Source organism: Lissotriton vulgaris, chromosome 4_1, assembly GCF_964263255.1.
Source record: "Lissotriton vulgaris chromosome 4_1, aLisVul1.2, whole genome shotgun sequence".
Lineage (NCBI taxonomy): Eukaryota > Metazoa > Chordata > Amphibia > Caudata > Salamandridae > Lissotriton > Lissotriton vulgaris.
The window spans coordinates 1,935,778,170-1,935,922,348 of NC_141691.1; positions in this window are offsets into that span (position 1 = coordinate 1,935,778,170).

The following is a 144,179-nucleotide window of genomic DNA, read 5'->3' on the forward strand; positions in this document are numbered from 1 at the left end:
CCGCATGCAGTCGATACTCTTTTGAATCGAACGAAAACTCAGCACTTGACGAGTGCGAGGTTGTCTGGGTACGAATTGACGCTCTTGGCAAGCCATATTCAGATAAAACGTTGTAATGTCCTAAATCCGGCAACTTTGTTACCAATTAGTGCAGAGTCAGATGAAGTAGCAGAACATGACTGTTACTTGCGGACAGAAGAGGAAACAAAAGGTCCAGTGGACCTTAAAAACACCCCATTGGAAGACCCGGATGGCACTCTGTATGTGGATGGGTCATGTTTTAAGTTGCCGAATGGCGATGTGACTACTGCTTATGCTGTTGTAACATTAAATACTGTTGTTGAGACTGCAAGATTGAATCAGAATTCTGCCCAAGCTGCAGAGCTGATTGCTCTCACTAGAGCATGTGTGTTAGCAAAAGGGAAACGTGTGAATGTGTACACCGATAGCCAGTACGCTTTCGGTGTAGCGCATAGTTTTGGACGATTGTGGCGAGAGCGTGGTTTCTTGACGTCGCATGGCACGAAAATACAGCATGGCCAGCTTGTGAACGATCTTTTGGATGCATTGACTTTGCCCGCACAAGTTGCGATTGTTAAGTGTAGTGCGCATCGTAAAGTGACGGATGATGTTGGTCGTGGTAACGCGTTTGCAGATGAGATTGCTAAGGAGACTGCCCGGAACCTTAGCACTCGAATGTATGTGACGAGTTCGGTTAGGTGGCCTGCAGAATCAAGTATGTGTGAAGATACTGTTGAGAGTGTGAAAGCAATTCAGAATGAGGCCACTGAGACTGAAAAGACGAAGTGGAAAGAAAGTACGGGAAAGTTGGATGCGAATGGTTGTTGGATTGATTTGTCGGATCAGAAGAGATGGATGTTGCCCGATGCGTATGTGCTGGCCGTTGTGACAATGGCACATGGGTTGGCACATATTAGCGCGAAAGGCATTTGCAAGTTGTTGGCTGCTGTGTGGAAGAATGATGGAATTACGAAATGTGCTGAACGTCTGGTGAAGAATTGTATGGTGTGTATAATGTACAATCCTGGCAAAGGAACCCCAACTCCCCCTGGCAGTTTTGCTCCTCCTTCATATCCCTTTGAGGTGATTCAATTGGACTTCATCCATATGGAGCGATGCAATAACCTGAAATACGTTTTGGTTGTGGTTTGCGCATTCTCCCGATGGATCGAGGCCTATCCCCTCAAAGACAATACTGCTTTGTCTACTGCGAAAATCCTACTGAAGGAATATTTTCCTCGGTATGGAATGCCTAGAGTCGTGTGGTCAGATAACGGAAGCGAGTTTGTTGGAAGTGTGATGAAGAGTGTGTGTAAGGGCCTTGGAATTAATCAAAAATTCCATAGCGCCAATCATCCCCAGTCAGCTGGATTAGTTGAAGGATACAATGGTACCCTTAAACTAAAGCTAGCGAAGATTCAGGCTACGACTGGTCTTTCGTGGCCTGACGCTTTGCCTCTAGCACTACTGTCAACTAGGACGACTGTACACTCCCGAATAGGGCTTAGCCCCTATGAAATAGTGTTCGGCCGTCCTGCGAATGTGTGGGGGGTTCCTAGGCCAGGAATATTCTCTGATCTTGAGTATCCGATGTTGATTGACTACTTACATGACTTGACTGCTAAACTGAGGTTAATTCACCAACAGGTTTACGACGCCTTGCCGACGCAGACGGAGGGTCCAGGCCACCAGCTCCAGCCCGGGGACTGGGTGGTTACTCGCAACTTTTCACGCAAGAACAATCTGGACCCCCGATTTACCGGACCTTACCAGGTACTCCTGGCCACGAGGACTGCCGTTCGTCTTGAGGGGCGGAAAAATTGGGTACATGCTACCCATTGTAAGCGAGTCCCTATTCCTTTGCCGGCAGACCCGTGGGTAAGGAAAGGCATTGCGTCAACAGAAACAGAAACATTGTCGGCGTTTGTACCTTTTAGCGACGCACAGCTTGTTGGAGAACACTCAGCGCAGCAGAAAGCCACTGTTGAACACTTGTCAGAAAAAGACTCAAGACCAGATCAACCAACTGATCAGCAGGACGCTGTCTCTTCAACGGATCCTTTGTTCGACGAGCAGACACGTCCCGGGAAGCATCGATATTCTTTGCGATCTCGCACTAAGGACAAATAAAATTTTCTTGTTTTGTTGATATTGACAACTGCATTATCCCCGATTTCCCGTGATCAGTTTGAACATTTATATCATTGAACATCTTTTGTACATATATCAAGCTTCTTCCTTGTATCTTTTACTTCCACAGCTGAGAGACACTGTGCCTATATATATACATATTGTGTATTGAAGGCCGTAGGGCCGCGCGCTAACTTCCTTCTGGACAGTAGGTCTTGACGCTAGGTTAAAGGCCGTCGGTTCCTAGGAACTCCTGGGGATTGACTATTGCTGCACAGAACGAAGTGCGTCAAGAAACGTTGCGGACGGTCGTAGGGAATGGCATTTTCAAAGCTGAATGATTTGGAAGGAGCTCAGGCATACAGATTCAAGCTGCAGCAACTCAGTCGTACCAAATGTTTCATATTTCAATTGTTTGTGTTGTTTCTGACTGCTTCTGCATTATTGGCGGGTGGGGTGTATTATACTATGTCTTACTTCTTACCTGCTACCCCTACTCCTACTCCTTACCCTAACCTTACCACTACTGCTTCTCCCCATTCCTTTCACATGTTACCGGAACACGAGTAGGCTAGACGTGTAGAATTCCGCAACAATTCCTTTATTCAGCTCCTTCATCAGCATCAATTAGTGGTTAACACTACTAATTGTTGGGTGTGTGGGTTGATGCCACATACTACGGGTAAGGGAATTCCATATCTGGTGTTACCGTATAGTTCCCAAGGGTCAGCTCGAGCATTCCAAACAATGTTTCGAAGCGCACTGGGTTTCCACCCCATTCGAGAACCACGTTCCCCCAACTCTGGTCCTACCTCGTATCAGAAGCTGCTATCAATGGCAATAGAGGATATGGAAGATGAGATCCATGATCCTTTTCTTATCCCTGAAGAAGAGGTACAAGCCTATAAGGTCCTAAGTAGAGGGGAATACAGTATGTTCACTAGTGAAAAGCGGCTTAAAAGCTCGCCTCCAATATGGGTCGTACCCCACACTGGTAATTTGTGTCTTATGGGTCGTGGTCAAAGTCCGCAAGCCCGACTTGGAGAAAGTGCTTGCGCTGAAACCTACATTGTGCCAATGTCCCCGTCCCCTGTGTTTCTGGCTGCCAAGGGTACATTCTTTATCTGTTATGATCGTGCATACACATGGTTGCCCGCAGACTTCATGGGCACATGTTTCATTGCAAATCTGTTGCCTCCGACGTTCACTGTAGATGCCGATTATCATAAGACTAGAGTTGTACGAGGCGTAATTAGCGAAGAAGATACTGCCGGTCAAGAGGCAGGAGACTTTTTCAAGGGTTTCCTCCCGTTTTGGGGACCTATGGTAAATAGTAGGAACCTGAGACATTTGACTCGAGTGGTAGAATCGACAGCTAATATTACTGCCAGTGCTCTTGGTAATATCACCACAGAACTTCAGGCGGAGAGACTTATGACGTTACAAAACCGTATGGTTTTAGATGTCGTCTTAGCAGATCGCGGTGGGGTATGTAAGGTGATCCATTCGAGCTGCTGCATTTTCATTCCAGATAATGCTCCTACTGTCTATCAAGCCATCTCGAAGTTGCATAAGATCTCCGAATCCATACACGTGGATGTAGGGGATTGGACGCTACTTGGATGGTTTTTGGGCCTGATGTCGACTTGGGGTTGGAAGATTCTGATGATCATCGGAGTTGTGGTAGTGTTCCTGTTCACGTGTTGCCTTTGTGTGCAGTGTGGTCCTGCCTTATGTGGCCTCTGTGCTACAACGTGTATGAGACAACCATCTGTTACCAAGGGGACTCGGTTGGACAGAGCTATGCTACAACGACATCTCGATGGTCTGATGAATATCGAATATGATTCCGACTAGTGCTTGCCTACATGAGGGCAAAAGGAGCGTCTGAGGTTCCGTGACAATTATAAGTGGTGCTTTCGACTCGCACGGATATGGTCGAGTCTGGTATCTATGAACCGCAAATGACGAGTTTAGTAAGTGTGCGCAGTTTCGCTGTGCTAACTTAAACCGTTCGTTTGTTATGTGGGTTTTTCATCTGTACCCATGGGTTCCATCTTAGATACGGCATCCATTTTGTCTCCTGCCCTCAAGTAGCCAGCGAACGGACGCTGTCCGCTTCGCGACCCTGGGATTCCTAAGATATTTGCGGAAGAGACATGTTCTTTGTAAGTGTCTTTATGACGAGGGGGTTGCTGCTGTAAGGCAGGTGGCGCCGCTCGAGGCTCATCTTGCCGCACGGACTTATTGTCTCAGCCGTGCATCTCATTAGGCACGTCCTTTTGATGCTTGTATCTCGTGTTTCCCGATACCTCCCCTTTTACACCCTTTCCGATCTCCCCACTGTCTCCGTCTTCCTCTGCACCTGTCTTTGATCCTATTTCGATCTACTTTACTGCTGATTGGAATTTGCTAATGGTGGGAAGATGGGTTTTTACAGTTGGGAACCGCCAAATGTTTCCGCACTTATGTTCCGGACCGTGTGTTTCAAAGTGACCAAAGCGACCCCTCTGGGAGCTAAATGTGGGAACCGGGTTGTAAACCTTTTGTGTTCAATGTTATCCTATGGGTAAAAACTGTATAAAAGGAGCGATCCACAGAACCAATTTGAAGCAGTCTCCCCGAACTACACTCGATGTACTTCCTGTGACTTCTGTGTTCCCTGCAGCAAATAAACCTTGAATCTTTGACGTCCAAGGAAGTGTCCCGTGTCTCTGTGACTTGTACGCCGGAGCAGGTTACCCACGAAGGTTTCAGGTGTTGTGCCCTGGCACCGCTGGGTCCAAAAGAACCCAGTCCTTCAGCTCTAAATGGTTTGGGGTGACAAAAGGCAGGATAGGCCAGGTGTAAGGTTCCTTTGTGTGTGGAGGAGGCAAAGGCTTTTTGTTATATCTTGTACATTTAAGTGCCTAGGTTATTCGTGCTTCTACTCCTTTAATTGCATGTGCCATGTTATGTTTCCTTTTGATTCTACATTCCTAACAGAGCTTTGCTCATACAGCATTCTCTACTGTTAGTCAGTTGTTACCTGTATCCTGCTGTGTCAGGACTGGATGCTGTGCTGTTAAATAAACCTTCTAAATACTACAAGCCTCCCTGGATTATTACAAATTTTGGCGACGAGGACAACCTTACTCCAGCCATCTACAGCACAGGAGCGGAGTTTGAACCCATTTTGGATAATTTTACGTTTTTCTTCTAATTTCTACTGGACTGCCTGCCTTTGAAGAAAACTGCCTGCCTCTGAGGAATTTGTTTGCCATCTTCTGCAAGTTTTTCCCAAAAACTACCTACAATTTCCTCTTTATTCAACTCAAAATACAATTTTTTTCCGTTTTCTGACCTTTTAAGCCTGCTGGCATCTTTTAACTTTATGGCTACCTACAGCGCGACGTTTCCACGAGCTTCCATCTCCGTGGCAACGCCTTCGTCTATTCAGAATCTGCACTCATCATCCACTTTGAAGCGGAGCAGCAACGCCATTGCCTAGCAACCACTGACATCATTGTCTGCAAAGCGGAGAAGCAACGCCACTGCAACGCCACTGCCTAGCAACCAGGTCTTCGATGTTTCCGTGTTGTGTCATGTAGCGCGTCATCACGCTACGCTACAACGTCATCACGCACGCTCTCGAAACATCATCACGCACGTTACGTGCCTCCATTTTGTTTGCTTCGTTGCTTAGCAATGCATTCACGGCGATTTCATTTCATTTTAGATCGTTGTTTCTTTCCGTTTTTGCTCATTATATTAGCGCTTGCACTAATAAGTGTACTACTATGTTAGCGCTTAGCTTAACTTTCATTTTTTTATATATTCTATTTCTTCAAGGATTTCTGGCAAGAGTTCTACAAGCTATTTACAGCTTCAACTTCTACAGTTCTGCAAGTCTACAATTCTCTTCATTTACTACAAACTATGTGATTCCACATTGGCATAAGTACATTTTCTTCAACAATTGTCTTCATTTTACTGTGTATTTTACAATTATTTATTTGTTTTACTTAATTTTATTATCACCATGCAATTTGATCCTCCTGCAAAATTTTTACAGGTTAAGGGTGATCCTCCTATGCCCTGGTCAAGGTGGAAGGAGGAGTTTTTCAACTATATGAAAGCTATTGATGGGGAGCGTATGGGGGCAGAGAGAAAAAAAAGCATTTTGTTACATTGTTTGGGCTCTGAGGGTCAAGAGATCTTTAGAACGTTACCTCAATTTATTGTGCCTAGTGGAAGTGGTGATTCTGTGAACGTTTACACTGAAGCTCTTGGTAGATTAGAGAAACGTTTCAAGCCTACCGCCAATATTGCTTTAAATCGCTTTAAATTTTATACTAGAGCACAGAAACAGGAGGAATCGTTTGATGATTTTCTCACTGCTTTAAGAGCTTTGACTTTACTTTGTAATTTTGGTGCCATGGCAGATGAAATGATCCGTGATCAGATTATTGTTCATGTTAAAAACAAAAAGGTGCAAGATAAACTATGGTGTATAGGTGACCCTAACTTAGAAGAAACCATAGCCATTGCTAAGTCCACAGAAATGTCAGAAAAGTGGATGGATATAGTAGTTAAACAAACTACAAATTTCAATCCTAGTAAAACGAATGTAGAAGAAGAAGTATGTATTGTTAAACCCAAAGTTGATGACAAAAATGTTATGCCTTTTCAGTCTAAATATAAAAATTCTGTTGGTGTCAATAACAGAAGGTCAGATTTTGGTAATTCATCGTTTTCATGCTACAGATGTGGTAGTAGATCACATATAGCCTTCTTTCAGGGCTGTCCTGCTATAAACAGAACTTGTAATATTTGCAACAAGTTAGGACATTTTAGCAATGTATGTAGAGAGAGAAGGTACAATTCTCAAGGTCGTACTGGACGATCTATTGTTCCTACTCCTACTAAAGTATCTTCCGTTGGTATTGTTGATGAAGTCAAACATGAGGTTGAGCGTGGATATGTTGTTTCTATTCTTGGATCAACCAGTAGGAAATCTCCTAAATGTACTTTTCATATTTCATCTATTGCTATCGAACTCATGGTAGATTCTGGATCTCCATGGACGAATATTACCAGGGAGTACTTTAATGAAAAATTAACAACTGTATGTAGCAGATCTGATTTACAACCTTCAGATATATTAGCTGAAAGTTTCAATGGAAATATGATTGATATTGAAGGTTTCTTTAATGTTCTTTTATGTTTCAGAGGAAGGTCAGCTCAAATTAAGCTTTACATTGCTATCAAAGGAGTCAATGTACTGGGTTGGCATGACCAATGGGAGCTTGGCATCACGTTAAATCCACGTGCCAAAGATCCCATCTCTTTATGTAGTGAACAAGATATGATTAATTCTATTTCTGATGTTAATGGAAAGGATAATGTAATTATATCATGGAGTGAAAAGTTCAATAAAGTTTTCTGTGACCGTTTAGGAAGATTGGAAAATTTTGCACACAAAATTGTTCTCAAAGAGGGTGCAGTTCCAGTCAAACAAAAGCTAAGAGGAGTTCCTTTAAATGTTAGGGATGAGCTAAAAGAAATGTTAGATGACCTACTTAAAGACAATATTATAGAGCCCATTGAATCGTCTGAATGGGTTTCGCCCATCGTTTTGGTGCGCAAACCCGACCAAAAATTAAGGGTCTGCATTGATTTGAGGGCCCTAAATTCTAATATTGTTATAGATTGTCATCCCCTTCCAAATATCAATGAGCTTGTTTCTTTGTTTGATGGTGCGCAGATTTTTTCCACTTTAGACCTTAGATCTGCGTATCATCAAATTGAACTTACTGAAGATTCCAAGAAATATACAGCTTTCATTACTCCCATGGGACTGTTTCAATACAGAAGGATGCCGTTTGGGTTGGCATCCGCTGCCTCTGTTTTCCAACGCGTCATGTTTCAAATCTTCAGAGATCTTGATAAGTTTGTAAAATGCTTTCAAGATGACATTTTGATTTTCTCAAAATATGAAGCTGAACATAGTTCACATTTAAGTGTTGTGTGCAAAAGATTAGAAAATTCTGGTCTTACCCTCAAGGCACACAAATGCAAACTTTTTAGGAAGTCAGTTGAATATTTAGGCCACACTTTGTCGGGGGAAGGTCTTGTTCCTAAAAAATCTAATGTTGATGCTATTCTCAGTGCTCCAGCCCCAAAGAATAAGGAACAACTTCTTTCTTTCTCCGGAATGTGTGAATATTACAGTAAATTTGTTGTGAATTTTGCCACCAAAATGGAACCTTTAAGAAAACTTTTAAGACAGTGCAACGATTTTGTATGGGAGACTGAACAAGAAAAGGCTTTCACTGAGATCAAACATGATATTGTTAATTCCCCGACTTTGAAACCATTTAGGATTGGAAAGAAGTGCATCATCACCACTGATGCAAGTTTGTACGGTCTTGGGTGTGTGCTATCTCAGACAGATGGTATGTTAGAATGGAATGTAGCCTTTTCCTCCAGAACTTTGAATGAAACTGAGCGCAGATATGCGGTTATTGAACGTGAGTTGCTTTCTTGTGTGTGGGCCATTGAACACTATAGAATTTATATTTGGGGCAGTGAGTTTATTCTAAGAACGGATCACAAACCTTTGGTGCATATCCTATCGGCTGGTGGTGGTTGGAACTCGACGGCTAGGATTGCACGTCTTTCATCTAAGTTATAGGAGTACAATTTTAAAGTTGAATATATTCCAGGGAAGAAAAATGTTACTGCCGACTGCTTATCACGCCTTCCGTGTGAAAGTAAGGTTGACAGTGTGAATAGTCTTAGTGAAGTTGATTTTGTATTAGGATTGACAGATCTAGTTTCCTCCCAGTATCAGCTTACCAAGGACAGTCAGACCTGACTTTTATAATGGGGGTGACTTCTTTTGCGTATCTCTTTTTTCTACCATTTAACCATACCAGTTTAGATACAGCAGAAACAAGAGAAACAGGTATTAATAGTTAAATGAACCCTACTAGGTATTGTATTAAATTTTGCATCTTCATATCATGAATATGTAAAGCGTAGGTAGTAAAATGAAACATTATTGTGGCGGCATATTACATTTGTTCTTTTAAGTCATGAAACTGTGAAGCACAGGCAGTTATGTTCGCCCTATTTATACATCGTTGATGTGCTTTAGATTAACAACCCTGCCCCAAGTTCTTACAATACTGAATATCAACCTGTCTCTTTACATATTATTTAACACATTTTGACCCACATCGTGAGAATATTTATTTCTGACATCTCCTTATTGTTTTTAATAGAAACTAATACTGTTTCTTCAAGACTTTTGATTGACAAGGGCAGCATCCACCTCATTTCCTACTTTCTACTTTGTTGGTAAGTGAGCTATAGAATTGATATGAGTAACTACTACCTATGGAGTGTTTAGGATAGTCTAAACATCTTAATACATCCCTATCCATTATGGGTTACCTGATACATACATTAGCAATGCCCATACACCTGTACTCTGAAGACACTTTTTAGAGAAACTGTATTCTCACATATTCTTTTCCTCCCCTTAATTCTTTTCCTTCCCTTTGGAATTTTTTGCTGCTCAAAAAACACATTTGTAGTTTGTTCCTTGTACAGCAATATTCTGCTGTATGAGTAGGGAGTTATAGTGAACTAGACACCGTAATTAATTTAGATAACTGTGTTTGTATATAGACTACACATGTACATTTTTATGTAAATTAAAAAATAATCTGATCCCTGTTTTTTCCTTGCATTAATATGTTTTTCAGATAATATTGTGGGTCCTGAAGAAGGCGTTCTAAACAACGCCGAAACGCGCGTCGAACTATACCATCTGTTTGCCACAAAATATATGTTATGTTATAGGATTCTTTTATGGGATATATTGAACACTGCATTATTTAGTTGTTCTTGTAACAAATTCATTGTGTATAATTTATGTATTTTATTAATTGTTTTTAAACATGAATGTTTGTGGATTAATTAAATGAAACTTTACACTTTTTTAATTATTTAGTTTGGTGTCTTCCTTACTTTTCTCCCTTGAATTATGTCTTTTAATTTGCCAATTTGTTTGCACTGTTTATTTCCCTGTACCGCGAATTAAGTTTCTGAACAGGGGGTCCTTGTTATTTACATTGCTCAGCAGTTCTTAGCCATGTTATCCAATGGGAGGTGGATAACATGGCTAAGAGCATTAGCTCTGTAATGCATGAAAATCGACGCAGCTCTCCGGTAAATTTTTGTCTCTAACCAAGCAATAGCGATAATTATCGCTATTGCTTGGTAATATACCCCTGAGTTCCTTGAAGTAAGGCTACATATGGGTGTTGAGGGAGAGAATCTTGGGGCATATTACCAAGCAATAGCGATAAGTATCGCTATTGCTTGGTTAGAGACAAAAATTTACTGCAGAACTGCAGCGATTTTTACCGCAAATAAACCTTGGTATTACCAAGGTTTATCGCAAATGCAATAAAAATCGCTGCAATGCATGAATATCGCTGAAAAGTCATTACAGAGCTAATGCTCTTAGCCATGTTATCCACCTCCCATTGCATAACATGGCTAAGAACTGCTGAGGGCAGGTGTTAGCTTTTGGAGATATTCGTGCTTAAAGTTGGTAATAGGAGATAGCGATGTTAGTGACTGTTTTCAGTCGCTAACATCTTGGCACGCCAACTTTGCATGTCATTAGTGATAAATATCACTGACATGCAAAGTGGGGCCCAAGATGGTCGCTATCTCCTACTAGCTGTTGCTAACTGGTGTTAGCGACAGCTAGGTAATAGGGAGATCATTTTATCTCCGCTTTCTTGGCTTTTAAAGCCAAAAAAGCGGAGATAAACCCCCTTGATAATATGCCCCCTTCTTTTTAAATTTGTATTGTGTTAAGTTTTTTACATTCAGTGGCAGCATCAGTAGAGTTGTAAGCAAGGGTGATTGATTTTCAGAATGAACACTTGTGTAATACTGTACCACAACTGTGTCACTGATAAGACCCATACTGTGTACTTGTAAAGTATTAAAAATAGTTATGTGTGAGCGACATCGAATATCCTAGGGTCAAGGTATAAGGCCACCGACCTCATGGTAGATTTGTTTGTGTCTAAGGCTAAGACTACAACTGTTCACTGAAAGTAGATCAGAGACAAGATGCAAGAGCAATCGATAGGCGATTGGCCCAGGCAGGGATAGAACTCCAAGGGGTTGGGTAGTTAGGGTAATTCTGACTGCAACCAAACATGAAAATCCAGGATATTATGCGTGCAACTCAAACCTACCCGAAGTCAAATATGATTGTTAGATTCAGAGTAAAAAACAAAAGAAGAATAGAAAACAATCCATTATCCAGGTGAGTTAACTGAGCACCAAGTAATGGTCTCGTCGGCTGGCCTCTGCAACTGGAAAGACAATTGTAATCAAATGGTTTGAGGTTCGCTAACAATAGTGTCTTGCACCTAGGTTTTACAAGTTTACTACGCATAAATTAGATGGCACCGATAAGTTCTCTAATTTGCAGCTGGTAAACCTCCCATGACTATCACAGAAATCAACATTAGAGATCACCAAAGCAGTAGAATGTGCACTGACTATTATTAAGTAACAAACATCACAGCTATGCAACAGTTATAACTTCATCTTGACAGTATTCTTATATGAAATTATGTCTGGAGTATAGACTCATTTATGGGATTTTTGCTTAGTTTTTTTTAACACTATTTATCTGAACAAATATCAGTCTTACAGTAGGCTCGTTATATAGACAATATGCATTACATTCAGTGTCGTAATTAATCCCTGATTATCTTTTATCTTATGCACTTATAACATTTCACAATTATAGTAGGTCGATCCCCTTTCTCTCGCCTTGTTGTATATATATGAGAGAAATACACAATCCTCCACCGGCTGCATTCCAATTATCACACTTTAGGTCCCATTTCTTCGGGCAGCCTCTGTTTTTGAACACCTCTTTTTCTGCAATAATGGACCTATCCATGTCTGATTCCCACCCCCTCAGTGATCCCATGTTCAGTGGGCACTGGAGACTGATATCCTGGAAGAGGAGAGAGTCAGGTGTTATAGAGTTTCCAAGGTATTTGAATCCTGTTGCCGCCTCAGTCATTTTGAAGTTTAAAGGTGTTCGCGGTGCGGGCCCTTGGATCATATATAGTGAGGATTTTGTCCAGTTTATATTGTAGCCTGAATGTTTACAGAAGTTCGCGAATTTATGTAGGATCCTGTGGATCGATGCTGCCAGGGCTGCTACATATAGCAGTAAGTCATCAGCATATAAGGAGATTTTGTCTTCATGCTGTTCTGTCCATTTCATCCTCCAATAATGGGGTCTCCCCTCACCCATGTCGCTAATGGCTCAAGCATCACAGCAAATATGAGAGGTGACATGGGGGAGCCCTGTCGGGTTCCCCTCCCCAGCCGGAATTGCTGAGATGTGTGGCGATTGATGACTATTTTTGCTGCTGGGTCAGTATATAAAAGTTTGATCCATTTGATTTATGTAGGTCCGAAGCCCATGCGTTCCAGTACTGCAAATAGGTAAGGCCATTCGATTGTGTTGAATGCCATTCTGCCAAGGTAGGGCCACGTCTTCCTGAATTGTGTCTTTCCTTCCCAGTACTCCATTAGTCGGCGGAGGTTAAGGGCAGGGCCACATCCAGGCATAAAGCCTGACTGATCCGGGTGTACAAGTTTGTTGATGATATGAATTAGTTTATTGGTCAATGCTTTGGCTAAAATCTTTGTTTCCGCATTGAACAGTGAGATGGGTCGGTAGGAGCCACACTCCTCCGCCGGTTTACCTTGCTTGTGTATCACAACTACTGATGCTAATCTTAGATTATCTGGGAGATAACCTTTCTGGAGGCTTTCTTGATACATAGTGCAGAGGGGGGGGGGGTGTTATCTTAGAGGCAGACAACTTTAGCAATTCAGTGGGGAGCCCATTGGGTCCAATGGCTTGCCCTGATTTTATACCCCATATGGCCATCAATATCTCCTCCTCTGTGAGGTCTCCCTCCAGGGATTCCCGGTCCTCTGGGGTCAAAGGGGTGGCTGGGATGGTGGCCAGTATGTCCCTAGAATCGGTGGGTATGGTTGTGGTTCTAGATGTATATATGTGGCCAAAATGAGAGGCAAATGCATCTGCGATCTCATGCGGATCTCTCTACTCTTCCCCCTTATCACCCCATAGTAGGGGGGCCCATCTCTGCGCCCAGTCCGGCTTTTCCAGCCAGGCCAACTATGTACCCGTTGTGAGAGGGACGGGCGGAAAAAGAATCAAGAAGGTCTTATGCGTCGATCAATGATGGCGTGGTTTATTGAGGATCAACACAAGTTAAATAAAGTAATAAGTAGTTGTGGTTGGTAGTCTTCTTTCTTCCGTTCTTCAGGATTATCTCTCTCAGGTGAATGGTGTAACATCCCCGGGGCACCGAAGGAAAGAAGAGATGGCTGGCGGTAAGTATTTATGGTTCAAAGTAAGATGCTGATGAAATAATAGGACCATCACCAGGAAAGAAAAGGGGTAAGAAAACACCCAAGAGAACGTACTGAGGGTAGTGAATTAGAGTAAAGTCAGAGATTCCTCTAATGAAATCCCCCAAAAAACATGAGTTGTTTGTCTCTTTTCTTTAACGTCAGGGGCTACTTTAAGAAAATGAGGGTTTAAATCCTAAATGCACGTTGGCTCTGGACCGGCATTGCACTACAGTTATTTGTTCGTGGGTCCCTTGAATATTACCAAACACCAAAGGAAAAATGGTCACTTTTCCATGTGGTTCCCTCTCGGGTGTCCGCAAGCCACAAAGCCCACCCCACCCTTAAATACAACACAAATATAATCCCCCGTTCCTTGTGGGATATCCTAACTCAAAGAAAACAGCCCCTTCTTACCCCCTCCCTTCCTACCCCTCTCCCGGTACACGTATCATGAGTGCCGTAACTCTCCAGAGTTAAGGCGTTGTGTAGGGGTCCTTCGGGGGCGTCCACCAGTCCTCAGTTCAGGGATCGGGTCCCGCGTCTTCTTCCTCCATGCTGTTGAAGTCTGTGCTGTTGGACGTCCGGTCCTCTTGTCAGTGCTTTTCTTCCGAATCCTCGGTCTGCTTCCTGCTTTCTCCCTCCTGTTCCTCGTCTTTCCCGTCTTGTTCCTGCTTCCTCCTCTGAAGGGCCGGCCCACCTCTTGTGCCAGTTCTGATTGGTCCTTCCCAGTCCTCGGTGTTCCTCATCCTGTGTAGGAGAGGAGTACGGGTTAGTTAACCCATGGGTGACTGAGGGAGTATCGTACTTTTCGCCCTCGGTATTGTCAAGGTAAATGATCCTACTGGGGTTAGTAGTGTGCTCCTCCTCACGCCCGTTTTGGCACCCAGTTCATATATTTCATGCTGTATGGCCTTCTGTTTGGTGCTGGCTGCCTCCGTAATAATTGCAAGTAATAAAGTCTTTTGATATTAATTGTGTGTCTATGTAAATCATCATCTGTGTTTGCTACCTTTGCTTCTTCTTCCAGGATTTCCTTTTTGAGTGCCTCCATCGGTGCCCTTAACTCTCTTTTTTGTGGCCAACTGTTAGAGCAAGACCTCAGCCCTTGATCACTGCCCCAAATGCACCCCACAGGGATTTTGCCGATTCTACTGTACCTGTGTTTTAATTAAAATAGCAGTCTGTGTCTTTTATTATTTCTGTTTTTACATGCAGGATTGCATCCAGTGTTGTGGTGCGTTGTTTTATTGAGTGCAGACTGGGTAGTGGTAAAGGATACCCCTCACTAAACACCTTGCCTCTATGAAATTAGAGTTTTCCTACATGTATGTCAGCAGGTAGTCAATGCAGGACTGGCTACCGTGGAAACCAGAATGGAATGTGTACTTATGTGTTCGGGTTGAGGTGTCTCCAGATATCGGCGCGACCAAAGGCTGTTAGAAAGTCTGCCAGTTGCGACGTGTCATGCTTCCCTCCCCGAGGTGGAGGTCGGTCTAATAACCTGTCTACTGTTAAATTAAAGTCCCCTCCCCTCCCATCAGCAGGATACCCTCTGGGAGGTCCAGCTAGAGTCTGCCGAGATCTGCCAATGTCATCTTCTTCAAAGAAGGGGGTATCTACACCGAGAGTATGTTGATCGATTTCCCCCCCCCCCTCACGTTCCGGCTATTGCAACAAATCTACCTGAGTATTTGTCAATGTTTTGTGTATTATATAGGGGTGATTTTTCCAGATAAGTATACCCGTCCCCCTAGATCCAGAGGTGAATTCCGAGTGGGCTACTAGGTTGTATCTGCATCTATCTAGTGCTTTGCAGGTATTATTGCGGGTATTACCTACTAGGTAGGTCTCCTGTAGTAGGACAATCACAGGAGCCTGTTGATTTATGTATTGAAGTACGATCCCTCTTTTTAATTTGTCCCCAAGCCCGTTGACATTCCACGTAAGGAGCTGGAGAGACCTTTCCCTATGTTTAAGTGTCATCTTTCCGTGTATGACGGGATCGTCTTCATAATGTGTTATGTTTGTGATGTCTATTCTGCATCTAGTCAGAGATGAGAACCGAACCTTTGTTTTCCATTTGCATACTGATGGCACGCAGAGTTACCTGCCTAATTATCATACTCTCCTGGTCTCATAAACATACACACTTTGAACACGTAAATCCGGTTTTCTACTAATTTGCCAATCAGGAATTTTAATTTACTTTCCTTGTCACCTATATTTAAGTCCTAAGGGATCAAGGGTGTTAGAATAATAGGTAGAAAATAACATTTACCTTCATGAAATAACCACAGACTCAGGAAAAGTTTAAACACTTTGTATATGAAGATTCTTAAATGTCAGAATTCGTACAGAAGCAGTTAAAGGAAGAAAATAATTAATGCAGTTATATGCAGAAATTTTACGAGGGTTCTTTAGGCATTGAAACAGAGAAGAAAGGTGGAAAAGGGAAACAATACAATGACATACCCACATGGATTTATATTTACCTAGAATGGAGTGAAGACCAATCCTGGCTATGGGTTGGGACAAGAAACAGGGCTTCCAATAGTTCAGGTGCCAACAGGATAAAACAGGTGCAGACCAGAACTAAGACAGGTGTGGACCAATATGGATTCAGTACAGGACAGATGCAGGTCAGGACAGGTACCCTCAACTAAAGTGCAATGCCAGCATCACACCCCTCTCTGAGGCTAACAGTCAGACCCCGATTGGGTTATCGATTCTTCTCCCACAGAACCCCGATTGGATTATCGATTCTTCTCCCTCAAAACCCTGATTGGGTTATCGATACTACTGACAGAGTGCTACGCCAACACCTCTGCTCTGGATCTCCTATTCAGTGCGTTGGGTCAGTGACAAGTCAGCTATTCGGACAAGTCAGAAAATCTAATTAGCTAAGCCTACCTTAGTTATACCAATGTTCAGGGCAATGTACCACCCTCCAGAGTTGCAAATTCATGTATTCCCTTGATGTGATTGGCGAGGAGAGGTCATCACACCATACCAGTTATGATATCATTTGATTTACTAATAATGATCTCGTTCCCGCCCATAATTTACTTTCTCATGATTTTTTTTCCACCTAGCGTTATTGTACTAAAAGATATACAATTTATAACATTTTACATCCTTCTCTTCCTCTGGAGAGTTCATGTGGTGAGGTTCCCAGGCGCATCGCAGGCATGACTGTCACTGGCAGGGTTTCTATGCCACTGCTTGAGAAATCGTGCACATGCGCGATGAGGGTTTCAATATGGAGTTACATTCACTCTCCAGGCGCAAATGCGAGCTAGTAGCAAAGTCAAAGAGAAAAAATGTTAGAACAAGGAATAAATGAATGCACTGTATACCACTTATCTCTATTCTATTCCCATTACTTTATTTTAACTATAGCATTAATAGTTAAGCAGAACGAACACAGCTTAGTCAAAGCAACAGCAAGTGCATTAGTTTGTGAAACACGAAGCAGCCATCTTTATTAGTTGTGTGCAGCTGCAAAGATTTTCCTCCAAAGCAGAAAGGACTTCACACCATGTGAGTGTTGTAGAAGCATGCGTAGTGAAATTCTCGCGTTTTGGCGGCCATTTTAATGCTTTCGGGTTACAGTTAGTAAAAGCACATATGCAAGCTTTCCCAGCTTACTGAATATGTCGTGTGCTGCAATAATTAGTAAGACAAACATGTTGATTAATACATTGGTTCTTATTTTGAGAAGGTTGAGTCTGAGAAAGTCTCTTTACATATGAAACCTTGCTCCATCAATCCCCTTTTTGATGATATATTATATTATCACTAATTACAGAACCAGATAACAACTTTTAACATTTTCCCAATTCTATTTCTTTAAACATTCTATTAGGTCTTTTCTCATTATTCATTCGGAAGTTTTTAATTTTCTTATATAAATTCCCATTCAACTCTTCAAGTTCAATTTCTTCAAAATTCCTTTTCTTTCCTTTCTTGTTTACTGTATACGTCTTTTTGTTTTGGCAAAACAAACGTGTTTTTAGTATACTAAACGGACGGCTGAATAGAAGGAAGGATCTGAGAAAGAAGTATGTCAAAGCTTAGGATTTGCTCTATGAATACAGGGGGCCTAAATGATTGGGAAAAAAAAGGGGAAGACTAGAGGAATTTGTTAAATTTACACGAACGGATATTATGTGTATACAGGAGACCCATTTACCATGGGTAAAAGGCACTGGTTAAACCTAAAGGGATTCAAGACTCTTTCTTGTTCCTCCCAAATGTCTAGTGTTAGGGGGGTGGCTATCATTGGCGAGGTGGGTCTGGGGGGAGCTATACGATTTAAGGCTGACACCAAAGGGCGGTGGGAATTATGCAAAATGAATCTGGGCATCACTATTTGCTGCATTTATGGGGCTAATAGCGACAACCCTGATACCTTCGACCGTATGGAGAAGGAGCTTGCAAGTGGCCAGCACCCATAGTGGTCTGTGGGGATTTTAATATCTCTGCAGATTTTGAAGGGGGAACCGGATATACCGGGCGTAAACCCCGGGTGTATCGGGCAGTACGTTCAATGATGGATTCACACGGTTTGAGGGATGTCTGTGGTAGTATTGAATCAGGGAATTCAGGCTTTACATATTTTTCACACCCATTTAAGAAATATTCCAAGCTAGACTATTTTATGATTTCCTCCACAGAGATTAGCTCAGTAGAAATCAGTAAATTGCCCATGATAATATCAGACCTTAATCCATTGTTATTAACAATAGTACTCAACAGACCAGCTAAACCAATGAGACCATGGACTTTCGATAGGAAGCTTTTAATAGATAGTACCTATATAGCGCATATGAAGAATTTGTCACAGGCCTTTTTCGATGCAAATAGATATAGCGCATCGCGAAACTCTGTTTGGGACAGTTATAAAGCCGCCTTAAGGAGAGAAACCAGCAGGTACACGTCTCGCAATTGGAAAAGACTTAACTTAGAGAGAGAGCAATTAATGAATAAATTAACAGTGGCTGAGGAACAGCACCGGAAAGATATATCCCAGGGAAGGCAGGGAACTGAAAGCTTAAAACGAGTGAGTCCTATTAAAGCCAAGATACAAAAGCAACTAGCTAAAAAAGTAGCCGCTGAATATCAAGCACAAAGAAGGAATATGTATGAGATGGGGGAACAAGCCAGGAAAGCATTGGCACTACGTATTAGACAACCGGCTTCGAAAAATAATATTACACATATAGAAGAGCACGGTAGGAGCTACGAGGAGCCAAAGGACATCATAAATGTCTTCAAAAGATACTATCAAACACTCTATCAGGAAGATCCGGTTACTGAGGAACCAATGATCGAGTGGACAGGATTAGGGACCAAAGTGGCTCAGGGTAATAGAGAAATTTTAGAACAATCCATCACCATGGATGAACTCTTTGAGGCCCTACAAGATTTAGCAGCAGGGAAGGCTGCGGGCCCCGATGGTCTACCAATTGAATTCTATAAATGCTTATTTGAAGAAACATCTACACTTCTGTTAGACCTTTTCAACAGGATTATAAATACAGGCTTACTCCCTGAGTCATGGATGAACACCAATATAGTGGTGTTTCATAAAAAGGGCAAGCCCACGGAAAATCCAGATTCATATCTCTAATAAACGCGGACAGTAAATTAAAGATCTTGGCAACACGCTTAGGACGGATCATGGGCCCCTGGTCTCTCCCTGGCAGCATGGTTTTATTCCCGGCAGGGGAACCACCGATCATATCAGATGAGCCATTACGTTGTTTGATATCCATGCTCCCGGGGAGAGGGGGGTCGCAATGATCCTCCTAGATGCGGAGAAAGCTTTTGATCGCGTCAGATGGGATTTTCTGTGGAGGGTGCTTGCTGAATGGGGTTTGCACTGATGTTTATGAAGGCTATTCAGGCTATGTATATCACCCCAGTCGCGAAAATTCAAATGATGGGTGAGAGCTCGGATAAGATCTTTATTACGAGGGGGACAAAGGAGGGATGCCCATGCTCACCCATTTTATTCGCACTTTATATTGATCCTCTAAGAAGCCAAATAATTAATAACACAGCAATCAAACCGGTAGTTACGAAGGGATTTCAAACAAAAATCTTGGCATATGCCGATGATTTGGCTGTCATTACCACCGATCCCGACGCGGCTATGCATGAAGTGGTGGGCACTACGAGCAAATTTGGTGGACAATCAGGGTATCGCTTAAATGTGGGTAAGACGCAGGTATTCTGCTCCAAGAATATAAATAAATCAGACTCCAGATTCGTTGATTCCATGGTTTATTTGGGGATAACGATCAACGCACAGCGGGAGTTGATAATCAGAGACAATTTCATCCCTCTCATGAAATCCATGAGGGAGAATCTGAAAAGAATGGATACATTACAACTTTCAATAATAGGTTGTGCCAATGTCATCAAAATGACTATGTTCCCCAAGGTGTTATATAAATTCCGGTCGATCCCCTTTAAAATAGAGGGGAAAATCATCAAAGAAATAGAATCCATCTTTATGAATTTCTTGTGGCAATATGGAAAGGTTAGAAGATCCATGAAATATATGTCTTTGCCTCAGGAAAGGGGGGGCTTGGGACTCCCAAACCTTAGATACTATCATTGGTCTTGTCTTCTTACGCAGATGGCTATATTATTTGATCCCGTGGGAAATAGCACAAACTCCCCGAGTAGACAAGATGTTATTCCATCTATCTTTGAATTGCTACTTGGCAGTGAGGCTACCAGGGTATTATTAAGGAGAACAGAAAGAAGATATTACAATAAATCGAGACTCAAGACACTTGAATCGATATGGGGGGTCTGGGTAGCAGCTCAGAAAGCACTGGCAATCTCTAAATATAATCACCACACCCCACTTTGGAACTCGGGCCTCTTTCCTAACCTAAGTAATGATGGGTTTTGGAGACACTGGGAGCGACAGGGTATCCTGACATTGGGGCAAGTTATGGTTAGGATTGAGTGTAGAACTCTGGAAGAACTGAGACAAAGGCACTCCCTCCAGGGCAGCCAAGATCAGAAATATGCTCAGGTGGTCAGTACAATCAGATCAACAAGGCCTCGTATCATCTTAAGGGAGAGGTGTAACATACTGGATTATCTGAAGGGGGGTGAACCTAGAATCAATGGAGTGTATAGGCTGTTTGTGGAGGAATCCCAGGATGATATGGGCAAAACTGAGGCAGCCTGGGCTTCAAAAGTGGAGGATCCGGACATTGACCTGGACAGAGCCCTTATAATGGATAGAAGATTCCTACGCTCCTCCAATTTAAGAGCTCAGCACTTTAAAACATTATTTAACTTGTATTATACCCCCTCTAAGCTTTATGATTGGGGTAAGAGGGAGAACAGCAACTGGCCCAGATTCTGTAAAGGTCCGGCTGATATTATCCATATGTTTTATCAGTGCGAGAAACTTGGATCAATTAAAACAGAGATTGAAGCATTCTGGGCGGGGTTGCTGGATGCTCAGATAACTTTGTCTCCAACACTCATGATCATCGGATGCGAAAGCAAATTGAAATTAAATCTTGAGACTGAAGCTTTAAGTTTTATCTCTACAGCTGTACTTAGAATTTAAATTTCAGCAGGTTGGAAAGACATAGGCTCCAACCTTCCAAATGTGGTTGTCCGGGCTATTAGGAATACATAATGTCGAGGCGGCTCTTTATGAACTCAAGGGTAAAAAATTAAGAGAAGTGGGGATGAAGATCTGGGTACCAGTGGCTGCTTGGAGTGGTAGCAGATTGTAGTAAGCTCATTGGATCCTTAGGACCATGGCTATGGTAATGCTCTTAATTGTTATACTCTCTTCTCATCTCCTTTTTGTTTGCGGTAGCCGGCTTAATATTTATAATATTCATATTAACAACATTAATTATTTGATGATTTAAAAGAATTAATTCAATTAGATACTAAGCTATGTAATCCGACAATCGATCTGTATATTATCTTTCTATTGCCAATTTAGGTGGATTGTTTATATTGTATTTTGTTCTCTTTCATTAAAATCATGTATATTGTTTTCTTATTATGCCTCATGGATTCTCAATAATAAAAAAAGATATTTTATATTGTCACTAATTACAGAACCAGATGCCAACTTTTAACATTTTCCCAATTCTATTTCTTTAAACATTCTATTAGGTCTTTTCTCATTATTCATTCGGACGTTTTTCATTTTCTTATATAAATTCCCATTCAAATCTTCAAGTTCAATTTCTTCAAAATTCCTTTTCTTTCCTTTCTTGTTTACTGTATATGTCTTTTTGTTTTGGCAAAACTTACACCAAATCATTATCCCTAAAAACAGTAGGGCTACTCCTGTTATTGGCATCAGTAATCTACCTACAATACGTTTTCCTACATTAGAAAACCAACTACCTACAGAGGAGAGACCATTTACTTGTCTCTTCCATGCACTATCAATTTCCAGCGGTTTTAATTCTTCTTTCAAATGTATAACATTGTTAGCATACTTCCCGATTTCAATACTTTCGTCAGTAATATATGTGCAACAATGTTGAGATTTCAGCATTCTACAGACTCCGCCCTCTTTTGCCAATAATATATCAAGAGTAAGTCGATTTTGTGAAAAACATTGATCTTACTAATTCGGTATTGATCATCAGAAAACCTCCAGCAGTGTCAGTCGATAAGCGATCCACCACTGTTGAAGATTTACAAATTCTTTGAGTATTCAGAACCACTCCCACTGAAGGTATCAATGCACTAAATATATCACCTACTATTTCAGCAAAACTAGCTCTTTTATTACGTGTTAGTCCATTGTTTTCTTCATTGCGTCCAGTGATTCTTTTTACATTATATACCTTTGGGAATACTATTCCGAAATAGCAACTCCATTACCAATGACCAAGCAGCTTGAAATATTCCCACAAATATTATAAATTCCAGGAAATACTGGTTCAGTTCCATCTTTGACACCCCAACCCTCAATTACTTGAAAATTGTATTCACATTCACTGGAACCAATGAATATATTATTATAATAATTTGATTTCTCTCTATGGAGACAGAGTTTCCCTTTCTTTTCAAAATCCAGCAACATAGCAGCTTGAGTCTTGCCATTTGAGGTAAACTCTTTATTTTCAGCCCATTTGGGAAATTTACATTTCTGTCCAGTGGCTTTTCTATGGAAATACTGTCTCCTTTTCTCTACTAAATTTAAAAATACATTTTCTTTCTCATGTAGTGTGCATGTTAGATTATCTTGTGTGCTTCAGCTATATCGATTGCGTTCATTGTTAGAAAATATTCAGCCATAAAATGTGTTGAGTCTCTAGTACAAAGGACAGGGTTTAGATTTCTACATAAAGGAATTTCAGAGAAAACTACATCAAAATTAGAATAGTAATACTGCAATTTTCCAGTTCTGTGAAAAAAACTAGCTAAAATACTACATGATATACCATATGTCAGGGGTAAGTGATGATAGATAATCCCTTCTGCTACTGATGTGGGCAATTTCATGCACACATAGCAATCACATAGTGTACTAGCAAATTAGCAAAGACATTCAAATCAGTTCTGTTTTTAGCTTTACTATAGTGTAGTTCTACCTCTTTGGGTGCTTCTAAATCTACTTTTTTAAAGCTATCTACCTGTTCATGTGAACTAGTGCATTTTGTCTACTCTCACTCATTATATACGGTATAGCTACTGTCAGTCCTAACCATGCGATGAGTCTGCCCTGTTCCCATGATCCACTGGGCCAGGGACAGAATGATTTGCATATAGTCAGGTTCTGAGCTGGGATGGTGCAGTGAGATTAATAACGGTGATGGATCAAGCCCTGATCTTTGGACTGGGTAAGAGTGGTCTGCTTAATTCAGACACTCTGTTCATCACCACCCCCTTTTCTGAATCGTTTTTGGCCACTATAGGTGTGGCAGGGTATACTCAGACATGAGTCCCTTTCTCACTGCACCATCAGGATTCAAGCAAGCCGGGCCGAAGACGGCTGAAATGCCAGAAACCTGTCCCCGGTACCTTGTCTCCTTTCTGGTGAAGAATTGGCTTGGTAGTTTAGTCTGCCCTGTTCCCATGATGCACTGGGCGAGGGACAGAATGATTTGCATATAGCCAGGTTCTGAGCTGGGATGGTGCAGTGAGATAAATAACGGTGATGGATCAAGCCCTGATCTTTGGACTGGGTAAGAGTGGTCTGCTTAATTCAGACACTCTGTTCATCACCACCCCCTTTTCTGAATCGTTTTTGGCCACTATAGGTGTGGCAGGGTATACTCAGACATGAGTCCCTTTCTCACTGCACCATCAGGATTCAAGCAAGCCGGGCCGAAGACGGCTGAAATGCCAGAAACCGGTCCCCGGTAGCTTGTCTCCTTTCTGGTGAAGAATTGGCTTGGTAGTTTAGTCTACCCTGTTCCCATGATGCACTGGGCCAGGGACAGAATGATTTGCATATAGCCAGGTTCTGAGCTAGGATGGTGCAGGGAGATAAATAACGGTGATGGATCAAGCCCTGATCTTTGGACTGGGTAAGAGTGGTCTGCTTAATTCAGACACTCTGTTCATCACCACCCCCTTTTCAGAGTTGATTGTCTGGCAACAGCGTCTTCCCCAACCTGGTGAGAGATAGAACACACTTAATCAGCCAGTTCTTTGTAGTACTCTATCACTAAATCATCAGTTATATTTATCAGCTTGTGTCTTGGTACCTATGCTTGCCTCATGGTATTTCATGGGGACTCAAGCCTGTGTTCTTGTCTGGAATATGTCAGAGTCCCATCAGAACAAGAGGTAAACAGGCCACTCCAATCGGGTAGATTCATACATCTTTCCCAATCTTGACTTGATTGTGCCATTCATTTATTCTACCACTCCAGAAGCCTCTGGGAGATATGTACAGTGCAGCTTTAGCTTAATTTTGAATGCTTCACAGATTAGGCTAATTATTTCATTATTAAAACGAGACCCTCAGTCTGATTCAATCGTTACTGGAAAACCAAACCTAGGAATGAGCTCTCTCAATTTAAAAAAACTCTAAAAAGTTTGGCTACTGTTATGCTATCATTCCTCAGGGTACGGTAGCCTTCCACCCGCTTTGAAATAGGCAGACAATGACAAGGACATACTTCAATCCTCGTCAAGGGGGCAATTAAATGAAAGCAAGTTGCAGTCTTATAAATGGGCCTTCTGCTTTTCCAATTTTGGCAAAGACTCTCTGCTATGTTCCTGAACCTTGCATTGAACTAAGTCTGCCTGAACACTCAAATCATTGCATCTCTACCTATGTGGGTGTCTCCGTGGTATATCCTATCCATAGGAGCAAGCATACAGTCTGGTAACACAGGTCTCCCATCCAGGTAAACAATAACACCATATCAAACCCTCTTTTGACAGCCTATTCTTTCCCACTCTTCCTTTTCTTTTGGTTCAGCTTCATTTTGTAAGTCTCTCACTTCCTCCCACGTTCTCACACCTTCAAGCAACATACGTTGGCAGCTCTTTCCACATGCATCGATTTTCTAGTTTATAGCCATTTTGTGTTTGGCACAATGTTGGGCTACCTGGTCCACATACCGATTACCTGCTATCACTTTGTCATTTACAGATTAGTGAGCAGCACTCTTGACAAGAGCCACTGCTTTTGGCAATTGCATTGCTTCAAGTAATTCTTTCACATAATGTCCATTTTTAATAGGAGTACCTGAAGACGTCACAAACTCCCTTTACATCCAAAGTTGGCCAAGGTCATGCATAACCCCATAACCATACTGACTATCATTGTATATGATCACTTTCCAGTTCTTCCCAATTTTGCAAGCTTTTATTAAAGAAATCAATTTAGCTACATGTGCAGACTTGACTCCAGGTAAATAGGATGCTTCGACTATGCCACCCAATGTGCACACAGCATAAGCAGCACTCAATCCTCCTTCCTCATGTCTCATGCATGAACCATCTACAAGTAACTCGTACTGTGAATCGTTTAATGGTTCTTCCTGTATGTCTGGGTGTGGTTTAGTACTGTATTCCGTGAGGTTAACACAATCATGTTTGACATCTTCTTTTACCTCTTCAAAATGTGAATCAGGTAACAGTGTTGCTGGGTTCAGGTACTGAGTGTGTGTTCTTGTCAATAGGATCACAACTGCATGTGGAACATACACAGTTACAGGATGTCCCATTATGATTGACTCATTCTGTTCTAAACTCATGCAAGTTGTGATTTCTGCTTTCAGGCATCCCGGCAACGCAGATTCCACAGGATCCAGTGTAGCAGAAAAATATGCCACAGGGCGTCGCATCAGGCCATGTATTTGGGTCAACACAGATAATGCACTATTGCCTCGTTCATCACAAAACAGTGCAAATTCTTTCGTCTAATCAGGCATTCCTAACACTGGAGTTGAACACAGACAGTTTCACAATTTTAAGAAAGCAGTCATGCTCTCTTCATCCCATTCTACTGGTTCCTTTGCTTGTTTCTTTGTCATTTGTATCAATGGTTTAGCTAGGACTGCAATTTCCACAATCCACTGTCTGCAGTAACCTACCACTCCAAGACACATCCTGATCTCTTTTTGTGTTTGAGGTAGATTCATGTTTCTAAATATTTTGATTCCTTCTGATGTTACTCTTCTTACCCCTTTTTCTGTCTGGTGCCCTAGATATTTTACTGAAGTGGTGCAAAATTGTCGTTTCTCAGGTGACACTTTATGTCCACCTTTGGCAAATGATTCAGCAATGCAATTGTGTCAACAACGCAGTAATTTTGAGGCTTAGACGCCACCAACAAATCGTCTATATACTATACCAGGGCAGATTGTCCAGGCAGTACCAAAGAATCAAGAATTTTTTTCAAAATCTGATAAAAAATCAAAGGGCTTTCAGGGTACCCCTGAGGAACACGATTCCAGACATAAACATGCTTGTCAAACTTGAACGAGAATAAAAATTTGCTTTCTGGATGCAATTGAATGGAGAAAAAGGCATGGCATAAATCAATTACAGTGAACCATCTGGCTCCCCAAGGTATCTGATACAGAATTACTGCAGGATTGGACAACATTGGACAACAATTTTATTTATTTTAGGTGAATTGCATGGACTGCTTATTATTTCCTTTTAAATGCCTTGCTCAACCAAACGCTCTATTTCTGCTGCAACACCAGCTTTTATTTCTGGGCTCATTTTGTACTGTTGAATATTTGGGTAAACTGCACCTTCCTTCAGTGTCACTTTTATGGGATCAACATTTGCCAATAATCCTACTTCATTTCCAGTAAAATCCCACACATCAGGATTTACAGTACTTTGCAATTCTTCTGGTAAATCTTTTAAAGTCAACTTTTTAATTTCAGTTTCCTGCTTCGCTAACATTAGTTTATAAATTATGTCTTCATCTGGGGTCTGAATTTCAACACCACATGAGGTGCAAAAGATTGTGCAATTTATTTTGCATAGTAAGTCCCTACCTAACAGATTCACTGGACTAGAATTGCATACGACAAACTTATTCATTTCCTTAAAGTTGCCTATTCTTACTTCCATGGGTTCTGTAACAGGGGTCCTAATTTGTTTATTAGAACGCCCCATACTTGGATCGCTTCTCCCGAGAGGGGTAAAATTGGAACATCTGCTGTTCTCACAGTAGAACGGGTAGCACCAGTGTCCAACAAAAAGGTAACATCATTTCCCTCAACTTTCCCCCAATGTATGGACCTGTCTGATCTACCGACAAGGATGTGCCAAGTACCCATTCCTCTTCCTCCCCTCTCAGGCACGTCAGAAACTATCTTTTTTGAAACATGTGTCTTCCAAAAGAATCTGTGATGTCCCTACGATTTTCCTACCAGTTCACTCCCAATTTGTGGTATCCACACTGTATTTTGCTTGACTCCCAAAATCTGGCATAGGGGCAAAGGGTAACTGGTTTGTATTACCTCTTGCTGCTGTTTCCTTGACACCTCATTCTGTGTCTGTTCATTCTTCCCCTTGGTTTACCCCCACTTCCTTCTCCATGACTTTGATTATTTTTCAATTGATTCAATTGGAGTTCTTGTTGTTCTGCTAATTTTACCTGTGCCCACATTACTTTTTCTTCTAAATTCTTTCGTCTATTGTCAATTTTATCCCCACAATATTTTGCTTATTTTAGAATTTCACCGACACGCTTCGCCTGACAGCATATTTTATGATCTTTAATCATTTGTGAAATTTCTGGCCTTAACCCTGACACAAAATGATAAATGAAATGGGTTATGTCTTTTGTATCAATATTTTCCCAAAATCACTGTACTGCTTGAATAACTGTAAAAGGCGTTTATAATATGCATGCACTGATTCTTCTTTTTTTGGGTAGTCTGTCTATTCGTGCCCAATCTGTCTCTTTTGGGGGTACCGTTCCTTTCGAATATGTTATTACTTGATGGTACTTCTTCATGACACCATCTGACGGGGCTCCTGTCTTTGAGTCTCTGGGGTACTCATCATTGGGCCAAACTACAGCAATTTTACATTCTGTCCATAAATCTGCAGGAACAACAATGTCGAATAAACCATCTAAATCTTTTAGCAATACCTTCGAGACCTTTACAAACCTTTCGACTTTCCTGTACCATTCAACAAGTTTCTCTCCAAGTTTTGGGAAATCATTTGTAAATGACAAAATATCCTGTCGGGACCATGGAATATGTACATAACCTCCTCCTGGCACTTCTCTTATGGGATACAACCTTTCCACTTTCTCGGATTCTTTTAGTACATATTCGGATGCAGTGCGATTTGCCTGAGCTTCCTCCTTTTTGTTTGTATATCTAGCTTTCCATCTGTCTAAATTACCCCTTTTTTGTAACAAAGACAACAATTCTTTTATTTTTCATCCTGACACATTCATATTTTTTAAGTCTTTGTCAGAAAATTCAGCTTGGTAAGGTTTCTGTAGCAGTTTAGATTTACCATGTCAATCCCCATTTCTGATGCAAAACTCATTAACTTTTCATGAAACGTTTTTGTGTTTAGAGTAATGCTTCTAAATATAAATAACAATTTTTCTTAACTCAAAGTGTTTAACCTTTCCAATCCCACATTTCCAGCAATCATCTTTTCTAGCTCAACTCTTAATTTAAAAATGTCTAATACCTTTGGCTGTGATTTCATTTTTTCTACTTCTCGAGTCCACCTCTCTATTTCTTCTGTGGTTACTACTGTGGCCCTTCTTGTTCCTGTAGATGTTTCCATCTGTACTTCTCTAGAGTTTCAAAAAGTACTTTTCCTGATTGAACAACCCACAGGTTCCCTTATAGGTAGATCCATCAGGGAAATCACTGACTCGCACTCACTTGCCTGGTCATCAATTATCAAGGTTTCCTTTCTGGGTTGTACTACAAGTGTAGTCAGAACAGGAGTTTTAGGACAGGGCTGTTTATCTCCATACAAGGGAACAACAGGACCTATAGTTACCAGTATTGTTTGAGCTTCAGGACTAGTATTCAATTGGATAATTTTCTGATTTAATTCACTTTTCTGTTCATTTATTGCTTCTCTTTCCCTTTCCTGTAATTCCTTTTCCAATGAGGTTTCATATACAACTTGTGGAATCAAAGGTGGTTTCAAAAACGGGGCAACAGGGTTAACTCTAGCTGTCTCTTCGTGGTAAGGTGGTGGATTTTTCATTAACAAATCCTCCAGATAATCATCTTCTGAATCACCAATAGTCATTAAATTTCTCACATTCTCTGTACACTTGTTTCCTGATGGTTCTTCTAAGGTTAGTACAGGATACAATCCTTCCACTAACATAGACTGTCTCCATTTTTTAATTTGCTCATCTCTTGTCTCTTTGGGCAATCAGGGATAGAATTTACTCCAATTCCTGTAGCTTCTGGGTCTATCTCGCTCAAAAGCGCTTGTCTCGGTCAAAAGCTTCTGTTTTTCCCATTCCTCTAATGCTTCATACTGCGTTAATCTAGGTCTGGGATCTAACTCATTCATGCGTGTTCTCAAATTGCACAAAATTCTAACAATAAAGGTGCCATTTTCTGGAAATGCCAAAATAACGTCTTCCTTGGTGTACTCCATCCAGTTTTCTGACCACAAACAGGCGTGAAAGCCCCTTTCTACCATTATGTATGATGTGGGCCTATTCGGTGGTCGAATAATAATCCCTTCTCTTGTCTTAATGTTTTTATCTTTTTTGAAATAATTCTTTATTTTCTTATAAGCTACATTTTTCTTTTTTCTCCGTACATGATATACGGTCTTCTGTTGTTCTTTAGCAAATCCTAAATATTTTCTATCAGGACGATTCCCTATAAATGATGGATCTAAATGCCAGATACGATGTTAAGTGATAAATTGACTTTGCAGTTATACTCACTGTTTTCTTAAAAGTTTTTCCAATACCAACGCGTTTCTTATTTTCAACAACCAATCAACAATTAGAATTCAAATAATTTCAACCAATAAATGCACAGCTTTTCCCAGGAGGCTAGTTCTCATGCTCCTGCACTCACCCCTGCTTTACAATTATTACCTCAGCTACACACCCGCTGTTTCAACCAATACCAGCGCGGCTCTTTGTGATGTCAGTGCAGTACCGCGACTGACTCCCTCTTTTGCAAGGTAATATGAAAACTTAATTTATTTTACTTTTAAATGCAATTTTCATTAATTAACAATGCAAAAACATTCATCACTGTGTTAAATTGACTACATTCAAAGAAAAGGTAGTTTATTTTACTGCGGGTAAATCTTTTCCATTTACCCTTCACTCACTACAAGTAAATCCCTTCCGCTTACTCTTCACACAGGCATCAGAGAACCTGTTATTCCTTCAGGCTTACCCTTTCTAGGTGATATAAGACCAAAATTTTGCCAGCAAACTCCTTTGCTATCACTTATTCACACATTTATACAGAATTCCCTAATTAGTGCCTCAAGTTCTACCTAACTTTACGCACTTACTTCATCGGCAAGTGACCTCACTTCAGTGTGGCTTCCATTTACCACCTGCTATTCTGCCCCCGGCCTTCCAAACAGACTTAAAACAATGCAAACGGGTTTTTGGTTAATACATAAAATCAATACAAATCAATAATCAATGCACAATTAACTGCCTATCTTAACTAAACCATAACCACTACTCTGCTACCTAAGAAATACTGATGGTGCGCAGAGTTACCTGCTCAATTACCATACTCACCTGGGCCCATAAACATACAGACTTTGAACAAGTAAATCTGGGTTTCTACTAATTTGCCAATCAGGAAATTTAATTTACTTTAGGACTTGTACCTATACACTTTGACTTACCATTCCATGTCACCTGTATTTAAGTCCTAAGGGATCAAGGGTGTTAGAATAACAGGTAGAAAATAACATTTACCTTCATGAAATAACCACAGACTCCGGAAAAGTTTAAACACTTTATATATGAAGATTCTTAAATGTCAGAATTCGTACAGAAGCAGTTAAAGGAAGAAAATAATTAATGCAATGATATGCAGAAATTTTACGAGGCTTCTTTAGGCATTGAAACAGAGAGGAAAGGTGGAAAAGGTAAACAATACAATGACATAACCTCACAGATTTATATTTACCTAGAATGGTGTGAAGACCAATCCTGGCTATGGGCTGGGACAAGAAACAGGACTCCCGATAGTTCAGGTGCCAACAGGATAAAACAGGTGCAGACCAGAACCAAGACAGGTGCGGACCAATATGGATTCAGGACAGGACAGATGCAGGTCAGGACAGGTACCCTCAGCTAAAGTGCAATGCCAGCAGCACACCCCTCTCTGCGGCTAACAGTCTGACTGCGTTTGGGTTATCGATTCTTCTCCCTCAGAACCCCGATTGGGTTATCAATTCTTCTTCCTGAAAACCCTGATTGGGTTATCAATTCTTCTGACACAGTGTTCCGCGAGCACCTCTGCTCTCGATCTCCTATTGAGTGCGTTAGGTCAGTGACAGGTCAGCTATTCAGACAAGTCGGAAAATCTAACTAGCTAAGCCTACATTAGTTATTCCATTTTTCAGGTCAATGTACCACATCCCATTGTTGCGAATTCATGTATTCCCTTTATTTGATTGGTCAAAAGGCGAGCAGAGTTCATCACACCATACCAGTTATGAGATCATTTCATTCACTAATCATGATCTTGTTCCCGCCCATAATTTACTTTCCCATGATTTTATTCCACTGGGCATTATTGTAGCAAAAGACATACAATTTATAACATTTTATATTCTTCTCTTCCTCTGGAGAGTTCATGTGGTGAGGTTCCCAGGCGCATTGCAGGCATGACTGTCACTGGCATGGTTTCAATGCCACTGCTTGAGGACTCTTGGAAATCCTGCAAATGCGCGATGAGGGTTTCAATACGGAGTTACATTCACTCTCCAGGCCCAAATACAAACTAGTAGCAAAGTCAAAGATAAGCAGTTTTAGAACAAGGATTACATTTGTGCACTGAATACCACATATCTCTACTCTAATCCTGTTACTTTATTTTAACTATAGCATTAATAGTTAAGTAGAACGAACACAGCTTAGTCAAAGCAACAGCAGGTGCATAAGTATGTGAAACATGAAGCAGCCATCTTTAATACTAGTGCGCAGTTGCAAAGATTTCCCACCAAAGCAGAAAGGACATAGACCACTTGAGTGTGGTAGACGCATGCATAGTGAATTTCCCGCGTTTTGGTGGCCATTTTCATGCATTTGGGTTACTGTTAGTAAAAACACATATGCAAGCTTCCCCAGCTTACTTAAATATGCTGTGTGGTGCAATAATTAGTAAGACAAACATGCTGATTAATACATTACTTGTTATTTCGAGAAGGTTGATTCTGAGCAAGTATCTTTAAGTATGAAACCTTGCTCCATCAATTTTTGTTGCTCTGAGTTCCCTTCTCCCCACCATGAAGACTGCAATGTAGTTTAACAGAATTCCCCCCCCCCCAACTTGCCCTTTCCCCCTCCATCCCCACCTCCCTGCTTGATGGGAACTGAACCTCCCACCCCCCCTAACTTTGCAGAGTGCCTATCGCCCACCCTTGAAATAATATGCTGCGTGGTCCAATCCCACCCTGGTGCCTATCTGTTTGAGAGCCTGTTTTAGCTACTTAATCTAACAGGGATGAGTCCCTCTTATACTTGCACCTCAGTCCTCGCATTCTTCTAAGCGTCCTTTTATGTCTTTCGTCCTTGATCTATCTTCTTACTGCCTTAGTATCCTAATTTGCTTCGGTTTGGGGACAGGCATCCTGGGTCTTTCACAGCTGCACTGTAAGCTGGTAGATATTGTTGCACTTTATTATCCACGGTTGCCCCATTTTCCGGGCATGACCTGGTTTACTCTTGCAAGATGGTCCAGGTGTGTTCATTTCCCAGCTGTGCCCATCCATCAAGCCAGCCCCATGTTTTTTCTGGGTTTGTTCACTGCTGCACTGTAAGCTGGTAGATATTGTTGCACTTTATTATCCACTGTTGCCTTTGTTTTCCAGCCTGACCCGGTTTACTCTTGCACGCTGGTCCTGATGTGTTCATTTCCCAGCTGTGCGCCATCTATCAAGCCGGTCCCATGTTTTACTGGGTTGATAAAGAACCACACCTTCCCTTCTGACTCGACCCTTAGTTTGGTGGGAGAAATCATGGAATACTTTACCTCTTTATCTCAAAGGGCTTTTTTGACTTCTTGGAACCTACGGCACTGCCTTTGCACTTTCAGAGTGACTTCTGGAAAGAATGTTATCTTGCTGTTTGCAAGGCTGACCCGGGGTGCAGTGCTCACTGTTTATTTTTATCTATAAAGTTTTATATAGCACAAACAAGATCTAGAAGGATATCAGAGTGCTTTACAAAGAATGGAAGGAAGGACATAAATCCAATATTGAGGCTCAAGTAGGAATACAAAGCAGGAATAATCGCATAACTCCCAGACAGATGAATCAGGGAGAGTGATGCAAAAAACAGGTATATAGCACTATCCAAAGGGGGCAAATCATGTGGAAAAGAAGAGCATAGATCCAATATCAACAACCAGTAGGAATACATAACATGAATAATCCTATGATTCCCAGACAAATGAATCAAGGAGAGAGATACAATAAGCAGGAAAATAACAGGCTACAAGGGGGGCTCACAATGCAGTAGAGAAGAGCAGCATCTCATCAAGGTACTATGGATGTAGGATCAATGATTTCGAGCAGTTGATTCTAGCACAAATTACTGTAAAAATGTGTTCATTAGGAATCTTTTAGCAACCAGTTTGACAACAGTTGTTGAAGAGATTCTGCATACTTCCAGTGAGAGAGAGTTCCATATCCTTGGGGCAGCCCCAAAGAAGGCTCAGAGACAGGCTCTCTTTTCCTAAGGATGGCTCGTTCCAGGAGGAGAGTGATGGTGCTTCTTGAGGCTCCCCCCCCGAGGATAAATCAAGGTTTTGCGCTAAACATCTGGGAGTTTTGTAATGTAGGGCTTTGTGCATCAGAACGGCAATCTTTAGCTGAATTTGAGCTTCATATGGCAACCATTTAAGAGATTTAAGGATTGAGGATATGTGCTCATTTCGTTTGGTACCTGTGACCAGTCTGGCTGCAGCGTTCAGTGATGCCCTTAATAGAGCCAGAGTGTATTTGGGTTGGCCACAGAGCGTAGTGCTGCCGTAGTATAACCTCAGTAGGACCAATGCTTGTACCACCTGCATCAAGTCCTTTTGTGAAAGGAATGGCTTGATATTTCTAAGTGTCCTCATCTAGTGGTTAGCTCCCATACGCATGTTGCTGGTATGATTTTTCATATTCAGGTGCTTTTCCAGGGTGATTCTGAGAGCTTTGGCTAAGTCTATGATGAGAGGGATGCAGTTGAAGACAGTGAGGTGATTCAGCCAAAGGTCTAGCTTGGGGATGTGGTTTGGGGGGAGGGGGAGTGAAAAGGAATTCCGTTTTAGAGGTGTTGAGCAGTAGATGATTCTCCGTTAACCAATTTTGCATAGCATTTAGGGTAGTGTTGGATGAGTTGATGTTGTCCGGGGAGGAGATTTTCAAATAAAGTTGTGTGTTATCTTCGTAGATATCGAAGAGAATATTCATGGAATTAAGAGAGTTTGCTAGTGGTTCCAAGACAAGGTTGAAGAGGATAGGAGATAGGGCGGACCCTTGGAGGACACCCATGGGTACTCTAGAGGGCTGGGAGAGGGAGTGGTTTGCCTTTATTCTTTGTGATCTGTGGTGACGAAAGGACGAGAACAACATGAGAAAAACAAGGACCCCCTGGGTAGTGATCATTGAAACTCCTAGGGCAGGGAAAATAAAATGTATGTAAAAAATTCCTAGGTATTCTCAATAGTAGACAACAAATTGAGTGGACCCAGTGGTAATAGGAAAGGGCATACAATTTAAAAATAATCAAACAATCATTAATTAAAAATAAACATGTTTTTAATATAGTTAATAAAAATCATATAAAGAACAGGAAAATGAATTTATATGACAGTGCAATAAAATGATATGCAGTTAATAGATAGACTAACACAATATTCAATCTTTATACATAAAAAGGACACCATCTAAAATTCAGTGGTGCCCACAACCAGGGTGAAGATACAGTACTCGACGCGCGTTTCAGCGAAAACGCCTTCTTCAGGAGCCACAAGATTAAAATCTGTAATTACATATAAGAAAAATTAGAAAAACACAATACTAAAGTGGCCTATATTGTCAAATTAAATACTTTGTATATGTAATTTATACAAAACAGTGCAGTGTTAGGACATATATGGTTACATCACATAATGCCTATAACCTAGAACAAAAAGGTCCAACATTTATGTTTTGTGTCTAGCAGTTGAGAGATCAACATATTTCAACAACAACAGATTGCCAAGTACTCAGAAGTTCAAGTGATGTTTAGGGACATATCTCTATACATACAGATAAAGAAGAAAGGACGAGAACCATTGTCATTGTAGCACCCGACCAGAGACACCTATTCTGTTCTTCAAAATAGATAGGAGATTGTCGTGATTCACCGTGTCTAATGCAGATGATAGGTCAAGGAGTATTAGGAGGCAGGATTCATTTTGGTCCAGCATTTTGAGGATGTCATCCATACCATGCATGAGAGCCAATTCAGCAATGTGCCTGTTCCTAAAACCGGATTGATGTTGATCTAGGAGTTGGAAATTCTCTATGTGGGCACAGAGTTGGGATTGTACAAATTTTTCAAGTAGTTTGGCTAGAGAGGGGATGTTGGAGATGGGGTGGAAATTGTTGCCGACAGTTTTATCTCTGTTAGTTTTTTTTAGTATAGGTGAAACTTGAGCTGCTTTTAGGCACTCCGGGGTCGTGTTGTGTCATAGAGAAGCGTTTACAATCCTTGTCCAGGTGGGGATGAGTACATTTTTGATTTCTTTGAAGATGGCCGGTGGCAGTGGGTTACTGAAGTGGTTTGATGGATTGATGTTCCGAAGAATCTTGTTGATGTCTTTTTTACTGAATGGGGAAAAGGTGTCCATGACACATTGTTCTTAGTGTTCCGACTGATTGGTTTGCGCTATTCTGAGAGGTCAAGGAGTGGTGCCGACCGGGTGATGGCAGTAGAGCCTTCTTAGAGGTGATTTCAATGGTGATGAGTCTTGATTTCTTGGTGAAGAAAGCATCAAGATCATCACAGGAAGGTGGGCTGCTTCTGGAGTCAGATTGGTTTAGGCCTATCACTGATTGCTGTTTGAACAACTCAAAAAGGTTCTTGCGGCGGTTTGCAGCTTGATCAAGTTGGTGTCTTACATATTCTGCCTTAGCGCTCTTGATTTGTTGGCTGTAGAAGCTTCTAACATCTCTAAGAAGTTTTAGCTGTTCCAAGGAGGGTTTGGCTCTCCAGGAATGTTCAGCTGCCCTAAGGTAGCAGCGCTCCATGTTTAAGTTGTCATTGTACCAAGGTTTGGATATTTTTATTGAAGGATTTTTATGTTGGAAAGGTGTGATGTCATCCAGGATGTTGGAGATGATCGGGTTGTAGGAGGCAGTTAGTAACGGAACCTCAATCAAGTCAGCTTGGGAAGAGAGGGCAGATTTACAGTGGGCTGCTGGTTCAACTGCGTTTATTGATCTGTTGTCCCTTTTCCAGATCTTTGATTTAGTTGGTTGAGCCTTCCTCAATAAAACCTCCCTGTTAATATAAAAGAGGATCCATTGGTGGTCGGACCAAGTGCAAGGGGTAATGGTATCCAATGTGATGGACTGCCCTTTCGAGATTATGAGGTCTAGAGTTTCTCCTTTAATGTGAGTTGGTTGGCCACCGTGCTGAATTAGCTCATGCTCACTCAGAAATGCTTTAAGGCACGTTACCCTGTGGTCATTAGGGTTAAACCAGTGGAGTTTGAAGTCACCAAGGAAGATTTGGGACAAGGCTGAGTCAACATTGCCAGAGATGACTTCCATTAGTTGCTCAATGAAGGTGAGTTTGTCTCCTGGGGGGTGATAGAAAGTGTGAAGTTTGCACACCCGCAGGTTAATACTTGTGATGCTGAGACAAAGGTATTCACAGGAGGAGGCGTTTTTACTGGCTGACCTATAATTGAGTAGTACACATTTAAGTCGTCGTGGAGCAGTGTGGGAAGGAGACTGGATGACGTTCACTTTCTTGAGGTTGTCTTTATTGATGACTCTAAGAGTGTGTGGAGGTTCTCTGTATGGATTAGCATGGATGGTTTGTATTTGTATCTTCAGGATCATGTTGTTATTGGACCTAGTAGAGTAAGAGTTGTGAGGGTCAATGAGATCATTGGGTGCTAGGTAGGTCTCATATCTTCTGGGGCGGGAGGGCTAATTGGCTAAGGGAATGGTTTGCTAAAAACTGGTCCATGTGTTTACTCACACTAGGGGAGGTTCTAGGCAGGTTTGCAGAGGTGAGGAAGGAGTTAATCGCGGGGAGAAGATCATTTGAAATGGCTTTCAGTTCATGTAGTTCAGTAGTGAGGAGGTTCAGCTGGAGAGATATTTCCTCCAAGCGCGTAACCAAGTCAGAATGGGGAAAGGGTGTTTTGGGAAAGCTTGCTGAGCTAGGGTGCTTGGTGTAAGCCCTTGTGGTCCAAGGGGATGGAGAGTGGTTTCCGGTGAAGGAGTTGATCAATTGGGACTAGCGTGGTTCCTTGATCTTTGGATAACAAGGTTGGAGCATTAGCGCTTACAGTACTGCAACCCTGTCTCTGAACGTAAATACTCGTGCTAGTATGGGCCTTGGTAGTGCTCCAGGTTTTGTTCGGTCCCCGGGGACTCTGTGCACCCTTTGAATTGAGAAGTACTTGGTCAGGCCTTTGGGTTGAAAATGCTTCACTATTAGCTCTTCTATAAACATGTCTGCCACCTGTCCTTCGGCACGTTCTGGTACGCCTAAAAATTCACACATTGTTGCGCCAAGCCCTGCCTTCGTAATCGTCCAACTGGTTTTCCATCCTGTCGTTGCAGACCTGGAGGTCTGTGATCTGTTTTTTAAGCAGGATTTATCCTTGGTTAATAAGTTGTATGTAGCTTCCACCTCCTTAATCCTGGCATTCATTTTGCGGATATCTGCCCTGATCAATAAGACTTCCGTAGAGACTGTGTCCATCCTGGATTCCAGGGATGTTCGGACAGTACTGATGGCAGACAATATGTCATGTAGGCTCCGATCTGATTGCCCTCCTGTTGGGTGCATCACTTCGTGCGCATTTTCGGGTCCTTTTCCTTTTGGGTGAGAACACTTTTGTCATGCATACTTGTCGAGTTTCACTGGCATTGTTACTAGGTCACTTCTCCTTCCTGCCATTATTGTTCTGGCTGGGTATGGTCAAGTTATTCTGAATGTTTGGGCTTGACTGACTACTCTCGGCCACCTGCTCTGGGGCCTAGGCGTTGTCCAGCTTGTCGGGTTTTGACAGCCAAGTCTTGTTCGATTTTGGTCTCTTCCCCCTTGCGTTCCTCTCTGCCGTGGATCTTCCCCACCTCTCTCAAGTGGGCGGCGACCGATAAATTTAGTCCCCGCTCTATTCTTTTCTACTAGACCTCTAAGGCATGAGTTGTGTTCCCTCGTCACCGCCGAGGCTCGTGGGTTGGCACTGTATTTTCTCCGGTCCCTATGCTCACAGCTCGGCGGGACCGGTCATATTTAGCTCATAGATACAATAGTTCTGGTGGCTTTCCATGTTTCCACGGGTGACCCACCCGCCTCTCTGTTTGGGCCGATGACACTCACCTTCTCGTCTCTGGCTCTCGCTGTAACCAGATATGGCTAGCTTCCGGTCGCGTCTACTGTCAGTCGTGGCAGGAGTTAACCGTGATCCCTTCTGCCTCCGCATCGCTCCCAGTGTGTTGTGGGTGGTTGTTCTCTTGTGGCTGCATCTTTCAGTGCCGTTATTTTGAGTGTTCCTACCGCGCTGTCGAGTCGATGACTGGGGTGTATCTCCTCTCTCCGTCACTCGATTTTCACTGCATTTGTCTCGGGACCTCCTGGTGTTCACAGCCTGTGGCGAGGCTGATTGCGGCTGTTATGCTCAGATTAATGGACGGATTTTAGGGGCTTGCTGGGCGAGTTGTAACAAAGCTGTGCTTGTGTGCATTTATCTTCCTGAGCAGTTGCACCTTTTGACAGATTAATCAACACTTTGGGGCTGATTCTGATTTCGGCCGAAATTCAGAGCCCTTCCGTCCGCATCAGAATGTTCAGGCCGAATTCCTTTCCCACCGAGCCATTCCGATGGCTCCTGACCAATGTCGCACTCAGAATCTGCCCTAAGTGCTTGTGCAAAGTCACCAGAAGTGATGAAAACTAACATAACGGGCCCGATTCTGATGTCGGACGGACCTTAGTCTGTCTGACATCGGTCAGGAACAGTGACAGACCGACCTACTGTTGTTGGTTACAGCCCTGCAAGTACGATGCAACCGAACCCTGTTATTACAATTCATACATTTCATTCATGAACTTTATTAGAAATATATATGTGGTTGCTCCAGAGGAAGAATGTGCAGAAAGAGAGGAAGTGCTCAAGGTAAAGTAAGTGAGTGGGAAAATAATCCCAAAAGCTGAGATGAAGGGAAAAAGTTGAAAAAATTAGTGCAAATTGATTCAAAGTATCATTCTTGAAGGTCTGGCCGAGCAGTAGTTTACATGGTGTATTTTACATCATTTCTTTACAATCACAGATTGCATTTTTTGCGGCAAGTAAAACTGAAATGGTGGATGGGTACAGATGTGTAGTTATGTAGTCGTCAACGTTTGGACTCGGCTTGTGGCACAAAGGATAGTAGGGCCTTGGCTTGCGAGTCTTCTTCAGGACAGTGATAATTCTGTAACCATGAAGACGCACGGCTGAGCACTTCCTCTCTTTCTGCAGGTTCCTCCTCGGGAGCAACCACATATATATTTCTAATAACGTTCTTGAATCAAATTTATGAATTGTAATGAATTGATTATGTTTTTCATAAATACAGTGGCTACACATCCTTTTTATTTATTTATTTATTTATTTATTTAGTTTAATTCTGCGAAGCATTGTTCTCCCTAGGAGCACAGAATTAACTTGAGCTCATATTGGTAAATGAAACTGTAAATTGACTTTACCTTAATGATTGACTGGTTTGAGGACCATTGTTATCCTATATCACGTTGTACTCAGGTCAAGACTTGGGTTTACCCCTTACCTATAATGATGTTTGAATTAGGGCAAAGAGGAGGAAGGTGCAGTGAAATAAAAAGTGAATAACATGTTATTTAGTCCATAGACGGGAAGCAGCACACTGGAACTAATCTGGCATGGGGGAGTGGCACAAATAATTCCTAGTGCCTGGCCTGTGTGGTGTAGCACACTACAATCTCATCTCTTGCGTCATCCTGGCCCGCTTGGATCAAAATCACTCCTTCAGTAGACCAGCAACACAAACATTTCTTCTACTCAGTTCCGTAGGACTTCTAGATTACTTAGCCTTATGAATTGTCCTCACAACGATGGGAAACCAGTGAGGTGGTTTCATGGCTTTATGTAGTCACACATCATCAGATTCAGGTCCAATGAAACAGCTTCATTTTGAAACATTTTAAGCCACTTGACGAGTAATCTACTTACACTATCAACAAGGGGCTTGACAGATTCTAATGGCTATCAAGCAGGGTGGGGAGGGGGAATGGGAAGGAAAGGAAAGGGTCAGGACAAATAAAAGTGCTAATGTAATTCTTGGAAATCCTTCAAACATTTTGTGGGTTTTATGAAGGTTTTCCACGTAGATCAAACTTTATTATGACACACATTGTTTGTAAGTGTTCATTGTTCACAACATGGAACTGATTCTCTTTTTGTCTCTTTCTGCCTAAGAGTCCTCACCAGTCCATGAAATGAGTCTTCAATTCCATGCGATCTATCTTTCAGGGTTCAGTAGATTGTGGGTGCCTCAACTCTCTTTGTGAGGTTAGTACATCAACTGAAATGCACTCACCAACTTATAGGCCTTTCAGGGGCATTATTCTCCCCTCCAGCTCCAACAGAGCACTCATATCCTGGGTCATAATGGATATTTCCTCAGATTGTTCTCCACACAGCTCCAGGCCTCCTAGTACTCCCACTGTCTCCTCAAACAACTTCGGCAAACAGTTGCAGCAATATGGTCAGAGTTAGGCTTTCCTATATCAATGGCATAATACAATATGTAATTCAATTCAATTAAATATTTCTTCAGATATAAAATATCCCTAAAAGCACATGTCAAAAATACCAGAAACAATACAGATTATTATAAAAGAAGCACAATATAAAAGAAGTGAATAGATAGGGACTTTTTAATTGCATTAGGTGACTTCAATAACATACATATGTTAAAAGCCTTAATGTGCAAAACAAAAGTGTCAAGAATAGCATTAAAACGTAAAGAGTAGATGACCCTAACAAATAGCAACATTGTGCTAATAGGTACAATCTAATGTTTATTAACATTGTTCTCCACACAGCTCCAGGCCTCCTAATGCCCCCACTGTCTCCTGAAACAATTTAGGCAAACAGTTGCAGCAATATGGTCAGTGTTAGGCTTTCCTATATCAATGGCATAATAACATTTGTAATAAACAGGAGTGTAAACACTTGCTCAACTTGCTCCAGATGTCCACCTTCCAATGCCAGGCTACTTCAAGCCTTCGGCTTCCTCTCAGACATGCCTTGAAAGTTGTGTATTATTCTAGCCATTTTACACAATGAGTTAGATATGAGATGTATATAAAATAATATAAAGCATGTATGTTTTTGGGTAGAAAGAAAAAGAGTGACTACAAAGGTCAGTAATTCCAACAGCTCCTTATTCCGATAAATTTAACCATGGTTTTCTAAAGATATGTCAATAACCACTGAAGAATCGCAAAATGACCACTTCATGAGGGCAGAGGTAACAGACCAACATCACCCCATTCCCCAGAGGGTACATATTGCCCCACATATGAATTATAAGCCTCACACAACTAAGTTCAGTTCCTGAAATACTTACGTCTTGGGGTATTAGCCACAGTGCCTAGACGCCCTTGGGCATTCGAGCACTATATAAATTTCAAATTCATTCATTCACATACGAGTAAAAGCGCAAGGATGCAGGGATGCAGAAAGGCAAAAGTTGTAGTCAGGTTTTCACCACCAGGCTTCCTCCCACTCTATGGCAATCACTACCACCACTGTCTTATATCTAATGTCAATGCCACCTTCCCACCAGAACTTCAATAACCCCACTCCCCCATCCTCAAGGATACATCTCCACTCACCTCTCCCCAGTTCCGTAACTCCTAGCTTGTTGTGCACAAGAACCTCCATCCCAGGCTGCACCAGCAACTTTTCATGTAACTCCTTTGATCACCTTGCATCTGGAAGGATCATGTCCATATCGGGTCAGGTCCAGTCTCTCAGTTCTGCAGTTGAATATGTGTTTGGGTTGGTGTTGGAACTGGCCCTTCTTGCAGGGTCATCCCCAAACTTTTTGCTTCTTCCTCCCTTATTTTTCCTGACATGTGGCTGTTGGCAATAGGACTCTGAGCACTTTACCACTGCTGACCAGTGCTCAATCAATTAAAGCATTTGTATAGTGCGCTACTCACCCGGAGGGTCTCAAGGCGCTTGGGGTAGGAGGGTCCACTACTGCTCGAACAGCCAGGTCTTGAGTTGCTTCCTGAAGGCGAGGTGGTCTTGGGTCAGGCGGAGGTGGGAGGGGAGGGAGTTCCACGTCTTGGCGGCCAGGTAGGAGAAGGATCTTCCTCCCGGTGTGGCTCTTCAGATGTGGGGGACGGACGCGAGGGCGTGGGTGGTTGATCGGAGCTTGCGGGTGGGAGTGTAGAAGTTCAGGCTGTCGTTGAGGTATCTTGGGCCCTGGTTGTGGAGAGCTTTGTGTGCGTGGGTGAGGTGTTGGAACGTGATTCTCTTGCTGACGGGGAGCCAGTGCAGATTTCTCAGGTGTGCAGAGATGTGGCTGTGTCGGGGGATGTCCAGGATGAGTCGTGATGAGGCGTTCTGAATGCGCTGGAGCCTTTTCTAGAGTTTTGCAGTGGTTCCGGCGTAGAGGGATTTGCCGTAGTCCAGTCGGCTGGTGACGAGGGCCTGAGTGACCATCTTCCTGGTTTCGGTGGGAATCCACCGGAAGATTTTACGTAGCATGCGTAGGATGTTGAAGCATGACGAGGAGACTGCGTTGACTTGTCTGGTCATGGAGAGGGAGGAGTCCAGGATGAAGCCCCGGTTGCATGCGTGGTCTGTAGGTTTGGGTGCGCTGCCCAGGGCAGGAGGCCACCAGGAGTCATCCCTGGCGGAGGGTGTAGATCCCAGGATGAGGACTTCCGTTTTATCTAAGTTCAGTTTCAGGCGGCTGTTCGTCATCCACTCGGCTACGTCTTTCATCCCTTCGTGTAGGTTGGTTCTGGCGGTGTCGTTGGTGAGGGAGAGGATCAGCTGGGTGTCGTCCACGTAGGAGATGATGTTGAGGTTGTGTTGGCATGCGATGGCTGCGAGGGGGCTCATGTAGATATTGAACAGCGTGGGGCTGAGTGATGAACCTTGTGGCACGCCGCAGATGACTTCAGTGGCTTCTGATCTGAACGGGGGGAGGTGGACTCTCTGTGTCCTTCTGGTGAGGAAGGAGATGATCCATTCCAGTGCCTTCTCCTGGATTCAGATGTTGTTGAGGCGCTGCACTAGGGTGCGGTGGCAGACCGTGTCGAATGCCGCGGAGAGGTCCAGGAGGATGAGGGCCACTGTTTTCCCATTGTCGAGCAGGATTCGGATGTCGTCGGTGGCTGCGATGAGGGCGGTCTCGGTACTGTGGTTGGCCCAGAAACCAGACTGCGAGTGGTCGAGGGATCTATTCTTCTCGAGGACGGCGGCCAGCTGTCTTTTGACGGTCTTCTTGATGACTTTGGCCGGGAACGGGAGGAGCGAGATGGGGCGGTAGTTTTTTAGGTCGTGGGGTCTGCTGATGATTTCTTCAGTAGGGCGCTGAGTTCGGCGTGCTTCCAGCTCTCAGGGAAGGTTGCGGTGTTGAAGGAGGCGTTGATGATGTCCCGTAAGTGAGGTGCGATGACGGAGTCGGCCTTGTTGAAGATGTGGTGGGGGCAGGGGTCGGTTGGTGATCCGGAGTGGATGGAGTTCATCGTGCGGATGGTGTCTTCGGTGTTGATCGGGGTCCAGGCACGGAGGCTGGTGGTGGGGGGCGTTGGAGTGGTCGTAGGATGCATCGGTTGTGTGCTGAAGCTGTTGTGTATGTCTGCGATCTTGCTGTGGAAAAACGAGGCGAGCGAGTTGCAGAGGTCTTGCGATGGGGTGATGTTGTTGTTTCCGGCGCTGGGGTTGGAGAGCTCTTTGACGATGTTGAAGAGTTCCTTACTGTTGTGGGCACTTTTTGTCCAGTCGTTCCTTGAATACGGTTTTCTTGGTGGCATGGATGAGTTGGTGGTTTTTTCGAGTGGCGAGCTTGAGGGTGGTCATGTTGTCTGGTGTTGGGTCTCTGCGTCAGGTTTTCTCGAGGGCTCGGCAGTTCTTCTTGGAGTTCTTGAGTTCGTCAGTGAACCAGAGTGCTTTCTTGCTGCCGGGTCTGCTGGGAGGGGTCTTCAGTGGGACGAGGTCGTCTGCGCAGTTGCTGATCCACCTCGTGAGGTTTGTTGGCGGCTTGGTTTGGGTTCGCTGAGCCGGCAGGAGGGTTCTGGCTCAGCGATGTGGCGAGCTGGTCAGCTGTGATCTTGTTCCAGCTTCTGCAGGGGACCTGTTGCTGGTGGTTGTGGAGCGTGGTCCTTCTGAAGCTGAAGTGGACGCAGCTGTGGTCCGACCAGTGGAGTCCGGTGGCATGGCTGAAGGAAATGTCCTTGCTGGAGGAGAAGACGGTGTCAAGCGTGTGGCCGGCGTAGTGGGTGGGGGTGGTCACCAGTTGCTTGAGTCCGAGGTTGGCAAGGTTGTCCAGCAGGGTGGTGGTGTTGCGGTCGTTGTTGTTCTCCAGGTGGAAGTTGAGGTCCCCGAGGAGGATGTAGTCAATGGAGGGGAGGGCGTGCGGGCTGATGAAGTCGTTGATGTCCTCGCTGAATTGTGTGCGTGGTCCCGGGGGTCCGTAGATGAGGGTGCCTCTGAGGGTGGTCTTGGGGTCGGTGTGGATCTGGAAGTGCAGGTGTTTGGCGGCTGTGAGTCGGTCGTAATGCGGATGGTGTTCTTGTGGATGATGGCGATGCCTCCTCCAGTCTGATTGATGCGATCTCTTCGGGTGATCTTGTATCTGTCCGGGATGGCGATGGCGATGTCTGGCGCTGAGGAGGCATTCATCCAGGTTTCCGTGAGGAAGGCGACGTCTGGAGCTGTGGTGTCGAGCAGGTTCCAGAGTTCCACCGCATGTCTGTGGACGGAGCGAGTGTTGAGCAGGATGCACTTCAGGTGGTTGCTGCTGGTGCTCGGCTTGGCGGGTGCAGGTGCGGTGCAGGTCCGGATGCAGGAGAAGTTGCAGGAATGGCAGCAGAAAGATCCGTGGGTGCGTCTCGGGGTGGCACGGTAGCATCCGGGGATCCGGCCGGTGTTGAGTGCGTTGAGGGAAGCGGCATCCTAGGTCCGGCGGGTGGGAAGGAATCTGCGGGGGCCAGGGGGTCTGGCGCTGGGCGCGCTCCAGGCGCGGACGGGCGCAGACGGGCTTGCCTTTAGCGCGCCTTCGGCGCGCAAACGATGCGCCCGCTGCGCGTACGCGTGCACTCCGCCATAAATGGCAAAGTGGGAGGGAGGAGCAGCTGCGAGGCAGGAGCAGGGCGGCGAATGGGAAGATGGGAAGGGACCCAGTGAGGGAAGGGGGTGGGGCCGCAGGGGAGCAGCCGCGGGGACCGGGGAGATGGCGGGAAACGCGACGGGGGCACAACAAGAGGGAAAACAGCGAAAAACGAAACTAAATATAACAGAGGACAGGGGCTGGGCACAACAGGACGGTAAACAGAGGAAACAAACCCAAATTACCAGAGGACAGGGGCTGGGCACAATAAGGGCAACAGAGGAGAATACAACAGTCAACAGGGGAAAAACAACGCTGCGCTACAGAGGCAAATACCACACCAGTGGTCAGGACCAGGAGCACAGCTGCGGGCAGCGGCGGCACTCGGCAGGATCGGGGGCAGCCTGGGCTAACTCACGGGGAGTGTGCGCGGTGCGTGGTGTGACCGGCCCACATGCATATGCTCTCTGTGTAAATTGTTTTTGTGACTGGATCTACATGATTGGCCTATTTGTATCACCATGAACTTCCTAGTAAAGTGCACTGAGTGTGCCAGGGCCGGTGCTGACAAATGCTTCTAGTGGGCCTGCAGCACTGATTGTGCCACCCACATGAGTGTCTTGCGCCTGCCACTGCAGTGTCTGTGTGCAGTCTTGGAACTGCTGTGTCCTCCTTGTCATTGTCCCCACTGACCAGGCCTAACCCTTCCCTTTTTGTGCACATTAATCACCCCTATGGAAGGCCCAAGGTACCCCCCTGGGCAGGGTGCAGTGAATATGAAAGGTAGAGCATGTACTGGTGCAGGTGACATGCTCTGGTAGTGAAAGGCAGCCATTTTCGTTTTTCACTATTGTAAAGCTTTCTTGCTCCATGGGTTAACATGGGGGATGCTGGCTACAGTGGATACCAGCATTTCTTCTCATAGGAACAAGATAGGACATAGGAGTCTAATATCCCTGAACTCAGAATGTAATAACACATCTTTTAGGAAAGGTGGTATTTAAATCCTGTGTTTGAGAACAGCACTTTTAGAAAGTTGCTGTTCTCTTGTCTGACCCTTCTGTGTGCCTTGGCCTGGTTGTGTATTGACCGTCTGGTTTGAGAGTGACAGGGCCTGGGGATTCCCCAGGAGGCTGGCTGAGTCAGCCCTAGTCTGAATGACTGCATTTGCAACCTGAGTGGTGGGAGGAGTTAGCACCAAGGCCTGAATAGGGCTGTGCCTGCCTGCCCCAATGCTGGCTCCACCTCCTGCTGGGCGGCTGATGACCCTGCCCCTCACTCTGAAAGGATAGGAGAAGCCAGGAAAACAAAGTACTCAAGAAACACCCAGAACTGGTTCAGACCGGGCTCAGGGCCCACATGCACAAAGAGAACAAAGACTTTTAGGGGTATAAGTACAGGACCCCTGACAACAGAAAATTAGATCATCCTGGAATCAAGAAGGAACCTCTGCCAAGGAGAAAACTGAATCTGAAGAAGGAAGACTGTCCTGCTGTTGCTCTACTGGACTGGCCAGTTGCTTTGCTGCCAAGGAGAGGGGAAGGACTTTGCTGTTGTGCTGTGTCCCCTGTCTTGAAGGAATCTCCAAGGGCCTGAGAAGAGCTGGCTCTCTGTTCTGAAGTCCCAGGAACAAAAGGACTTCACCCCCCCTTCCCTGAACTCTGCTGAAAGAGTTCTGTCCTTCCTAGAGTGCTTATCCAGTTGTGGGGCCTCTAGAAGTTGTACCTGTGCTGGGAAGCTTGAAACTAAGCTTGAGAGACTTTTGCAATTGAAGAGTGTTGCATCGCTCGCTTGCGGAGCGCATCCCCGACAGTACGAGAAGTTTCCCGCCGCTACGAAGGTCGAGATCGTCGCAGCGCCTGTTACCGCTGTTAGAGCCGTCGTATCCTTCATTTGTGGGACGCACCCGATCGGTGCGGGAAGCCGGAAATCGCTGCGAGTGTCGTGGCAGAACCTGTCGTCGCGGGGTGAGATCGCCGCACTGCTTGCTTGCAGACCGCATCACGTCGCTGCGAGTGTCGTCGCAGAAGCCATTGCATTGAGGAGCTGCGAGAGAGAAGATCACCGCTGGTTCACACATCGTCACCCCGAGATCGTGGCAACTCCAGAGATCGCCGCATCGTGCCTTTGCGAGAACAAAATTCCTACGGAACTTACGCACCGGAATCCATACAAGTGGCCTTCCTCCCCATACAGACTGGATGCGTCGCTACACTGCTGCAGCGGGGCTGTCGCATCGCCTCCCCAGGGTCTCAGGAGCAACGCATCGCTTATTTTCCACCGCTCCAGCTTCTGCTTTTAAAAGGTACTGTGAGTAAACGTGACGCAACTGTGAACTTTTCACACATCTGTGGATTATTTTATCGCAACCTAAAGAACTTACCTTACAACCTTAAGAACTCTCTTGAATTCATATTCTTGAACTGTGTATGTTGGATTTTTGTTGTTTTGATCTTGTGTAGTTTAGATTAAATACCTTTATTTTTCTAAACTGTTGTGGAGTCAGTTTGTGGTGTTTTCACTGTGTTACTGTGAGTGTTGGTACAAATACTTTACACATTGCCTCCTGAGTAGCCTTGACTGCTCGTGCCACGATACCTAAAGGGTGAGCAGGGGTTATCTCAGAGGGTTTCCTCCTTACCCTGACTAGAAGCAAGGTCCCTATTTGGACAGTGGTAGCTACGTCTGCCAACTAGAGACCCCCAGTTCTAACAGTTGGCTTACAGCTATAAGAGCCAAGTTCAGGCAATGGCACAACAAGAAACAACAGTAATCTCCAAACACTGGCACTGACAAATTTGCCACCCGCACACACCCTGCAGTTGTGTGTGCATACAGTAACAACATCTATCAACCTTCAACGTTCTCTGTATGAATGTACAAAGAAAGCTCGCTAGTACTTAGGATTCTGCTGAGAGAATTGATTCATATGTTGGTCCCCTGCTCAGATCACCGTGCAGTGACAAAAAAACATAGAGAAGCCAAGAACATTTTTAAAGTATAGTAGATAGGGATAAAGAAGAATGCCAACGGGCCAGAAGTAAGGGGGCGCTCACGGTAAAAAAGTGTCTGTGAAACAATATCAGAGAACGAAGGACAAAACAAGAACTGTCACATTGATAATGGACCGAATTGGTAAAATTAAGATATTTGAATTTGGAGGGAGGTAGGGAAGAATGAGAGCTCAGAAAATGGATTCAACCATAACAAGGAAAAGAGAAAGAAACGAGCAGATAATTTCAAAAAGGAAGGATGGGGCAAATGAAGAGGAGTGCATAAAAAGTAATGTGGGAGTAAAGTAAGCATTAATAGAAATGAAATAGCCCTAACGTTATAAAACGATAAGGCAAGTTAACTTGGAACTCTGTGACTACTGAACTTGATTCCTAGTTACTCGTACCTACCTGGTGAAATACAATATCCTTAAAATATATGTTTGGATGTGCTTAATCACAGATGAAATACTCTAAATGCTGTTTCACACCCAATGGAAAAGATTTGTATTCAAATGAAAAATGTGTGTGAATGTGTGACATTATTCCGCTGTATTTCTCCCCGCAGGGTGTATACCGCGATTTTTGTAATGACATTAACATTTTATTGTAAATCATTAAAAAATGTCAGACTATTGTCAACCTTTGTTGTCATTTCAGGTGAATTAAAATAATAAAAAACCCTAAATATTTCCAACTAAACACCCAATTATATTATAATTCAGAAAATTCATGATATATCTTGACAGGTAGATAGCAGCGTTTATACTGAAAGGCACTACATGAGAAACGCATGGTTGTGACTAGACAAGAGAATTTAACAGGAAATGATTTTAAATGAGAATGGGTTTTTGGTGTATTGCAACAAGCTGTCCTTACAAATAACCGTCCTGTGCGAATGTTTTATGTGAAGAAAGGTTTGCTCTTTCAAATAAATAAATAAGCACGGTGAAGGTTAAGCGCGTGATATTAATCTTGTGCTCAGCCACTCAAACTTTACAAGCAGCATCGTGAGTTTACAGATTGGCTATTATTCTCTGCATGTAGGAGTTTAATATAAAACTCCAATGGCGTGGAAAGGTAATGCATTTCGGATATTGCAGTTAGCATGCGATTCGTATCTTTCCAGCTCTCTGCTTCGGCTCGAGATGGCGTTGATGTGTAAAAATGGCCGCCAGTATGCGCAGCCGGCATATCGTAAGCACTTTGAGAGTTCAGCTGCGCCGTGACCCGCGGAGCTATTCAGCCTGACCAAAATAGATTGTCAAGAATTTTATGGGACAATTTTAATGGGGCTCGAGGGCAAAGCGCTTCCTCCTCCTTCTGTAATGACTCGGCCAGAAAGTGCACACTCTGCTAATTATCTTAATAGTTGCTTCAGTATTAAAATCCTGTATCATTCGGCCTCTGGCCTCCCCTTGGTACGTCTGTTTCTTAGCTTTCCACATTGACTGGATGTGGAAATCTTACGAAGCTGGAAGCAAATACACATGATTTCAACTTGGTATGTTCGTCCATGTAGCAGAATTCCTGAGGCAATCAACACATCATTCCTTTAGGTTTGAAGTGTTGATATCTTGATCAGAAATACAAGAATGCCTGGCCCATGCAGAGATAAGTTAAAATAAAAATCGTCTTTTTAGTTTTTATCCTTTTTACTAAATTAGAATCCTACTGTGTAATAACTTTAACGCTAGAATATAAACAAGAACGGGCAATGCCAATAGGTCTAGCTTCAAAGGAATACTATATGGTAATGTGAACCATTGCAAGTAATAAAATAGGAATTCGTATATATTTGTGTGGAAACAAAGAACTATAAAAGAATATTGCTGTAGATTAAAAGATCATTTGACCGTTGTACTGTCAAGCCAGACCTAAACATTCATGTTATACAGTCATCTTTCCATCCGTGCTGCTACCAGAGAGAAACAGTGTAAATGATCTGGTTATCAAAGATACTAGAATAACATTGCAATAGCATGTATGGGCCCCTAAACGGCCAAGATCGGACAGATGGATAAATAAACAAAATGATCACAGCAGTCTGGAGGGCGCACTCTATTTTTTGTGGAAGCATACATCATCTGCCCAATCAAAATATGTACCCCTGATGCCCCACATGTGGGCAGAGTCAAAGTCCCTCTATAGTGATGTTCACATCATTTTCTGGCAACAACAGTGCTATTATAACAGGCCATAAAAAAGTTGTTCATAATCTTTATAATCGTGCAAAAAAGAGAATTTCATTTGGCACTATAACCTCCATCGCACAGAGGGATTGAAGAGACAGATTTCTTAAAGATGCATGCACCAAAGTATTAAGTCAAAATATATGCCTCACTGTTACTTATATTTCTTTTTTTATTTATGTTATGAAAAGCTTATCATTTACTATAGAAAAACTCTTGTCTGACCTAAATGTCTCAGCAAAACAGCATCCAGAAAGGTTCATAGTCAAGGCAGACACCTAACACCAATCAATCATACAAAATATACCAATTATACAAAATACATTAATTTTTCTTTAGCACAAGTTATTTTAAATATAAACAACTTTTGTAAATTATTTTTGTATAACCTTTTTGTATATTTGGCTCATACCAGTCCAAATAGCATGTTGGAGCAGGTTGGACAGACCAGGTGCAGATGTTCATGAATAAATAAAAAGACAACCCTAAATTATACTTTTTTTTACTGAGACTATACCATAAAAAAAGGATTGACCAGTGGACTACTTCACCTCCTAGATGGATGAGTTATTTCTTTGCACACAACATAAGGAGTTGGATACAATTGTACCACTAAGACGTACACAGATCGCTCTGTTCTGAACGACATTATACTTTGCTACCCTGCCTGGCACCAGCAGGCCACTATTATATACTGAGATGTACAAGGTCTACTCGATGTACAAGAGAACCCCCGCCCACCCTTGTGACTTTCCTCCCAACAGTATGGTCCTGATGAAGGTGGCTTTAACTCCTAACCACCGAAACGTGCGTTGACCAACCGTATGGGGAAATCTTCCTTCGACAACACATCAGTGGATAGTCTTACATTAAGTCAAACCACAGAGTGTACGTCATACTATAAACACAGAAGTTTCCCTCAGAATTTCATGTGTGTGTGAGTGTGTTGCGTGTGTGAGAATGTTTTGATTGGTGAGATGACTGATCGATGGTTGTTTGTGGGGTTTCTGTCATTTTTATGATGTTATTCTTTTAATCTTGTATGCTAGTTTGCTTTTCTCTCTAAGAAACACTTTCATGCAAATAATGTTGCATTCCTCTTGTGAAATATAACATGGTGTTAATCTTTTTAAAAACAATGTGAATTTAATGTACTATTCTGATCAGATTGAACTGGTATGAGCCAAATATACAAAAAAGTTATACAAAAATAATTAAAAAATGTTGTTTACTTAAAAAAAAATGTGCTAAAGAAATATAAATATGTATAATTGGTTAGTGTCGTGCTGTGGATCTGCCTTAACTTTGAGCCTACTGGAGGCCGTTTGATAAGAAATTTAGGCAAGACAACAGTTTTTCTACAGTAATTGTTTTCTTCCCCCTCACTCTTGGACCTCAAGACTTGTATAGTGGGTACCTTCCTTTATATGAAATGCGAATCAAAAAATATTGGTACTTGGTGTAAAAACAAATCAAAGTAATTAATAAGGAATAGAACATAAAGATTTTACTTGAAATAAAGTTCTGTCTTTAATATTTGAAACAAGGAGACATATGTAGTTACTCTGTATTATCTTACAATTACATAGCAAAAATGGCATCAAGCAGTTAACTTCATGTTAGACCTGACTTCCATGATGTTGTTTTCCCTTAATGTTTGCCTTCAGACCTACTGGTTTTTTTACTTCATTTTTGCTGGCCTTAGCACTCTGTGCAATGTACCACTGTTAACCAGTGCTGAAGCGCTTTTGTTCATTCCATAAAACATGGTGACATTAACTTACAAAATAACATTGTTACGGGTTGCACACCTCTTGTTTCACCTGGTACTTATTAATAACACTTTTTATTCATTCTGGTTTCATGATTCGGCGTGCTCACTGCTTGACATGCCAAGCCCACTCCACATGTGACGAACATAAACATCCAAAGTGTGGGGCTGCGTTTCAGCCCCACTCCAGTTGCCACTGGAGTGGGGCTGAAACGCAGCCCCACACTTTGGACATTAACTTACACCCAATTTTCATATTTAATATACTTATAAGTATTTATTAACTTGGAGCTACCTGTGCCAAGGGCCTGTAAATTACAAGCTAACAGTGGGACTGCAGCACTGATTGTGCCCCCCACCTAAGTTGTCCTTTAAAATATGTCTCAAGCCTGCCGCTACAACCTGTGTGTGAAGTTTTTCAACTGCCATTTCGACCTGGCAAAATAAACCTTTTGTCAGGCTCAAACCCTCCTTTGTATTACAAGGAAGAAAAACCCTAAGGAGGCCCCATACAGTCCCAATAGCAGGGTGCAGTGTATTTAAGAAGTTGAAGATATACGTTTAAGTTTTAAATGTCCTGGCAGTGATACGCTGTCAATTCGATTTTGACTACTTCAAGGCCTACCTCTCTCATTAAATAACATAAGTATTACCTTATTACCTTTTATGAGTGTAATTTCCAAATGGGAACTGCTAATCCCTTCATGTTTAGTGGCTCTGTATTCACAATTTAAAATCCTAACTTATGGTGAACTTGGATTTTAAATTATAATTCTGAAAACACCACTTTTAGAAAGTTGGGATTTGCTTCCGCTAGGCCATTGTGTGCATGCAGCCTGTCTCTGGGTCACATGCCTGGGTTTAGTTGACAGTTGGGCTTTGTGTATTCCTCCTAGACAGCCACACACAATGGGGAGCTAAGGTGTGATTGGATGGGCCATCATTGGAAGGATGGGTGGGAGGAGCTTGGCACAGCCCTGCTTACACTTGAATAGGCTGTGTCCTGCCTCCACACTGAGGGCTGAATACCCATTTAGTTAGTCTGGAGCTGGGACGGGGGAGGCAGGATGCCTTTGCATTTCAAACGCTACCATCTAGAAAGTTCTTTTCAATTCAAAGGCACCAATGGCATAACTACTGGAGCACAGACAGCACCACTTCAGTATACTTCTCGACCTGTTGATACTGTAAAAGGACTGCCACTCTGCTGGACTTCTGCTCTAAAGGAATAAAGGAATTGCTGATCTGCTGTACTAATCTGCTGCCTGCTGCCCTCTTGCCTAGAGATCATCTTGAACCCAGGAGCCCAGAGTGACTCCAAGGGCTAGCCTTCTGGCCTGCTGATCTGAGCCTCGGGGACATTAAAGGCCCCTCAACCAGCTCCTGGACCTAGCTGCATCAAGTTCCAGACCCCAAGCGGAGCTCTTAAATCAAGCTTTTGGGCTCTTCGTGACCACAAACGGGCCTAGGCACACCAAGACCATGCCACTCGCACTTCAATCAGTGTGAGCTGGCCCCAGTCTGTCTCTTCGCACTGCAGCATCAACCACTCACAGAGGACCGCAAATTTGAACCACCAGCCCACCCTTCCACGATGCCCGGCCTGCTCTTCGTTCCACTCTGACAACCGCCCATGAAGCTATCCATGCTCCTGGTGGGTCAGTCCAATGCAAACAGTACTCCTAGCACAAAACTTGAGATGGTAACACTTCAGCAGGACTGATCTGGAACTATATTCAACCTATGTTCCATCGCGGTTACCTAAACGTGTGACTTTGACCGGGTCCAGCACAACCAGATAGCTGGGGTTGGTGCTTTCTGCTTTCAGGTGCTATTTTTCACTTTCCCCTATAAAAATTCATAACTTTAGTTTTACTGATTGGATTTTTGTAGTTTGGGTCTTTTTTATTTATTAAATACAGCTCTATTTTTCTAAACGGGTGTGGGATCTTTGTGTGTCATGTCTTCACTTATTTATTGTTTGCAGGGTTGCACAAATACTTTACACATTGCCTCTTAGTGAAGCCTGACTGCTCCGTGAAAAGCTACCTGGGGGCTAAGCACATGTTCATTTGGAGTTTGTTTGCGCCTTACCCAGAAAAGGACTCCAGTTGCTGCTTGACTAAGCCTCACACCCTAGTCAACCAAAAACCTAATTTCTCACTGCCTTTTTCGCTGTTCTTACAAAATGCCAGTTTGGTGTCAACTCTGGCCCATTTTGATTCTAATAATTTGGCAGTGGATCACAGTACGAAAGTTTACAAAGAGGTGCTAATCGATAATGCTTTTGCGGCCTCAAACAAAAAATAGTTTTAACATGCGCTAAGCATTGCACAGTGATGCAATGGAGCAACAGGAGGATCTTACATGACACTTATTTTCAAGGAAATGTCACTCACAGATGCACAGAGGACAGTTGCTCACCAGCTGGTTTTGCTCCTTAAAAAGACATGTGCACACAAACACTTTTTAGTGTTAAAGTATATAGGGATAAATAGGTATCTGTCGGTATGTACAGGTAGTGAGGCTGATATGTGCCAGAAATCTCTGCAACACAATTATAGTCTCTATTTTGTTATTTACAATAGGGCTGTTACTACCTCAGGATCTATTTCCAAATTTGACCCATTTGCCTCTTCAGTATGTTGCTCATGCCCCATATACACTGGTTCATTACTACATTTATTATATTGTTGCTCTCATGTTAATACATTTTGGTACTCTATTTGGTCTGAATGTTTAAAATGTTCAGATGGTATGTACCACTAACATTCCAAAATGTTATTTAGGTTCCTTAGCACCTAGTTTTGAACCTTTCTCTCCTAAACTTTTTTTATTTGAGCTTTTTATTGCACTTGCTTGTAAAATGATGCTTTCTTATTAGACATATGTTTCTAATCTCTCTATGTAGACATGGTGAAATGTTATAAGTGATGATGGTAGACTTCACACTGTTTCTTTTTTAACATTACATCGGAAGATTACATCTGTTTTATACTGGTTGCCTTTCAATAATTTTCTTTATTCGCACTCGTCAGTACCTTAATCAACTCTTTCTCTCTTCCTCGCCTCTTTTGTATTTTCAACTCCTTTCTACTCCTCTTCTTATTCTCTTTTGGCTGCTCTTTCCTTATTTCTTTTTTTTTTTTAAATAAAAAACGATTTTTCCCTTACACAATTTTGTCTTTTGAGATTACAATACATGTTGAGCTATTCATTTCTTCACAAATCCTATTTCTTTTTGGTATTGCTATTTGAATCTTCAATTTAAAAGAAGATTAAAAAAGAGAATACCATTTGATATAGCTATTGTCCCCTAAATATCCTTTATAGAATTAATGATTCATTGGTGTTAATAATGACAATTTTTCTACATACAAATAACAAAGAACTTTTTTGTATATATTTTATAAGTTCATCTCTATATTTGAATTAACCTCCAATCTACCTATAACCTACAAGCACGTTTTTGAATCAGCATTTTATGTCTTAAAATAAATACTTAACTATCCCATAACAGTTTCTATCCAGAAAGGTATCTGCAGAACATTCAGATGAGCTCTGGTACATCGGCATGATTATTTATCTAGTACTGAGTCAAAGGAGATTAAGTCAAAGGGCAGACTATAAAATGCCAGACAACTCACTGCTGATTCTCTGTGGGAAATGTACTCCTTTCCTATGATACAAATTATAAGTGATCAGTGAACATCAGGATGGCATTTTCTGATTCTTATTCTGACTATAATATCTAAAAGGTTAATAGTTCATCTGATGCAGTGACTAAAACATAAAGAGTTTAATTTCCTATTGACTGTGAGGTGATTTAGTGTTACACTCTTCAGACCCGGATGCTGTAGTCTGGAACGTAAGATCAACACAATACACATTCTTAAACAGATAATATCGAAGAAATGGTGTAACAGTCTGATAACATAACAGTGTACACAATTATTTTTTTTAGAGGTCACTGTAAAGTAGCTGGGCGCTAGGCCCGAATACTTTATGAATGAGCCCACGGACACCAGATGGAGAGTAGATAACTGCCCAGGGCACGTGAGCCTGGCCCCTTTTATTAACAGGGTCACCTGACTGGTGACGCCTGTGGTGGGTGGGTGTAAAGTGTATGACATCATGGGCTGACCACTAGACTATATCCAGCCGGATACTACATTCCTACCAAACTTTAATAATAAAAAAATAAACAATAGTTCAACCTGTAAGAAAACAAATAAACAATATACAACACCAAATGAGTCTCTTCAGGCTGTCATCCAGGCAGCGCTAGAGCTTTGGACCGCATGGTCAGGGTGCTTTCATCTGCTTCGGCGATGTCCTTTAGACCGGCCTGGTCTCATGGTGTTGAAAGTCCATGTACAGAGTTTCAGTGCTTGTGCATCTGGAGTTGAGGTGTAATCCACGCTGGGTGATCTCTCAGGGCTCGGTGGATGGCAGAGCCTGCAGCTGTTGGAGACGATCTCTGGCAGCGAGGCCTTCTTTTGGAGGTGGCGTGCTCGATGGTCTACCTTGCCCCTGACTTCTGAGTGACGTCCGACTTGCCTCTCTCTCGCCCGGACTCCTCTCTCACTGGAGCCTCTTGGATGGCTTTCCTGCTGGCTGCCATTGGACCGTGTGGACCGTGCAGGGCATTGTGTGAGCAGCGCGGAGGCGCCGCTGGGGAACTGCCAACGGACTCACAGCTAAGTCGCTCATGTAGCCTCCGGTGGTGGTATTTCCATCTGGGCATCCTCACCATCCAGACTCGGGTTCTGCGCCTTCCTCTGACAATCTTGTGGGTGACCAGCCTTTTGCTGTGACCTTCGTGTTTCCTGTGCCGGGCGTGGAGCTGCGGCCGACTACTCTCCTACTCGGACTCCCTTCGCACGGGAACTCCGTTGAGGCCCTTGTCGTGGGCTGCGCGGGCTGTTGCGTAGGCCACGCCTAGGGGTCGCTGCAGAACTCCCAACAGGGCCACGGCCAAGTCTTGTGTAGTCCCCAAGGGAGAATCTTCCAATGGCCGGGTCTGCTCGACTCCGGCAGGCGGTAGGTTGACTGAGGTGCACAGAAGGTTCCTGGGTGATTTGCCTCATCGACCTCCGGCTGTTTGGGGCGTGTGTGGATTCCTTCGGGTGGTGCGATGCTCCCTGGCGATGATGCACTTAGATGGTGATGACAGAATGTTGGTTTTCTTCAGTGGGAAAACAGGCGGCGGTCTTCTGTCGGGGTGACCTCGGGGAGTGAGGAGGACTTGATGGACTCCGTGGCACTGCTCCATTGTCTTCCAGCAGGGACACTGTGAGGTGTGGTTCAATCAATTCCGAGCAGCCGCTGACAGGTGAGAGGACGGTCGAACTGTGCAGAGTGGGGCCAGGACGCAGATAGCGCTTGCTAGTGGCTTACGGTAGGTCCTCCTGCGGAGCTGTCTCCAGTGACGTCTCTGCACCCTGGTGGCTGGCTTGTGAGGATGAAACACCTTCCTCAGTGCTGCTGTGAATCCTTGGTCCTGTCGCTCTTCTCCGTTCCATCCTGCACACCTGTGTTGGTTGTCTGGCCTGTAGCGTGGTGCCACTGTTCTTCTTTCCTTTTTGCGGGCCTTTCACAGGCATGTCCTGTCAGTAGGACTTGCATGTGGTTCATGGGGACTTCCGTTGGCACCATCCCCTTCCTAAGGGGCTGTGTGGTGATCTGGGTCTCCTGGCTCAAAGGCATTGTTCTTGTGCCTTGGGGCTGCTCAGTCATGACAGCTGCTTCTTCCTTTCTTCCGGTGTGCTTGTCCGGACTGGTCACTTTGCGTGAAGGGCTCCTTGTCTGCTGTGCGTGCTGATGTCCGGTCACGTGTCGCCATGCTGTCAGCGCCTGTCGCAGCTTGCCCCATGGAGTATACGGCTTCTTCATGCCCATCTGCATTCACGGCCGACTCGTCTTGAGGCAGTGTGAGGGAGGACACTGTGCGTGGTCTTCGGCCCACTGATGGGCTTCGCTGTGGCAGTGGAGATGTGTGCTCTGCTCTCCTACCTGTGTTCAGCTGTGCTTCTTTGTGGGGATGCCTTGTCAAATTTCTTAGGCGCCTGCCTGTGCTGTCTGGTTCAACGCAGCTTTCTGCGTGCCCCTGACATGGTGCACTTCGTTTCCTTCTTGGGTGCTCTCATATGGCACTTGGGGTGCCTGTGGTGCAGCTTGCGGTGGTGCCTGGCTTATGGCGGTGGCGCTAGGCAGCTGCTTGTGGTGCGCGCTCTCCACCAGTCTCTACTTGTGCTGTTGGTGGGGACAGTTCCTTTGAGACGTTACGGTTCTGGCTGCTCATCCACTCTTGCTCGTGGGGCTTGTGCCGCAGTGCCCCGGCTTGAGGTAGAGCCGGGCAGCCATTGGTGGTGCATGCTTGGCACACACACCAGTGTGGATTCCCTTGCTTGGAGCCCTGAGCACTTCTATTCACTGAGTCTATTACTCCCTGCAGGGTAGTGTGGTGTCAGGGTGTCTCCTCTGGTGCTTCTAGGGTTGACAGTCACGGGGTGCACCAGCTGTCCTCTTGGGCCAGGCTGCACGTCTATTCCTCCGTGCTTTGCATCTTGGGAACTGGCAGGTGGTGCTGCGGTCCTCGTGGTGACTTGCTGTGACGGACCTGGGAAGACTGTGCGGGGATCCTAGGCATTGTAGTGCAGCTCAACCTTAATCAGCCTTGTGTGTTGGCTCTGGGAGGTGGCGAGTGAGACAGTGTGCACCTGCCACATTTAGGCTTGGGCTGGTGGCAGCCTTTGTGGCCTCGGGATGGAACTTCAGGTGTGTGTGTGGTCACACTGTGTCCCCAGTCTTTCCTTGCTGCCAACTTGGATGTGCTTCCTTTCACAATTACCCTAGTCAGTGGTGCAGCACATTCAGCCTTGGGGTCACCACAGTCTGTGTGTCTCAGGGCCTGCACTTTGCTGTTATGTTTTCGATTGGGGTGCAGTACATCCTATGGCCACTAGATGGCAGCGTCGTGTTCTCAAACTCGCTGGCCCCAGTGGTCTGCCTGGGAACCGCAGGCTTCTGTTATCGCTGATGTGCAGCCGTAGGCGTCGTGACCCTTCGCTAGTGCCGCCGGCCTCGCGCTGGAGTCTGTAAATGCGGGGACAGGGTGCTGCACAGTGGGGTATCAGGCCCCTTCCGTTTCAGCAGGTGAGTCACTATGGGGCACACCGCACATGCTGGTTGTGGCCCGGACGTCTCTGCTCGGGGCACCTCCCGTCTCAGTGCTCATTCGTACTTTCTCTGGCACTCCCCGTTTGGATCGGCGCAGTGCTGGGCAGCCGTCCTAGGCGCTCGTGACGCTCCTCACTGTTGCTGCGAAAGTCAGCGCTCTCACCATGCGCAGGCGGCTGCTGCGCTGCAAGAGTCTTGGCAAGTGTCTCGTCTCCTCGTAGCGCCCGTATGATGACAGGCAGCAGTCCAGCATCGCTCGAGCCCGGCCTGTGGAGGCTGCTGACGCGCTGACAGCGGGGTTTCTGCAGGTGAGTGCAAGCAGGGCCGCTGGGCATGGACGGCGCTGTGTCACGACAAGGTCGCAAGCTTTGTTGCTGCTACGGGCTGTGTGCTGTGCTGGGGTGGGGCTTGCCTGCAAGAGCGGCCTTTGGCTCCACATCTCGCATTGGTACCTTCAGTCCTGGCGCTATGCCTCTGGCTCTGCGGCCATCAAGTTCTTGTCAGGAGTGTTTCCCTGGTACCTCTTTATTGGGACACACGACAACCGGCTGGGATAGCTTGCTGCTGGGTAAAAGGCCGGCTGAGTCAACAAGATTAACAAGGCAATGTCTGTCCGTTCCCGCCTACATCAGGAGCGCCTGTTCACCTCCCTTCCGCTTCTGACATCAGGGGGTGAGATGCAGTTAGACTCGGTCGCCGCCGTGGAGAGTGGCGTCCCCCTGATCACCAATGCGGTAGCCAGTGGCCGTTGACAATGCCGTGGGGTTGTCACCAGTCCAGGTCATTCCTCTCCCCCCAGGAGGGGGGAGAGGAGAAAGTTGGCAGCAGGCACGCAGGGTTATCGACCAGCCTCGTCGCCATTGTAATGTAGCTGGGCGCTAGGCCCTTATACTTTATGAATGAGCCCACGGACACCAATTGGAGAGTAGATAAATGGCCGAGGGCACGTGCTCCCGGCTCCTTTTATTAACAGGGTCACCTGACTGGTGACGCCTGTGGTGGGTGGGTGTAAAGTGTATGACATCATGGGCTGACCACTAGACTGTATCCAGCCGGATACTACAGTCACCAACAGCAGCATAAATATTTCTCAAGCATTACGAGTCTTACGTCACTCGTTCTATCGCAGGATCTGTTTGAACTCTCTTAGGCCCATATGTACAAAAGGATTTTGCAATTCTTAATGGTCCAAATCACTCATTCAGGCCTGTAAGAAATGCAAAGCTACCTTTCCTAATGTACAAAGGGCTATGTGTTGTCGCAAGATACAATTTCTACCCAGTAGAAATCGCATTTAGCGATTCGCAGAATATGGAATTGCAAATAGGGATTACTTATTTCCAAATCGTAAACTGCATGTACATGTCATTTGGGAAATTATATTATCATTCACTTGGATCTGATGGTAGCCAGGTGCAAACTTTAAAAAGGCACCCAAATTGCATCTGGATAATTCCCAATGGGGGATTTGGACTTTCTGGCAAGGAGCAAAAGGATGAGTTCTTTGCAGGTAAGTGTAAAATATATATCTATTCACTGAAAAAACAAAGGTTACAGGGACGTAATAGTTAGGCTCAGATTTTACTCGTACAAAACCAGTGAAATTCAGTAGTTATAATTACTTGAGCTGACTGTAACGTACGCCCGCAATGCACTGCTTATGTCCTCACATAATACATCAAATGTTACATGGTCAGTGACATCTCTGATGACATTCAAATGCACAACAAGGTTTGAGGAATTTTTTTTAATGGCATTGATAAAGACAAAATTATGTTGAAAAGCGTCTGCCTGTTTGATTAATAATAAATTAATCAACAAACCTCCTGTGTGCTCCTGTTACTTGGGGACATTTGTGAAGAAAACTATCTTCGTGCAGCCACTTGCACGCAAGCAAACACCCATCCAAAGTGTTCAACACTGAGGGACCCTGAAAGATGTGGAAAGGCTGTGAAACAAATTCACACAGTCGAAAAAGACTGCTCTCGGGCAAGAAGGAAGGAGTTGAACAGATCCTAAGCTGATCTCATGATCCTGATGTCAGCTGGCAATCCATCAGATGCTTATGATTGACAGCATCAAAAGCTTCAGATAGATCAAGCAGGATAAGGGCCACTCTTCCTCCCTGGTTGAGGGAAAGCCTGATCTCCTCAGTGGCTTTGATCAAAGCTATCTCCATATTGTGGCCACTACAGAGACTGAATTGAGTTGAGTCCAGAAAATTGTTGGTATGGATGTGAATGACTAGTTTTTTGTTCATCATTTTTTCTGTGACCTTCATAGGCAACAGGAGATGAGGTGGTAACTAATGGGAAACATAGGATCAACTGAAGTTTTTTGTATTAGAGGAAACACTGAGGCTTTCTTCCAACATGAAGGAAAGGAACCAGTCTTTAACATTAATCGAAAAATGTCTGTTAGCTTAGCAGCTCAATTCAGTCTCAGGACTTACATGTGAATTAAATGTGCCAATTTGGTGTAAGCCAATTTCAACATGTTTGAAGGGAACAGTAAACCCACTTTAGCACTGGTTACCTCTCCTAAAGTCAACAACAATGAATTTGTCAAACAGGAGGAGTGAAGGCAAACGGGTTGGGGGAATACCAGTGGCTTCTGCTTGCATTGTGAAGCACTGCAAATACAAAAAAAAGCATGGAAGACAGTGAAAGAATATATAAAATTGTACTTACCTGCTGACTTGCTCCCTTATTCCAATACTCGCTTTCCAGACGTCCGTGCACTGCTACGCACTGCGCAGGCTGCCAGATGCCAATCCCGACGCTGCTCTCGTGCGGGAAATATTATTCCTAGCATAAACGATGCACTGGGATCGGTTTGAGTGGCCTGGTTTGCAGCTTAGACAGTGCCTGGGAGTCTGTGCTATTTCGCCAACACGGCTGTGTAGGTTGGAGAAACCTAAGTGCGCATGTTTGTTTGGCTGGCCTGAGCCAGGCTGCCAAACTGACATGTGCACTTACAAGTGCATCTACGACTCCCCCTCTCATTCCCTACCCAGAGAAAAATAAAATGATAATAAAACTGTTTAATCATTTTATTTTCCTTCAGCTGACTTTTAGCAGAGGACCAACTCTTCTCTGCCAATACGGAAAACCGGCTGCTGGGGAATACCATGCCGAGGATGTCAAGTCTAACAATATTTAGAACAGTTTTTAAGACAATTTAGATATATATACATGTGTGGCAGTTAATTGGTAAAATACTGTGATCATATGCATAATTTAAATCTCCAAAACCATAACTGCCTCCACCCAATTGATGTGATTATCTTCTATTAATCACCAAGGGCCAGATGTATAACCCGTAAAAGTTACAGGACAGAGGGATGAAATAGAGCAGTTCAGAGAGAGGGGACCATCAGTGGACAAATGCTGCTCAGCAAGCTGAACTTGCTTTGATATCACTCCTTTAGTTCGCACTAGAAAACCTTCAGTAGTTGAACACTGTGCAGTGAATTTAACATTGATCATAATCTTCCACTTACTGATCTTGCTTGGCTGATGAAAGTGGGAGGCCCAGCCATCCTCCACCGGGCTAATATGAGAGAAGACTGGCATGCTCTTAGCATCCTGTGAGCCTCCTATGCTAAGCTTTCTAGAGGTCAACCCTCCTCCAGGGCCAGGAGTCTACCAGAGGGCATAGAAAGTTCAGTTTCAAGAGTCTTCATTTAATTAAAAGAACATGTCAAGTGCCTAGGCTCAATGGAGTTAAAGTGATAGTAACTGTCATAGGGGCAATGACACTGGCGGTAATTGCAACTGAAGGAGCCAGGTTCCATGTTCTAGATCTGCTCTGGAACCTCAGGCAAATGGTACTTTCTGTCAGCATGAAAACATTGAGGGGAGAGAAATCGTTAGCCAATAAACATTTTAGTTCCAACTTAATATGAATCATAAGAATCACAGACTTCCAGTTAAGTTTAGTTATTTTATTACAAAGGCAGGCGGACAAGCAGGCACCCCAAGGAGAGGGGTAGAAATATATTGGAACAAGTTGAGGCAGTGCAACATGCACAAGACAATCAGTGTGAGTGCCAGAATACAGAAAATAATGGTATCGATGTCGAGATTCACCTGCACTGGAAGTTTGTGGGTGTAAAGCATTAATCTGTCCCTACACTACAACTAGCGTGGCATTCCCTACAGAGCATTTCCCAAGACAAGATTTATTAAGGTGTCCGCATGTGGAGCCTTCCTAAGAAGCCTCTTCAAATCAGATTAGTCAGATAGCGTAATGCTTCAGAGCTTGTTCTAAGATGCTCTCTCTCTCTCTCAAGGCAAGGTAGAAGTCCCTGGACACGTTCCCTAACTTCGATACATGAATACCACAGGTATCATCCCATGATGCTTTGCAACATCCAACCATCCAGCCAGACCACCTCCTCATAGGTGATTTTCTATTAGGCAGCGATGCTCCCAGGCCTTGGCGAGATGACCATGATTCCCACTCTTGCTCCGATGAGAAAGTACAACAGGTCTCCATTATCAGTATCAATGCTCAATATATTCTCTTCTCCCTAAACCTAACTACTAAAACAAAGACACTATTCTGGCTAATAAGAATGATTCTTCGAGATAAGTATGTAAGAGGTCTGTCATGGACTTACTTATATCCTTCCAAAACTCTTGGATGTGCATGTGGATGTGGATATCATTGGCATTCGTTAGACCACATTTATTGCAAAACATTTCCTTTGCTCCTTTTAATTACGCTAGCCTTTCGGTGATCAGTAGGCTCTGTGATGGGAAAATAAATGGTTTTGTCTTAGATCTGCTGGTTTAACTAACTTATATATTATACAAAAAGTTACTTGCCACAAGACATTGGGGATTGAAGGCAAAAATATTTCTCCCCATAAATGGGTTGGCAGGATTAGCCCTTTATCTTGTATATCCATGATCAACTCGTACCAGGTTGCCAGCACCTTCTTTTTGTTGCTTGCTTGTTATCAGATACTCTTCCAGTTTATGTGTTCCTCCTTTATACTCATCCACCAATTAGGTCCAACTCTGTAGTTGTAGGAATTTGAACTTGGGCACGTCATCTCGGTTGCTTGTTGGAAAAATTCCCAAGGATATAATAGGCTTTATTGAGAAATCTGACCCAATTTGGTGATGCCAGCTTCTCTTAAGATACCTGCCAGCTCGCCTTTCAAACATTAATGGGAACCCAGGGAATCCCATATTGGGGCATTCTTACTGTGATCTGGTAAGTTTGTCGAACGTCCGATCTGTGCCCACAGTTGGGCTGCCGCCTGCAACTCCTTTAGGGGTGGTGTAGCACAGCGGCCACTGCATCTGACACCAGAGAGCACGGCTCATGGTTCAATCCCCAGCACAGGAGGCAGATCAGCTCAGCATCATGTGACTCTGGGCAATAGCTTACTCAATCTCCCCGATAGCCGCCAGTGCCTTGAGACCCTTACGGGGGATTAGTCCGTCCTTTACAAATATCAGGTTTATTTATAGGTTTTATTTATTTAGTCTGATTTTTTAAAAGTATTTTTGGTGCCCAAACTTGAACATAAATGTGGTCGCTCCCTTTCCAATTCCTTCAGCAGGGTCTCCCAAAGCGTCTCACTCCAAGACCCCACGTTATCGAGTAAGAGAAATTTAAAGTTGTTTAACTGAAAGGCCCAAACATATAATTGGAAATGTGGGACTGCAATGTCCTCCTTATCGTACTTGTTCTGCAAATTCCTTTATGCAATTCTTGTACCCTTTGCAACCCATATAAAATAATCTATTGTACGGTGAAGCTTTTGGAGCCAGATATTCTTAAAATTGAGAGGTATCTTATTAAAAAGAAAAGTCAATTTAGGGAGGATTGACATTTTAATTAAACTGGTCTGCCGATAAATCGTTGGTGGGAGATGTGACCAGCTGACTAATAATCTATTCATTTCCATCATAAGTGTTATTCAAATATAATTATGCCATATCTCCTAACGAATGACCCACTTCTAAAACCTAAATGTTAGAACTGGCCCTTTTGACAGGTTTATCTTCAAGCTTTTTGCTTTTTGCCTCCTATTTTTCTGACCTTGTTTTTGTTTGGCTATAGGATTCTGATCACCTTACCACTGCTGATCAGTGCTAAAGTGCATATGCTCTCTGTATACATTTTGACAATGATTGGTTATCCATGATTGGCACATTTGATTTACTAGTAAGTCTCTAGTAAAGTGCCAGTGTGTGCCAGGGCCTGTAAATGAAATGCTACTTGTGAACTTGAAGCACTTGTTGTGCCACACACATGAGTAGCCATGTAAATGTATCTCAGACCTACCACTGTAGTGTCTGTGCACGCAGTTGTGAACTGCCATGTTGTCCTACCACATGCACCCACATGCCAGGCCAAACCTTTTATTTCCTTACATGTAAGGCGTTCTAAGGTAGGCCCAATATACCACCATGGGCAGGGTGCAGTGTATGTAAAAGGTAGGTCATGTACTAGTATGTATGACATGTCTTGATAGTGAAATACTGTGTAATTCATGATTTTTCACTATTAAAAGGCTATCTGTCCTATAAGCTTATCATTGGGGTTGCACTGTAACATTCTTACATGTGTTACTTGCAATAGACTTTAGTCAAAAGTTAAATTCCCTTCGGGCAACTTAATGTAAAGACAAAAACTTACACATAGACATAAACATAAAAGCATCAATTCAAATTCATGAGATACCAAACCAAAGAAGCAGTGTAAAAAAAACAATTTTATGAAATGATGCTGTACAATTAATTCATATTGAAATGCATGAAAACATAATAAAAAAAAATTCTTCATCAATATTCAAAGAAAAAACTCATTTCTACAGTACTAGTTAAAAAATAAGTTAACAATAAGGGACCGACATTCAAGTAAGGAAAAATTCAAGTTCCTATTTGTAAAAAGAAGATACCAGTAAAGCATAGCGTCAGAATTGTTATCAGTCAGTATTAAGCTGATTTCTATTAATACTGACTGATAACTGACTGACTGATAACAATAAGCTTCTTCGCACTGAAGCAAATGCTGATTTTTTGGTTGAATATGTTAAATCTGGAACCATTCCTATTGGCTTACAGGTGCGGAACGAACCTGGTTTATTTATTGAAAGTAAGAAATTTCTTGAAACATGGGCACTTATCTCTAACCGCTGTAGAAGACATTGGATGCTCCTGATAATTGAAACTGCTCAAGAACTTATAATTATTGAAAGAGATCCCAATAATGTAATCAATTCAGCATAGCGTCAGAATTGTGATCAGTCAGTATTAAACATATTTCTCCTTTATCTTTAGCATCAACACGTTTCGGTGGACCTTAGAATAGAACCACCTTCATCAGGAATATAATTATTGCCATCCCAGTCAATTCTGTAATTAAAAACATATTTTCATAAAATCAGCATACATATATAATGAGTTTTATACAGCACATATTGTATTTACAAAGCTCCTATATTGATCACAGTATCTCATGACACAGCCTATCCATACACAACATATACATATTTTGAAAGCAGGATATCACAAAACATAAAAATAAACAGTACAATACCTAACACAAATAACTTTTCTTTAACATTTCCTATAGGCAGCGGTATCTTATACTAACAAAAATAAGGAGACATACATTTCTAACCATGTTCTACCTTACATAGTAAGTCAGACAACCACCTTAAATGTAGTCAAATGTTATGATCTTAGGCCCATTATATGCCTCCATTTCACCTGATTTCTTTAATGCGGACACCATGGCTATTTACCATTATAATGAGTAACATCCCTGTCGATTAAATGGTGGTCCATATGTAGAGTAGGTAACACTAATGGAGATGGTGACCAATGATAGCCGAAATAGTTTATCCTGAAGGGTATATTCCTTACAAGAGAGTGCAATACATACACCACAAATTTATGACCTCATCAAATCAAAAGCCATTGCTCCAGCTTCACATACCTTAAGAACTATTGTCTGAACCATTGAATGGGGCCTACACCTCCTTTCTTCCGCAGATAAAGTTTTGTTTCAGCGAATAGAGGGCTAAAAAGTTTACCGTCGTATCTACGACTCTAAAGATAAATGCATGACATAAACACATTAGATCTATGCATTGCATAATCAATCTCATTACTCCACCAACTAAGAGCTTGGAGTTCAAAACTTACTCAGTTCGCGTATCTCTCGTAAGTACGATAACAGGGTTTAGCACCTCCGGTTACAAACTGCGAGACGTTTAATGTCAATAATTTTTTACGCTGCAAAAGGGGAAAAAGACATACTCATAACCAACCACTCTCCAATCTAATGATGTTCCAAAAATAAGACGCATGAGTAATGTTTTACTTACTTCTTAGGATAACAATATCGTGTATGCGCGCGGTGATCTCTATAGTCTCATTTCTACGATCTCTTGTGTGGCAGAGGCGCTGCACCTTCCACCTGTGTTCGTACACAAATGCCACATCCAAAGCCTAAAAACAACAATAATGATAGTAGGCCGCCCATTAACACCACTGATTAACCTCTGTGACTCTAGTTAATGCCAGAGGATAAAATACTCACTAGATTCAATGGTGTTCAGTTTCTGACGGAGCTGGATATTTATTTCAATACCGTCTCTCGGCAGTCGCGTATAATTACACGCCACCTACAACACCAGAGACAAAAACATATTCAGAATGACCCATTAGCCTATTTGTATACTGCATTCTGTAAATAGCCCTGGATACTACTATATTTGCTCAGGTCATTACCTGTGGCTGTCAGCTCAAGGACGTACCGTGCGAAGTTCGACTCCCAATCTCAAACGGCCAGGACGCTGACTGAACCTGAATAATGATCTTTATACTTTTACTACGCGCGAAAGCCGTCCTTTCCGAATATCCGGGTCATCTTTAGATCTTTACTTCCGGTACATGATCAGTGCAGTCATAATAGAAAGAGGACTGCTCTGTAGCTTAATAAAGGTTAAACCTAACTTAAAATATAGCCAATCGCTATGCTCCCAGTATAATAAACCCGAACGGTAAATTTGAAGCATTCGCTACCTTATAATATCGCTCAAACGCCTTTATACACTAACACTACTGCAAAAACCACCGACAGTAATCAAGCGGGTCTCGGCGCCTAATCACAGAAACACAAACAGTTTATGGTAGTGAGGGCACAAGAATAGAAAAATAATAATTCACCACACGTAGAGAGACTCTTCATGCACAAACATTGTTCATGTCCATAAATAGCGCCATAGCCATATATATGCGCCATAGCCATATATATGCACAAATAACCCGTCCTAGCAAGAGCGTTCATCTAACCTCGCATGTTGAAACCGGCCCCAGCAAGAGCATTAGTTTTCCCTCGCAACACTCATCCACTACAGGGATCAGTTACAAACATATTCATTCTTCCCATATCGGTAACTTATTTATTTTATCAAACATATTCCTATATACTGTTGTTACACCGATATAAAGCTACATCAGCCTAAACATCATGGAAATGAAGCATCGCTCATTGACCTATTTTCCATTATACCCATCACACCAGGTCTCATTTGCATCGTGCCTATATTTTCATTTTAACTAATGCCAGATTCTAAAAATATAACTAGTTCATGATATGGGCCAACCCATATCAGATACATTGTGGTTCTGCTGTGGAGAGCAACTCCCCCTAAGATCATCTAGACAGCCAATCTAGATTGCTACAATGATCCGTTCCCATTCTTCCCTAGAATTAAGACCTTTTCTTATGGTGTTCAGATAAGATATGTACCACTGCTCCCTACGTTTCCGTGTGGTTATTATATTGCCTCCTCTCTTACCAATTTTCACCTTCTCCAGGATAAACCATTTGAACTCATTCTCCCCAGGTTTTTTCTCCAAAAAATGTGTTACAAGTGGGGCAGTTATCTTTTTGATTTTTATGGCAGATCTGTGCTCTTGAAAACGAACACGAGCTTCTCTCCCCGTCTCACCAACATAGGCGAGGCCACATGGGCACATAAGGAGATAAATGATGTTTGTAATTCTGCAGTTGTTATGTGTTTTGCACTTGATGGTCATTCCGTTATGGTAAAATTCAGTGGCAACAATGCACTGTGGACATATATTGCATGTTCCACATCTTGAGTTCCCTACCACCATAACATAATCAAGTGCTCTTTGGTACTCAAAGGTCTCATTTCTGTATGTGTGAACCAAAAGATCACGCAGATTTTTTTTTCTTATATGCAAACAGGGGATTCTCTAAGGTAACCTCCTCATCATGATTCAGGATATGCCAATTTTTATTTATCACATTTTTAATCTGGTTACTGTTATCTGAGAATTTGCTGACAAATACAACTTTATTTAATTGACCTTTCTCTTTCTTCGTTTTTTTAACCAATGCTTCACTGTCCTAAATCTTGCTCTTTTTAATGAGTGCAACAGCAACTTCTTGGGGTAACCCCTATCTCTAAACTTATTTTTCAGCACCTCTGCATGTTTATAGTTGTCCTTCACGTCAGAGCAATTTCTTCTCAGGTGAAGAAATTGGCTAAACGGAATACTCTCCTTCTCAGATTTCGGGTGGAAACTTGAAAAATGAAGGAGAGTATTGGCTTAGTGAATAATTCAACTTCCAGAACAACCATCTGAGTTCTTAATTGATATGTCCAAGAAATCAACCTTAGTGGCGCTATAAAAGGATGTAAATCTAAGATTAGGGTCGCCTAAATTTAACCAGGTCAAAAATTCCTCCAACAAATCCACAGTGCCTTCCCAAATGAAAAAAATATCATCTATGTAGTGGTACCAGCCCGCTACATTTTCAAAGAAAGGGGCCATTTCATTGTCTATATGCTTAGCTTCAATATGGCCGACATAGAGGCTTGCCAGACTAGGGGCGCAGGTAGCCCCCATACTGGTCCCCTTTAGCTGCCTAAAATATTCATTTTTAAATAAAAAGACATTATTGGTAAGAATCAATCTCACGCAGTAAACTATAAACTCTTTGTTTGCGCCACCCAAATCATGGTTGGCGAGGATCGCATCAATCACATCAACCGTATCCGATTGGGGTATGTTGGTGTAAAGAGACTCAATGTCTAGGGTTACCAAACACTGAGTCTCTCCACAAAAAGGTAAACCCTCAATCAGCGAGATGATGTGTGCAGAGTTTCTCACATAGGATTTCAAATTACAGACTAGTGGTCTCAAAAAATGGTCAACCTACGGGCCTTCTTCAGAAAAGTAAGGCTCAGAAGGTTTTTTGAAGATAGAGAGAATAGGGACCGTGAGAATATTTCGGGACTTAGGCCCAAATCCACCTTCACTCTAACTTTGGGAATGGTGGGTAAAAATGTAGAGGCATTTGAAGCAGCGGTTGAACGTGGAATACATAGTCTTTTAGACAAAGATAAAAAACCAAATGTTTTTAATATTAGTAAAGATGAAAGAGAAGTCTTAAATAATTTAAAGAACGATTGCTCCTTAACCATAAAACCCGCAGACAAGGGAGGTGGTGTTGTAGTTTTCGACACTGTAGATTATGAAAGTAGGATGTATCAATTATTAGAGGTCAAAGAACACTATGTTCGCACGAATGCTAGCTGTCTAACTGAAATAGCTTGTGAATGTCTAGCTCTCTTGACAGATGCAAAAGATGCTGGGTATATATGTTGTGGTATTGGGTTCCCAAGGCCTACATGCTCCGCAGAAATACCCACTTACACCAAAAGAACTGTTGGCACGGAAACTGAAAAGTACAAAAGACAAGTTTATTAAGACCCCATGGGGTGGTGGTACATTCCTACAGCACCCTTCGGCAATGCAAGAAGTATCACACGGAACGTTGGTGCGAATCCTTCTTTTATACACTTTACAGGTAATAAGAAGATAGGCGGTACAAGGTTACAGAGTTTAGGTACATATATGGTCATTTTTGGAGCACAGCCAACTCATGGGAGGGGTTACAACTCCACTGGTCAGTTTTGGCGGAACATTCCTGAGGGGTGACTGGTCAGTTGGGACTGCGCATGTACAGGCTTGACCGTTACTAAAAATAGCCTGTTGCTGGGCAAACTCGAGTGGTCAGCAGCACGGACAAAGGACTAAAGGGCATGCTGACCACAAGGCCGCTCATTCCCTAAAATGGCCGCCGTAGCATACAAAATGGCGTTTCCGAGTAAAGCCAAGTTAAGGGAAAAACGTGTAGCAAAGCTAAGCGCTAACCCGGCCATTGTCAAATTACGACAATGTGAGGAAGAGTTTAGATTCCTTAATAATCAGGAACCAAAGACCCCAGCCATATATGGCTTACCCAAAATGCACAAACATAGACTGGATCCTCCTATGAGGCCTATTGTTAGTAGCATTGATTCTTTGCTGGAGCCGGTTAGCAAGTATGTTGACCATTTTTTGAGACCACTAGTCTGTACTTTTAAATCCTATGTGAGAGACGCGGTACACATCATCTCGCTGATTGAGGGTAGACCTTTTGTGGAGAGACTCAGTGTTTGGTAACCCTAGACATTGAGTCTCTTTACACCAACATACCCCAATCGGATACGGTTGATGTGATTGATGTGATCCTCGCCAACCATGATTTGGGTGGCGCAAATAAAGAGTTTATAGTTGGCTGCGTGAGATTGATTCTTACCAATAATGTCTTTTTATTTAAAAATGAATATTTTAGGCAGCTGAAGGGGACCAGTATGGGGGCTACCTGCGCCCGTAGTCTGGCATGCTTCTATGTCGGGCATTTTGAAGCTAAGCATATAGACAATGAAATGGCCCCTTTCTTTGAAAATGTAGCGGGCTGGTACCGCTACATAGATGATATTTTTTTCATTTGGGAAGGCACTGTGGATTTGGTGGAGAAATTCTAGACCTGGTTAAATTTAGGGGACCCTAATCTTAGATTGACATCCTTTTATAGCACCACTAAGGTTGATTTCTTGGGCATATCAATTAAGAACTCAGATGGTGTTCTGGAAGTTGAATTATTCACTAAGCCAATGGCGAAGAATACTCTCCTTCATTGTTCAAGTTTCCATCCAAAATCTCAGAAGGAGAGTATTCCGTTTAGCCAAGTTCTTCGTCTGAGAAATTGCTCTGACGTGAAGGACTACTATAAACATGCAGAGGTGCTGAAAAATAAGTTTAGATATAGGGGTTACCCCAAGAAAATGCTGTCGCACTCATTAAAAAACGCGAGATTTTATGACCGTGAAGCATTGGTTCAAAAAACAAATAAAGAGAAAGGTCAATTAAATAAAGTTGTATTTGTCAGCAAATTCTCAGAAAAGAGTAACCAGATTAAAAATGTGATAAATAAAAATTGGCATATCCTGAATCATGATGAGGAGGTTACCTTAGAGAAACCCCTGTTTGCATATATGAAAAAAAAAATCTGCAGGATCTTTTGGTTCACACATACAGAGATGAGACCGTTGAGTACCAAAGAACACTTGATAATGTTAAGGTGGTAGGGAACTCAAGATGTGGAACATGTAATATATGTCCTCAGTGTATAGTTGCCACTGAATTTTCCCATAACGGAATGACCATTAAGTGCAAAACACATAACAACTGCAGAAGTAAAAACATAATTTATCTCCTTATGTGCCCATGTGGCCTCGCCTATATTGGTGAGACGGGGAGAGAAGCTCGTGTTTGTTTTCAAGAGCACAGATCTGCCATAAAAATCAAAAAGATAACTGCCCACTTGTGACACATTTTTGGGAGAAAAAACATGGGGAGAATGAGTTCAAATGGTTTATCCTGGAGAAGGTGAAAATTGGTAAGAGAGGAGGCAATATAATAACCACACGGAAACGTAGGGAGCAGTGGTACATATCTTATCTGAACACCGTAAGAAAAGGTCTTAATTCTAGGGAAGAATGGGAACGGATCATTGGAGCAATCTAGATTGGCTGTCTAGATGATCTTAGGGGGAGTTGCTCTCAACAGCAGAACCACAATGTATCTGATATGGGTTGGCCCATATCATTAACTAGGTATACTTTTAGAATGTGGCAGTAGTTAAAATGAAAATATAGGCACGATGCAAATGAGACCTGGTGTGATGGGTATGTTGGAAAATAGGTCAATGAGCGATGCTTCATTTCCATGATGTTTAGGCTGATGTAGCTTTATATCGGTGTAACAACAGTATATAGGAATATGTTTGATAAAATAAATAAGTTGCCCATATGGGAAGAATGAATACGTTTGTAACTGATCCCTGTAGTGGATGATTGTTGCGAGGGAAAACGAATGCTCTTGCTAGGGCCAGTTTCAACATGCGAGGTTAGATGAATGCTCTTGCTAGATCGGGTTTTTTATACATGGCTATGGCGCATATATATGGCTATGGCTCTATTTATGGACATGAACAATGTTTGTGCATGAAGAGTCTCTCTACATGCGGTGAATTATTATTTTTCTATTCTTGTGCCCTCACTACCATATACTGTTTGTGTTTCTGTGATTAGGCGCTGAGACCCGCTTGATTACTGTCAGTTGTTTTTGCAGTAGTGTAAGCGCTTAAAGGCGTTTGAGCGATATTATAAGGTAGCGAATGCTTCACATTTACCGTTTGGCTTTATTATACTGGGAGCATAGCAATTGGGTATATTTTAAGTTTAGTTTAACGTTTATTATGCTATGACCCAGAGCAGTCCTCTTTCTATTATGACTACAGTGATCATGTACCGGAAGTAAATATCTAAAGATGACCCGGATATTCGGAAAGGAGACTTTTGCACGTAGTAAAAGTATATAGATCGTTATTCAGGTTCAGTCAGCGTCCTGGCCGTTTGAGATTTGGAGTCGAACTTCGCGCTGTACGTCTGTGAGCTGACAGCCACAGGTAATGATCTGAGCAAATATAGTAGTATCCAGGGCTATTTACAGAATGCAGTATACAAATAGGCTAATGGGGCATTCTGAATATGTTTTTGTCTCCGGTGTTGTAGGTGGCATGTAATTATACACGACTACCGTGAGACAATATTGAAATAAATATCCAGCTCCGTCAGAAACTGAATACCATTGACTCTAGTGAGTATTTTATCTTCTGCCATTAACTGGAGTCACAGAGGTTAATCAGTGGTGTTAATGGGCGGCCTACTATAATTATTGTTGTTTTTTAGGCTTTGGATGTAGCTTTTGTGTACGAACACAGGTGGAAGGTACCGCACCTCTGCCACACAAGAGATCGCAGAAATGAGACTATAGAGATCACCGCACGCATATACGATATTGTTATCCTAAGAAGTAAGTAAAACATTACTCATGCACCTTATTTTTGGAACATCATTAGATTGGAGAGTGGTTGGTTATGAGTATGCCTTTCTCCCCTTTTGCAGCGTGAAAAATTATTGACATTAAACGTCTCGCTGTTTGTAACCGGACTGCTAAACCATGTTATCGTACTTACGAGAGATATGCGAACTGAGTAAGTTTTGAACTCCAAGCTCTCAGTCGGTGGAGTAATGAGATTGATTATGCAATGCATAGATCTAATGTGTTTATGTCATGCATTTATCTTTAGAGTCGTAGATACGACCGGTAAACTTTTTAACCCTCTACTCGCTGAAACAAGACTTTATTTGCGGAAGAAACTAGGTGTAGGCCCCATTCAATGGTTCAGACAATAGTTCTTAAGGTATGTGAAGCTGGAGCATTGGCTTTTGATTTGACGAGGTCATAAATTTGTGGTGCATGTATTGCACTCTCTTGTAAGGAATATACCCTTCAGGATAAACTATTTCGGCTATCATTGGTCACCATCTCCATTAGTGTTACCTACTCTACATATGGACCACCATTTAATGTACAGGGATGTAACTCATTATAATGGTAAATAGCCATGGTGTCAGCATTAAAGAAACCAGGTGAAATGGAGGTTTTGCATGAAGATACATAGGCACATAATAGGCCTTAGATCATAACATTTGACTACATTTAAGGTGGTTGTCTGACTACCTGTGTAAGGTAGAACATGGTTAGAAATGTATGTCTCCTTATTTTTGTGAGTATAAGATACCGCTTCCTATAGGAAATGTTAAAGAAAAAATATTTGTGTTAAGTATTGTACTGTTTATTTTTATGTTTTGTGATATCCTGTTTTCAAAATATGTATATGTTGTGTATGGATAGGCTGTGTCATGAGATACTGTGATCAATATAGGAGCTTTGTAAATACAATATGTGCTGTATAAAACTCATTATATATGTATGCTGATTTTATGAAAATATGTTTTTAATTACAGAATTGACTGGGATGGCAATAATTATATTCCTGATGAAGGTGGTTCTATTCTAAGGTCCACCGAAACGCCTCGATGCTAAAGATAAAGGAGAAATACGCTTAAAACTGACTTATAACAGTTTTGATGCTATGCTGAATTGATTACATTATTGGTATCTCCTTTTTACAAATAGGAACTTGAATTTTTCCTTACTTGAATGTCGGTCCTTTATTGTTTATTTTTTAACTAGTACTGTAGAAATGATTGTTTCTTTGATTATTGATAAAGAAAATGTTTTTTTATCATGTTTTATTGTATTTCAATATGAATAAATTGTACAGCATCATTTCATAAAATTGTTTCTTTTACACTGCTTCTTTGGAGTGGTATCTCAAGAACGTGAATTGATGTTTTTATGTTTATGTCTATGTGTAAGTTTTTGTCTTTACATTAAGTTGCCCAGAGGGAATTTAACTTTTGACTTAAGTCTTTTGTGGTACCCTATCCCTTTGACTGTGGGGTCCCTCTCTCTTTTATTAGAGATAACTTGCAATAGAGACAAGATAGAAAAAATAATTTTCGACTCTTTGAACTTAGAATGTATTAATTAAACTTTTGGTTAAGGTGGTTTTTAAATACTGTGTTTGAAAATGCCACTTTTAGAAAGTGTGTAGCAATGAAGTCGGCCAGCACATGTGTTATTTTGACGTTTCTGATTTAACGCTAGATGCAATCTATATATATAAAAACGAAAGTATGTCTGTCTGTCTGTTTGTCCTTTATGCATTACTACACCATTCATCCGATCGCCATGAAACTTTGGGAAGTTTTCGAGTACACTCCCGCGAAGGTTTCTGTCAATTTTTTTTTTTAAATAGCGGCCCCAGGGCGCTCATATTCTTTTAAATACTGAAATAGACCGCGAATTTGCGAGCATCGTGAACAGTTATGACCCCCAAACGGAAATCGATTAGTCAATCCACATCAAAAGCATGAAAGAATAAGGCATTACAAGCTTTAGAAACAGACGAGCAACGGGAAGCAAGATTAGAAGCTGTTCGAATACAAACTGCTCAAGCCCGTAATTCTCAAAAGAACAAGCAATGAGAATCAAGATTGGAAGCTGATTGAGTACGCACTGCTCAAGCCCTTTCTTCTCAAACACACAAGCAACCAGAATCGAGACTGGAAGCTAATCGGGGACACAGTTCTCAAGCCACACTTAGAAATGTTTTAAAAAATAAAATGAATAAGTTTCAATAACAATGACACAATGTAAATATACTGTTATCATAACGAGTTTCCTTGAATTTCCTTTCTTCTAAGATCACAGCAACGCGCGACGGGTAAGCTAGTAGACAATATAAGACTTCTAACATATTAGGATGTTTTTTTGAGGATCTTTCACACTAATGATTTTTTTCTCATCAATGTTTATTTATATTGTGTAGCCAGAAAACAATTTTGTTATTTAATGTTTTTCACATGTACATAAGTATTTTCTGTATATCGACTTTATTGTCTCTTTATGTTTCAAATATGCGACAAAGTCTTTAAAAAAAGTTAAAGAAAAAGGTATAAATAAAGTACCAGATCAAATGAAAAGAAATAGTTTGGTCGAGCGTTAACTAAGAAACATCAAAATAACACAGGTCCTGGCCGACTTCCCTGCTACACAATAATAAACAGCCCAGCCAGAGCCTGGTCCTTTGGGCCTAACTCCCCTTGATACTGATTCAGAGCGGGTAGTCATCCGCGTGAGTGGATACACCACAAATAAGGGTCCCCTTTGTTTAAGAAGTGAGTAATTCCTAACTGATAGGATCACTATCCTTCCTGTCAAAAAAAGGCAGAAAGGGACATGGTGGGATCCATTTGGATGTTGGGTGGTGGCACCACTGCGGTGCTGGCGGGCGTAAAAATGCCTTTTTTCGCCTGCCAGCAGCGGCACTCACGTCCACCATATTAGAATAGCAAAACATAGGTCATTTCCCATCCGCCGCAGAGCGACGCGCACCGCCATCAAAGTGCATATGCCACCATGGTGGTGGGAGCCAATCGAGACTCACCGCCGTGCGGAATGACGTCCACCCTGCTCCACAAATTAGGATGACCCAAACAGGCAGCTGCACCGCAGCGGAGACACTGCCCAACCAGAGACAACGGAAACTCGACAGCGGAGCGCGAGAGAAGAGACCCGGTCCTCTCCACCCGAACGCCATAGACCCAGTCAACATATGCATCCGGTGATGTACCTGCCACAGCACTATCATCAAATGGGCCACCGCGGACGACGACGCAGGTACGCAAATACATAAATACAACTCACTGACTTAGGGTCCAAAACCACAACAGACATCCTGCTGGGGGTTACAACACATCCACAAGGGCACCCACACATCACCCACCTGCCACCAAGTCACCCCTCTGCATCAGGGACACCCATTGACCACGAACTAGCTGCAATGCCCCGTTCCCGGTCACGTTACCGCTGAGGTCAACACATACGCACAATACAGAAAGCAGGGCCACTCCAAGGCATGGGCAGGGCACAAAGACAAACAAAACAGGTGATGGACCGAATGTGGATCAATGTCACACATTCATCCCAGTCCAAAGATCTGGGCCCAAATCCATCGTTTTTTTGCACTCCACACCACCCTGGGTTAGACAATGGCGATATGCAAATCAGCTCTGACCCTGTGCCCCATGGGAACAGTCCAGTCCGAACTACAAAAGCCATGTCCTTCCCAGAACGGAATCAAGCATCCGAGGACCGGACCGGTTTCGAGGTAACACCTCTCATCAGCCCGGCTAGCTTGACTCCAGTGGTGTGGAGTGCCTGGGACCCACGTCTGAGCATCCCCAGCGCACTTATGGCGGAATTTGCAAACAAAACAGGTGATGGACCGAATGTGGATCAATGTCACACATTCATCCCAGTCCAAAGATCTGGGCCCAAATCCATCGTTTTTTTGCACTCCACACCACCCTGGGTTAGACAATGGCGATATGCAAATCAGCTCTGACCCTGTGCCCCATGGGAACAGTCCAGTCCGAACTACAAAAGCCATGTCCTTCCCAGAACGGAATCAAGCATCCGAGGACCGGACCGGTTTCGAGGTAACACCTCTCATCAGCCCGGCTAGCTTGACTCCAGTGGTGTGGAGTGCCTGGGACCCACGTCTGAGCATCCCCAGCGCACTTATGGCGGAATTTGCAAACAAAACAGGTGATGGACCGAATGTGGATCAATGTCACACATTCATCCCAGTCCAAAGATCTGGGCCCAAATCCATCGTTTTTTTGCACTCCACACCACCCTGGGTTAGACAATGGCGATATGCAAATCAGCTCTGACCCTGTGCCCCATGGGAACAGTCCAGTCCGAACTACAAAAGCCATGTCCTTCCCAGAACGGAATCAAGCATCCGAGGACCGGACCGGTTTCGAGGTAACACCTCTCATCAGCCCGGCTAGCTTGACTCCAGTGGTGTGGAGTGCCTGGGACCCACGTCTGAGCATCCCCAGCGCACTTATGGCGGAATTTGCAAACAAAACAGGTGATGGACCGAATGTGGATCATGTCACACATTCATCCCAGTCCAAAGATCTGGGCCCAAATCCATCGTTTTTTTGCACTCCACACCACCCTGGGTTAGACAATGGCGATATGCAAATCAGCTCTGACCCTGTGCCCCATGGGAACAGTCCAGTCCGAACTACAAAAGCCATGTCCTTCCCAGAACGGAATCAAGCATCCGAGGACCGGACCGGTTTCGAGGTAACACCTCTCATCAGCCCGGCTAGCTTGACTCCAGTGGTGTGGAGTGCCTGGGACCCACGTCTGAGCATCCCCAGCGCACTTATGGCGGAATTTGCAAACAAAACAGGTGATGGACCGAATGTGGATCAATGTCACACATTCATCCCAGTCCAAAGATCTGGGCCCAAATCCATCGTTTTTTTGCACTCCACACCACCCTGGGTTAGACAATGGCGGTATGCAAATCAGCTCTGACCCTGTGCCCCATGGGAACAGTCCAGTCCGAACTACAAAAGCCATGTCCTTCCCAGAACGGAATCAAGCATCCGAGGACCGGACCGGTTTCGAGGTAACACCTCTCATCAGCCCGGCTAGCTTGACTCCAGTGGTGTGGAGTGCCTGGGACCCACGTCTGAGCATCCCCAGCGCACTTATGGCGGAATTTGCAAACAAAACAGGTGATGGCACAAAGACCACAGGGACACACCACCCCCAACAACACATCCACACACCCTATCAAGTCACAGGTCAGGTGGCCATCCTGTGCACCCCCATGCAAAGCAACACGCAACAAGCACAACAACAAGCAAGCACAATCCACACCCTGCACCACACAACAAACAAATAGGGAGACAGCCACTGCAGTAGTGGCTGACAAGCAACACACAACACCAGTGCCTCACACACACTGGGCTGCCAGTACTTCCCCACACATATACACACAAACAAACACACACCCTGGGTGTAGCCACAAACAGAATACACACACACGGAAGCCTGAACAGATGCCTGACCAAAAACAACACACAAACACCACAGGAACACACATAGAATCCCAACAGAAACAGACATACCCTGTCAGCGACACTGTGGAAAGGCAATGGAAGCACAAACACAACATGAGTGCACAACATAATCACTCAAGAACAAAACACACCCAACATACCACAAATCACACAAGAACAGCACCAGCACAGAACCACACTGCCACATCAACAAAAACACTCCCTAGCACACGTGGAATATCAATGTCTCTTTTTCGTATGTTAGTGTTTCACATTCATCACTCCTGCATTTCAAAATGATTCTTGTTCATAGGATCAGGTAGATTCTTTTGAAGTTTAATTCCTGGAATGTCACAGCCAACACCTGTTTCTTCGTATTGGGAATGTAACCCACGACTTTCTCAAGGCTGCATATGCAAAAGAAAAAACATACAGTATTGTTTTAAGACCTAAAACAAAGTCCCATTGTTTTGGTGTTAAAAAACTCACACTTGTGAAAATTAGTTGTTCGTTGCACTAAGCCATAGATTTGCATTAGTACTGTGAATATCAAACAATCTACGGTGGTGGTCACATAATTATATCGGTTCTTAGATACGTACAGATATTTATATATTGACAATCATTATAAACTTTTTTATATAACACATATTGTACCACTGCATTCAGTAGGTCTATGAACTCATTATAAGACTAAGAGACCAAGTGCTGAGTAGACATTAACCGTGATTAGTGCTTAAGGTCTTATCCTTTTTGTGTTAGGGCGTGAAATCATTTAAGTAGGGAATTGTTTGTTTACATGCGTGTGAGATATGGAAAGATTAAAGGTGAAGCGTCGCATGCAAAGTCACTAGTGAGGAAAATGCATTCCCTGAAATACCTCATTCCTGAGTAAAGCAGTCGAATCTGTAGACATGATGAAAATTTGAAAAAGCCGATCAGCATATAATTAGAAGTGCCATAGGTATGTATGATGCCGTGGCAAAACATATTATCTAGTTACTTACATATTATGCGGTGATAATTCCAACCTGCAATGGGTTTCTGTTGGGGACGTTCTTAATGTAGTAATTTGGTCGGTAGCGAGGCCAGAGTGAGGCTTTCGAATTCATAAAAAAATGGCTGTGGGGGTAAGGTAGTCGGCAGTTATTCATCTAGCATTCAGAAAAGGTTAAATATACTATTATGCTGAAGCTTGCTGCATGTAAACGCAGAAGAGTACAGGCTCTTTGTAGCTTAATTAACGATAATGCAAAAAAAATAATAAAAAAAAAAAAAAAAACGGGCAAATTCCTTATAGATTATTTTACAATCATAGATCAATATATCACGTATTTTAAATTAGGGTTGGTACTACGTCAGGTATCAAGTATAAGAATTACTCATCTGGGCAGCGCTTCTGTTTAAAGATAGCGGTGCTGTTATTCCCTTCATAACATTTACTATCACGGTTATCTTGAAAATAAAGCTAAAACCTGGGATGTGGCGAGTTTAGCGTAAATCTTAATGTTTAATCATTAACATTGACGTCAGAGAGAGTCAGTAGTATCGAGCCCTTTCTAAGCCTATCTTTCGCCCGATGTAACAGTTGTTCTCCTTCGTCCCGGGTTTCCAGTGAGATTCTGTTCACCGGCACGGTTTTAACTCAGCTTTTTAAATCAACCCGCAAAGTTAATTTAGGTCTCGTTTACGTTTGGGGCGTGTGGCGTAATCTCACGAGAACTGCGTATCACGTGGATTTGCAGTATAATTTCCATTGGTATGTTTTGTCAACGTTGGCGGCCATTATAGAATTCCTATTTAGACATTAACATGTATAGAGTTGTGTGTTTAAGCAAAGTAGAATATTTAGAAAACGAATCCAACACATTAGATTTTTTGTAGTTGCGAGTATATAATGATAATTGTGCTCCGGAATACAATATTTCGTGAGTGAATAAAAAAGATTGAAAAGAAATATATTTGTGCCTAATAATATTCTGTTTATCTGCCCAGCCCAAACACACAATCGCTCCTTCAAATTTTTCGGCATTGAACATATGCCTAAAAACACAGAAGGAGGAAACAGAGAATTATCCCTAAGGAAGAGAGAGGCATATTGGATACTGAAGTTACAAAGTGTTGATCAGGGCCTAAACATAGACCATGAGCTACACTACTTCTTGGGTACCTAGACAATATACTGATGCACCCAAGAGACATGACCCCAGACATCAAGAGCTGAGAGGGAATAATGATCAAATTCGATGAAACAGACCAAAAAATAATAAATAACTATCAATATTGAGGTAATACGGTTAACACAGGACCATGTATATACTATGTTCTATGTCGCCTAGTAAAACTGTATGTTTATTATGAATATGATAATCTCATTACCTGTAATGAACCACATAGGATGCAGAGACTTATCGAGAGCACCATCATACAGCTATGCTAATAAATAATGCACAACCGGTAATGGCCACCAACCACACAATCACATCTTATATTTGGGGCCAGATAGAGATATATAACGTGTCATGACAGATATACATGACTTAAAATACAGGCATCGAACACACAGCAAATCATACGACCAACAGAATATTATTAGGCACAAATATTTTTCTTTTCAATCTTTTTTATTCACTCACGAAATATTGTTTTCCGGAGCACAATTATCATTATATACTCGCAACTACAAAAAATCTAATGTGTTGGATTTGCTTTCTAAATATTCTACTTTGCTCAAACACACAACTCTATACATGTTAATGTCTAAATAGGAATTCTATAATGGCCGCCAACGTTGACAAAACATGCCAATGGAAATTATACTGCAAATCCACGTGACACGCGGTTCTCGCGAGATTACGCCACACGCCCCAAACGTAAACGAGACCTAAATTAACTTTGCAGGTTGATTTAAAAAGCCGAGTTAAGACCGTGCCGGTAAACAGAATCTCACTGGAAACCGGGGAGGAAGGAGAACAACTGTTACATCGGGCGAAAGGTAGGCTTAGAAATGGCGCGATACTACTGACTCTCTCTGACATCAATGTTAATGATTAAACATTTAGATTCACGCTAAACTCGCCATATCCCAGTTTTTAGCTTTATTTTCAAGAAAACCGGGATAGTAAATGTTATGAAGAGATAACAGCAACGCTATCTTTAAACAGAAGCGCTGCCCAGACGAGTAATTCTTATACTTGATACCTGACGTAGTAACGACCCTAATTTAAAATACGCGATATATTGATCTATGATTGTAAAATAAGCTATAAAGAATTTGTACGTTTTTTTTTTTTTGCATTATCGTTAAATAAGCTACCAAGAGCCTGTAATCTTCTGCGTTAATATGCAGCAAGCTTCAGCATAATAGTATATTTAACCTTTTCTGAATACTAGATGAATAACTGCCGACTACCTTACCCCCACAGCCATTTGTTTATGAATTCGAGAGCCTCACTTTGGCCTCTCTACTGACCAAATTACTACATTAAGAACGTCCCCAACAGAAACCCATTGCGGGTTGGAATTATCACCGCATAATATGTAAGTAACTAGATAATATGTTATGCCACGGCATCATACATACCTATGGCACTTCTAATTATATGCTGATCGGCTTTTTCAAATGTTCATCATGTCTACAAATTCGACTGCTTTACTCAGGAATGAGGTATTTCAGGGAATGCGTTTTCATCACTAGTGACTTTGCATGCGATGCTTCACCTTTAATCTTTCCGGGTCGCACCGGGGGAGGGGTGGCGGCGGTAATACGCAAGGATCTTAAGATCATCGCCTCCGCGGCCATGACCCTACCGGATGTAGACACCCTGGTCCTTAGCCTGGGGACGGAGGTAGGTGCAGTCACTCTTGTGCTACTATACCGCCCCCCCACTCCATGCCGTCTTTCCCTTCATCCTTTATCGATCAGCTAACCAATATTGCTACCTGCTCCCCCCGTATTATCATCATTGGCGACTTTAATTACTGGTTTCAACACGAGGACGCTGGCCCACATGCTTCCGAACTGTTCGAGGGTCTTTCAAGCCTGAATTTCATCCAACTAGTCAGGTCTGCCACCCATAAGGGTGGCCACATCCTCGACCACATTTGGACCCGTGGAGTCACGTCTTCTCGCCCACTAATAACACCTTGTGTGTGGTCGGACCATTGTCTGACCGACACCACTTTTTCAGCGGTCGGCCAGATCAAGGTCCCCCCACGGGAGGGTGGCACGGCTCGCAAGTGGAAGGCTGTCGATCCCTCCAAACTTTTGGCTCATTTGTCCCAAACTTATCCCCTGCCACCCAACGACACTGGTACCGACGAGCTCCACAGGCTTGTGGCAGACTGGCTCACTACAGCCAGTGACATCTTTGCCCCCCTCACTAAGTTCCCCCAATCCCGGCACAGCAATTCCCACAAATGGTTTACCCCCCACCTAAAAGCTCTCCATTTGGAACTCCGCCAGCTCGAGCGCAAGTGGAGGAGAGACTACAGCCCTGCAAGCAGAGACGCCTATGTGGCTGCCCGCAACGGGTACAAACTCGCCATTCTGGCTGCCAAAAAAACCTATGCCTCTGGTAAAATCTTATCTGCCCCTTGCCAGTCTAAGGAAATTTTTAAAGTCCTTAACGAATTCACCTCCGACCCCAGGACGCTCCCTACTCAGGCCCCTACACAGGAAGCATGTAATGCCCTCAGCACTTTTTTTATTGAAAAAATCGTATTGATTAAGGACACCATCCCCGTCACGCCTCCTGGCGCTGGATCTGTCTCCCCCCCTCACAATACTTCCTCTTTCACACAATTTCCTCTTCTAGACTCCACTTCTCTGGCCACTCTTGCCACCCGCATCAAGTCGGGATCCCCAGATGACTGCTGCCCCCCCTCCATACTCAGGGACATCTGCCACACTTTACCCGACTGCATTCTCCCCCTGCTTAACTCTTCTCTTTCCTCTGGTACGGTGCCGGGCTCCTTCAAGGAGGCCGTGCTGGTGCCCCTTCTGAAGAAGCCGGGGGCTGACCCCGCCGTTCCGGCAAACTACCGCCCCATCTCTCTCTTACCTTTCTTTTCAAAAATCCTGGAAGCCCACGTCACCACCTGTCTCTCACAGTTTACCGAGAGTTCCAACTTTCTCGAGGCCAACCAAGCAGGCTTCAGACCCGGTTACTCTACGGAGACAGTGAGCTTGGCCGTGCTGGACGCCATGAGAGACGGTGTTGATAAGGGTACCCCTCAGGCCCTGGTATTACTAGATCTGTCAGCCGCCTTCGACACGGTGGATCATAACATCCTTCTCCGCCGTGTCGAGCAGGCTGGCATCCAGGGCCTGGCGCTGGCCTGGGGCAGATCCTTCCTGACTGGCAGGTCTCAGACCCTAAGCCTGGGCGCCTTCAGGGCTCCTAGAGAGCACTCGCTCTGTGGGGTCCCCCAGGGTTCTTCCTTGTCCCCTCTTCTCTTCAATCTTTATCTTCGCCCCCTTCTATTTTCCTTGAGGCAGTGGGACGTCACCGTGTTTAATTACGCGGACGACCTGCAGCTCATCTTTTCTCTCAATTCCCCCTCTGCTATCCCTAATTTTCAGGAAGTCATGTCCCACATTCTCCAGTGGATGGGCCACAACCAGTTAAAGCTGAACCCCGGTAAGACGGAGCTCCTCCTTCCTGGTAGGAGCACCACCTTCTGGGGGCCTCAATTCTGGCCGGTGGAACTGGGCCCCTCTCCCACTCCCGTGGCTTCGGTGAAGAGCCTGGGGGTCACTATTGACTCCGCTCTATCCCTAGGGCCGCAGGTGGGGACCGTGGTCTCGTCCTGTATTTACCAACTGCGCAGGATCAGGAAAGTGGCATACCTCCTTACACCTGACGCCCTCCTGCAGGTTATCATGGCCCTCGTCCTCTCCCGCCTAGATTTTTCCAACTCGATCTACCATGGTCTGCCTAAAACATCGATGGCTAGACTGCAGGCGGTCCAAAATCAGGCGGCGAGACTGGCCTTAGGGATTCCGAAGTGGCAATCCGCTAGGCCCCTCCTCGTCAAACTCCACTGGCTCCCTGTCATCTCTAGGGCAGCCTTCAAGATCGGCTGCCTTATCTTCAAGTCATTGGCTGGCCCCTGTCCCATCTTCGTGAAATCCCTCATCAGACCCTACTGCCCGTCCCGCAACTTGAGATCCTCCCACCTTCATTTCCTGACTGTTCCTTCCTACAAGCTCTGCAGATTTGGAGGCCAGAGATTTGCATACCTGGCCCCCAAGCTCTGGAACTCTTTCCCCCTTTCTCTTAAAACTTCTAACTCTCTGACCCTCTTTCGTAAGTCTCTAAAAACGTGGCTTTTTCCCCAATCTGGTTAGTCTTTCTGTCCCCTCTACTTCCAACCAGCGCCAGGAAACCCATGGTGTCAGTGCGCTATACAAGCACCCCTTACGATACGATACGATATGATACGATACGATACGATGCATGTAAACAAACAATTCCCTACTTAAATGATTTCACGTCCTAACACAAAAAGGTTACAGCATAAGCACCAATCACAGTTAATGTCTACTCAGCACTTGGTCTCTCCGTCTTATAATGAGTTCATAGACCTACTGAATACAGTGGTACATTATGTGTTATATAAAAAAGTTTTAATGATTGTCAATATATAAATATCTGTACGTATCTAAGAGCCAATATCATTATGTGACCACCACCGTAGATTGTTTGATATTCACAGTACTAATGCGAATCTATGGCTTAGTGCGACGAACAACTAATTTTCACAAGTGTGAGTTTTTTAACACCAAAACAGTGGGACATTGTTTTAGGTCCTAAAACAATACTGTATGTTTTTTCTTTTGCATATGCAGCCTTGAGAAAGTCGTGGGTCACATTCCCAATACGACGAAACACGTGTTGGCTGTGAAATTCTAGGAAGTAAACTTAAAAAGAATCTACCGGATCCTATGACCAAGAATCATTTCTGAATGCAAGAGTGATGAATGTGAAACACTAACATACGAAAAAGAGATATTGGTATTCCAAGTGTACTATGGAGTGTTTTTGTTTATGCTTAGGCCTGTGTCAGACTCAAAGAGAGTTGTGGTTCTCTTTACCCTATAGCACCGTGCAAATAACTGAACCTTCTATACAGAGTGGGATATTCTGATTGGCGCTACAAAACCTAAAACAATACCACTAACCGAGCATTCCAAACTGCCACATCAAGCAAACCACACATGCACATGAAAGCCAAAATCTACAAAGACCACAGGACATCAGGGGATGCACATCAGTCAATGCCAAGCCCACATACACACAGCACTGTATGCACAACAAGCAGTCTGTGCACACCAAGTACAACAGCTACACACAGACATGACTGATACAACCTCAACACACACACCACAAATGAGCACTGCACAAATACAACAGCACACACATGAAGTCAAGTAATACCACATCCAACACACATACATCCAACACAACAACAACAACAGGATGCACCACTCTGGGATACAAGAGCACAACCTTCTTATCTTCACCAGATCACTGGGCAGCACACACAGCTGAAGTGCACATGAGCAATCCTCACTGATAAATACCCCAAGAACATCACACATAAACCATTGGGTAGTGGAACATCACTCTTGGTCCAAGAACTGCACTACAAGGCACAGTCTCACAAATGAAGTGATGGGGAGGCACATACATATGTAAACCAAGGGGACAGCTGACATCCAAGTCAACTGACTAGCATGTCAGTAGTAGACATGTAAGGGGTGTACCATCCACAAATAGAGGGAGTGCAGACCCACAATGCGCAGGCACAAGTGGCACACAGAGGTGATGGCATCAAATTACACACACCATGCCATACAGGAGGAGAAAAGGCACCATGTGCCTGCAATGCATGACAAACACAAACACAATGCCAGTGAGGAGCAGCAGGGCCACACAGTCTACACAAACAATGGCCCTCCACACGGACTTACGCTGGTGTACTTTGAGCTCCATCAATGGGAGAAAAGAAGGGCAAATGACCAGTTCACAGTGTCATGTACCAACATCTATCAGTACAGTATCAAGACACAGACTCAGCATGCATCCATGAGGTCATAGAGGGTCCATGATAATGTCATACACATGCAGGATGACTGCACTGAACCCCCTCAGTTGCTTGCAGACATCACCAGTCCCATGCATGTCTGCCCACTACATACATCACATATCTTTCTGTGTCTGTGTGTAGAAGCACTGTGTGCATGACTGGGCAGCATTCAATGAGCATGACCTGTGAACATATGGCTTGTAATGTGTATGGCTTCAGGGCACATGGAATCACCAATAACAAAGCCATCTGCAGAAATTTGTTTGTGTGCAAATATACAGGGCTGAGATGGTACATATCTACTATTCATTGTGAATGAACAGGAGCAGGGACCATGTAAGTTTAGGAATGTGTTCTCATTTGGGTGGGCAGGTAATGGGCCTACTCTCTAGGTTCATACTGAGTCGGACAACAGTGGCACACAGAAACATTCACCCGAGCAAATACTGTCCTGGCACCTACATGTCCAAAATCATGTGGCTCTTGATGGCTGATAATGTAACACACTCCACTCACACATACAACTGCAGGCAGGGAAACAGTGACCTTGGGACACACACACTCCCTCGCCCTAGAGACAACTTGTTTATCAGTGTATGACACAACCCCACACCCTCAGGCATTTAGTGCAGCAGCACAACTACACGTCTGACACCCCCCCTGCCCTACAGCTCCTTTAATGCTGACTTACCACTACATTGGGGCCACCATACAGCCTTGAGTACTGTGCCAGCACCTCGTCCACTAGGACCACCAGCTCCTTGTTTGTGAATGGAATAACACAGATCATCTCTGTCCTTGCCTTCACTGTGGACATGGAACACCTGTGGTGGAAGTGAGTGGTGAGGGGTCCCAGGCAGCAGGCACTTGTGGCAGCAGCAGGAGAGTGTCCCAGGCAGCAGGCACTTGAGGCAGCAGCAGGAGAGGGTCCCAGGCAGCAGGCACTTGAGGCAGCAGCACGAGAGGGTCCCAGGCAGCAGGCTCTGTGAGCAGTGGAAATGTGAGGCTCACTCCCACAGATTTATAGCCCCCTGAGGTCGTTTGTAAGGTGCAAAGCTGCAACAATTGGTTTTCCAGGTCTGCCTCATTCAAAAGCATCCAATGAACGCCACCTCACCTCTTCCGTGATTTTCAAAACTACATCATGCCACCGCAATCATCGCTCCCATTGGCTGTAGGCAATGCTCCATGGCGGTGATGCACCGCAGGGGCCCGGGGTGCACTACCACGATGGTGCATCGTTCAAAAACATCCTATGACCGCCTCCGTGGTGGCGGAGCACGCCTTCAGCGATTTTCAAAACTGCATTATGCCACTGCAATCATCGCTCCCATTGGCTGTAGGTAATGATCCATGGCGGTGAAGCACCACAAGGGCACGGGGTGCGCTACCGTGATGGTGCATCGTTCAAAAGCATCCAATGACCGCCTCTGCGGTGGCGGAGCATGCCTTCCGCGATTTTCAAAACTGCATCATGCCACTGCAATCATCGCTCCCATTGGCAGTAGGCAATGCTCCATTGCGGTGTCGCAATGCCGTCGCCAGGTGGTAGCTTCCGTGATTTTGGTGGGGGAGAAGGCCCACCGCCATCTAGCCATGTCTCCATGCCAATGGCTACCGCACTTGTGGAGGGGGTGGTGCTGGTGTCACACCGCCGTGGTAAGGCAGTAGCTTCAGCGATTTGGGTGGCGGAGCATGCCCACCGCCATCTAGCCATGTCTCCATGCCAATGGCTTCTGCACTTGTGGAGGAGGTGGTGCTGGTGTCACACTGTCGTGGCCAATAAGTAGCTTTCGCGATTTGGGTGGCAGAGCATGCCCACCGCCATCTAGCCATGTCTCCATGCCAATGGCTACCGTACTTGTGGAGGCGTGGTGCTGGTGTAACACCGCCATGGCCAGGCAGTAGCTTCCGCGATTTGGGTGGTACTGGTGGTGGTGGAGGATGTGGCAGCAGTGGAGGCACAGGCCGTGATGGCAGGGGTCTGCTGTGCTGTTGTTGTAGCAGCAGCCGTGGTGGTGGGGAGGATGGGGGCCTGGGACCTGTTGGGCCCTGGCACACCAGATGGGCCAGCCCGGAGCTCATCGTCCAAACTATCCTGGGAGTCAACATCCGAGAGTCCATGTACCGCGGGTGGAGACTGGTTCTGCTGGTCGTTGTTGTCGTCAGCAGCGAGTTCTTCATCACCTGTGAATTAGATGGGGAATGTTCAGTGTTGGGCGCTGTGCTAGTATTCTGTTTGGTGCATGTCATCCACTGTCTGTACACTACACAATTGAGAGATCCTCACTATTAACATTAAGTGCAATACTGGGCATAATTACGTGGTGCAGAGGAACATAAATTACTGGTACATGTCATGTATCAAGGCATTGCATGCAATAGGTGCTGTGTGTAGTGATGCAGGTGTCCCACCCCAAACAAGCCTCCCAAGCAAGATGGCTACCTACCTGTTAGGTGAGGGTGAACAGTGCAATAGCTGACACATGCTCCTGGCTGGTGTTGGGGGAGGGGTCCATCTTGGTAGGCTATGGGACAAGGGCCATGGTGGGAGTCGTGGTACAGGCCTCCCACTACCCAAACAGGACTCCAAGGCAAGATGGTTACCTACCTGTTAGGTGAGGGTGAACAATGCAATGGCTGACACATGCTTCTGTCTGGTGTTGGGGGAGGGGTTCATCTTGGTAGGCTGTGGGTCTAGGGGGCATGGTTAGAGTCGTGGTACAGGCCTCCCATCCCCAAACAGGCCTCCCAAGCAAGATGGGTACCTACCTGTTAGGTGAGGATGAACAGTGCAATGGCTGATACATGCTTCTGGGTGAGGGAGGACTGTATCCTGCACAGCTGTGGGACAGGGGGCATGTTTGGAGTTGTGGTACAGGCCTCTCACCCCCAAACAGGCCTCCCAAGCAAGATAGCTACCTACCTGTTAGGTGAGGGTGGACAGTGCAATGGCTAACACATGCTTCCGGGAGGGGGTAGCCTCCATGCTGCTGGGGTGTGGGACAGGGGGCATGGTGGGAGTAGTATTGCAGGCCTTCCAACCCCAAACAGGCCTCCCAAGCAAGATGGCTACCTACCTGTTAGGTGAGGGTGAACAGTGCAATGGCTGGCACATGCTCCTGGGTGGGGGAGGGCTCCATGCTGCTGGGGTGTGGGACAGGGGGCATGTTGGGAGACATGGTGCAGGGATTCCACCCCCAAACAGCCTCCTAAGCAAGATGGCTACCTACCTGTTAGGTGAGAGTGAACAGTGCAATGGTGTTTGGGTTATGCAACAAAGTGTATATCAGTGTGTTGGTTAACATTTCTTTGAACTTACCAGCCTCCATTTCCCCCGATATCCCTATGAGACTCTCAGGATGCAGTATGGCAAGCACCTTCCCCTCCCATGGTGTGAATGTTTTTGGTGGAATGGGAGGACCACCACCAGTGGTCTCAGCCAGCTCCCGGTTCTTGTTTCTCCTCTCTTTGACATCCCTCTTGAGATCATGCCACCACTTCATGATCTCCTTCTTGGATCGCGGGGTGGTCCCTACTACATTGACCCTCTGTACTATCCTTCCCACATTTGCATCCTTGTGGCTAATGGTGTTTGTTGGACCACGCTACCAAACAGTTGTGGTTCCACTCCCACTATCTCGTTTTTATGACTGTCAACTCACTCTCTGTGAATTTGGGTATTTTCTGTGCTGCCATGGTTCATGGTGTTTGGAGTGTTTGCGGGTGCAGGGGTGTGTGTGGTGGGTGTGGTGTTGATGTGTGAGGTGTGTTGTGTGCTGAGGGATAGTTGGTGCTGGTGTGATGGAGGTAGTGGTGGTGGTAGTGGTGGTGGTGGTGGTGTGTGTGCTGTGTTCTTTTGCCTCTCCTGTCAGATATGGTGTATGGCCTTCTCTTCTGGAGTGTTGCAAAGGATTGTGGTCAGTAAAGGGGCTGGTTCTATACTCAGCTGTGTGGGTGTGTCCATGTGGTATTTTGATGTCAGTTGTGTGGTGGGTGTTGTCCATGGAATGGTATATTTTTTTGCCATTTCTTTTTTCCTTGGTATGTGTTTTGGGTAGTTGGAGGGCATGGCTACTTTGATTTGTGCAAACTTTGGCATCGTTGCAGTGTTTTGACGTCTTCCGTCATGTTTTTCTTTCACCATCCGCTGCGGTGGCTATGCTGCAGCTCTTCCGCTGTCTCCCCCATTCACTCCTGTGTGTGACCGCAGCGGTCGGTAGCAGCGAATCGTACCGCGGGACCATCAGGGATATCCTTATTTCCTGTGCAGTGTTTGCGGTGGGTTGTAGTTTTTCCACAGCATTTCTGACCGCTGAGGTCGGTTTTTGGACATCACCACCCGCGTCGGGCAGTTTTGGTTTGCCCGCTACTGCAGTGGTCGGGCTTTTTTGGCGGTTTATCCTAATTTGATCGCCGGTTTATCCGCGGTTCCGGCGGGCGGTTGTTTCCCACCTCCGTCCTAATTGGGGCCCATTGTCTTTTTCAGAAAATCATATTCAAAACCTCATAACAGCTCCCTCACCATTTTCTGCAATCTCCCTAAGTACATCAGCTAAACAGCTAAATGAGGTAGAAAAATTACAGCGACTACATAAAACAACACATACATACGGAGCTACATGGGCATTTCCTCTTAGAGCATTTCAAAGCCGGCATCATCCTATGGGGCCTACAGGTTGACAACGTTCCTATCAAGATAAAGAAACTTTAATGGACAACAAATAAACCATTGTCCAGGTACATTAATCAGTTTTCAGACTTAACGAGGAAGCTAACATTTAATAAAAGGATGTTAGTCATGTGTTATTTTAAATATATGTTTTTTCACTCATCCTAATTTTAGAAACCTACATTGCTGCCAAAATTCAAGAGCCCTGATGATTGTCCACATAATAAATATCAGAGACTTGAAACGCGTTGGCTTCATTAGGATTCATGATACGAACATGGAGGAATTATGAATTACGTTTTTGTCTATATATAGAGGAGAAGTCCCATGTAGTAGGCACTAATGTTTTCCCCGTGTTTTCCTATTCTTTCATAATTGAAATAGAATATTTATGAAATAATATCAATATGTGAAATAGGATTTTGTCTTAGATGCAATACACACTATAAGATGTCTACAATATCAGGATGTTTTTTTATTTTGTGTAGCCAGAACACAATTTTGTTATTTAATGTTTTTCACATGTACATAAGTATTTTCTGTCTATTGACTTTATTGTCTTTTTCTGTTTCAAATATGTGACTTGGGGCCAGATGTAGGTAATCTAGATTTACCAATTCCAAAATACCGAATTTTAACGATCCAGTATTTTAGAATCGGTAATTGGAATGTAGGTATTCATTCGGTAAGTATTACTGAATCAGTAAGATTCGGTAAATACCGAATCAGTATTTACCGATTCAGTAATTCCCATTCATTCCTATGGGCCTGGAGGCCCATAGGAATGAATGGGAATTAACGAATCGGTAAATACCGATTCGGTAAAAGGGGGAAAACATTGAAGGGTGGCAGGGTGTCACTTTGACATTTAGGATTCAGTAAATTACCGAATCGGTATTTAAGAATTCAGTAATTTACTGATTCCTTAAGTTACCGAGTCAGTAAATTACTGAATCCTGCAATTTGGCCACCTACATCTGAAAGCCTAATTCCAGACGGTAACTGCCGAAATTCGGTAATTTCGGCCGTTACCGACCGGAATTAGGCTTCCTACATCTGGCCCAAAGTCTTTAAAAAAAGTTAAAGAAAAAGGTATAAATAAAGTACCAGATCAAATAAAAAGAAGTAGTTTGGTCTAGCGCTAACTCAGAAATGTCAAAATAACACAGGTCCTGGCCGACTTTCCTGCTACACATAAATAAACGGCCCAGCCAAAGCCTGGTCCATTGGGCCTAAGTCACCTTAATACTGATTCAGAGCGGGTAGTCACCCGCGTGAGTGGAGGCACCACAAATAAGGGTCCCCTTCGTTTAAGAAGTGAGTAATTCCTAACAGGTAGGATCACCATCCTTCCTGTCAAAAAATGGCAGAAAGAGACTTAAAGAGGAATCTAAAATTCAAGAAAAGAATGTTAGTCATTTGTTATTTTAAACATATTTTTTTTCGCTCATCCTAATTTTAGAAACCTACATTGCTTCCAAAATTCAAGAACCCTGATGAGAGTCCGCATATTAAATATCAGAGGCTTGAAACGCGTTGGCTTTATGGCTCTAATGTTTTCCCCATGTTTTCCTACTCTTTCATAATTGAAATAGAATATTTATGAAATAATATCAATATGTAAAAAAGGATTTTGTTTTAGATGCAATAGACAATATGAGACTTCTACGATATTAGGATGTTTTTTTGATGATCACTCACACAAGAAGAAGAGCGGAAGGACTGTGTGAGGAGTGCTGCCTTTCCTGTTTAAGCGGTGGGTTGGCCTGCAGTTGCTGCTTCTGTCTGTGGTGGAGGAAAAGGACTGACTCTTTTTATTGTTGTATACTGCCTGTGAAGAATCTCCAAGGGCTTATGTGTGCTGGCCTCCTGTTAAAAGTCTCAGGGATACAAAAGATTTCATGGAAAAAGACCCTTGCTAGGTCTAAAGCTGACCTGCCTGGTGGGCGAGCTCAAGAGCTGCATGAGGAATGCTGCCCCTGATGTGAGTGGGTTGGGACGGCCTGCAGTTGCTGCTCCTGCCTGGACCAGGAGAAAGACTGGACTGTTCTTCCCCCTTTGATTTCCTTTTAAAAGAAAGAAGGCCTGCAGAAACACTGTTTTCCCAGCCTAGCGCTTGGTGCCTGCCTGCAGTTAGCATGTGATGAGCGCTATTCATAAACATAGGATCAGCACTTGACTAGTCCCCTTGAAAGTGTGGAATCGACACATGGCGAGCTCAGACCTTTTCAGGCCTCTTTACCTGTGGGATCCCAGCCAATGATATGCATGTGGATGACCTGGTGTCTTGATTTGTGTTCAAGGTTACCCCTCTTACCCAGATATCTGGCCAGGAAGTGTCAGTACCGAGAAGTGGGCTGTGAGCGCAGCCCCCATGGCAATCTCGCCTTCCCCAGTGACTGCAGATCCAGCAGCCATGAGAGGAAACCCCAGGGGAGGGGTGAGGAACTCCACTGACGTCACACTGGGCGCCGGCGGCATCCATGGCTTGATGAGGAATTGACGTTCTTGTAGCCGCCAGCCCTGCTCTTACCCCTGGTACCATTGAGCGATTACTGAGCCTCACATATAAGTGGAAATTCTAGGTGCGCTTTCATCCTTTAGAAATGTTGTCAATGTTTGCTTTAAATTTGATGAATCTTACAAATCCACAGCCATTTCTACCTTCCAAGGGTGAACCATCCTTACCCTGGAAGGAATGGACAAAGTATTTTTGTAATTACATGGATACGTTTGAGGATGAAGACTTCACTACAGAAAAAAAGTTCTGTTATCTTGTTTGGTTCCAGGAGGTCTCAAAACATATAACCAAATAGAAAACAAGAATGAGAGGGGGAGTGATGTATTTACTCATGCTCTAGAGGATCTTGATAAACATTATTCTCTTATTGTTTGTGTGGCAGTGAATAGATACAAATTCTCTCAACAACAGCAGGGTAAAAATTAGACTGTGGAAGATTATGTGTCAGTATTTGGGCGTTAACATTAACATGCAGATTTGGTACTCTTCAGTAAGAATGTATTTGTGTCCAAATAAAAATGCATGTCAGTAATCCCAGTATTCAGGCCAAATTATGGGTTAATGTGGAGAAAGCTGAATTAGCAGGAGGTTGTGCGAGGCTGTTCTTGAGGATGGACAGGATTTCAAGATTGTTCATAAAGTCAGTTCTGTAAAGATGCTGGAAACTGAACACAATAGCAAATCCAATAATGTGCAAGGGAAGGTCACCATTTCAGAAAGCAAAAAGAATTCCTGCGTTTCTGCAGAGCATAAGGCATAGTTTAAAAAGTGCCCAGCCAAGTTTCAGTAGTGTTTATCCTTTGACTTAATTGGTCACTATGCAAAAATGTGTAGTAGAAAGGTTGGTTCTTATAACAAGAAGGTACAATGTATACAGGAAGGAAATGAAAGTAACTCACACAGTTCTGAAGATTCTGAAAATTGTGAACTATGTGTTCTGCATTGATTATGATATCCTAGATATTGATCAGGTTAGGGTTAAAAAATACATTTGTGTGGTTGATATGGGTGGTGTTAAATTAAATATTGTATTAGACTCAGGATCACGTTTCGCGATAGTCCGCAAAGAAATTTGGAAGCGCCACTTCATAGAGAAATTCAGTGCACAACTGGATAAGGCTGATGTCATTTAAAAAGCTACTCAGGTGATAGAATTGACTTTGTTGGATGCAAGAATCATGTCTTCCAGTACAAGAATAGAACAGCCAACTGTAGATTGTTTGTAGCCAAAAAAGTACCTTGTGTTTTAGGGTAGACTGATCAGGGAAATTTAGGCATCTTTCTCAACCCAAACAGAGCTAAATTACCCCAAAGTATTTTCTAGTAAGGTTGGACTACTGAGTGATTACCGTTATAGGATACGGCGTGTCTTTGAGCCGATACACGTACTCATGTCTTCCCTCAAATTGTGAACTCTTACCTACGATATACAGGTTTACTACTTCTTTACCGATTGGTTTAATCACGGATTAACCATATGGGACAAGTTTGGATTATTGGAATTAGGAGATTCAGATTCATATTGATTTGCGATTACTCTTGCTTTTATAATACAGGGATTTGTATTTGAGCCCTAATGAAGTCAATGATGCATGTAAATTGTGTATGACGAAACACGTGTTGGCTGCAAATAATATTTTTGGGATGACAACTATTAAACTCCTTCTGGATGTACTTTTCTTGCTGGATATTTGAACTTTGGTGTTCTACAATTTTTTACATGAACTTTATTCTGAAAAAGGAAGAAAGAAATATTTGGACTGCTTTTGCACTTACATTTAAATCCCTGTGTTATAAGAATACATGTACTTTAAATTATTGATTTTGAAGTGCTCAGGGGGAACTTCTTTGTGAATATTTTATAGCAAAGTTGGACTACTGAATGATTTTGAACATCACATTGAATGAACATCACATTGAATTGAAGTCAACAGCTGTTCCATGCATTCACAAATCTAGACCTTTACCCATGTCAATATGTTATGAAGTACATAAGGAACTACAAAAACTAATTTCTACAGGCAATTATTGAACCAGTAGAATCTTCTGAATGGGTTTTGTGGTGGTTGCTAAACATCCTAATGGCAAAGTCAGGCTTTGCATTGTCCTCAAGGAAGTTAATACCAACATTTTAGTCAACCAATTTCCTCTTCCCCCATTAGTGAAATTTTGTCTGCAACTAAAGGGATGTGTTAGTTCTCCACTATAGACTTATAATCAGTGTATCACCAGATACCTCTAAATGTAACGAGCAAAAAAGTACATGTCTTTAATAACACTGCTTGGATGCCTCCCATTTACCCGAGTACCTTTTGTACTAGCATCCGCCGCTGCACTTTTTCAAAGAGTTATAACCAACATCTTTGAGGGCGTTAGTGGTGTGATATTCTTCCAGGATGATATCCTGATAATGGGTAGTGATACATTTGAGCATGATCTTCGAATGAAGCAAGTGCTGGAGATTTTGAAAATGTAAGGGCTAACTGTTGAAATCAGCAAATGCAAATTTGCATTGAATGAGGTTGTGTACTTAGGACAAAAGATTAGCAAGGAAGGAATAAAACCCAGGCAAGGCCTTATTGATGCAATTGATAATGCACCTAATCCCACAGAGAAAGATGAGGTCTGGGCATTTTTAGGTCTGATTGAATATTATTTGAAATTTATAATGAATTTCTCAGAAAAAACCTACCATATATGTCAACTTGTGAAGGGTAAAGCCAAGTTTATTTGGTCCAGTGACTGCCACAAATCCTTTGATTGTCAAATGCATCTTTTCTGAAAGGTCTTGATCCAAAATGTCTAATTATTGTAACCACCGATACTAGCGATAAAGGTCTGGGTGCTGTTCTTTCACATAAGATAATCAGAGAATGAACATAAGGCAAGAGTGGTAGCTTTTGCCTCACATTCCCACACCACTGCCACAGAAAAATACTCAGTGATAGAATGTTAAACATTAGCAAGCTCGTGGGCCCTTGGACATTTTCGATTGTATATTTGGGGTTTTCATTTGCTACCGCCCTTTGGACCTTAACCTCTTGCGAAAATATTGCCCACCTCTGGGTTACAAAATGCCTCCCCTAGACTGAGCAAAATGTAATTGAAATTACTTGATTTAGTTATGATACTATGTATTGGCCTGGGGTTAAGAATCGTGTTGCTGATTTCTTAAGCAGGTTACCCTTAACTTTAGCTGAAGAAGATAAATCTTTATGGAATGAGGATGAAATGGCTGCATTACGATTTGATGTTGGGCAAGATGGAATCACCCTTCCAGAATAGATTGACTTCATGGCTATGGATAGTATTCTCAATAATGTTACATCATTTGTGTGTAAATGATGGCCCGATAAAAAAAATTGTGTATGGAGGAAACGGCGTTCTGAGAAGTAAGGAAAAAATTAAGTGCAGGAGAAAATCTCCTGTACAGAGCTCTGAAGTTATTAGCACCAGCAAGATTAAGGAGAAGGTTGTTAAAACTATGTCACAAGGGTCATCTGGGATTATCCAAAACAAGGCAAAGAGTGGTTATAGTTACTGGTGTCCTGGCATTGTTAAAAAAGTGGAGCATCCCATTGAAGGTCCTAGTATGTCAAGGGAAAGAGTTGGTATAGACATTATGGGTCCTGTTGAAGATACAGATGGAGCTTGCAAGTACATCTTGGTCCTGGTGGTACATTTTTCTCAATGGCCTGAAATTGAAATTGTTGACTATGTTGACGATTCTAAAAGTCATTGAGTTTTTAGATAAAATCTTCATGAGCAGGATTACAAAAATCCATTATTACTGACAATAGTGCACAATTTACTTCTTTAGTGTTTAAATATTTCTTAAAGTGTAACAGAATCAAGCCTAAAACTACTTCTGCTTATCATTCTGAAGGGAATTGTTTAGTTGAACGCTTCAATAAGGTACTCAAAGGTAGAATTCTACTGTCTCAATGTCATTATATGATGTGGGAAAGTGAGCTATGCAAGCTGATTTGATCTTACAGAATTACTCCAAGCTTGTGTACTAGGAACAGCCCATTCACAATTATAAGAGGAAGGCAAGCACTGAGCAAAGACTTGGGCTGGATGCCAGTTAGTAAATGCCTAAATGGCACAGAAACCTATAAGGAATGGTAGGATAGAATAAATGGTTTAAAACTAAGATAGTTCGAGTGTGGTGATTGGGTGGAAGTTATTTTGGAAAAGAAAACTACAAAGGGAGAGAGCAAATTCTCTTGCCCTTTTTGTATATGTGAAAATCATTGAAATTCCATAAAACTCTGTGATGGTAAGGTTTGGCACATGAGTAGACTGGCTTTGTGTAGTCTTAATGGAAATGTACCTGACAATGCTCGCATCAGGGTGGCCAATGTTAACTCTGACTTGTGGTTACATTTTGACGATGATAAGGTCAATGTACCTGATCCTAACAGCAGTATGGTGAGTACAGTGGAGGGGATTGCTAGTGCTTCTGATGGGGCATAAGTTTCCTCTGAAATCACTAATTTTGATGCCAATGCCCAGGATGGCAGATCTTGTTCAAATAGAGGTTCTGGTAGTCCGGTAGGCAGCCAGAAACACACCACTAGCCACTGAGGGACATTAGTCAGACCTAAGAAACTTGATGACTATGTTGTTGATGTATAAGTACATGTGTGTTGCTCCCATGCACTCTGCTGTACTTTGCGGGCTGTCTGCACTGCAGCTCTCACCCTTACCTTGTTACATTGCATCCCTTCCTTCCTTTGTCCCCCCTAAATTTGATCATTTCCTTGTGAAAGCGAGAATGTGTTGTGATGATGCACTAACAAGCTAATGTTCTATCATGATTCAATACATACCCCCTTACTCATTGGCACTGCTTGTCACACCATAACTCACATTCAACTGTTGACAGTTGCTTATCGGTTGCTTGTCATTATTCTGTTGACCTACTTCTGGACCAGATGTGTCTGGGGCTTACATTAGTAAAACTTTGTTTCAAACCGCATTTAGTGTATGTCTTCATTTCTAAACCGCAAAATAAATACCATTTCAGAAACCTCATGTAACGTACACTGATGGTGAAGGGTGTTTTGTTTCAGGTAGTTCCATGACATGTGCATCTTTTGAGTATTTACTTTACTACACCACATGTAATGTCTTGACAATAGCCTAGTGGAAACGTGATTTTTGATTTATGGAAATGTGGTCTATGTGTTTTATGCGCATTTTGATGACACATGCCTAGTGGCACAGTAATTCATGTAATAATGGTCTTATGTAATTTATGTGCATCTTTATGACAATCGCCTAGTGGTGCAGTGATATCTGTGATGTGGTCCAATGTATGCTACCTATAATGCAAAGTGTTATTTTTATATAACCTTGTGTTGAGTCTTTTTTGTGGTGTTCCTGGTGTGTCACTGGTGTGTGTGTGTAATGCGCACACACTTTACACATTTCCTCTGGGATAAGCCTGGCTGCTCTGCCAAGCTACCAAGGGGGTGAGCAGGGTTTATCTTAGGTGTGCAACTCCCTTGCCCTGACTAGAGTGCTTATTGTTAGATTGGGCCTCTTCTCCAAATTTCAAACCATTACCTTTGTCTTGTCGGGATTTGCCTTATAGCCTGCTACCTTCCCAAACACTACCCCCAGTCGGTCTAAACTCTCTAATGTTTGCATCAGATTTTGTGTATAGATCCTCACATCACCAGCGTATAGGGAAAGAAAATTCCGTCAAGAACCATACTCAAAGGGGTGATTTATTGATCCCTCCTAATATTTTCTGCGAAAGGTTCAATATACCACAATACACATCTTGAGGTCTTCAACTAATTATTTTTGGGTTACTTCCAGAGGCTGGAACCAAACTGGAATATGGCAACAAATTGCCATTTTACCTTTTAAAACTAGGAAGAAGGTTGATTTGTAAACAATGGATTTATTCAACACCACCCACAAGATCTGAATGGCTTGAATCAGTCCAGTATGTATGTAGATGGAGCTAAACCGCTCATCCTCAAAAAAAAGTGACTAAGCTATGGGATTCATTGGCACATTGGCTGGATAGGAAGGGGGGGATAATCCTTGAGAATGGGGTTAGGAAGATGTTCACTTTTGTCTTAGTCCACTGTTTACGGCCATATGGGGAGAAGACATGGTAGTCAATATCCCCCTTTGCTCTGCTAATTACACTATTATCTCCAATGTCTCCTAACAGGGCGACATAAAAGAGAAGTTAAGAGATTTCAGTTGGAAATAAAGAAGGCATATGAGGACAAAAAAAGGAATGATTTTTCCACCTGCAACAGAAACAGAACATGCACATGAACTTCACTGTTAAATCAAATGCGAGAGCTTCCAGGGAAAAATAAATTTCAGGTCTACAGAAATCAGCCATTATAAGGAACGAAATTACACATAAAGTGAACACTTCCACTAAGCATTTCTAAATTAGCACGTTACATAAGCACATCAAATATATGAATAATTGTTAGCAACAAGTATGATTTCTACATGTTAATGTTGTCAATTAGCACATCTAGTTTCAACGCTAATTTCTTCACATTTACATTGAAAATCCCTAACACGTCATGTTTCACGTTATTACAGTTTACATATCATTTGGTAATACGGCAAATGAAAACATGTAGGTGCAGACTACCCATGAATATGATGCACCCATACAAATTAAAGAGAAACATTTGCACTACATCACAGCTACATGTCAACTCCTCTTTTTAAAATATTTTGCACACCAACATAAAATGTGGTCTTCTCACGTACAAAACAGACTGAAGTTTCTCAGGTGTGTGGTTCCTGCTGGAGGCACAATGAATTCCAACAGTTTTCTGGCCTTGGAAGAAGGCCCAGTTCCAAAAAGCCTGGAAATGGAAAGTTGTTTGCCGACAAAATTTGTTGCATGAAACTGGTGGGTCTGTCAATAAATGCCTTTGCAGGAGTCCGCTCTGATTGGTCACCCAGACAAAAATTGCATTGCCTTTTTAATACCTTGACATTTATAATCAATACACTAAAAATAAGGGTAGAAAAAAATAACATTATTTTAAACATCAAAATAGAGCATACAGTTTTCGTATTTGAAAAAACCTAATGATCAACTGATAAACATGTTTTCTTTGTCAAATACACTTGGCAATGTAACTATTAATAATACAGCCATGTGCAGCCTTTTTGAGGGTTTTGATAATTGTGCAACATGTGCAGATCTTTCCCTTGTTCTAACTGATATTAGTAAAGATGAGGAGGTGGATGATGATGGAGAATGTGCAGTGAATTTGATGTCCCTCAATGTGGCATGGGTTGGTAAAGCGTGGATACTCTGCCATTCTCGATGATCTAAAATCAAATTTATTCCACAGTTTAAGGTAAATAAAGCTGAGTTTCAAAGTTGTGTATGGTGTTTGCAAATCTTCAATACATCCTTCTTTTTGTCTTCTATGACCATATCACTGGTGATGAGTAGAACGCCATTCTTTCCTCTGATAATTGTGATGCAATATCACGAAATATGCCTCCAGCTGTTGCAATATGACCTGCTCCCTCTTGGTGTCTCTTTACTCACTTTAGCAGTTGCACACGTCACTGCTTTGATCAAGAAGGGCATTAGTATTTGATTGTCGACGGGGAGACCATACATTTTGGTGGAAGTTGGATTTAGCGCACCTGCTTTAAAATCTTGGACAATTTGCCCTGTTCGATGGTAAGAAGAATACCCAGGGGAGATTAAAATACATCTGTAGCAAAAGATTGTAGCATCACTAACATTTGAAAAGTTTTGGAATGGCAGTTCATGCTCCAGCAATAGCCTGTGAAGGTGCTACTATTGCCTCCAATAGGATGAGCATAGTGTCCATGTCAATGCATTTGTCTGTAGGTATATTCCCCCCTGGATATTTTAAAGCAATAACACACCTTCTGATCGTGCTAGGCCTTATTCTGTGCCTATTGAGTGCTGGTGCTCTTTGTTGTTTGCCTAGTTACGGCACTTGTAACTGCAGTTGTAGCTGTAGAACCATAACATCAAGCTCCAGGGGATGTAAGTGAAGCTGAGCCAGTGCTTTAGCCCTGGTGCTGTGCTGAAGAGTGAATGTCAGAGGATATTTGTACTTACATGTGCCTGAAAACAGAGAATTAATGCCAGTTGTAATTGTTTAGTTGTGACTGGTGACTCGGAGTTCCTCAATGAATCAGTTTATGGGTCCTTGTTAATTGTTTTATAACCAAAAATAACTTTATTACAAACTAATAAACTATTTAAAAATTCCTTAAGTGGTATCTTCAAAAGCACCATGGCTTTATATATTCTTTTCTTAATTAATAATGTACCTCCTGCTCTGACTACGTAGTATTTTTTATGCCAATCCTGACCTCTACAAAGGAACCAATTACTACTTTTAATTAGCGGTGGGCATACATCACACAATTTGCTGTAGCGTAATTATGTAAAATTACAGCAAAATTATGCAAGATTATGTGGAATTACACAAGGAGCGTAACCCAACCTTTAGGCTTATTTTATTTGAGCAAAATGAACCCTTGCATTTATTAGGGTCGGATTCCAATCCAGATCTTTCCTCTGACCAATCGTTAGAATCCCTGGTCGACTGGACCTTTTTGTCTGCTAAGAAGTGTAAAGGGGAGCACATCTAACTCACAGTAATTTATCTGAGACCATGTCAATCTAATTCAAAGAACCAATGACTAGGAAATAAACTTTAAAGGTTAATTACAAAGCCAAAACTAACTGAACATACAAGCACCTCAGCAAGAGGTTAAGAAAGTAATCTGTACTAATACAAACATAATCCCACGCAAAAGTCTTGGGCGACTCAAAATTATTATCAATGCTATTTCTAAAAGCATCAGGCAAATAAGAACAGTCCCTGCTTGAAGTCTTGACTGCTTTCGCCTAAAAAGAAAAGGATATTAGTCTTTCCCTAGACTAACACTAAGGTGACATCCCTACTTAACATTCCCACCCAAGCAAGAGGAAAAGGTGTCAGTAGTGGGAACTTCCTAAGAAGTACATTCACTTTCCATGGGTAAGTAGCCTAAGCCACAGAGCTTGTTCTAAGATGCTCCTTGCTTCCCCTCTAGCCTTTTCCTCTCCGTCTGCTCTCAGTTTACCCTCATTCTGCTTCCCACCCTCCAGGTACTGTCCTTAATACAAAATACCTAAACACCCTAAACACACCCCTTCGGCAAGTCTTTTCTCTGGTGTTTTTCCAACAAAACTTTGACTTCATCCAAAACCGTTGATGTGTCCTTGGGTCCCAGGCACCTTCTCTGCCAAATGTAACATCTTCACATTCCTTTCTCACTCCCACTGTACTCGCCTCTACGATCCTAACTCCTAAAACAAAATGTTATTCTGCCTAACGAACATGTGTCCTTGCACCTGCAACAGAAACCCTGTGAGCTATTCGACCTTGCACGTACACAGACCTACAATGGAAAATTCAACTGAGAAAAGGAGCCTACCCAATGAAAATACAATTCAGCCTACAATATTTTGCCAAGATCAGAAAGCAGAATTAGGCCTTTTTTCACACAATTGGCCCTTTACTCTGAACACATTTCTAAGCTACATTATAAGCATTACATTTCATAATCCTTTCTTAAGCATTGAATTTCACTTGTGATTAAGCAACCTGCATGTGCAACTTTTAATGTGGTGCACGTTAATCCTAATGCAACATTTTACACTTGATGCTACGATTTCTGCATTACTTAAGGCACATTCTTTATTAAGCATTACATTAGTCTTCAAACGATACAATACTCTAGACATTCTACCATTATTTGATTAATTTCTACATTTCTAATAATCACACATTAATACAGTCCTCTAAATATGTGGGTGCAAACTACCCATGATTATGACGCACCCCTACAATTTTCAAAATAACATGGCGATCTATCACATTATAAATGGACAACTGGCTGCATTTTGCACTAAAAAAATAGCAGTTATTCACATTTGCTAAGTTTGCTGTCCATATGCTCGTGCGGTAGGACTGGTCTCCGTGAATGAGCATAACTGCACAACTTTCTGTAATTTTGTGACAAAAGAGTAGCACAAATTACCAAAATCACTCTGATTATTCTGAAGTAATTACAATTTTGCTCAAGCCTACTTGTTATAGTAATGATATTATTGAACCTGATTTTACCAGGCACAGTTTTAACACACCCAGTAAATCTGGGTATGAAAAAAAAGCATTCAGATTTACCGGGTGCTATAAATCCACAGTTGGTAAGTTTGAGTACCTTTTACTTCTACAAATTTGAACACATTTAACACAAAACATGATGTAAATCTGCTCGCACAACTCGTATTGAGGGCTTATGTAGTCTTAGCTACATTTTCAATTAACATGATTTGATTGTATTAAACTCTATTTTCTAACAAGCTTGAAAAAATGCTAGTAAAATTAGCTATGTTACTCTTCACTGACTTAGGTGGAAAAGTTTATTTTAAAATTGTACTTTGTTATGTCTGAGAGAATCAATTTGCCTCTTAGCCCTACCCAAGAGTGAGACTCGATAGATGTGCACGGGGCACCTAAGTACAGGCATCTGCATAACAATAATTGAGTCTGTCATAGAAAGGACTGTTATCAGCATGTACTCATGGCCGTAGGGAGGGATAGAGTCAGATAATGAAGAATCACAATGTGTTCAAAGCCAGTACATTGCACATAAACCGTGACAATTGTACTTCACATTATTCGGTGGAGGTTGAGGAACCAGATTATGCTGGACTGTAAGATTTTATCAATGTATTTATTTATGTCGAATTCTTATCTAGTTCTAAATGTCCATATTTGCTTAATTTAATGTAATGAAAGTCTAAGAGAACTGCAACGTTTGTTATTCAAGTGGTATTTTAGAGTTCGATCAGAGAAGTGAACCACAGTCTGATAACCTTCAGTCATTACAAGAGAGGGGGCCCACCCCAAAGTCAGTCGATGCCCAAGGGGAGGAAGATTGAAACAGAAGCAGAGAGACACTCCCGGCTCATGGCCGGCGTTGGGCCCCTCCACACACCAACTATTCTCCTCAGACTTAGAGGGTGACCATCCACCAGATGCCAACGAGAAGTTAAGAACTATCTAGAAGATACACCCTTGCATGAAACGCTGGAAAAGAGATCAGGAAACAGTGTGGCCATCGATGCTCTTGAAGAGGGCGTAGAAATCACTCCACCAGCCCGTTATCCGGGGTCAGTGGGTGACGGACAGATGATTCCTACACCTGTTGTCTGCCCGAAATACTTGAAGATAAACATATTGGGCCCGATTCACAACAGTAATCTGAGACAAAATCCTAACTTTACGACTTTCGGTATTCACAAAAGGGATTTAGGAGTAGTAAAGTTATGATTCCTAACTTTTCTACTCCTAAACTGAGATAAAATCTTAACTTTACGACTTTCAGTATTCACAAAAGGCATTTAGGCATAGTAAAGTTAGGATTCCTAACTTTACTACTCCTAAACTGAGACAAAATCCAAACTTTACTACTCCTAAATTTCCTTTGTTAATACCGAAAGTCTTAAAGTTAGGATTTTGTCTCAGATTACTTTTGTGAATCAGACCCATTGATTATAACCTCTGAGCTCACTGTTCACAGGGACAGTTGAACTTGTTGTTACTGTTGGGGGAAGAAGAGAATTGAGTTTGTGGGTAACAACAGGTCTCTCAGACACCCTTGTTGAGTAATTTTCCCAATATATGATGGAGGGTTTTACTCGCGGGGTCCGTGTGGGGTGGCATGGTGTAGTGGGAGGTTCTAGGGGATCACTGGGAGTTTTGCTGACTAGCACTTACACAAGTTGTGGACAACAATTCAATTAAAGCACTTAACTTGCAACTGCATGAGACATCTCAAGGCTCCAATCGGGTGCACATGCATCCGCCCTTTGCAACTGAGTGTGCCAATACCAGCCCTAGATATTCCATGCCCATTTCCCCTACTAGTGGATTGAGAGCTGTGCTGACATATGATAGGGCACTCTTGGTCTTATCATGGAATATAAACAGGCTCTGGATAGGGTTAAGAGGGGATAAGTCGCTCAATATATAAAATGATCAGACCATCAGTAGTATTTCCACAGGAAACCCATCTCAAGGGATCACAATGTAAATTCTTACCAGGGGGTGCCTATACCACAGTCACACATGTGGGATATACATCTGGGTCCCGAGGGATAGCCATCTTTGTCAGTAAAAGCCCTCCCTTTATGGTGACAAGGCAGTGGGTTGACCTGTTGGGCCGTTACTTTGGTGTGAAGGAGATATGGGGACATACAGATGTCACATTGATCAATGTCTACGTATCCTCTCCCTCAGTTGTAGGACCCCACCTTGGAAAAGTTAGCTAGCTTCCCACTAGAGGCAGGGCCACCCTTCCATATAATTGGCAGTGACTTTAATGATGTAATGATACCAGGCCAAGGCAGATCAGGTTTCACAAGTCCTCTAGTACACACCACCCCCTTGCTACGGAGATGGGCACATCCCTTTTTAGGAGCCCAAAGGGCATTTTCACGTCTAGATTACATACTAGCCATGGCGGCTGAGGTGAGCGAAGAGCTAAAAGCAGATTATTTGGCCCAGGGCCTCTCAAATCATTCAGCCCTGTTGATACGGATGGGTAGCGAGACTAAAAATGGGACTGGATAGAAAATGAATACCTGGGATCTTTGAGATCACAAGGAAGCGGCTGGCCTCAGGAGAGGCAGTGAGTTATGCTTTAAAGAAAAGGAGGGAACAGTTACTTCCAAATAGTGCTTTGGGGGGTTATAAAAGGGTCCTTCAAGACAGAGCACAGAATCTAATTGCTCAGAAGATGAAGGGAGCATTCAGTTCATTGGAGCTGTTACAAAGACAACTCCTGGCCCTCAAAGAACTTTGGGCTCCGAGTCTGAACCCTTGGCCCTGCGGCAATTGGTACTTGCATGGGAAAAATATTGTGCCTCGGCACAGGAAACTGCCAAGAATTAACTGTTAGAAACCCTCCACAAATGATAGCAAGCCGGCGACTAAGCAAGTAGACTGCTTGCCTGGTTGGGAAGGAAAGAGATGGAGGCAAGATGGGTTCACAGTATAGTGAGGCCCTGTGGGAAGATCATAGAATCAGACATTCTAATCGCAGAAGCTTTTGATAGTTACTATGAAGATTTATATAGAGCCTGACAATTGCAGCCGTCACCCCAGATAAGAGCATACCTTGATGCGATTACCATCCTCATCTTAAGTGACGCCGATAGGGAAGTATTAGAGACCATGATATCCTTAGAGGAAATGCTAGCCACAATCTTAGCCACAAGACTTATACAATTTATCACACCCTTAATACACTATGATCAATCCGGCTTCAAGCCAGGGAGATCCACTAGACACACTTTACATTGTACACATAATTAGATAAACGCCATAAAAGACCACCCAGAAATACATGTACTAGTATCACTTGACACTGAAAAAGTATTTAATGCAGTACACTTGCCCTTTCTGGAGCATACACTGTACAGAATCAGATTTGGCCTCCCCCTCAGAAAACAGGTCAACCTGGTATATCAATTCCCCCCTTATGTAAGAGTTAATGGAGTAAAATCCCTTGATGTTCCAATAAAGAGGGGTATGAGGCAGGGATGCCCCATTTCCCCTCTGTTATTGCCCTCATTATAGAATTCCAGCATACAGGATCCGTGATCCCTCAGGGATTCAAGGCTTCTGCGTTTCAGTTGAGACTATCATTGAAGAAAAGATTTCACTATTCACGAACGACATCCTACTATATGTCACTGATCCAGCCCAGTCTCTCCCATCACTTTGAGATAAATCCATACTCTTTCTCCCACAAGCCCATTCTCTTGTCCCCCCCCCCACCCACATTGCCTGTCACACACCACTCTGGGGTTCAAATATCTGTGGATATTCCTGCAGAGAGAGGCATGCTTTTAACACAACTCAGGCACAGTCATACCAACTTGTCGTGAAGAGATGGAGAGGTTGCAAGATTTGCCCCTTCCTTTGTTAGGGAGTGCTGCCATGTTTAAAATGATGTTATAAAAAACAAGGGAACCCACTAGGTAACCAAGGACCTGGGGTATCAATTAACCTGTGAACAATTGGTCCTTGACAACAGAGAATAAAACTATGTAATAATTACAGGCCACAATGAACTCTATAACAGGAACAAAGTCCAGCCGGACTTAGAATTTAATTCAATGTTTTGAAAATGTATTTAAATCAGACGAACAAACAATAAAGCAGTGGGACACAGTCCTGCATACACGATGCTGCACATACATTCAAACATACAATCACAGTGGTATTTCAGGCAATTAGAGATCGTGAGCAAGGAGATTGTTTAGCATACACTTGCTTCACATATGCGGGAAACATACAATGTTGGCACATAATAGTACACTTAATGTTTAGCCCACATATAGTGTCGACGGCGTTTCGATCCAATTGTGTTAATGGATCATCATCAGGACTTTCAATGTCAGCCTGAATGTAGAAAGCCTGGAATTGGTCCAGACCGATGGTAAGGGTAGAAGGGAATGAATTGACGTCTGTGGTATAGGTCTAATATCAGAGTTAAGCCCAGGTGTACAGTTATAAGACAATGCAGTTCGAGCACCAGGACGGTTTGCTGTGGTTCCACCGTGAACCTAAGGAGCACAATATCGCGGCAAATTGGCCAAGACTTCATTCAAGGAAGATGACCCTTCTCCCTGATACCGCCTACCCTGACGGTCACTGCATTGTCTTATAACTGTACACCTGGGCTTAACTCTGATATTAGACCTATACCACAGACGTCAATTCATTAAATTCTAAGTCCGGCTGGACTTTGTTCCTGTTATAGAGTTCATTGTGGCCTATAATTATTACATAGTTTTATTCTCTGTTGTCAAGGACCAACTGTTCACAGGTTAATGTTTAAAATGATATCACTGCCTAGGCTCTTATATGCCCTTCAACATACATATTGTCTGATCTCGCTGGAGATTTTCTCCACAATAGATAGCAATTTGCAGACCTTACTGTAGTAAGGCAAACCTCCCAGAGTGGCCCTATCCACTCTCCAACACAACCAATATAACAGTGGAATTGCTCTGCTGGGCATATGTGCATACTACTGGGCAGCCCACCTTATTAACGTTAACAACTTGATTTATGCCACCCACAATCATTCCACTTTTTGTATGGAACGGTCCCAGTGGACTCTGAAGTCCTACATCCATTACCTGTCTGATGTGCATGAGACCCAATGCCTCTTGACAGCCATGCGAGTGGTGACCACGGACTTGGCTAAAGGTACGAGGTCTATTAGATGGTACAGTAAACCCACTAGGGAAATGCCACTATGGGATGGGAGATGGCTGCTTGAGTTGAGTTAGTTGAGGGGTTTTCGAGCCTGGGATCTGATAGGATTTTCCAAATTGGGCTACATCATCAAAAATGGTGTTATGGTGATGTTTCTCTCACATAGTAATCAATTCCTAAATTATGCACAAGTGGGGCCTGCCTGGCAGGTGTAAATGCTACCGGTGAAGATATTACACAGTTCGTGCCCTTAGAAGAGAGGCTGCTGATGGAGGAACTGGGACATGGAGTGTTCTCCTTCACTTATATAACCCCCATAAACAATAATCCAGATCCCCTAAAGATCCTACGGGAATTATGGGAGACCATTGTGGGAGACATGGATGATATAGACTGGGAGGCTGCACCAATGCATCCTGGGTTAAGTGGCAATAAATTGCTACAGTTCAAGATACTCCATTGTATTTATTAGGATCTGTGTCGCATCCATACCATAGGCAGGGTCAGACGCCCCATTACCTAAGATCCAGTGGGCTCATTTTTCCACGCTATCTGGAGCTGTCCCCACATACAATCTTATTAGAATGTTATTATCAGAGAACTCAGTGGCATATTATTGTTACCCCTCCCCCTGGACCCGAAGTTCCTTCTTTTGGGTATTCCCAATTATATTGACCTGCCCCGGGCTGACTAATATTCTGTGGCCTCCGCCTGGTAGTGGCTAAGAGAGATGTGGCTCACTATTGGGGAAACTGAAGAGTGTACCACCCTAGGTGAGTGGAATAGAGGTATGAACATGTATTTGGTGTCTGAAAAGAATACATATGCCAGCAGAGGTTGTCTCCAAAAATGTCATACAGTGTGGGGAAATGGATATCATGCTATTCTATATATATAGGATTATTGGGAAGTAGAGAAGGTGCAATGAACTGGGATACATTCTGCCCCAATGTCATTTCTATTTGTGGTTTAATGTGTTTGTTGCTAGAACAATATGGGCTGCTGTTGGAATTTGGGGAAGTGGGTGAAGGCATACATGTTTTGATGCTTTATGTTGTAGTTTAAGATGAACAAATGATGGGATCCACCTGCTCACTTGTGGATTATTACTAATTTGAAATGTACAATCTAAGGAAACTTCAGTAAAAATAATAATAAAGGCCCAATCTAGTCTCATCTGTGTGCCTTAAAAAAGATGCTCCCGTCTCCCTGATTTCACTACAAAAAACAATGATGCATGGTCTTACTGCAAACTTCCCGATGAAATAGAGATGCTCAAAACAATAATATCAATTTAACTTTTTTATAACTTTAAAGATCTACCCAGGGACAATCACAGAAGTGTACCAGGTTTGAGGGATAGGCAATTTCACAGCAGAAGTTAGGTGTAGGGTTAATAGGGGGGGCCAGAGCTCAAGGTTAGACTTATAAACCTCAAACAGGACACCAACAGAACCAGAGGCCTTGTTCGAGGTTAACACTTGGATAGCATTGCAAACCTGCTCATAAGAGAAAGTAATACATTTCTTAGAAAAGGCATTCTCCCAGACAGCAGGTAAAAAATCGACGCATTCTAAAGTGTTCAACCCAAGCCTCAGGTGAGATGGGGGACAGTAGGGCAGGTTCCACAGCAGGATTTCCTAGAATTTGGAGCTGCCATGTGAATAAATAGCAATCAACAGCTGTTCCTAGACCTCCTCCCACAGCAAGCTCTTGCTATCCTCCAAAATTCTCTTATAGGAGGTGCAACAGTAGGCAACCCACCTGTGATATCTGGTAACAGCATTCATAGTCTCCATCAGGACACGATGATCCCTAGAACATTTAGCGTCAAACCATTTAACAAGCCATAGACTTTGCCATTACTTATTAATTTAGAATGCATTGTTCAGAGTAACAGTGTCAAGGGAATTGAAATTTAAACACAAATCAAACTCGATGTTGAAAAATCTAAATAGATCTCTGTGGAAAAAGTGTCAAACTCTTGCTGAGCATGACTAAGTGCACTGGAAAATCATGAATAGGGACCCAATGGAAAGAAGCTGTCAAAGAGGTGTGATCATTCAATGTGCTTCAAGAAACATCAAACTTTAATAAAAAGTCAATCAAAGGGGAAAACATTCAGCGGTAGTAAACTACACTAGTGTGTTAGCTGCTTTCGACACGGTCAATCATGCCACTCTGATCGACTGTGTCTCAAATATGGGCATTAAACTCAAAGTCAATGATTTACTGGCGTCATTCCTGGCCAACCGCTCCCAGCTAGTGAGTCTCGGCAAAAATAACTCCTGGTCTTTTACGCTCCCATGTGGTGTGCCACAGGGATCACCCTTGAGTCCGACACTATTTAATATCTATGTGTCGGACCTGGCCAAGATCAGAAAAACCCATGGGATGACACACAGCTGGTGCAAGCAATTAACAATGATGGAAGAGCAATTGCGGGCGGTTTTTTAATCAGGTATGCCTGCCCTCAGCTCCTGAATGGCCAAAAACTGCCTAAAATTAAACTTTGAAAAAACAGAGGTTATGATTTTTGGCAATCTACACCCAACATGGTCCCCCACTTGGTGGCCCACTGCCTTGGGCCCTCCCCCCCAGTACAGAAAGTTGGGCGTCATGTTTGACGATAAATTAACTTTCTCAGCCTATGCCAATGCTATCAACTCATCCTCCTTCTACACTCTAAGAATTATTAGGAAACTGCTACCTTTCCTTCCACTTAGAGCTGGAACCAAATCTGATAAGCACCCTTGTTATGTCTAAAGTGAACTATTGCAACGGCCTGCTACTGAATGCCCAGAAAAGAGTCATCAATAAATTACAGATGATACAAAATGTCGCTGCAAGGATAATTACAGGTACCCCAAAGTACAAATCCATCTTCTTGGTGGTGCGAAACCTGCACTGGCTTCCAGTCACAAGTCGCATTAAATTCAAGGCTCTATGCATAGCTTTCAAGGCCATTCACAACACAGGTCCAAATTTTCTAAAAAGAGACTTTTGCGCCCACGTACCTAGCAGAAACCTATAATCCTCACCTGCCAATCTCCTCATGATCCCACATGCAAACAAGGTCTCCTGGGTAGACAAAAGATTCACTGTCACCACGGCCAGACTGTGGAACACCCTCCCTCAGCAAATTAAATCATGCCCATCACTTCCAGCTTTCAGGAAGGTAATAAAGACCTGGCTCTTCACCCAAAGAGCAGCAATCCACTTTACTACTACCTCTCCCATCCTCAGCGCTGAGAAACCCACGGGTATTTGCGCCCTCTACAAATTGCTTAAATAAATAAACCACACTGCTAGCACGTCGGCCTTTAAAGGTGGGAATATGTCCTTCTGTGATTTGCATAGACAGGGGCGGAGGTAGGAGCTAAATTACACTCTGCCAAAAAAGAATTCAAAAGATTCCCTGAGGGGATATGTAAAAATGCAAAGACTCTAAGGGGCATATTCTGAAGGAATAATTGCGAGTTAATAGCACTTTATCACAGCCAAAGTGGCGATAAATGTATCTGCAAGAGCAGTCACAAAAATATCGTCACATATGACCCCGGCACTATCGCTAATGAGATGCAGAGTAGGCGTTCCTGTGCAAAAAGCAGCGACAACACCACTCTGCAACATTCTCAATAACCAGCCAGATCAATGATAAGAACCCAAAACAGGCGATAAGGCGCGTTAGCAGCAGAAAATTAACACCTGCTCTGAATTGGTGTAAAGTCGGGCGACAGCCTGCACCAGAAAAGGGAGCCCAGCCCAGGGCCACACCAGAAGATCAACAGATGCCATGGAGCTACTGATCATGGAGCTCGGAGCCCCAACAGGGCCACAACACCCACGACCACCACCCACAGGGACTCCCCAGGAGAACCCCCTCCAGGCAAACCACCCCCGGCAAAGACACGTCACATCAACTTCCCGAAATCATGTACCAAAGAATCCGCATGATGTCGCACAAGCACAACAGGAAACATTCATGTGTTGTTACAAAAATGATCATCACACATTGACCTTCAAATGACCAAACATAAATATATTCAAATAAACTCAGAACATTAATGAAGACACATGGCGGCTCTTCTCAGTTCAATCTGTTGGTCACAGCCTGCAAGGTCAAAATCCAGATAAGAAGTTGTGTCACGCTCTCATCAAAGGACAAAGAGAGAGCGAAGAGCAGAGAGAGATGCCAAAAGAGTGGGGGTGTGCCTATGCCAGCAGCAGTGTATCCGGTGCCACCAAGTCTGTGCTCCGCAAGTCATGGACCCTCTGTAATTGAGTATCATGGTGTGGACGACAGCATGTCACCACCGGCCCTGAGGAATGTGTTGCTGCAGGGCCCTAGACCCTTATGCCCACATTTACACCACACAGATACACCCAGATGGAGAGTGGAAATGGCGGTGAGCATCTGCGCCTGGCCCTTTTTATTGGCAGTGTCACATGTCCTGTGACGTGTGTGCTGGATGGGTGTGTTGTGGGTGAAAACCAGCCATGAGGGAGTGGCTGTGGCATGCTGACAACTAGACCTGTGATCTGCAGACCACTACTGGGAAGACCCGGCAGATGTAGTTTTGTCTTCCCCCTCTGTTAGTGTGAATGGAGTGGGCTTGCCTGGCGAACACCAATCCAGCGTAAGGGTGTGAACAATGGCCCGGGGCTCTGGGCGTGGTTCTGTACTGGGCTGGACAAGGAAGTAACTAATGTGTGTGTCCTTGTTGTTGTATCGGCACCACCTTGAACGCAATCGGCAATGTGTCACCCTGTGACCCAAGTCCCACAACATGAGCAACATGGATGTAAGGGAGAATCATTGACCCACATTCATCCATACTCCCACACTTGTAAGATCATAGCCATGACACATTTGTGTGATTATGAATGTGTAATGCACATTCAGTGGAGTGTTTCTGCTGGAGCAGTACAGGGCCATGCAAATCCCACTTTACAATGAAGGGCTGTGAGGGGCCAGCCCGAGTCCTTCAGGAAATGACAAGTCCAAAGGAAGAGGAAGAGTTCAGTCCGCAGTCCGATTACTGTGTCATTGGTGATCAAACTAAATATGGCAGTCCATGTCTAGGTCCAAGGTGAGTGTCTCAGAATGTACCGGGGGACAGTGGAAGGTGATGATGCAGAGGGCAGAACCAAGCAGGAACAGGCCCCATGGCAGAGATGCATGCTACTGTGTCCTTCTCACCACAATGGCAGATTCATCCGCATCTTCGTCCTCTGCTGTTTCATGTGCCTCACGTGTGGGTGGTGGTGTTCTGTCTCCAGCACTGTGTGGCAGTGACACATCAGTGGCCGGAGGTGGAATGTCTGCCACACTATGTGGCACTGACACTTCAGGGGGCGGAGATGTGGATGTAGTGGTAGCAGCAGCATGCATTATCGGCACGCCTTGTGGCAGCAATGCCATGAGGATGGTCCTGAGGTCATTGAGAAAACCAACTACCTCTCGCTGGTGTGCATCCCTGGCAGCCTCTCTTTCCGCCTTTGTCCACTTCATGGCCTCCATTGACCTCTGCATGTGTACCAACCTTCGGGTGACACCCCTTGAGCCGCTCTGACTGGACAGTTGTTCTAGTCTCTGAGTCAGGGCTCCAGCGATGTTAGCCATGGTCCATTGGAGAGCATGGAGGGGACTTTGGGTGTCCGTTAGGGAATGTGAGTGGTCCCTGATGGGACTTAGACGCCCACATATGGAATCTAGTTTGGCTGCCATGCGGTTAAAGACCACCTGCACCTGTTCAGCCAGGTTCTTCTGGCACCCCAACACATGACATTAGAAGGCCATGTGTTCTTTGTGGTGGTCCTGGAAGGCAGCTGCGATGGTGGATGCTGCCTGCTGCCTGCTGTAGGGTATGTGCAGGGGGGGGTCTCCTCGTAGCAGTTGGGCTGCACTGCTCCTGAAGGTGGGGTGCAGAGGCTCTCTACGAGCTGTTGAAGGGTGTCGGAGTCAAAGTTGTGGTGGTCCTCTTCGTCATCAGAGAAGAGAGGTTCGGGCTTCTCTGCACGAGGTGTTGATTGTCCCTCTGCAATGTGAAGGGGGATGCAGTTTAGCAATGTGTTCACATGTATGTTGTCACAATGTACATGTTTCCCATGTTTCCATACATACTGCATGACTGTGTACATTGTGGCTGTTTGGGTGGAGCTGTCTATTTGACGGGGATAGTGGACATTTCAACAACATAACGGATGTGTGTTTGTACATGTACATTATCAACTAACATTTCCCTGCAATGCCAAATGTGATTGGCCACTTTCTACATACAAGCGGCACCAGTTGTGTCCTGTGTTCTGTTTTGGATGTGTTGCGGTTTGTACCACATAGTTGTCAATATTGATGTGCTCTACATGGTATGTGTGTGTGTGCTGCATTTCAGGGAAGTTGCCCATGCAGCTCTTGATTTACTGCCCCTGATCCCTTTCATGCGCTTATACAGTGATGAGATGTTGCATATATTGGTACATTGGTCTCTTGGTGGAGTTGGGGCTCTGGGGTATGGTTTGTCCACAGATGTGCTCTACTTAATTGTACTTGTGTGTCATTGTGCCCATCTCCCCCCTGTCCCCCCAGTCCCTGGTCGTTACTCACCCTGGTGCTGTTGTGTCAGGTCATGTTGAGCAGTGTCCGGTCCCCCAACGCCTGCCACCGTCTCCCCACTGATGAATGTGGACACCATTTCCTCAATCTCGTTCAGCTCCATCTGGGGCGCAGGACTCACACTGCCAGTCTGCATTGCTGCCTTCCGGTTGTTGGGGAGTTTCAGCTTGGCTTTGTGCTTGACATCATTCTAGCGCCTCTTGACCTCTTCCATTGTCCTCTTCAGAACTCCGACTGCATTCACCTTGTCCATGATCGACTGTCATAGTCCATTTTTTGTTGCCAATGACACAGTGGAGATGACGAGCAGTTGATAGTGTTCGACCACCTCTGTTATCAGGATCCTGTTTTCCTGTGGACTGAACCCCTTCTTCCTACTCTCCTTCTCCTTGCCCTTCTCTGACCCCGAGGTCCCTGGCTAGTCCTCCGCGGGGCTTGTGGCGTTCTTATTGTCCTCGTACTTGCTCCAGCAACATCCATTGTGCTTCGCGATCTCTGCGCTTGGATAACGAGCGACTGGCGAATGTCCCCAAGTTTAGGAGGGCACGTACCGGAGGTCGCCGCTTCTCAGTAAAGGCAGCCTCCCGATGGAACTTGCTCCCCCGCAGTCTGCGATTGGAACCCTGCTACCTGCGCTTTCGCAAGCAGCTCAAAACGCTCCTCTTCCCTAAATAAAAAGGTCTTTCTCCCCCTCTCCCCTCTCAGCCAACCTTACAGATCTTATAGCGCGGGAATGCCTCCGGGTCACCAGGCGCTCTACAAATCCTTAAATAAATAATAAATAATAAATTCGCTGTTTGGCATTTATTTGTCTGTTCTTTTTCTTCTTTTATGGTGATTTTTCCCACCTGAAGTGTGTGAATTGCTGGCCTGGTGCTGGTTTTCACCAATTTTTGTATCGCAATAGGCCTCTTCACAACTTTTTTTGCGTTTGTGTTTCGCATTCTTGCAGCATCGCGTTGACATTATCGCGGACATTTGATGCAATCTTGTGCGCCTATCGGATGGTACTGCTGTGTTGTGAATACTTAGTTAACACGGCATTATATTCCCACAATAGACTGCGATATGAAGAGTTGCGTTAGGCTCAATTTGCGTTAATTATCATACGTTCTTGAGAATATCCCCCTAAGGGTGTTGGTCATGTCACCAGGCCGGTGAAAGCACCAGCTAAGATGACAACATTGTTCTCAAGGCAAAATGTAAGCAAAAAATCCCCCAAACATGTGAGGGTCTGTACATGGCTAGAGGATCCAGGCAGGGAAGGAGCATTATAAAAATTGACTTCTAAAGACTGGAAGAGTTAGAAATCTTCAACAGAGCAGCTGCTAAATTTGGCAAACCAGTGTGAATCATAGTCTCTGTACATACTGGTGTTAATGAGCCCAAAATAAGAAGTACACCTCTTACTCTCCCATGAGATGAAGAAACAGCTAGGACAGCTAGGACAGAGAATGAAAGAACACCATTAAGGTAACAGTCTGAGGCTGTGTTCCATGTCTCTGTAGACACACAGTATTATAATTAGTTTAGATTTGTAAGCAAGGCCTGCAATGTTCTAGCTAAGAATTTAAATGGTGTCTGAATTCTGTTGTCATTGCCCCATGTCACCCATGCACGGAAACAAACTCTTACCAGCAGGTTGTTATTAGCCTGTAAAGAACTTAATGGTGAAGATCCATTAAAAGCAGGCATATTGCCCTTGAACAGGGACCTTGAGTTGGAAACTAATGGGCCTACTGTTAGAGCTGAAATTACATTAGACCCCTTACAATGCAGGCGCAGTGTCATTGTCAAGTTTTGCAGGGATGTAATCAGATCGGCTCTGCGTCGGCATGAAAGGACACTTCATTGCTTCCTATCAGTGCAAGTCGGCACTGCATTGATTTCTGCAGGAAAGCAGCTGCAGATACCTCGTTCAAGGCCCAGGACTAGATCGGCACCTCTTGGCAGGGCAGGACTCAACGTTGTCAGAGTCCAGCAGCTGAAGGTTCTTTGATGCCCTTAGACCTCAGGAGAAGGAGGCATGCCAGGACAATAAGCCTATGGAGAACCTGGGTGCAAGCCTTTAGAGAGCAGGTCCAGTCCTTCTCACTCCCAGGCAAGAAGCAGCAGGAAGTAGGCCAGCACAGCAAAGTAGGTAGCAAATTGGCAGTCCCTCCTACAGCATAGTGATCAGCAGGCAGCAGGCCAACACAGCAGAGCAGTTAGGAGAGTGGCAGTCCCTAGTATAGCGCAGCAAATAGCGCTGCAAATTTCTAAAAGCCTAATGCCAGAGATCCAGTACTTATACTTATGTGAGCCTTTCAAGTAGGGAGACGTCAAAGAGATGCTTTGCAGTGTGCAAGGCTCTGCCTTTCCTGCCCTGGCCATAGACCCGCTACAAGGAGGTATGCACCCCTTTGTGTGGGGACAGACACAGACCTATTCAGGAGCAAGTGTCAGCTCCTCCCTCTTATCCTGCCCCAGGATGACCCATCAACATGCAGATGGCTGCTTAGTCACACCTACTCAGCATTTGTGTGTCTGTCTAGAGGTAATGTAGGATGCCAGATGTGCCCATCCCAGATGTGTATTCTGGGGACAGTCAGAAAGCATTAAATGGTTTAAGCAAGAAAATGGCAACTTTCTAAAAGTAAAAATAGAGACAGCCTAATGCACTCAAGAAAGTAGAACAGTAAACTCACTCAATTATTTAAACCACTATGAAATAGCGATGTGTGGACCAATGGAGGACACACTATAAGCAATACTTGAAACAACAATATCAAAACTTAAAGACTGGAAAACAAAACGTAAACGTCCATGTTCTATTAGATTCCGTCTCCAAGGGGAAGTAACCAGACTCCACCTTTGGCTCATCAAATTCATATTTATTCAACAAGCGAAACAATTGACTTTCTTTAATAAAAATGAAATGTTCTTCCTACGCGAATCACGGGTCACCATTTATCGTAATTCGGAATATGTAAACGAATCGGCTTGACTGTACCGGATCTGAATGGTTTTATGAGGCATCAACCGTCAGACTACGTTGTTTCGGGTAACTACACAGCTCTTAATACAGATAGATGGTAAACTGATCCCTTCCATTGTGCCTGGATTACCATGAATCTGAACATCTTCAATCCATTAGTACTCAACCAATAGCAGAGCTGTGTTACTCGTATTGCCAGTATCTGAAGACGTTTTTATACTTATTTGACCCATCACGGAAACGCTGACGCCACCTCTCAGCACAGGAATTTTTATATCACGGACTAGCCACACCTCAGTAACAAGATGGTAGTGTCCTGAGGAAGACACTTTCAACGTGTTGAAACGTGTAGACGGAAACCATCTCTCTACTGTACTATTTGATTATATAAACAAACAATATGCATCTGTTATATACTCAATGAAAGAAATCTTTTTATTGTTTTTTAGTCAGCATGTCAATGAATCATTTCATGACACCTTTATACAATTTATTAAATTGAACTTTCTGTGCTATTTTAGTGCCTTAGTATTTATTATTTATTATTAATTTGTTACCTGAACTTTGCCAGTGTTCAAGTGTTGCCTGGGTGCTTTATTTTCCACAAATCAATTGCCCTGATCCAGGAACTTTATCCTTATCAGGGGGTCCTTGTTTCTCACATATCGGAGGAGGAATAGCCATCGTCCACAAGTCCACCCTCAAGGTCACCACCCATGCAGACGACTCCCTCAACACCGCCGAACACCTGCACTTCCTGATCCACACCGACCCCAACATCACCCTCAGAGGGACTCTCATCTGCAGACTCCCCGGGCCTGCTTCAGCGACTCCATCGCTGACCTCGCCAGCACCCACGCACTCGCCTTCACGGACTACATCTTCCTCGGTGACCTGAACTTCCACCTAGAGAACAACAATGACGCCAACTCCTCCACGCTGATCGACAACCTTGCCAACCTCGGCCTCATACAACTCGTCACCGTGCCCACCCACGCCGCCGGCCACACGCTGGACGCCATCTTCTCCATAAGCACCCACGTCACCTTCGACCACACAACAAAACCCCACTGGACTGACCACTGCTGCATTCACTTCACCTTCAAAAAACCAACCACGCACCATTGCTGTCTTGCCGCTGCTGGAGCAAAGTCACCGAAGATCAGCTGATCACCACCCTCTCCAAGAACCCACCCACCGACCCCACCAACCCAGACGCCGTAGCCCGCAATCTCAGACAGTGGATCAACGACTGTGCCAACACCTTCGCCCCACTGAAGAAACCCTCCAACAACCATTCCAGCAAGAAAGCCACCTGGTTCACTGATGAGCTCCTGGCCTCCAAGCGCGCACGCCGGAAAATGGAAAAGAAATGGCTCCATGAACGCACACCGGACAACCACGCAGCCCTCAAGGATGCCACCCGCAGACACCACCACCTCATCAGATCAGCCAAGAGATCCTCCTTCGAAGACCGCCTGGATAAGAACGCACACGACAGCAAAGAGCTCTTCCGCATTGTAAAAGAACTCTCAAACCCCAGCGCCAACACCAACTACATCCCGCCCTCACAGGAACTGTGCAACTCACTGGCCATCTTCTTCCACTGCAAGATCGCCGACATCCACGAAAGCTTCAACACCACGACCGACCCGACCACGCCAGACTCCACCCCTCTCTCAAACACCAACATCACCAACTGCCTAACCTCCTGGTCCAATGTCAGCGATGTCGAGACACGCAAGGTCATGAACTCCATCCACTCAGGATCCCCGACAGACCCGTGCCCACACCACATATTTAACAAGGCAGACGCAGCCATCGCAACCCAACTACGGAAGATCATCAACATCTCCTTCGAAACAGCGACATTCCCGGAAAGCTGGAAGCACCCCGAAATCAATGCCGTCCTCAAAAAGCCAAAGGCGGACCCCAAGGACCTCAAGAACTTCCGGCCCGTCTCCCTGCTCCCGGTCCCGGTAAAGGTCATAGAGAAAATCGTCAACATGCAACCGACCCGTCACCTTGAAGACAACAACATCCTGGACCCGTCTCAATCCGGTTTCAGACAAAACCACAGCACTGAGTCAGCCCTCCTCGCCGCCACAGATGACATCAGGCACCAATTAGACAACGGTGAAACATCTGCCCTCATCCTCCTGAACCTCTCGGCCGCCTTCGACACGGTCTGCCATCGCACTCTAAAAACACGCCTCCAAGAAGCCGGTATCCAAGAGAAGGCCATCGACTGGACCACATACTTCCTCTCCGACAGATCCCAGAGCGTCCGCCTCCCACCTTTCTGATTCAAAGTAAGCCTGGGCGTAGTTCGCGTAGACGCACTCCGCGGAGCTACGCGAAGATGCACTTGCACTCCGCGAACTACGCATAGCTCCGCGAGCATGCGTACTAGCTTGCTTGACCCGTTCGCGAGCCATTTTTCATCTTCGGGAGCGCCGTGGAACTCTGGAACCTGCTCGACACCACATCTCCAGACGTCGCCTTCCTCACGGAAACATGGATGAACGCCTCCTCAGCGCCCGACATCGCCGTCGCCATCCCGGACGGATACAAGATCACCCGGAGAGACCGCGTCAACGAGACAGGAGGAGGCATCGCCATCGTCCACAAGAACACCATCCGCATCACGACCAACTCAGACGACACCCTCACAGCCGCTTAACATCTTCACTTCCAGATACACACCGACCCCAAGACCACACTCAGAGGCACACTCATCTACAGACCCCCAGGACCTCCCACACAATTCAGCGAAGACATCGCAGACTTCATCAGCCCGCACGCCCTCGCCTCCGCTGACTACATCCTCCTAGGGGACCTCAACTTCCACCTGGAGAACAACAACGACAACACCACCACCACCCTGCTGGACAACCTCGCCAACCTCGGACTCATGCAACTGGTGAACACCCCGACCCACTACACCGGACACACGCTTGACCCAGTCTTCTCCTCCAGCAAGTACATCTCCTTCAGCCACTCCACCGGACTCCACTGGACAGACCACAGCTGCATCCACTTCAGCTTTAGAAAGACCACGACTCACCACCACCCGCAACAGGTTCCCTGCAGGAACTGGAACAAGATCACCACCGACCAGCTCACCACTTCACTGAGCCAGAACCCTCCCGCCAGCTCAACGGACCCCAACCAAGCAGCCAACAACCTCACACAGTGGATCACCAATTGCGCTCGCCCAACCAGCCTCGACCACTCGCAGTCCGGCTTCCGCGCCAACCACAGCACCGAGACCGCCCTCATCGCAGCCACTGACGACATCCGAGCCCTGCTCGACAACTGGGAAACAGCGGCCCTCATCATCCTGGACCTCTTCGCAGCATTAGATACGGTCTGCCACCGCACCCTAGTGCAGCGCCTCAGCAACATCGGAATCCAAGAGAAGGCACTGGAGTGGATCATCTCGTTCCTCACCGGAAGAACCCAGAGAGTCCGCCTCCCCCCGTACAGATCCAAGGCCACCGAAGTCATATGCGGCGTACCACAAGGATCATCACTCAGCCCCACCCTCTTCAACGTCCACATGAGCCCCCTCGCAGCCATCGTACGCCAACACAACCTCAACATCATCTCCTACGCCGACGACACCCAGCTGATCCTCTCCCTCACCAACGACCCAGGAACCGCCAGAACCAACCTACACGAAGGGATGAAAGACGTAGTCGAGTGGATGAGGACCAGCCGCCTGAAACTGAACTCAGACAAGACGGAAGTCCTCATCCTTGGATCATCACCCGCCGCCTGGGACGACTCCTGGTGGCCCCCTGCCCTGGGCAGCGCACCCAAACCAACGGACCACGCACGCAACCTGGGCTTCATCCTGGACTCCTCCCTCTCGATGACCAGACAAGTCATCGCAGTCTCATCATCATGCTTCAACATCCTACACATGCTCCGAAAGATCTTCCGATGGCTCGCCACCGAAACCAGGAAGACGGTCACACAGGCACTCGTCACCAGCCAACTGGACTACGGAAACACCCTCTATCGGAACCACAGCCAAACTCCAGAAAAGACTCTAACACATCCAGAACGCCTCCGCACGACTCATCTTGGACATCCCCCGACACAGCCACATCTCCGGACACCTGAGAGACCTTCACTGGCTCCCCGTCAGCAAGAGAATCACGTTCCAACTCCTCACCCACGCACACAAGGCCCTCCACGACCTGGGCCCCAGGTACCTCAACAACCGCCTGACCTTCTACACTCCCACCCGCCAGCTACGATCGACCAGCCACGCCCTCGCCGCTGTGCCACGCATCCGAAGATCCACCATGGGAGGAAGATCCTTCTCCTACTTGGCAGCCAAGACTTGGAACTCCCTCCCCATCCACCTCCGCCTGACCCAAGACTACCTCTGCTTCAGGAAGCAACTCAAGACATGGCTGTTCGAGCAGTAGCGGACCCCCCTCCCCCAAGCACCTTGAGACCCTCTGGGTGAGTAGCGCGCTATACAAATATCCTGATTGATTGCCTGCATGCTCGGGATGTGTAGCGCGCGAAGTTACCCATGAGGTTTGTCTCCCCCGCTCGCGTCCCCTTATTTCCGGTCACTACTAACGTGTTCGCGAGTTATTCTGTGCCAGATTGCAGTTTCTGCGTGTTCGGCAACTCAATCTTACCGACAAGCATCCTCGCGCACGCGAAAAGGCTGTTGAGCGCGCAAGAACTACGCTAAGCAGCAGTTTGCAGAGTATTCGACAACTTTGCGTTCTCCGCGGAGCGCGGAGTTGCCGAAACTCCGCAAACTCAGCGAACGGAGCGTAGTTCTTCGCCCAGGGTTAATTCAAAGCCACCGACATCATCTGCGGCATCCCCTAGGGCTCCTCCCTCAGCCCGACGCTGTTCAACATCTACATGGCCCCCCTCGCAAAAGTGGCCCGCCACCACAACCTCAACATCATCTCCTACGCTGACAACACTCAGCTCATCCTCTCCCTCACCAAGGACCCACACACCACCAAAACCAACATCCACAACGGAATGAAGGCCATCGCCGACTGATGAGGAGCAGCCGTCTGAAACTGAACTCGGACAAGACGTAGGTCCTCATCCTCAGACCCAACCCCTCAGCCTGGGACGATTCCTGCTGGCCAACCACTCTTGGGACAGCACCGACACCCACCGACCATGCACGCAATCTTGGATTCATCCTCTACTCCTCCCTCCCCATGTCCAAACAGGTCAACGCCGTCTCCTCCTCCTGTTACAACACCCTCAGCATGCTCTGCAGGATCCACAAGTGGATCCCGACCGAAACAAGGAGAACGGTGGCACAGGCCCTCGTCAGCAGCAGGCTGGACTATGGCAACTCACTCTACGCCGGAATCCCAGCCAAACACCTACGACGACTACAGTGCATCTAAAATGCCTCCGCCCGACTGATCATCAACGTCCCCTGCCGCAGCCACATCACCCCCCACCTGAGAAACCTACACTGGCTCCCCGTCGACAACAGGATCACCTTCAAGCTCCTCACCCACGCACACAAAGCACTCCACAACGCCGGACCAGCCTACCTGAACAGCAGACTCAGCTTCCACACCCCTCGCCACCAGCTCCGCTCTGCCAGTCTCGCCCTCGCCGCCATCCCCCGCATCCAACGAACAACCTCAGGCGGCAGATCCTTCTCCTACCTCGCCGCCAAGGCCTGGAACACCCTTCCTACCCACCTACGGCAGACCAAAGACCTACTCCCCTTCAGAAGACTCCTCAAGACCTGGCTCTTCGAACAGTAGCGAAGCTTCCACCCTCCCCCCACCCCCACCCCCCAGCGCCTTGAGACCCTCACGGGTAAATATCGCGCTCTACAAATAGATTGATTGATTGATTGATTGATTGATTGATTGATTGATTGATTGATTGATTCTTGGTGCACCCAAAATTCTCATAATCTGCCCATTTGCGCTTGGTTTTCTTTAGATGCATATGCCTATTAGAGTGTAAATTTGAGAAAATAGTATTTTGAAATGCTCTTGTGTTATCAAATCAATTAAAAACAGAACAGCAATAAATAAACCTAGAAACTCTAAAGAGAAATCACTCTGAGAGCTTAGACAGAGATACCCTAATTGAGGTAAATAGGTGCCTGCTGGAATTCAAAGAAACAGCTGATTGTGAAGTTTAATAACTGGCAAAATGTTTTGGCAAGATGATATGGTGAGTGTCCAAGTATGACATTGGACTGACTGACACACCAAGTCACAATACATCAATTATATCGCTCTGTCAAAGGGATGTCCCTCAGCTCTGCACCAAAGATGCTATTTTGATGGAGTTTGTTTATTTCTATCGGTCAGCTTAGAAGTCTATGAAATCACATACTAGGGACATGTGAAAAGCTTACGATTAGATAATATTTGCATGGGTGAATGATAAACACCGGTCCCTCATCAGAATGGCTGATAGTAGATGAATTAAAGCACCTATAGTTTCAAGAATGGTAAGGCCCAGGACTCCCATGGCCTAAAACATGGTTTTTAGAAAGAATACATTTATTAGACCTTTTAGTCCCTCAGCTGCTAGAAATGTACATGGAAGACATAGACGTAGCTTACTTACCTGGAACATGGAAGATAAAAATAACTGTGCTCCTAGAGCCCGGTAAAGATTACGAATATAGGCTAGTCTGATCTTTAACCCCTTCGATGCTCAAGACGAGCTCAGCTCCTCATGAGGCACGGTGCTCGTGTGCTCATGATGAGCTAAGCTCGTCATGACCACACCCAGTTCTATTATGGCCCAGCACCGGAGAAGAATATCTGCAGCATCGATGAGGTTAATAGACCAAAGACCCTTATGGATATGTTGGTGCTCTCAGATCAGGCAAGCTTTACACTATTTGCCATTCTTGTCTATGGCTGAAGAGGGCAAAGGTTTCAGGTCCCACCTTGAAAATGGATATAATCGCACAATAAGCACAAAGAGCCATCTTCCGGATGTGAAATGCAAATTATGCTCTTTGAACAAGTGAAGAAGATTCCTCCTTATCAAAAATCTAGGATACCTGGCTCTCTCAGAAGCAGTAGTGATGGCACAGGCATGCCGTTATAGAACTAAGAATGTTCCTGGGCCGCCACTTTTCTTGAGTACGTAGCACCGCTAATTCAGAACTCTACAAACTTCTCAATTATTGGTGATCTGAATCTGCACCTGAATGATCCTTCTAGCTCCACCAGCAGCAATCTTTTACAGGACTTGGCTGCTTTAAACATTACTTTACATAATTCTGGTCCTACTCATAAAGCAGGGAACCTTCTGGACCCCATTCTCTCTAATTTAGAAGCCATTGTCTGTGAGGCTCCTTCACCTATTGTATGGTCTGACCACTACATGGGGACTTTCACTGTTACCATTGGTCATCAACCGTACACCCCCTCTAACTCTACAGACTCTAGACTATCCAGAAACTAGAACAAATTGGACTTTAAGAAACTCAACTCCTGTCTTGAGAATTCTAGACCTTTCACGGAAGTCACTAGTATTGAAGCAGCTGATGCTGTAAATGCCTGGCTTGCACAGGCTGCAGATGCATGCCTACCTCAGCGCATGCAAAAGCACACCCTTCACCACCCGCCTGTGCCCTGGTTTACAGCTGCCTTAAAAAAAGAAAAAAACATCTGCAAAACCCTTGAGCGCAATGGCGCATAAAATATGATCTATGCTCCAAGCAAATCTACAAAGCCGCCTTAACAAAATACTATTCCTTATGCAAAACTGCAAAAGTTGAACATGTCAACCTAACTATCTTTGGGGCACAAAATCGTCCTAAAGCACTTTTTAAGGTAGTACAAAAGCTCTCGGGCGCATTGTGTCAGCCCAAACCACCATGTCTAGATACTGCACAGTGCAATTCATTGGCAGAAATTTTTATCGCCAAAATTGATACCATTTATTCTGATTTTGAGAAACCTGCCCCTCCCCCTTCTCTGTCCTACCTACCAGCCCCAATCTCATCTTCTGATCGAGTGACCTCAGAGGATGGGGCCCTTACCCCTGCTCAGCATACCCCCCCCACAATATCGAATCTTACGATCTCCTGTGATTCAAGGTTCCCACGGGATACCTGTCCTCCCGCCTTACAGTTGATCGACACATGGGATCTGCTTAACATCAATACTCTTTCTGATATTATAAGTAAAATTAAATCCGGCTCCCCACTGGATCCTGTTCCCCCCCAAATATTAAAAATGTTGGACAATTCTTCCCTCGAACTCATTATGGATCTTCTAGACTCCTCCCTTAGAGAAGCTACAGTACCCTCTGCATGGAAACATGCGATGATAGTGCCTCTGCTAAAAAAGGCTAATGCTGATCCTAGCATTCCATCTAACTTCCGTCCAATTTCACTTCTTCCGGTTTTTCAAAAATCATGGAAAAACACATCAACTCTCAACTTACATCCCATGTTGAATCTAGGGGAATTTTACATCCATCCCAATCCAGTTTTAGATCTGGTTTCTCGAAAGAATCTACTCTGCTGGGGGTCTCTGAAAACATCTGATGCCGAGTGGATAGGGGGGAAACCGTGGCCGTCATTCTGCTTGATTTGAGTGCCGCACCTTCCAAGTCTTCTCTTCCTCATCAGCCTCCCAAAACCTATACATCGGCGTACGGTGTTCCTCAAGGTTCCATCTTGAGCCCCTTGCTCTTCAATCTGTATGTCAGACCTTTGGCTACTATTGCGGAGCAAGCTGGGCTCACTATTTACTCGTACGCCGATGATACCCAGGTCATCTACTCTCTTTCCTCGGATTCTCACTCCTCTTCCTCTTCCCTCTGCACAGGACTGAGTAACATCGCAGCCTGGATGTATTATAACAAACTGAAACTAAACGGGGGGAAAACAGAACTTCTTCTGTTTGGCCATAACACCACCTTATGGGGACCCCAACACTGGCCCTCTCAAATGGGCACTCTACCCACCCCATCTAAAACAGCACGCAACCTCGGCGTCATTTTTGACGACCAACTATCTATGAAGAACCACGTGGTCAAAACTTCCTCCACTTGCATTACTATCCTTAAGTGGTTGCGTAAGATCATCTGGATGCTCCCCCAGGATACTCAGAAAACCGTGGTCCAGGCTTTAATCACCTCTAGACTGGACTACGGGAACATCCTTCTCCTGGGAGCCTGCAAAGAAGTGATTCGTAAATTACAGACAGTCCAGAATATGGCAGCGCGACTGCTCTGTAAATTACCCAATACACCCCCTACCTCCAATTCCCTACGCACTCTGCACTGGCTTCGCATTGAAAGCCGCACAAAATTTAAGGCCCTCTGCATTATGCACAGAATAAATACTGGCCTGGCCCCACCCTATCTTAACTCCTTGGTACAGCACTACTGTCCCCTCCGCACTCTGCGATCATCTAATCAGCACTTTTTCTCGGTTCCCAGAATCAAAAAATCCAGAATGGTTGGCCGCTCTTTCGCCTGGCTGGCCCCCTCACTCTGGAATTCCCTTCCTCTCCAGTTAAGAACTGAACCCTGCTACCTTAGGTTTCGCAGACAGGTAAAAACTTGGTTATTCAACATGTAACAGCATTCCTTCTGACTCTCCCCTCTCATTTGGTTTTAGCGCCGGGAAACCAACGGGTAGCTAAGCGCTTTATAAACTTAAATATAATAATAATAATAATAATAATAATAATAATAATAATAATAATAATAATAATAATAATAATATTGTGACGTTCGTCTCCTTGGTTAAAGCACAAACTTCCATTAAAATGTTTTCCATAGAGAAGATTTTTTTAAGTTAAAACGTTTTTGGTTTTCATTTTTTCAATATTTTACAATGCTACAAAGATCTTCCCCTGACTGTGGAGTTTCTCTTGTATTTTTCCTTTCAAATATTTTAAATATATTTATGTTAAATAATAATGTAAATTCATGTAATAAAAATATAAAATTGCTCCAGCACTCTTAAATACATTTGGAAATAAAACTTGAATTAATGAAAATATAATACATTAAAATAAGTTCATGAAGTTTAAATTAAAGAATGTATTTCAACTTTCTTAAACTTTTTTTGTATTACCATTTATTAATAATTATGAATATAATTAATTACATAAAATGTGATTACATTTAATAACATGGCATATTACACTATGTTTAAAAGTAAAAATAGGATGTGAAATATTTTATAATTAAATAATAAATTTGTACTATTTGCTAGACATTTTTAGCATTAATTGATACTTTTTTATATGTGTTATTTATTCAGTTTTTTAATTAAATCTAAGGTAACATTATTACCCATGGGTTTAATTTAAGGTAGTACCTCCATTGTTTTTGGTATGGGAGAATGTTTCTGTGCCAGTGGCTGAATTTGTATATTGCTCAACTTACTGCAAAAGTATTAGCTACAACAAATGTGTAAGTTAGATGAGTGAGTTACTAAAAAAGCGTAAGTTACTACAATTGTGCAGTTTATGAATACCGAAAAGAAGTAAACATACACAAACGTGTAAACGTACGCAAAAAGTAGTGTAAGTTACATTTGTAAATCAGGTCCCAAAAATGTAGTGGATCAGTTGAGTAAATTAAGCAGTTCTACTTCATACCAATTAACACAGTGACTTGGATTGGGGTGAGCAAGCTTCTGCCATGTTTAATTCTTGCTGTCAGTTCAAATATTGAAAGTAACATTTCCTGACTATGAGGAAGAAAGGTTGCAATTCACTTAAGAATACAGAGGAAAGATTTATCCAAAATTTAACTTAACAAATTTACGATGAACCTAGTTCACCCCTGAAGACGCCCCATTTTTGAGTAAATAATATTACATTAGAGAATTGTTATTAAGTAACTATGTTCTATATGTGCACGGTGCAGTCTAAATATGTCATATAATGATAGGAAAAAGGATGTCCAAGTTACAATGAGCTGAGTGTGTTTAACATGCTTCATAGCAGGGAGGCAGAGCAGAAGGAAGAATAAAAGGTGTGGCTCATGAACCACAATGTTCCAATGTACCACCATGCACAATGTTCCATTGACTGAAGAACATAGAATACAAAGGAAAAGACACTTTAAACAAGCATATAGAGGAAGATTTTATACTCCTGTCATAACTATTATCTAACCTACCTCAGAACACTGTTTTATTCTTTATAACCTTGTAATCCTAGTCAACTATTATGATAGTATACCTAACTAAAATTATATAATGTAATCTCGCCCTTGTAAAGTGAAGCACTCTGATACCCAAGGGTCTTGTCCGCACTATAGAAAACTGTATAATAAATAAATAAAGAAATAAAGAAAAAGAACGAAGACCTTATACTGGAGTGTATGGACTGGAAAGTGTTTGGTAGATTGTTTGTTTTGTCATTTCTTTGTTTGCTCTTGGGGTTTGTAGTTAATGTTTGGTCGAATGAATACTTTAAGATATGCTTCTGAGCAATAGTGAGGAAAGTTCATGAATAATCCTTGCCTCCATGTCCTTAATAGAATTGAAAATGTCCTTCTCAATAAGTAGGACATTTTACATTTCATGACTGCACTCATCTTGTGCCATGATAACTTTCTGGTCACCGAGTGTGCTTTATGTAAAAAAAACCTCCAAAAATATGAATCGTTAAATTGGAGACATTATATATGCAGGTTAAATACAAATATGTTTTGTTACTGTGTTGTAATTCAATGCAATAATAATATCATAGCAATATCAACTTATAAATCCTACATCCTGATGCTTGAATTACTGGATTTTTGATATTTGCTCACATTTATTCCATTTTCTTTTTAATGATGTTGTAACCCAGCATTGTGGTGTGAAACTCATTCTACTGCAAGTTACATTAAAAAGTGTTCCTGCTTTCAGTGTTGACAAATGTTGGCTCACTCAGCGGATAATGGAGTGTCATGCTTTTTCACTTCTCCTGATCGGTGTTTCTACTCCAGGAGCACCACATCTATCTTAAAAACAGGCACAACTTCAAGGAAATATGAATGAAATGGACCGTATAATTAGTGTACCTGAGCTTGTGAGCTTGTTCTGTCGGAAAGCTGCAAATCCAAACTTTAGATTACACTTTGTGGTATTCGTAGCTTGACTGCTTTTTGATTTCAAATGCATATTTGATCAATCCGACAGGAGCTTGAAAAGCCTAGTTTAATAATAATGTTGCACATTATTGTAACTGATTGTACTTGGACAGTGAGTACACATAATTGTTTTTAAGTTTCCATTGCTATGACTTGATATGTGACACATTTAAAAAAATGCAATTCCACTTATATGCATAGTGATTCTAATATTTTAGATACATATAGTTGCCTCTGATCCCTGTGTTATTCATCAAAACTCATATTTTACATTTCTGAAAAAGAATATGATGAAAACAGCAGCTAGCAAAGGAAAAAATCTGGATCCTGATGGGGAAATTTGCAGAAACCGGCACCGGACTCACTCCGCCATTCCCAGTCCCGGAGGGGACTGCAACAAACGCGCCTGCCATTGTGGCAACAGGGACTACATCCCCCAGTGGCCCCAGCTATCGCGGCAGCACCAGGAGGTGCCTAAAATGGCGCCAGGGTTCCAGCGGCGCAGGAAATTTGCACAACAGCTTTGGGCACCATAAACTGGCACCTGACTCACTCTGCCATTCCCAGTCCCGGAGGTGACTGCAACGAACGTGCCCGCCACCGCGTCAACAGGGACTACATCCCCCAGTGGCCCCAGCTATCGCGGCAGTGCCAGTAGGCGCCTAAAACCGCACCAGGGCTCCAGCGGCACGGGACGCATGCCAAGGGAAGACCCGTCCCGCGATCGTTAGCGACAGGAAGAGGCAGGGCAGGGCCCCCCTCTAACATCGGGATCACGGGAACACGATAAATAAGGACAAAGGGTACTGTGGGGGCTTTGAAGGGGTTGTGCCCTGTAATTATCAACATTGTCCCCTTGATTGAACTTCAACCATACGGGTGCGTGGCTGGGCCACCCCTCTAAGTCCACTTGAAATAGACTCCCTGTGGCATGGTACTTTTATTGATGTGGTAACTTCCTTACCTTACTTATATCCAGTCAAAGCTTGCTCCGACACGGTTTTGTGTCTATGAGAAGCTTCGGTGGTGGGGCTGATTCATTTACTTTCTTTTATTTTGTCCTTTTAAATGTGTAGTCTAATTTGTTCTTAAAAAATGTTGTGCATAGTAGGGAACACGCCCACCTAGCTACTAAGATGAGCAGTATGGGGGAAAATAACAAACCAACTACCTCTCGCCCCATGACCAGGCATCTAGCAGCCACAACCCAACCACTCCCGAGCTTTACAGCCATTGATAAAATGCTCCAAAAAACTATAGGAGCAGTGGCAACGGCTATTGAAAACACGGAAAGGCGACTTTCACTCACTCCCGCTATGCCCCCCTCTCAGTCTGTAGGGGATTCCTCTACAGCTACAGTTAACCCCTCCGAATTCACTTCATTCCTTATTTCCTCCTTCGCTGAGCTACCCTGTGCTCAGATGGTGCTGGAAGTGAATGTCTCTACACAGGTCCCCCTGTCCCCCCTACACTCAGCGGGCACAAAGGCCTTAAACCTTAGCCCAGACGTAAGAACCTGAAAGCCGCAAAAAAACAAGCTAAAAGAACAGCTCCCATTCCTGATTGTCCACAGTCCGAGTCAGGCCCTCCCTTTCCTACCACTGGACCACCCGTGTGGGCTACTAACCTATTAATTGATCTCCAGGCCCACATGGAACAGCTTGCTTATCACCTCCCACTTTAAATCCTTGTCTTTCAGGATAGCCAGATTAGTCTCACTGATTAATAATAAAGGCTTAGGGAGAGACCAGCCAACTAGCCCATTGGGGAATTCTGCCACTAGAGTGGGTTCTGGTTCCACCTTGACTGCCCCTATAGGCATAAATTCAGGTGATTTTATTCACCCCGTTAGCCCTACACCGCCCCGGCTTCTGCAACTAGGCAGAAATCTACTATAGCCTCAATTAGTTCTGGTCTATCTAATTGCCCCAATGCGCCACCAGCGTTACCAGGCCCGACACCATGCGTCCCCTCCCCACCCCGACAATATCTGGAATTCAGCAGCCAAACTTGTGTAGATTACAACATAACTCTTCCCCGAAAACTCTTGAAACTGGACCTAAAAAATTCCCTCCTTGTCCTCAGCTACCCCCAGAAGCATCGCCGTATGTGGTGGTGCTCACGGGAGTTCCACCTCTGGTCAGCACTCGTGGTGAAACTTTCACAGAGCTAATGAATAAAATCATCTTCTGGCTAAACAGGTATAGACCCCTAACGGGATCCGGCCTAGGGAAGATCTTATTCACACGAGGTATACACCTGTTACAACGCAACTTTTACAACTACCTACTGTTACAACGCAACTTTTACAACGCATACCATTACAACGCATTGCACTGGGGGGCGCTCTAAGATAGGGAATAAGTATAATTTACTATCCAACACCTTCCCTAGTGTCCACGGGGACTGGAGTTAGAATAGTAAATTATACTTACCACTATCCAGCACCTCAAAGCGCTATGCGTTGTAATGGTATGCGTTGTAATGGTCGCGTTGTAACAGTAGGTAGTTGTAATGGTATGCGTTGTAACATGGTACATCCTTCGCATGAAGAGTTAGCTGGTTAGGGACCAGACCCAAAGATATCGGTGGCGATTGTGTAATTATCAACTTTAGGGATCCTGGAGTGGTTAAACATATACTAGGTAGTGGAGAGCCTTTGTCTGTGGGTGCAAGAAACACTTGCCACCTGGGGTATTTTTACCCACGATTCCCGGCACCACCCAGGCCGGAACAAATCTATTCTATTTATGGTGTTCCTGAACTAGAGTATAATATCCCAGTGGGTAATAGATATAGGGCTCTGAGCGACGTGGATTGACTACCATTGCCCCTGGGCGCGGACTGAAGGGTCTTAAACTTACCTAGGAGTCAGGCCGTGGGGGGTATAAGTGTTGAGGCAAGGCACCCGGAATGGGTTCTCAGATCAAAGGCCACTAGCTCATTGACCCTTTCATTATCCCACAATTCTGGTTTCATAGGAGGTGGAAGGGAGTCAGACACACACACACGTATAGCAGCTATATCCCCAAGTGTGTTCCAACCCATTGAGGATCCCCCATCTTGAGTGGCATTTTGTAGCTCTTTGATTGGGTCCTGGAATGTAGCCGGGCTGGGGACGAAGTTGCACAATCCAGAGTGGGGAGAGCTGATGGCCGGATACGATCTCTGTCTGTTCCAAGAGACCTGGCTTCTGTCAGCTCCCGTTAGGGTAGGATTTGCGTCCTATCACATACCGGCTGTGCAGGGACCTAGGGGAAGACCTTCGGGGGGGTTGAGCACCTGGGTTGCAGTGCACCTGGGGTGAATAGTCAAGGTAATTGACTCCTTTTGCTGGGACATCCTTTGTACTATACTCACATTTAAGGATGGTATGGCATTGGCAGTAATTAACATCTATCTACGCCCCTATCCTCACCAGCTGGGATTATCCATCTTAGAGGCTCTAGAGGCGCTCCTCCTTTCTTTGCCCTCGTCTTACCAGAAAATCATTGGCACCAACCTTAATTGCCACTTTGAACCGCTCATGGGGATCCCCTCTGTAACCACAGAAGAGGACGACATTTGGCTTATTCTGGAATGTTCTATGTATCCGGAAAAGCACTAACTGCCCTTGATCGTCGCGATCAATAAGCTGGTTGTAACTCATTCCCTTAGGGCCTGTAATGGCAGACTTCTCCCAAATATCCCTGGTTTATGCACCTTCAACAGACCAGGGAAAAGCACGACAATTGATTACATCCTGGTCAATGTGGAATTCTGGGCCCGAGCTAGAGCCTTTTCTGTAACCCCAAGGGTTGATAGTGACCATAACCTACTGTCACTAGAATTATCTATTACATTGGATTACCAAAAAGAACAGGGTGGGGTGGAGTCCACCACTAATCCCAACCTGGTTCAAGCGGCGGGTGGCAGACGCATTAGGTGGGCGAAGGTCGTGCTAGCGCCTGATAAGTTAGTCGAGATTTACAATCATGTAGCATGTGCCCTAGTAGAGGTTAGCGAATTCTTGACCTGCAATAGTGAACTTTTCCTCCCCCATGCCTTGCAGCCCATCCATAATACGCTTTTCAGCTCACTGGCCGTCATTTTTTACACCACTAAGACTGGTAGGCCATGGGTAAACAAGCATTATCACTGGTTTAATAAAAACTGTAGGGGGGCTAAAGATACCTTGATAAAGGAGGTGAAATTGGGGTCCCAGTTAAGTATAAGAAACGCTAGGCAAATTTACAAAAGGAGGGAGGCCAGGTCTGAGTGGGAGGCTGATAGATGGGAAAATATTAGAGTGGCGCTGGATGCCCGTGACTACAGGTGTTTTTGGAAATTGGTTCGTGGGGGGTCGGCTTCAGGGACATCTGCCATTATCCCTAACCTTAGTGAAGAGGTTTGACTTGAACATTTTAAGCCCCTCTACTCACTTAGAGCTTCGGATTCTTCTGTAAATATAGTCGCCCAAATAATCATATCCGAACCAACTCACCTGGTGGCTATGGAACTTGATTGCCACCCTTGCACCCTCCTTGAAGTTCAGGCGGCTCTTAGAATCTTGACTTCGGGGAAAGCACCGGGTTTAGATTGGATCCCTGGTGATCTATACCTGAGCGAGCAGAGGGTCTGGGCCCCTTACATCTGTGTCTACTTTAACGCCATTACACAGGGCCTGGACATTTCCCCGACGTGGCTGGGCGCAGAAATCATACCCATACACAAAAAAGCTTCTCCCCTGGACCCGGCCAACTTCGCCCCATTAGTTTGATCGACGTCCTCCAGAAATTATTCGCCTGGGTCCTCCTAAATAGGTTGCAGAGCTGGATGGACGACCATCACATCCTAACCCCCCTCCAAGCAGGCTTTCGGGCAAAGGTCTCCACAACTGGCCTACCTGTGCGATTTATTCAAAAGCTTGCACCAGGGCATGTACGCAAGGGTGAGGTATGGGAGGGGTGGGGAATTGTTGGCTCCGTTCCCGGTGGAAAAGGGCATGAGGCAGGGGTGCGTTTTAGCACCCATGCTCTTCTCCCTTTTCCTCAATGGGTTGATCGTATACCTACTGGGATCGAGAGATCTGGACTCCCCTAGACTGGCAGGGCGAAAAATACCGGCCCTAATGTTCGCCAACGATACCCTCCTATTGTCAAAGTCATCTGGGGGTATCCAGAGCACATTAGAGGCTTTTTGCCGCTTCTGCAGCCTGAGGAATCTAGAGATGAACCTCTCTAAAACCAAGTATATGGTCTATAACATCAACCAACCCAATTGCCCCCATCCCCACTTGGATGGAATGGCGCTGGATCGAATGTCCACTTTTGTCTATTTGGGGATTACTCTAAATGATAGGATGGACTGGGGATCTCCCATGGCTAAGGCCAACTTGAAGCTGGCCCAATCCTCTGGCGGTATCTTAAAGGTCTTCAACGAGACCTCTCTTAAATTGCTGGGTCCACTCGTGGAAATCTATAAAGCCCAGGCGAGAGGGGGCGCGCTTTATGTTGCGGATCTATGGGGTCATGTCAGTGCTGCCCTGCTATCCCTCACAGAGAATAGCTTCATCAGGCTCCTTTTGAGACTTCCCCGGAGTACCCCCTAAGGTTGGATTTAGGTTTGGTGCCTATCGAGGAGATTGTTTCGAATCGTCGGCTACTGTACTGGAGACGACTCTGGTCCACACCTGAGCTTGCGAGCTATAGGGAGGACCTGGGGGATCTTTTGTCCATAGGGGGCGTGGGGAAGATCCCATGGTTAAAGCACATCAAGCACCTCTCCAAGGCTCTCGGTATGGGGGAAATATGGTCATCCCCCGAGGAGGCTTGTGTTTTGCTTTCCAAGAAATCCTTGAGCTTGGCATTAAAGCGCCACCGTATGGATCTTATATTATCTAATTCTTCCATGGGCAGGCTGACTAACACCTTCCTTGACATCAAGTCTCATCCCAACTTTGAGAAATTCTTGGATGTCATCCAGCCTCTTCTAGCCAAGAAACTTTACATCCAGTTTAGACATGGCTCATTGCCTCTTGGGGGTGTCACACATAAGTGGTCAAACGCTTCATTCTTGGCGAGTTCTTGGCCAGGGTGTGCAGGTAGCAGAGAGACAGATCTGCATGTTATGCTTTTCTGCCCCTCGTACTCAAGGGCAAGAGCCAAATGGATTATTCACTTCTGCATGTCCAGGGCTTTAAGGGACTACAGGGAGGTTTTCAGAATTCTTAAATATGATACCACTCCCCTGACAGTGTTCGTCCATGTGGTACACAAGGTGTGCAGTACTAAAAATTGCAAGACCATTAACCCCCATTTCTGTAGTTGTTGGAACTTTGTAGCTCATGAGGTCCCGTCTAATAAACTGTCTGGGATCATTTAGTGCTAGTTTGTACTGTATATAGAGCTTTTTAAGTCTATATTTCCCTAATCTTCTTAACTTTTGCATGAATTTAGTATTGTTTTAAAGACTTTTACTTGCAAATGTTTAAATATGTATTTTTATGGTTTTTAACCGATAACAAAACCTTTTGACTGACTGAATGACTGATTCTAATATTTTGGATACATATAGTTGCCTCTGATCCCTGTGTTATTTATCACAACTCATATTTTACATTTCTGAAAAAGAATATGATGAAAACAGCAGCTAGCAAAGGAAAAAATCTTGATCCTGATGGATACAATGAGGCAGAAAGAAATCAAATATTCAAGAAGTGGTTCAAACTGATGGACACAATAAAAAACAAAAATATATTTCTACCAAAACATTTCAGCTTCGCCTTCTTAAGGTAGTACAAGATTGTTTGCTCAGTGGCTGCACCACTGACACTTGCTCGAATTTTAAAAGGCATCAAGATTGAAGATTTCATTTGGAATATGCAATCAATGCAGTCAGGGCACACATTGCGGGTATACGGCATCCACCCACTTTTTTTCACAGGGTACATGCCGTCCACCCTGCTGAAAAGCTTGCCAATCTAACAAGAGCACATTGAGCACATTCATTCATTTTTGCACAATTACAACAGTGGAAAAGGGAGGTGTCTCGAAGTGGCCCTTGCAGGTAAGAGCGGTAGGGAGGGAGTTGACAGACGACGACGAGGGAAAATAAATTTAAAAAAAAAGAAAACCACTTACCTTACGCTCACTGGTTAGCGCAAAGTAAGTGTTTTTCCTTTTTTAATGAAATATTCCCTCTTCGTTGTCTCTAAACTCCCACCAAACCCTGCCCCACCACTCTTAACTGCATGGGCCACTCCTGGAAGGGTCTGGTAACTACAGTGAGGAAGAGATGTACAGTGCCGAGTGCATAGTGGTGCCCCTCTCAGTTTAGTAGAGGTCAGTGCCATATCCTCTGAGAGCTGTGTGAGGGTGTCACATCTTCCTGCTGTACAGTGCAACCTTTTGCCAAGCAGCTGCTTCCTGGGTATCCTCTTTCAAGTTTTCTGTGTCCTTATTTTGACATAAAAGCCTCCTAAGCAACTCTTTCACTCCACCTCCAGGCCCTCCTTTCTCTTTTATAGCCTGATTCATCATTGGGCCGTTTTGCGAGTCTGAAATAGCGATTCATAAGGAATCGCTATTCCAGACTCGCAAAACGGCATTCATGTAGGAATCGCAAAAAAATATGCGATTCCTACACATTCCTTATTTGCGATTAGCAATATCGCAAATAAAGAAAAACTCCCCATTCATTCCTATGGGCCTTTTGGCCCATAGGAATGAATGGGGAGTATTCCTTATTTGCGATTAGCAATTTGCTAATCGCAAATAAGATAGCGATTTGAAGGGTGCCTGGGGTGTCCAAAGGACACCCTGTAGCACCCCTTAAATGCACATTTGAACAGGTGTTGCGCACACACATGTCCAAAGGACATGTGTGTGTGTAACATGCAAAAGAAAAAATGCACTAAAGTGCTTTTTACTCTTTTTTCCCAATTTACCACCAAGTCGGACTTGGTGGTAAATTGCGACCAAATATTGCGATTTCGCAATTTCTACTTGGTTGATGAATTGCATTTAAGGAATCTCTATTAGAGATTCCTTAAATCCAATTCCTCACAAATATGCGATTTCGGTAATAGCGATTTTTGCATTTGGGACGATGAATCCCAAATGCAAAAATCGCACTCGCAAAGGGCCAGATTCTCAGAATCTGGCCCTTTGCAAGCGCAATTACCTTTGATGAATCAGGCTGTTAGTCTCTCTCCTCATCTGTTTCCATTGCTCCTCCCCCCCTTAGTTCACTCTGCTTCCTCCTTCATTCCTGCTTCATCCTCCTATAAGCGCCCTCTTTTCAGTTACTCCCATCCCTATTTCACTTAGCAGTGACATTTTACTTACAACGAGCAAAGGAAGCCGAAACCCATCTAATGGCTCGGCTGCACAATGTGAAGCTAGAAAACATATGATCAGTCCCTGCTGTGGAAAAAGGTAGGGCTATGACCTTTTTCAGGATTTGCCCGGCGCTAACCGCCTCTGTACCATTCAAATTACCAAGCAATGAGGCAGGCGCCGGAGACCAGAAGGCAGGAAACAGAAGTTTTATTCCGACGGAGCAGAACACATCAGATCGGACAACAAGGTATCGTCTCGAGGTGCTCTAACAGCCTCTCGGAGGCCTGGCCTCTTATACACTGGTTTATGGCATGTGACCTTTCTTTATTACAATCAGAACATTGTGAAGTAAGGAAAATGACATCCCCGTAATCCTCGTGTCAATCCCACCCCATATACCTTCACAATAGAGGTCCTCAACCTGCTGATAAGGGGAGGGGGTCATCATGCAGCTGAGTGTTTCGCCAAGTCTTAGGATGTGTGCGCCTGATCATATCCCAGGGGGTGGGGAGGCCCTGATCAACAGTGTGTCCTTTGAAGAGGGGCGATTCCATACAATGAGGGGCAGTAAATGGTATCTCCCGGCTTAGGCAATGGCCTCGGACCTGTGTGGACAGTCGGACACGGGGTAAGGGGTCATCAAAGGAGTGGTATTCATGCCGCGTGGACAATTGAGCGCGGAGGGAAGGTTTATCAACAGAGGGGCATTCATGGGAGGAGAGGAGGTGCTGGTCAGGCGCAGGCGTGACTCCCAAGGACAGGGTCATGCAGAAGGGTTAGGCTCATGAGAGGGAGGGAGGGGGAGCCAGGATGCGCGGAGGATGCTTGCTGGGTCAGAGGGGTGCGCTGGCGATCGATCGTGGACAGGGAGACCATGATACCTAAAATTGCTGCCGTGCACGTCGTACGTGGGTGACAAGCTGGCGCAGATGATGTTCAGCCCGTAAACCAAAATTCCACAGTCCTCCCTTTTAACATGTCTCGCCAACTTGTCAGTTCGTATTTATCCCCATAAGGCCACGTATTTCTACTTCGTAGAGGGGACTCATGTGCTCAGTTCGGAAGTCCAAAGTCTTTGGGCACATACAGTTAGATACGAAGCTGCACAAGGAGGGTAGACATTGAATACCCAGGCAACACCCACATAATATCACAACAGGTATCAGTATGAAGGAAAACAACCTCCAACCCCAGTTCCTCAAAGTGTCCCAAAACCAGCTCCCAAGCGACCATCCTTCCTGCTCTTGGTGAACCTCTGAGGAAAGTATGTGGAGGTGTTCAATGGCTTTGTAGACTGATGGCGAGTTATCTGGCACGTAGGTGCAGCAGCTAGATCCGATGATACGGCATGCTCCTCCTCGGTCGGCTAGGACCACATCTAAGACAAGGCGGTTTTGGAGGGTCACAAGGCGGACCGCCTGAAGCTCCGCCGTGTTGTTAGCGAGGATGCCAGCGGTGATGTTGATCGTTGTTTCCACTGCCTGGGTCAGGTGCCGGATAGCGCGGCTGTTTGCCATTGGGCCCCACAGAGGAACAAGTCCCTTTGCTGCATCTAGGAACTGTGCTCCAGTGGAGTCGGCTTGTCCAATGTCATCGGCACGCCTCTGCCGGTGATGGTTGGCAGGGGCTACATACGTGGGTGGAAGACCGAAGGCAATGTAGCAGGTACCCTTCCAACCTTTCGGGAGCCAGGTGTAAGCTTTGGTGCCACACACAAAGTACATATTTGGAGAAGCAACAAAAGAAGGGGGGTCAACTGAGTCCAATGTTCTGGTGATTCGGCAGGAACTGTGACCCACCAGCGGCGTTCCCTGGCCTTCGAGGCACACAAGACCTGTGACATTGATAACAGACAGAGCCACAGTCAGAGTGGCGGTGGTTTGTTTTTGCAGATGAGAGAAGGTGGATCTAGCTGGATTGTGGAGTACCTGTACTTCAACACGTTCTTTGGCTGGAATGTCTTTAAGGAAGGTGGCGCCTGTGAGCGCAGGGCACAGGGGAGCAGAGGTCTTTCCGGTTTTGTTCAGCCAGAACCCAGAGTAGAAGTGCGACACTGTCTGGCTGGAAGTGGCGTTGTCCTTGTGGCTCTCTTGCATGAGGATCAACCAGGCGAGGCAGGAGCCGTGAACTGAGAAAGGAGAAGGGATGAAGGGGATGGAGTGGCCAGTGGCATGCGGGAGCAACCCGCAGATCCAGCAGTTCGTAGCATTTGCAGCAAGGTTGTGTTGGTGCAACAGTTGCACGAAGGAATTGTTCCAGAATTCCCTGCGCCTTTCCCGCAGCTGAGGCGACAGAGAGATTAGGTGATGCTCTTTCAGGGGTGTTGGTTGCACAGTAGGTAGCAATGCCTCATGAGCCGGAGTGCTTTCCTCCAAAATCCAGAAGGAGGTCATGAGGAGGAGGCAGAAGAGGAAGATAATAAAGAGGGCGATTGTCTTTGGTTTGTGCAAATTGTCAGTCTTTGGGTTTCTATAGTGGGTATTTCCTGTTGCTTCCATCATCTTCTTATCTGGCGCTTCCATCATCTTCTTATCTGGCGCTTCCATCACCTTCAAGGGGCTCGGTAGCGGGCAGAACCACAGACTTCGTTTAGCTTCTCTCCCGGTAACCCTTGGTTGTGTTTAGGTCACCGTTCTGAGATTCAACTTAGTCCGTGGCCTACTTAGCCGAAGCTCCCTCCTTTCGACGCAGGAAATACCCTTCTCTGGA